This window comes from Abramis brama, assembly GCF_963993115.1.
Source record: "Abramis brama genome assembly, chromosome: 13".
Taxonomy (NCBI): Eukaryota; Metazoa; Chordata; class Actinopteri; order Cypriniformes; family Leuciscidae; genus Abramis; species Abramis brama.
The window spans coordinates 532,326-654,825 of record NC_139975.1 but is presented as its reverse complement, the minus strand read 5'-3'; the positions used below and the strand labels follow the sequence as shown (position 1 = coordinate 654,825).

Sequence of the window (122,500 nt, the reverse complement as noted above, 5' to 3'; positions counted from 1 at the left end):
CTGCTCTAATGTTAAGGGGGTCTTGGAAAGTCACAGGGTGAATGGCAAGACTCTGGGCCCCTGAGTCAACAAAGGCACATATTTGATGGTGTCGCTGCCCCTGGGTGATAGTGGCCTGGATCGTCAAGCCCAAGGTCGCAGAGCAGGGGATGATTCCTATTATCGCCCCGGCCTCCCTACTCCAGGACGAAACTTGTTTTTTCCCGACAGCTCAGGTCAGTCCATGCAAAAATGGCTAGGCTTCCCACAGTAGAGGCAGTATCTCTCTCTACTCCTTCGATTGCGTTCGGCCTGGGACATCCGGGCTCCCCTCAGCTGCATAGGCTCCTCTAGGTCCCCAGGGGGAAGAGACTATTGAACAGGACTGGCAGCCTCAAGTAAGCTGGTCTCCCGCTGTCGCTCCAGCTGGCGTTCTCTGAGGCGATGGTCGACCCGGATGGCCACATCAATGAGGGACTCAAGATCAGGAGTGGGGTCTCGGAATCCTAATTCGTCCTTAAGCTTTGGGGACAGAGCATGGGGAAAGGACGCTCCTAGGGCTCGTTGATCCCAGCCACTCTCGGTTGCGAGAGTACGAAACTCTATGGCGAACTCAGCCGCACTCCGGGTCCCTTGAGAGAGATTCAACAGGCAGTGATCCACCTCTCCCCTACTGGCTGGATGTTGAAACACTCTTGTCTCCTCAATGAAGTGTTGACTGTTTATGGTAAGTGGAGACATCTGGTCCCACAAAGCTGAGGCCCAGACGAGCGCGATAATGTAGGCAACCTTACTGTTCTCAGTGGGAAAACTGCTGGGTTGAAGTTGAAAGGCCAGAGTAGACTGGGTAATGACTCCTCTGCATCCCTCAGGGGTGCCGTCGAGCCGTCTCTGGGGCTGGTCATCTGGGCTCAGAAGGGAAAGCCAGTTTGGATCTGGATAGAGGGCTAGGAGACCGTTAGGGGTCCCGGGGTGAAGAGGTTTGGGACTGGAGGTTCACAGACAGAGCCTGATCATGTCGCTGAATAGTTGTGGCTTGCTGGGAGAGTGCAGTCAGGATGCGTTCAGCGTTAGTGAGTGGTGAAGACTCTTCTGCTTCTGCTTGCTTCCATGGTTCAGTCTTGCTGTAAGAAGTTGCCCTTGGTGGGGATTGATCCCGGGTCTCTGGTGCTCTTAAGTGTGAGTGGTTACTCACTGGGCTAACTCCCCAATACTTAAACCCAATAGCAGAAGATCAAAAGAGCCAGGAGACTTGAGTCTTCAAAAAATAAAAGTAATCTTTACTAGAGAAACAAAAGTTACAAAATACAAATAAACTAGGAGAGCCGAGTTTCCATAAAACAGTGAAAACAAAGACAGACACGAGGGGCAACCACCCTGGATGTGGGGAGGATGGTTTCTGGAGAGGACTCCCTCTCAGGTGCTTCAAACTGTGCATCTGGCCTGAGATTTTAGAACCTGGGCAATAAGAGAGGATGAAATTGAATCGGTTAAAAAAGAGGGCCCAACGGGTCTGTCGTGAGTTTAACGTCTTAGCGTCCCGGATGTAGGCGAGATTTCGATGGTCCGTCCAGATGAGGAAAGGGTGTTTGCCCCCTCCAACCAGTCCTCCACTTCTCCAGCGCCATCTGGAGTAGAAACATTCTTAAAGTGCCATAGGATGCATTGATACAATATTTTAAATTGTTCTCTGACATCTACATAGAAGGTATGTGGCTTAGTTAAGGGCAAAAATTCTCCAGATACGGTTTTACATGTCCATTTACAACCCTAAGATTTGTCCCTAGAATGAAATTTGTCTGTTATTACCTTATTTGGAAGGCTCATGAATAATAATGTTGAGCTCTGCTCTGATTGGCTGTTTCACAGATTTGTACGCAGGAGCTGTGATGTACTCAGAAATACAAACGTGTAAAATAATCATACTATTTAAGTGGTGGAGAAGGTCACGTTAACCTAGTTAGCTCCTGAGTTATGTGTTGTTGATGAAATATAGGCTAAATTATAATACCACCCGACAAAAGGGATTGACATAGATGTATCTACAGTTGTATTTTGTAGATTTATATGACAAGACAGGCCGGAAATAATATTAACTTCCGTGTAAATAGGTCATCATACTATTACTATTTAGTTATCTATGCTCGTTACTTGGAGATTGCTAGTTAGCTAAGGTTAACGTTACTGTGCTAGCATCTTTCGTTCGATCTCGACAGCAAAGGGTAAATTATCGTTAATGTTGTTAGCTCACTAAGAAACTTTCAGTTTAAACAGAAATGTCTTTAACAGTCAAGAAGTGGATAAAATCACTAACGTCACTTACTGTTTGCGGTAGAGGTTGTCATGGAAATTACATTTATATCCATAATCTGCCATTTTCGCTATTGTCCTTGCTTGCTTCTTCACAATATATATTGTGATATATGCTAAATTTGGGGGCGTAAATATTAATGATCCCGACTGCAACGTCACAGTCGGTGTTATGTTGAGATTCGCCCGTTTTTCAGCGGTCTTTTGCACACGCGAGATTTACATATGAAGGAGGAAACACTGGTGTTTGAGGCTCACGGTACGCCAGTCCCATGCACAGAACTCTTATTATTCAACTATCCCAAGATAAATACAGTTTTCCATTCTGACACCTTTAAATCAAGATACATTTACTGGAGAAGCAAAATGACTGAAAAAAAGTATTGTTATATTCTTAAGACAATAACAAATTGCCAATGCAATCAGAAAAATAAACAGAATTCAGATTTCTGTTAATTTTGATACATTTTTAATATCTTCATTCATTTTGCTCCTTCTCCAGTAAATGTATATTAAGAATGTTTAGATATTTGTGCTGGAAAACAAGACAGTATGTATACGCTTTCTGTACATCTACACTTGACCTTTGTTGGAGCATCAGTGAGTTTTATTGTATTAGTGGAAACACTTCAGTTCACGTTTGTTTCAGCTGATTCTGGGATGTTTATTTGAAAGGCATTCGAGTCAATATGACTGAATGTTGTTGCATTCGAGATAAAATATCAACACTTCTCTTAACGAAGTGCTCTTTAAATTATTATTAATCAGCTGGTGATTTCAGTGTCTGTCTGAATCACATTCACTATCAAAACCACCAGAAAATCACCATTTATCTTCCATTTGACAAACATATTTCATATTGTGAAATACAGCAAATGTTATTTTGATTGAAATTTTGTTTCTAAATGCACATACATTAGTAGATTCTTTTGTAGCTTTACTCTAAGTGTCCAAATGCTTTTAGTACATTTCAAAATCATTTTAATGTTTTATGTTCGTGAAAGAGTCTCTTCTGCTCACCAAGGCTGCATTTATTTGATTAAAAAACAGTAAACACATTTATTACAGTAAAAACAGTGAAATATTATTCTAATGTAAAACAGCTGTTTTCTATGTGAATATACAGTAAAGTGTAATTTATTCCTGTGATCAAAGCTGAATTTTCAGCATCATTACTCCAGTCTTCAGTGTCACATGATCCTTCAGAAATCACTCTAATATGATGATTTGATGATCAAGAAACATTTATGATTATTATTAGTGTTGAAAACAGTTCATATTTTTGTGGAAACCGTGATATATTTCATTTTTCAGGATTCTTTGATGAATAGAAAGTTCAAAAGAACAGCGTTTATTTATAATAGAATCTTTTGTAACATTATAAATGTCTTTACTGTCTCTTTTGATTGATTTAATGCATCATTGATGAATACGTTTTCATTACTTTAAAACAGTTCTTAATACTAAACAGAATTTCAAAAACATATCATTCCAGGAAGAAAATACACTGGCACAATCATGATTAAACTCGTGTGAAGTGTGTAAGTGTTGGTTTGAAGAGATTCTGCAGCAGTTTATTCCAGCACACACACACACACACACACACACCGATGATCCGTCATGAAACACTGCGGCTCTTATCCACGGCTCACACACACACACACACACACCACAGTTTCCTGTGAGCTGCGCTGACATCATGAAAAGCACGCCCAGTATTTTTAGCCTGATAAAGTGCCACAAATATTTTCATAAGGATCAGCGCAGCGGTGGCTTGAGCTCGAACTCATTCAGACACAAATAAAACCAAAGCCTCACTTCCCTCTGTCGTTCAGGGAATCAGTGAAACTCTGCAAGAGTGGAGTTATAGGAAGCCCATTTCTGACACACAACACATTAATTAGGGTCCCTAAGTAGGACAAAAATGTCATTGTGATACTAAGTCATAATTATGACAATAAGAAGTTGAAATTATGACATAAAAAGTCTAAATTATCCAATCAAAATGCCTGAAAAAGTCAATTATGATATAAAAAGTTGAAATTATGACGTACCAATTTAAAATTGACGTAAATTCTGGCTTAAAAAGTCAAATTAATGAAAAATTTAAATAGACTAAAATATCATAATTATGACAAAAAGTCTATCACATAATATGTCAAAAATATGACAGAAATCTAAATTATGCAATCAAAATGTCAAAATTATGACAAAATGAAATGAAAAATTTAAATTGACTTAAATGTTCATAATTATGACATAAAACGTAAATTATCACATATTAAGTGACAATTATGACATAAGAAGTCTAAATTATAACTGAAAAAGTCACTTTACAAAAAGTTGAAATTCTGACTTTGACAAATTATGACAAAAAAGTCCATTATTATTATATACTAAGTCATAATCATGAAATCAAAATCAAAATTGACTTAAAAGTCAAAAAGATGGCATTGTAAGTCAAAATTTCAATTATGACATAATTTTGATTTTTTTTATCTCATCATTTTGACTTTTTATGGTGTTGTTGTGTGTCAGAAACGGGCTTCCATAGGAAACAGACTCACAGAGACACACTGACCCCTGCTGGACACACTGACCCCTGCTGGACACACCGACTCTCTGCTGGACACACTGACCCCTGCTGGACACACCGACTCTCTGCTCACACTGTAATCAATGATTCAGCTACATTTATTGATTCATCTGTCATTGATGTGGTTGATTTATTGAGTTGGTAAGTATCAGCGTTGTGTTGCTGTGGAGTTTCACACTGTGTGTGTGTGTGTGTGTGTGTGTGTGTGTGTGTGTGTGTGTGTGTGTGTGTGTGTGTGTGTGTGTGTGTGTGCTCTTCTGTCGGGTTGTGCGACCGATCCTCAGGATTAATGGCCGCTCGGGTTGATGGTGTTTTGCTTTGGGACGCGTCGTTACGATGCTGTGAATCTGTCAGCGGCTTCAGACACGTGCTGTTAGCATGATTCTCACACACACACACACTCACACTCACACATACATTTACATTCACACACACTCATACACAAACGCTCACAAACACATTTACACTCACTCTCACACACATACACACACACAAACACATTTACTCACACACACTCTCTTACACACACACTTACAGTCACACACACCTACTCACACACAGAACTGATTATTAATTTAACTTAGGTATCAAACGGGACAGAAATTAATAGAACTGTAATTTTTAACTAGAAAGGCAAAGTTTATCAAGACAGACTTTGAATTTGTTTGAAAAGTAAAAAAGCTTGAAAGAAAGATAGACAGAGATGAGGTCATAAGTTTATATACACCTTGTAGAATATGCAAAATATTAATAATAATAATAAATGGGATCATAAAAATGTCATGATACTTTTTATGTAATACTGCCCTGAATAAGCTATTTCACACAACGAATGTTTTCAGTCCTCAAAACAAAATAATGCCTGAATTTTCACAAATGAACTAAAATGTTAAAAGTTATTCTGCTTTACTAGGTAATGAAGAAATATAAATACTGTACATGTTTTGTAATGATATCTCTCAAGGGAAGCATGTAGAGGGTGAAGAGCAACGGTCCCAGCACTGAGCCTTGAGGCACTCCATACTGAACTATAACATTTAAATAATCAATTGATACAATGCACTTATTGTGTACATGCATGTTTTTACATTGTACTTATTTACTTAATATATTTAAAAAAATACCTGCTTCTGCATGTAATCATAGCTGTAATTAATTTCTGTAATTACTTCTGAAAAAAATGCTAAGCCCACCCGTATCAGAGTATGTGAGTATTACAGAGTATCACACGCCATAAAGTGCGTATCATATGGCGTAAACTATTTTTGGCGTATAAATGGCACGAGAAATAAAATTAGTGCTAAAGATACACACTTTCATGAGATCGGGCTGGATCGGGTGAAAGCACATTTTAAACGGGTAACACTTATTCACACACACAGTCGCTCTCTCACTAATGCAGTGCACTCAAACAAATGTAATCTTACAGAGCTGTCTGTGTTTGATCTCGAATGAGCAGAAATCTGTAAGAAATGTAGTGACCCGTACATTAAATAACTGATGAAAACTTCGTTATTTTCTTCTTTCCAAACAAAATGTGCTCTGCAAAAAGCAGCAGTGTGTGTTTTCCACAGACAGCAGATCCGTCCAACTGTAAACTGCTCTCTTCCGCTGTGTGTGTTTGACTCTGTAACTTCCTGCAGCTCACTGTAATTACAGCTGTCAATCATCCGTGTGTCCGCAGATCAGAGCTCATTAGTGCTGAAAGTCATCATGCGGGAAAAACAGCACGAGAGATTTTCCCGGTAAGCGTCTGAAGTGTGTTTGGAGTGTGTGTGTGTGTGTGTGTGTGTTGTTTCAGCTGTGTGTGATGTGTGCTGACAGTCTCGTCACCGGCACTAACAACGTCTGGATTAATGTCACTCCTCGTTAGCTGTTAAATCGTTACGGAAACAGATGATTTGTTTCCGTGGAAATGCTGATTGTAGCTACAGTGTTTTGTCTGTTTTTGTGTGTGTGTGTGTGTGTGTGTGTATGTGTGTGTGGGGGGGGGGTTCTGTGATGGGTTTCCTGTCTGTCTGTCTCTCTCACAGACTGTAATTTAAGAGGATTGACACCTGTCCATCAAATAGATCATAAACACACACACACACGTTTTTTAGAATCGTGATGCGTGACTGATCTTCAGCTCCGCCCACAGTTCAGTCTTATTGGTTCCATTGATTTGAATATTCATCGTCATTGCTGATTGACAGTGAGTGTGTAACGTGCAGTTTGTTTAATGTAAAACAAATCGTTCTGATGACCTCAATCTGCATTAGTGACCGTTTGACCTTTGACCCTTGACCCTGTGATGGGTCAGTGTCTGATCTTGACTTCTGTTTACTTTAAAGAAGATTCGTATAATGCAGTGATCAGTGTAGAACAGTTCAGTTAATGATGAGTAGAAGTGTGTGATGTTGTAGATGTTCAGTCATTCATCTGCACAGATTCCAGAGACACAGAGGTTTATTTGTGAAGCTGCACGTCTGACGCTCTTCTGCCGAATCACTGGAGCTGCTCTTACGGTCAAAGCCTTAATACTCCACCCGTGAAGAGCAGAAGAAGAGAGGCCTGCCACCCACTGAATACCACACACACACACATTCACACACACACACAGATACGCACACACACACACACTCACACACACTCACAGACACACACACACGCGCACAGACACACAGAGATGCATGCTCACTCACACATATATTAAAAAGACATACGTATTCGGGTGTTGGGAGTATTCTGGCTTTGGGTGTATTCGGGCGTGGGGAGTATTCAGGCGTTGGGAGTATTCGGGCGTTGGGAGTATTCGGGCGTTGGGAGTATTCTGGTGTGGGTAGTATTCTGGCTTTGGGTGTATTCTGGTGTTGGGAGTATTCTGGCTTTGGGAGTATTCGGGCGTTGGGAGTATTCTGGCATGGGGAGTATTCGGACGTGGGGAGTATTCGGGCGTTGGGAGTATTCGGACGTGGGGAGTATTCGGCCGTTGGGAGTATTCTGGCGTGGGGAGTATTCGGGCGTTGGGAGTATTCGGGCGTTGGGAGTATTGGGAGTATTCGGGCGTTGGGAGTATTCGGGCGTTGGGAGTATTCGGACGTGGGGAGTATTCGGCCGTTGGGAGTATTCTGGCGTGGGGAGTATTCGGGCGTTGGGAGTATTCGGGCGTTGGGAGTATTGGGAGTATTCGGGCGTTGGGAGTATTCGGGCGTTGGGAGTATTCGGGCGTGGGGAGTATTCGGGCGTTGGGTGTATTCGGGTGTTGGGAGTATTCGGGCGTTGGGAGTATTCTGGCGTGGGGAGTATTCGGGCGTTGGGAGTATTCGGGCGTTGGGAGTATTGAGAGTATTCTGGTGTTGGGAGTATTCGGGCGTTGGCAGTATTCGGGTGTGGGGAGTATTCTGGCGTTGGGAGTATTCGGGCATTGGGAGTTTTCTGACGTTGGGAGTATTCTGGCGTTGGGAGTATTCGGGCGTGGGGAGTATTCGGGCGTGGGGAGTATTCTGGCGTTGGGAGTATTCTGGCGTGGGGAGTATTCTGGCGTTGGGAGTATTCTGGCGTGGGGAGTATTCGGGCGTTGGGAGTATTGGGAGTATTCTGGCGTTGGGAGTATTCGGGCGTTGGGAGTATTGGGAGTATTCTGGCTTTGGGTGTATTCGGGCGTGGGGAGTATTCAGGCGTTGGGAGTATTCGGGCGTTGGGAGTATTCGGGCGTTGGGAGTATTCTGGTGTGGGTAGTATTCTGGCTTTGGGTGTATTCTGGTGTTGGGAGTATTCTGGCTTTGGGAGTATTCGGGCGTTGGGAGTATTCTGGCATGGGGAGTATTCGGACGTGGGGAGTATTCGGGCGTTGGGAGTATTCGGACGTGGGGAGTATTCGGCCGTTGGGAGTATTCTGGCGTGGGGAGTATTCAGGCGTTGGGAGTATTCGGGCGTTGGGAGTATTGGGAGTATTCGGGCGTTGGGAGTATTCGGGCGTTGGGAGTATTCGGGCGTTGGGAGTATTCGGACGTGGGGAGTATTCGGCCGTTGGGAGTATTCTGGCGTGGGGAGTATTCGGGCGTTGGGAGTATTCGGGCGTTGGGAGTATTGGGAGTATTCGGGCGTTGGGAGTATTCGGGCGTTGGGAGTATTCGGGCGTGGGGAGTATTCGGGCGTTGGGTGTATTCGGGTGTTGGGAGTATTCGGGCGTTGGGAGTATTCTGGCGTGGGGAGTATTCGGGCGTTGGGAGTATTCGGGCGTTGGGAGTATTGAGAGTATTCTGGTGTTGGGAGTATTCGGGCGTTGGCAGTATTCGGGTGTGGGGAGTATTCTGGCGTTGGGAGTATTCGGGCATTGGGAGTTTTCTGACGTTGGGAGTATTCTGGCGTTGGGAGTATTCGGGCGTGGGGAGTATTCGGGCGTGGGGAGTATTCTGGCGTTGGGAGTATTCTGGCGTGGGGAGTATTCTGGCGTTGGGAGTATTCTGGCGTGGGGAGTATTCGGGCGTTGGGAGTATTGGGAGTATTCTGGCGTTGGGAGTATTCGGGCGTTGGGAGTATTGGGAGTATTCTGGCGTTGGGAGTATTCTGGCGTTGGGAGTATTGGGAGTATTCTGGCGTGGGGAGTATTCGGGCGTTGGGAGTATTGTGAGTATTCTGGTGTTGAGAGTATTCGGGCGTTGGCAGTATTCGGGTGTGGGGAGTATTCTGGCGTTGGGAGTATTCGGGCATTGGGAGTTTTCTGACGTTGGGAGTATTCTGGCGTTGGGAGTATTCGGGCGTGGGGAGTATTCGGGCGTGGGGAGTATTCTGGCGTTGGGAGTATTCTGGCGTGGGGAGTATTGGGAGTATTCTGGCGTTGGGAGTATTCGGGCGTTGGGAGTATTGGGAGTATTCGGGCGTTGGGAGTATTAGGAGTATTCTGGCGTTGGGAGTATTCTGGCTTTGGGAGTATTCGGGCGTTGGCAGTATTCGGCATATTCAGTATATACAAATCCCAATTAAAAGTTTCACAAAGTGTTTATGACAAGTGTTAGCAATAAAATTGTCAAATAACTAAAATATTCAACATGAATAATGATTTAGTTGGAAGATAGGTAAACTTTTAAAAGCAACCTATTTACTACTTCCCTTCTGTTGAAATCAAATAATTGTGATTTCTTGTTGCATCACTGCTTCAATAGGAAGATAATTATAATGATATAAATGAAGTTCCAAGTGCCTAACCAATGCGAACACTGATCATAATAATGGTGAGTTCAAAACATTTTAGGAAAAACAACTTATTAAGTCAGTTTATGTGATATTCTCTCATATTATTCAGCTGCAATGACAATTCAACATTCAAGATGACTTTGGGAAATGAGTGAATGCAACTAGAGAAAGAAAACTGCAGAAGTGGAGGAAATGAGTGAAAAGTCTATTAAGAATTACCCCGCCTCAACATGGCACTCAAACCAATCAATTAATCTTAACTTGGGTTTTCTGAGTAAACAAGGAATAGTATTAGTATGTGAATAGTCTGCTCCACATGAAGCCCATCAGGAAAAAAACATACTTTGGGAAATTTAAAAAAGTCATAATTATGAAAATTAGTAATATAGTAAAAAATGATGACATAAAAAGGTATAATTATGACGTAGAAAGACATAGATTGACTTTTAAATTTCATAATTTCACTTTTTAATCTCATAATTACGACGTGATGTCATAATTTTGGCTTTATCTCATTGTGTCATAAATAAGATTTTTCGCAAGCATGATTTTTTTCATGACTATGTGTCGTTGTTTTGCGAGGTCAGACAGCAGCTCTTCACTCACTGAATGATGAGTTCCATATGTGTATTCATCACATGGCCCACACACACACACACACACACAGTAATAAAGTCATATGGGCTCTCGGCACAATGGAGGGTCGTCATAAAGATCAATGTAGCGTATCAGTGCAGCTCTCTCACTAACGGTCCCTGAGCCTCGTTAACACACCACCAAAACAAACACTCTGTCACTCACACACACACACACAGATCCGTGTGTTACACACAGATCCGTGTGTGTGTGTGTGTGTGTGTGTGTGTGTGTGTGTGTGTGTGTGTGTTCCGGATCAGTTGCTCAGACACACATTACCTCACTCTCTCTCTTCCAGGAGCAGATATTACTGTAGTTGATCTGAGCTCAGTCGAACACGCTGATGGATTTAAACCCTGCTGATCGTGTGTGTGGTCGCTTTACACACAGAGAGACAAACCAGTTACTGCCTTCAACATCATTCTTGTTTGTAATGTCTTCGTATATGCATATATATACACACACACACACACACACATTAGGTGAAAAGTTTGTAATTAAGATGTTTTAATGGTTCTGAAAGATTCTCTTCTGCTCACCAAAAATACACAGAGACACACACATACAGTATACACACACACACACACACACACGCACATAATTAAGATGTTTTAATTCTGTTTTCTTACAGAATAAAAAAAATATATATGTTTTTTTAATTCTGTTCTGCTCACATAAGCTGCATTTATTTGATCAAAAATACAGTAAAACAGTGAAATATTATTGTAATGTAAATCAGCTGTTCTCTATGTGAATATATAGTAAAGTGTAATTTATTCCTGTGATCAAAGCTGAATGTTCAGCATCATTACTCCAGTCTTCAGTGTCAAATGATCCTTCAGAAATCACTCTAATATGAGGATCTGATGATCAAGAAACATTTATGATTATTATCAGTGTTGAAAACAGTTGTGCTGCTTCATATTTTATTTTATTTTTCAGGATTATTAGATGAATAGAAAGTTCAAAAGAACAGCATTTATTTGAAATAGAATCTTTTGTAATATTATAAATGTCTTTACTGCCTATTTTGATCAATTGAAATAGTCCTAGATGTTTAAAGATGTTGAACAGCAAGATTCTCCAGTTTATTATAGGCGTGCTTGAAGCTGTTAGTTTGAGCCCTGCTGGCCACTGTCAGAACGTCTCTGGTTACTTACGTAACCTATGTTCTCTGAATAGGGAACGAGACGCTGCGGATAGCGCAGTGGGATATTCTCTGAATGTGCCGATTGTCTGAAGCCCTATAGAATCACGCCAATTCATTGGCTGATGGCGCCCGCGCGATATGGCTCCGCCCCGGCGCTCTTACGTCGCATCATTACATATTCGCGCACGCCATCTGCTCCTCAGATTTCTCTGCCGAAAAGAAAAACTGTCAGCAGCGCGAGGAGCTTGGCAGCTAACACAGCGTCTCGTTCCCTATTCAGAGAACATAGGTTACGTAAGTAACCAGAGACGTTCTCTTTCATAGGTTCACTCAACGCTGCGGATAGCGCAGTTGGAACGGACTACCAAACTCGCCAAGCTAGAGCGCTTTCTAAGACTGGTACATAATGAGACAACGACCAAGATGAGTTCAAACAGAAAGAACCTGGGAAACCGGGGTCATGTCAAGATCCAAATTATAGAACCTTACAAAAGTGTGCGGAGAGGACCAGCCTGCCGCAACACAAATGTCCTCCAAAAGTGCTCCTCTAAAAAGAGCTTGAGAAGATGCCACACTTCTGGTGGAATGTGCTCTAATGCTAAGAGGTGAAGGCAAGCCACGCACCTCGTAAGCCAACGAGAAAGCTTCTGTGACCCAGTGAGAAATCCTCTGCTTTGATGCAGCAAGCCCACGGCGGCCAGCACCGAAGCAAACCAGAAGCTGGTTAGATTTTCTCCAACCGCCTGAGCGGTCTACATATATCTTAAGAGAACGAACTGGGCAGAGCAAGTTAAGCTTCCTATCGTCCTCAGAAGAAAATGGAGGAGGGTGGAAAGCGTTAAGGTTAACCACCTGCGAGCGGAAAGTTGTGGAAAGAACTTTGGGGACATACCCTGGTCTCGGCCTCAAGGAAACCTTGACCAAGCCAGGAGCAAAGTCCAAGCAAGACTCGCTAACAGAAAGAGCTTGTAAGTCTCCTACCCGCTTTAATGAGGACAAAGCCAACAAAAGAGAAACCTTGAGAGTCAGAATCCGCTCCGGAGCTGACTCCAAGGGCTCAAAGGGGGCCTTCGTCAAACCCTCTAGGACAACAGAAAGGTCCCATGAGGGAACTCTAGGGGAGCGAGCCGGTTTCAGGCGCTTAACCCCACGCATGAAGGCCGAAACTAACCTTAGTTTCCCCAGGGGAATCTCGTCCGATTCCCTATGTGCTGCAATAGCTGCGACATAAACTCTGAGAGTGGTAGCAGCTGCTCCAGAAGCAAACTTCTCCTGCAGGAATTCCAGTACTGAACCAACAGGGCAGTTAACTGGACTCTTATCATGTGCTAAGCACCATGCCTCAAAAACCTTCCATTTGGAAGAATATAGCCTCCTTGTAGAAGGGGCTCTAGCACTCGCCATGGTCTCCTGAACGTCAGTTGGGAGATCAGAACTTAATGCTAATGGCCTCTGATCGGCCAAACATACAGCTTCCACATGTCTGGGCGAGGATGCCATATCCTGCCCTGCAGTTGGGACAGCAGGTCCTCCCTGACCGGGATCTTCCAGGGGGAAGATTCCAGCAGAGGAATTAACTCCGAAAACCATGGCTGAGACGGCCAGAACGGAGCTACCAGGAGGAGGCTGACTCCGCTCTCTCTCACTCTGGACAAGACTGCCTGAATCAGTTTGATGGGCGGGAAGGCATAGGCTGCGTCCGAAATCGAATACTTCCCTACTATATAGTATGCGAAAAACAGTACGCGAGCAGAGTAGTATGTCCGAAATCATAGAATTTGAAAAACAGTAGGCGAGAAGTACCCGGATGACCTACTACATCCGGCGAGATTCTGAAGTGCGCATACGATGGACACTTTACTATCCCATGATGCCACGGGAGAGGAGTTGTCGTCGTTATATTTGAAAATGGCGGAAAACGGAGACGCGGCTGTTTTCAAGTGTAAGTACTTTACAACACACTTTTTGTTTATTTGTGGTTAAATTGTATTCGTTTAACATCATATAAGTAAACGATTGACTTGTTAAAAGTTTAAATAATGTAAATCGAGGGTACAAGTTAGTGAATTGGCTGCAAAATGACAATTTTATCATTATTATTATTAATGAACAGAACGAGCTAATGTCAGCTAAGTTAACGTTAGTTTACACTGTTTTATTTAAACAACGACGTTGTTTCTCAGTTAAATGAGAGGGTTACAAAAGTTTTGTTTTTTAATTTTACAACGATTTTATTTCTCCTTTACCAGTGTTGATGTAGTATGTGTTGGCTACGTAGCAAGCTACTGTTATCAAGTGTACCTCAACTTGTCCATGTAACATTAATATTAATATAATAATATAGATTGACCATGGTTCATCACTAATGTTAAATTCTGTGTTGATTTTGCAGGGGCTGATGAACACACCTGTGTTCTTGTAGAGTGGAGAGTAGCTAATGAAAGGGAGGAAAGAAAAGAAAGAGCGACGAGAGAGAGGAAAGATTCCTTCAGCTTTTAGAAATAATTGCTAAAAAAAAAAAAATAATAAAGAAAACAAATGTTACACACTCTCTTTCCATTTATTTGTTAGTAAGTTCATTTTGTAATGCTGTTTTAGCAAGTTTTATTACAAAACACTTAATTCCCAGGGATTTACAGTAGTTAGATTGTCAGTTGTAAAGTGTTTAATATGTGGCATGGAGTAATTAATATTTTTAAAGGGTGTTGTGTGTGCACTATTTTGTGGCAGATTCCAGATGTTTTTTTTTGTTTGTTTTTTTTTTGGAAAAGCAAATTGCAGGTATATCTGAAAAATATGAGTGCCACATTGAAGAGAAATACCCACACACCCCAGACACCTTTAAAATGTATTTGCTTTATTTTTGTATATTATTTAACTTTTAAATGGATACAGAATACAAAAGTTTAAAACAAAATCACAAAACTTTGGCACAAAGTAGTATAATAGAGCTTAAAGCACCACCAAAAGCAAAAGTTTTAAAACTTTTTTTTATTAAAGTGTCATCTTGAGGGAAGAAAATGAACGTCAGCAGCTTCAGTAAGGTAACCTCCACAGGTTTCTAAAAGATCTAAAGGGACTTTCTTACTAACAATCTCATTTGTTGGGTAGCCTATCACTTTAAAATAATTTAAAATCTGTTTCTTTAAAAGCATGTGTACAAGATGAGAACTTTACACCTTGGGTAATTTTTGGATTTCTACTTGTATTTTTCCTACCCAAATTTAAAGTAAATAATTTGTAAAAAATTAAGCTCAAATATGTGATATGTAGCTGAACACCAGCACCTTGATGTCCTTTTTTTCCACCCATGGTCGCAATCAGTGACTGGATGGACTACCGTGAAAGTCGGAGGTCGGGGTGGAGGTCAGCTCCATCTTTAAAATATAGATGAAGAATTGGCGCAGTAGGTTGTAGGGCTCACAATCTGTAAACGTGTTCATAGTTTATTTTAGAACACAATTTGAATCGACAAGACACTTGTTTTCGGTGTTGGATTATTTATAAATATTGTATGTATTATATGTATATGATCCATTTCTTATGTATGTATGTATGTGTGTGTGTGTGTATATATACACACACACATATATATATATATATATATATATATATATATATATATATATATATATATGAATACTTAAGATGTAAAAGCCTCTAAGTGCCATCTGGAATTTTCTTCTAGTTTGATTATTTTTATCAAGCTTATATGTTTATGTTCAGTTATTTCACTTTAATGACAATGAAAAGGACCTATTAATTGTCATTAAAGTGAAATTACTGAACCTAAATAATACAAGCTTGATAAAAATGCTCATTTTAGAAGAATTTTTTTCTTTTACGTCTGAAGTCTTCATACGTATGAATGAATGTGTGTGTGTATTGTATTGTATCTGACCTCAGTGTGTTACCCTACAGTTCACTGTGTGTGTGTGTATATATATATATATATATATATATATACATATATATATATACATATATATATATACATACATACATACACACACACACACAGACACACACACACACACAGACACACACACACACACACACACACACACTGATATTGCCATCCATGAATGAATCGACAGAGATAAACACACGCATACTATTGATTCATTCATGTTTATTCATTTATGGTAATATCACAAGCAAATAAATTACTTTTTCCTTACCAAAAATCAACCTCTGTCATTGTTCACAGGTGTGTGTGTGTGCGAGCAACTGACCGACGACTCTGAATTGTGAGAACGAACGACGTAAAAACGCAGACGAAAGCGGAGAGAAGAACTAAAAACATTGCAGTCAGTGGAACGGGCTCTTTAAATTTTCGCGCTGATGTGACCGCGCATGTTACGTGACAATACCAACATGGCGCATGTAGTACGTCCGGACTCCATTCATACTACCCGTATTCATACTATATAGAACGTACTTTTTTAACGGTCGCGAAGTACGTTCTAATTTAAATGTAGTACCTACTCACAAAGTACGCGATTTCGGACGCAGCCATAGAGTTTTTTATGCATAGAATGCATTGAATGCATTTAACCCCAATGAAGCCGGGGGACTCAGGGAGAACCAAAGCGGGCATTGGGACGACTCTTGAGATGCAAAGAGGTTCACTTCTGCTTCTACGAAAACCTCCCAGATCAGGGCCACTGTCTGGCGGTTCAACATCCATTCTCCCGATCTGAGTTTCTGCCTCGACAGAAAATCTGCTGCGAGGTTCAGAACCGCTGGGACATGAACTGCTCTCAGAGAAAGGAATCTGCTCTGAGACCACAGGAGAAGGTGACGCGCATGCCTGTCCAGGGTGCGCGACCGAGAACCCCCCTGCCGGTTCACATGAGACACCACTGCCATGTTGTCCATTCTGACAATTACATGGTGTCCCTCCAGAAGAGGGAGAAAATGATGCAGAGCCAGAAAAACGGCTCTTAACTCCAGGCAGTTTATGTGCCAAGAGAGTCTCGCCAGTCCAGACCCCACACGCTGGTCTGCCCTCGAAAACTGCTCCCCAGCCGGTGAGAGAGGCATCCGTCGTAATCATCTGGCGATGAAATACCGCACCCATGCTGACCCCTTTCCGAAGAAAAAGAAGGTCCCGCGAAACTGACAGGGCTCGAAAGCAACTGCGCGATACCTTCAGTAGGCGAAGGGTTGGCCCGGAGGGCCGAACCCCTAAGAGCTTCATCCACCACATGAAGGGTCTCATGTGGAGCAGGCCCAGCGGTAGCACGGAGGAGCCCGTGGCCATTAGGCCCAGCATCCTGCGGCAAGTGCCCACAGACACATGATGGCCTAGCGAAAAACGGGCCAAGCATGACGTCAGACTAGAAATCCGTGCAGGAGCCAAGCGGGCCTGCATGAGAACGGAATCCATGTTCACCCCCAAGAAAATGGTTCTTTGAGCCGGAGCAAGAACACTCTTCTCCGAGTTCAACCTCAAACCGAGAGACTGGATATGACTCAGGACGATGTCTCTGTGGTGGGTCACTAGCTCCCTGGACTGGGCTAAAATGAGCCAATCGCCCAGGTAATTTAGAATACGGATGCCCTGGAGCCGCAAAGGGGCCAGAGCTGCATCCATACACTTTGTGAATGTCCTCGGGGCCAGAGCGAGGCCGAAGGGAAGGACCCTGTACTGGAACGCTCTTTCTCCAAAGGCGAACCTGAGGAACTGCCTGTGTCGCCGTACAACCTGGATGTGAAAGTAAGCATCTTTTAGGTCTACTGTCACGAACCAATCCCCAGGCCGAATCTGAGATATGATAGCTTTCAGCATCAACATCTTGAATTTCCCTTTGTAAAGGGCGAAGTTCAGTCGGCGGAGGTCCAGTATGGGACGCAAACCGCCGCCCTTCTTCGGGACCAGGAAATAACGGCTGTAAAAGCCCGGTTCGGTTTCCCCTGAAGGAACCTCTTCTATTGCTCCTTTGAGAAGGAGGGATGAAATTTCCTGCTGAAGTACAGAAGCCTGAGTGGCGCTGTCTACTACGGTAGGAAAGACCCCGTTGGAACAAGGGGGATTGCGGCAAAACTGAAGAGTGTAGCCGAACCGAACTGTGCGAAGAACCCAAGACGATACCCCTGGTAAGCGCTCCCATTCTTGAAAGAAATGTGAAAGAGGAAGAGGGATGTTGAAAACGCTCACTGTCCGGTATTCTTCTCCAAGAGCAAGGGCGCGCTGTCCCAAACATGGCCGCGCTGTCCGCTCTACGCTTTTCCCCCTCAGGTTATTAAGCAATCATGATCTATTTGTTTATTTATTTAACATGTGTGCATTAAAAGTACCATTTCGGCAACCAGAAGGTTTCTGAGCCAAATGAAGATAAAGATGTGTACTGGTGACTGGCGTGTTTATTGAACCAATCAGATAAGAGTAAACCTAGAGTCAGCGAGAAGCTCATCTGATTGGCTACATGAAGAAGGTGGACCCGCCCTCCTCTTCGCTCTTGCAAAACTCAGTGAGTGAGAGAACCGTGCCAAAACTGGAAGTGCAGGTAAAAGAAAGACGTAACTGTACAAATCGGGCTATTTCAGGAACTTTGTTGCCCCATGCACACATTTAGACATTTGCAACAGTTTATTTTTTTACACAAAGTTTGATTTTATGCAGTGAATCTGTTTTGCAGTTCCTAACTCTGTTGTTTTCGGTCGCAAATTGCTGTTCACGGGCCTGCAATGCTTTTGCCCGTATTTGTGCGTAAAAACCGTGCCAAAAGTGTAAGCGCGGAAAAATGGAAGTCAGAGGAATACAGATCCTATTTATTTTGCGTTAGCATGAAGCTGCAGCTTCACAATACATTACACTTACGAATAACAGTTAAATGCTGCAAATATTTTTTTCTTACACTTGAAAGGCGATTTACACCTTTACAAATCTTCTCTTGCGCATGCAAATTTAATTTACGCTTGCAATCTTATGTACACTTTCACAAATCTTACCCTGTTGCATGCAATACTTTATGGCATCATTTTACCTTCATACATTCAGTCTCTCTAAATGTTTTGATCTAATGTTAATTTAGTTGAATTATTTAAAGTTAATTTAATTATAATGTTAATATTTAATATATATTAATATATAATGTGAAATTATTCTGAATGTTAGATGCATTGGTTTAGTCTCAGACTGAAATGATTCAGTAATGTGAATAACTCTCTGTGACCAGCAGAGGGAGACACTGACTGAAGGCTGCCGTGGTAATTATAGCAACAGCAGTTACACTGGTAACCATAGCAACAGCAGGTACACCGGTAACCATAGCAACAGCAGTTACACTGGTAACCATAGCAACATCAGTCACACTGGTAACCATAGCAACAGCAGTTACACTGTATCAGCAAGAGAGGAATGACACAAATATTCTGAAGCATCTTAAACAGGTTGAAGGACCCTTTATTATGATTTTACAAAAGTAACTTTATAAAACTGTTACAGTATGTGTGTGTGTGAAAAAGAGAGAGAGAGAGAGAGAGAGAGAGAGAGAGAGAGTGTGTGTGTGTGTGTGTGTGTGTATGTATCATCTAGCTACTGGAGTGCCTCAGGACTTCATCATGTTTTGATGAACATTAACAACTTCAAAACATGGTGTAAAATACATCAGATATGTGTATTTATCAAGTTATTAAAGGATGATAAAAATACATAAAATTACATATGAGCTAAATAAAAAATAGTTATTACAATGACAATGAATGAAGAACTCACTACTGGTATATAGACTGTTAATGCTTCAATGATACTATTAATAAACTGATGTGTTAACATGGAAGGGTGTGTGACACAAAGTAATGGATAAAAAACTTATGATCAAAAAATTTATATACAGGTGAAGCCATGTTTTACACAGAAAGCAAATCAAACACTATTACATTAACACTATTGTTATGAGTAATTTTGTATTTTATACTTTATGTACTGTAATTAAAGCAATGTAGGCTCATTTTACACCTCCCCCAGAGTTAAACAGTTGAGTTTTACCGTTTTCAAATCCATTCAGCCGATCTCCGGGTCTGGCGGTACCACTTTTAGCATAGCTTAGCATAGATCATTGAATCGGACAGGACCATTAGCATCTCTCTCAAAAAAATGACCAAAGAGTTTTGATATTTTTAAATGACTCTTTGGTCATTTTTTTGAGAGAGATGCTAATGGTCTTGTCCGATTCAATGATCTATGATCTATGGGGGAGTTGTAAAATGAGCCTATTTCCAAAAAAAAGTGGAGTATCCCTTTAAGAAGTCAGAGTTAAGGTTAAGGTTTTTCTTGAAGCCGTGTTTAGGCAGGCAGTAGCGGGACTTCAGTCGGAGTGTTCGGCTGATCGGTAATCTTCAAATCCCGGAAGAACAACACCGGTTCTGATCCGAAACCCAGCTGGAACTGCCACACATACAGACGCTCATTTGGCTTCAGCTCAAATGATAGTTGCTCTTCCATCACAGTCTCTTCATTCCAGTTTTCCTTCTCAGCATTCACACTTGCACCTCCATATTCTGCCGTAAAGGAGAACTGACACTGTGCAATTAACCCTGCGAGATTTCCAGATGAGATCGAGCCTGACGCTGCTATCTTCCAGTTGTGTGTGATCTGGGACATCTTCTCCTTATTGTATCCAACCTTTTTGGTAACTTTCTTTTGCCATGTCACTGATGTGAGACTGTCATTACTTACTGTTTTAATGTTCACCCACTTGCCGAATGCGGGGCCGTTGGTTATGGACAGCCCGCCTGGCAGGAAGTTCAGAACATCGGGGTGAACGGAATAGACAGCAGTGCACTCATCTGTGTTGAGGTCGGTACCTTTGTAGTATTCAACTCCCCACTCGGTTGGCTTGAGGAAGCAGAAGTGATCCATATCACCCCAGTAATAGAGACCATCTCTGCAATTGGGATGCAGGGGTAATTCTTTAGTAAAATCTGAGAGTAACCTCCTCATTAAAAAACTAAGTTTTTGTCTTGTTCTTCTGTAAGTGCCCTTTTCCTGGAAGATGATGTAAAACTTGCCCTTGGCTTCCAGGTAATGGTCTCCGCCCTGAAACTCGGGATGAAGGGTGAAGACTACAGAATCAGTGTCTTCTGTCAGGTCAGTGACTCTGCGGTATTCATCACCCTTAATGATGTAAAAGTAGCCATTTTCGTCAGCTAAGTAATGGTCTCCGTGTCGGCAGCAGGGGTGCAGAGCATGAATACTGAGGTCTGACCCTTTGTTGAAATCACTCGACCTCATATAGCAGCCGAGATCAGAGCGGATGATGTAGTAGTAAGACCTTGATCCACAGAAATCAACTCCTTTTATTTTGCACCTGGGAATAATACCTGCCATTTTGCCTTAACCTGCAACACAAGATAACAAAACAAAAATGTAAGATCTAATGGTTTGCTGTTAATCATGTATTTTTATAGATGGTTTTGAGCTATTTTTTCCCACACTCTTTAAATTAGTCAAGATCACATATGAAGATGAGAGATTTTTCTCTCACAGTTTTAACAGAGCCCTCCTGTATATACAGCTGTGAACAGAATTGATGGCACCCCAGTAAATATGATCAAAAATGGCTGTAAAAAATAAATCTCCATTGTTTATTCTTTTGATCTTTCATTAAAAAATGTGCAAAAATCTAACCTTTCATTGAAGTAAAAGAATTGAAAGTGGGGGAATCTCATTATGAAATAAATGTTTTTCTCCAAAACACGTCGGCCACAATTCTTGGCACCCCTAGATTTTTTTTATGAGTAAAATATCTCTGAAATATATTCCCATAAATATTTAGCTTTTTTTTTTTTAGCACACCAGGGTGACTAGAAACATGAAATTGTCCAGCTATGAATTCTTGTTCCACAGGAGTTTAAATATGAGGAAACACAAAGGCCAAATTCTCTTAATCATCACAATGAGTAAAACCAAAGAATATAGTTCTGATGTGCAGCAAAAGATTGTTGAGCATCACAAAATAGAAAGTGGCTGTAAGAAAACAGCTAAAGCACTGAAAATCCCCATTTTGAACATCAGGGCAATAATTAAGAAGTTCCAATCAACTAAAGATGTTACAAATCTGCTAAGAAGAGGACATGTGTCTATACTGTCTTAATGCACGTTGATGAGGAGAGTTAGGGTTAGGGTTAGGGTTAGGGTTAGGCCAAAGACTCTTCAAGGATCACAGATGGAGAATTGCAGAGATTAGTTGAGTCTTGGGGTCAGAAGCCTACCCTGGATTGTGACGGAATCTAGAACAAAAATCCAGAAAATCACATTGTATGATTTTTAAGTAATTCATTTGCATTTTATTGCATGACATAAGTATTTGATACATCAGAAAAACAGAACTTAATATTTGGTACAGAAACCTTTGTTTGCAGTTACAGAGATCATATGTTTCCTGTAGTTCTTGACCAGGTTTGCACACACTGCAGGGATTCTGGCCCACTCCTCCATACAGACCTTCTCCAGATCCTGCAGGCTTCGGGGCTGTCGCTGGGCAATACGAACTTTCAGCTCCCTCCAAAGATGTTCTATTGGGTTCAGGTCTGGAGACTGGCAAAGCCACTCGAGGACCTTGAGATGCTTCTTACGGAGCCACTCCTTAGTTGCCCTGGCTGTGTGTTTCGGGTCGCTGTCATGCTGGAAGACCCAGCCACGACCCATCTTCAATGCTCTTACTGAGGGAAGGAGGTTGTTGGCCAAGATCTTGCGATACACGGCCCCATCCATCCTCCCTCAGTACGGTGCAGTCGTCCTGTCCCCTTTGCAGAAGAGCATCCCCAAAGAATGATGTTTTCACCTCCATGCTTCACGGTTGGGATAGTGTTCTTGGGGTTGTACTCATCCTTCTTCTTCCTCCAAACACGGCGAGTGGAGTTTAGACCAAAAAGCTCTATTTCTGTCTCATCAGACCACATGGCCTTCTCCCATTCCTCCTCTGGCTCATCATTGGCAAACTTCAGACGGGCCTGGACATGCGCTGGCTTGAGCAGAGAGACATTGCGTGCGCTGCAGGATTTTAATCCATGACGGCGTAGTGTGTTACTAATGGTTTTCTTTGAGACTGTGGTCCCAGCTCTCTTCAGGTCATTGACCAGGTCCTGCCGTGTAGTTCTGGGCTGATCCCTCACCTTCCTCATGATCATTGATGCCCCACAAGGTGAGATCTTGCATGGTGCCCCAGATCGAGGGAGATTGACCGTCATCTTGAACTTCTTTCATTTTCTAATAATTGCGCCAACAGTTGTTGCCTTCTCACCAAGCTGATGCCTATTGTCCTGTAGCCCATCCCAGCCTTGTGCAGGTCTACAATTTTATCCCTGATGTCCTTACACAGCTCTCTGGTTTTGGCCATTGTGGAGAGGTTGGAGTCTGTTTGATTGAGTGTGTAGACAGGTGTCTTTTATACAGGTAACAAGTTCAAACAGGTGCAGTTAATACAGGTAATGAGTGGAGAACAGGAGGGCTTCTAAAAGAAAAACTAACAGGTCTGTGAGAGCCAGCATTCTTACTGGTTGGTAGGTGATCAAATACTTATGTCATGCAATAAAATGCAAATTAATTATTTAAAAATCATACAATGTGATTTTCTGGATTTTTGTTTTAGATTCTGTCTCTCACAGTTGACTTCTACATGCTTTGTAAGTAGGAAAACCTGCAAAATCGGCAGTGTATCAAATACTTGTTCTCCCCACTGTATACAGTGATAATGGGGTTATGGTCTAAGTCTTGGCAGGGTGGGGGGGTGGTAAGGTGCACTCAGACTAGCGGTTCAGAAGTCTGACTACTTGCAGGAAGAAAAAGCACTATACTGTATCGCAGAAGTCTGTTTTTAATAGTTATGGTTTCCCTTTCAAGGGAACGAGACGCTGCACCGAAATGCTGTGGGACTGCCTCTGCATGATTCGTCATGAAGCACGTATGGAATCAGTCCAATGGCGTGAAGGAACGTCATGTGATGTCATCGACCAGGAAACTATAAAGCACTATAAAGTGAATCTCTGTCCCTGGTGTCCCTGGTGTTTTTTGTCTGTCTATATAAATTGCTAGACAGGAGTTTTCACACACACACACACACACACACACAAAACCAATGGCGAGCGAACGGCACTTTAGGAGGCATGTTCATCCCTGCACTCTTTTCCTTACGGGTGGGGATACACACCTACTAGTCAAGTCACCTTCATTTATACGCTTTTAACAATATAGATGTTTCAAAGCAGCTTTACAAATAGGAGATTACAGTAACAGAGATTGTTTAGGCTTTACAGCAGCTCTAGAATAAAGTCCAGCTAAAGTTAGTTTTGATTGATTCACTTCCATTGCAAAGATCGGTAACACACACCGTTCTCACAGAAAACTCTTAATGTGCTCTGACTCATTCACACAACAACAGTGTTTGGAGCTCGAGAACGCAAACTTTGAAATAGGTTCCAAGGTGCAAGCGTTTAAAATTTTTGAAAACATTTTATCATCTCCACGCAATCCTCAAAAACACGAACATGCGAAAACGCTGACGGCGCACCACGTGTTCTGTCCATTCGCATTGGAATATATATGTATGCAGGCATGTAGTCCTTTAAGAAACCGTCATTGTTTCGAAGGGATATTATGGTGTGTTCACACCAAAAGCGAAGTGAAAATTAAAATCAAGTTACTCACTCTAGATTACTCGCGGGATGTTTCTTGTTTTTGCGTCACTCACGCCAATAAAAACATTGTGTGATTAGGAGTGTCACGCAAATCAACAAGATTTCTTTCTGACATTTTTTTCGTCATCAACCATGTTGGAGATGATTACTCTTGCTGCACTGTACCTGTTGTGGAACTCCGAAACGCTGAGGTGTCTGGGTTCACAGCAACATCCAGAGGCGCACACACACATCTCGGTGAATTTCACTCACTCACTCTCAGATACACACACACACACACACACACACACATCTCAGTGATTTTCACTCACACACTCACACACACCTCAGTGAATTTCACTGTCTACTCCAGGAACTGGACCGGGATGACAGCTGTTTCCAGCACTACGGGAGGATGACGAGTGCCCAGTGCAAGGACTTATCAAAAAGCTGTAAACTGATTGGCTTGTGCGACAACGAGTCATACAAATTGTATGCTCGAGTTGAAATTTTTCAACTTGTGTGGAAGACGTGATTAAGGCGAATATCGAGCGTTTGCAGCAACCACGTCGCCCCCGCGTCATTCATGCCCATTCGCGTCTTTGCATTGACTTTGTATGTAATCTACTCGCGCAAATAATTAAAACGACACCAGCACCAGGCTTCTGAGGATACAGAAGACGGGTACAATTTCCTCTTCATTATACAGTGCCCGTCTCCCCTCTGTGCCCTCAGAGGGCCGTTCTGCCAACCCCGCTGTTCTGTCAACCTCCAGGGTGTAGAGGGTCCCAGCAAGCGTTTATCCGAGGGGCACTCGCTCCCTTCACGGAGGGTTTTAGAACAGCCAAGCCTGTGCTTGCTGTTCGAAATACACCAGAGGCCAGTCTCAAGAGGTACCCTTAGTAGATTTTCTGGCAGAGTGGAAACATCTACCAACAAGAATACCCAAAATCTTGTTGGGTCCTGCACACGATCGAAAAAGGCTATACCATTCGGTTCAGGTCTCGCCCACCAGGGTTCAGAGTGGTCCTGTCCACAGTGGTGGGCCCCGAGCAGGCTCTGGTAATGCAGGGTTTCCCATACATTAATTTGTGGCGGCCCCCCACAATATCAACGCTGACCGCCACGGATTGATTTTCAGATTTTTTAACTATTTAATATGGGTAAAATTGTATTTTATTGTAGAGCTGCGCGCAGCTTGCTCCCTGCCTCACTCACTCACAAACTGACAACGGAGGCGCAAATAGGCCCTCCTCTTCGAGCACGATTTGAATCAAAACATGAGTATGCGTTGGAGGACGGATTGTTGCCGGTGTTTTTACCCCCAGCGAAGATTCCAGAATCAATCCGGAGTTGAATGGTGAGTATAATGAACACTGTTGCACAACATAACTCTGAGAAGTTAGTCTACGTTAAACGCTGTAGCGTTTCCATTACAGATTCTCACAAAACTTTTGAGATTTTTTTCTAAATATCTATAAAAAACTATTGCGAAATGACGGCGTTTCCATTAACCGATGTTATGCGACTAAAACGTCATTTTTTCCTCTCGCGTTAAGTCATTCCAAAAATTATGGCAACGGACGTTGGTAGGTTTATATATATCACAGCCACCGCACTAGACATTACTATTATTATTAATGTAAAGAGACGTAGGCCTAAGCGTGTTATCCAAGCATTAGGCAAGGAAAGATCCTTATAGTGTGAGCGGCACATATGAGGTGTTTTCTCACTCATTTCTGCTCCGAGCTCTTGATTGTGGCATTTCTTTGAGGTTTAGAATCCAGTATTCCTGTAATTTGTCTTTTATGAATTTAATACAGAACTCTGTCTCGTATTCTGTCCAAACACACCGCGTCACGTCAGGTGACTGTAAATGCACAAAAACTGTTTCCATTGCAGTTTTGCGAAATATTTCTTTTTCGAATTGCCTGAAAAACCACCTCAAGCGAGCGTAAAACCTTTTTGGCGATAAATGGGAGTTTTTGCGAAATTGACGTGTTTCCGTTGAGCGTATTTTCAATTCGCGTGATTTGAAGGGTAATGGAAACGCGGCTCGGAGACCTACCTTAGTTATTAGCAAGCATGTAAGGAGCCTAGCTAATAATTAGCTATGTTAACATGAGAATAACAGTTACAGCATGTAATACATAATGTTAACACACCGTAAATAGCTGCTAGTTAATATCGACTGCCCGTACAAGTAGATAATGTTAAAGTTAAGTATTTAATCATGATGCCGACTGTTTGCTCCCTCAATCCAGATGAATATTGAAAAATATTTTCAAAGATTTAAAAGGGCTCGTCCTGAGGACCAAAGACAGTCTGGACCAGAGGTAATAGCAAAGCAGAGAAACACATGTGGAAGCTTAACATTCCGACCATTGTGATAAGCTATCAATTAATTTATTTTGAATATTTCCAGGTTTCAATCAGCGCTGCTGTGGCAGCTGAAGCAGCAAGAGAGGGTCAGGAAGAGCTGTAGAGAGAGATGTAGGAGAGGAGGAGGACTGCAGCCAACATGCTGCTGTGGGAGATCCAGCTAGGGCTGAAGCAACAGGTGAGATTAACAGCAAACACAGAGAGGTGTAGAAGCAGGGCAGGTCAGAAAAGCAGATTTTTCAGGAAAAGCGGCCCAATTTCTATTTCTCTATGACTTTTAGACAGGACATCAGCAAGCAACAAGCACAGAGGCACTGGATTTGATCCAGAGTGGCTAAAGATGCCTCAATTTAAGACTTGGCTGTACCTCACACAGCATGATAAATTTAATATCTGCATAATTTGTGCAATCATTAAACAATAATCAAAATGAATATTTTTATTTATTTTTTTATTTCCTTTGATTGCTCTGTTTTTTAGGAATGTTTTGTCGACTATGCAGACACCACAAGCCTGCGCCTATGAAAGGCCACGCAAACAGGGCTTTTGTTGAGGTTGGAGCCGTTGTATACAGAAAAGATTACTTGGATCGTCACATCACTACCTCCGTACAGCATCACCACCAGGACAGCATCAGATGCCAGGCATCTCTTGCCTCTGGTAGGTTCCAATTTTAAAAACAAGTATATAATATAAGTTTTACTTTTCAAATAGTTTTATAATAATTTTGTCACAGGCATCTCAGTCATAGACTCATTTGAGCCCACGGTTGTTTTGGAGCATGAGGCAGTCATTGGTGGGTTCAAGTGCCTTTACTGGCTCGTAAGAAATGAACTAGCCCACCACACAAACTATCCAAAACTTTTGAGCCTGGCTGAGCTTCTAGGGTGCAACTACTTCAGGAAATTAAAGGTAAAGGTCACCTAGGCATTACTTAAGATTACATTTAATCTTTACATTATAGTCCTTTTTTCCCTTTTCCCAATGTCAAGAGAGCACAGATGTGTCGATCAGCAGGCAACTTGATTTGCATGTCCGGTATGGGAACATTTATTTTGTTTGATGTTAATCCCATAAATTCTGGGTGCTGTTAATGAACTTTGAATTCTACTTGCCAATGCTTTCTCTCAGCTTCATAGATAAAGAGGGACATGTGTTCAGCCTACCAACAGAGAAACTCTATGTACTCGGGACTGACAGGGCAGCCGTTATGACAGGTGATTATTTTATGCTCATGTGAGATAGTTTTATTTTTTTGTATCCCATGATTGTCACTAAATCCTTTTAATTTATATTCAGGGCGTGTGAATGGAGTTGCAAAGCAACTTACAGACAGTTTTCCAAAGTTTTCCAGTTTTGTGTCTGTAGCTCGTGCTGCCCACAGATTGGCCCTTGCCCGCAAGGACTCATCGAATGATGTAAGGTACATGGCCACTTTCAGGGACCACCTTCAAGTACTTCATTTATATTTTAGAAACAGTGCAAATCGTACTGCAACACTCAAAGCAGCATCCACCACCCTGGGTGTCAGTGATGTGAAAATAAAGGTAATAGTAATTTGATACCATTGTAGTTATCATCTGTCTATTAATAACCAATAATCAGTCTTTAATTGCAACATTTCCAGTAAGTGGAGGACACTCGCTGGCTCTCTCAGCACAAAGCCATCGAGACCCTACAGAGGAACCTGAGCGCGGTCCTTGGAGCATTGGCAGAGGAGGCAGAGGTGAGAAGATGTCCAGGGGCAAAGGGCTTTTACACATTCTCTGCTACATACAGATTTGTGGCAGCAGTTTACCTCCAGGCTGATGTTTTGCCCCACCTCGCATGCCTGTCCAAAATCTTTCAAAAAGCACATGTCAACTTTCTACATATCAAGGAGCAAGTATGTTTTTTTAAATCAGTTTGATTTGATATATTGAAATGAGGGTTGTTTGCAGGTCTACTAAACAGCAGCTACTCTTTTTTAAATGTAGGTTCCTGTTACAATTCAGACTCTCAGGAGCATCAAAGAGGCTGGACAGACTGACAGACCTTCACCAGGACCTTGATGATCCACAAGGACTTGGAGCCTTCAATATACAGCATGAGGAGGAGTGGAAAAGGAGAGGGCGAGATGTCCACGAAGTGTCGAGGGAGGAGCTGTGGGCCAGATTCCAGCGAGAGTTAAATGCCTATGTTTAAAACTAATGAATTTTCCTTTTCCTCTTCAAAGAAAATATTATTTGTACTCCTGAACAGACTTTATGGCCTGGCCCTTAATGACTGTAGTAAAGGTGGGTGTAGGCTCTTCCTAAAAAGATGTTGATGGTCTGTTCATTGTAGGTCATCCACCCTTACATTACTGGCCTGGAAACACACCTGGACAGGCGGTTCCATGACCTGGACATCCTTGGGGCCTTCAGTGTTTTGGGACTGCTTGGTAGAGCTACTCCAGAAGATGATATAATCAAGATCTCTCAGCTGCAGACTCTTGCCAGGAAATTTTGCCCTCAACATGAAAATGAGGTACTGCAGGAGTGGTTCTCGTTCAAGAATCATGTTCTCACTGGGGCATTCAAGGTGGGTGTTGAGAATTCCTATGGATCACATGACGTAGCGAGTAATGGGAGGAGCTAAGTCTCCTCAGGTGCACTTAATGATTGATAAATCACTATTGTTTGGTATTTTGGTGTGTGCCATATGCAATGGAAGCAGACTATCCTTTCTTTCTCTTCTAATGAGAACCTTTGTAGAGTTGATGTGTTCCTGACAATGTAAGTTTGTGCCCTTTTGATTGTTTCATAATGTTAATTCTTGAGATTCTGTTTGGGTCTAATTCTGAAATGTTCTATGTGATTGTTTAAGATTGTTTGTTGTTTATTTGTTTATAGAAAACATACAACTCTATACATGATTCCCATTCTACTATATGGCCTGATTCACGATCTGTTACAATAAATGAGTATGGACTGAACTAGTGGACCCCTGTGTTTTAATGGACACACCATCCTGGTAGCACATTTCCTGAACCAAACATTCCCAATAATTTACAGTGGGTGTATTCAAGTTATTACTAAAGTCAACTATGGTTCACAACACACTAATGCCATAATGGTAAACCAAATGTTGTTTCAAGAACAAGGACCAGGGGGAGATCATAAGCCTGCTGGCAAGTGAGTTTGATAAGTGGGAATATTTTTTCAGAAAGGCCCGTAAAATAAAATGTTCAAACAAAGGGTGCAAAATTTGCAACAAGAGGTCTGTGGAGCAGTGATAGAAAGTGTAGCAATGGCATAGCAATGTAGCAATAGCAATGTCCCCAAACACTGCACCGCCGCAAATAGAATCTAATTCTGTGGCAAACACTGTAATGGAACAAGAAGTAAAAGCTCCTCTGCAAGAGGAGGCTATAGAATAGGTTCCTCCGCCCAGCAGGGAGTCCGGGTATTACAGCTGGTACTTCATTGTCCCAAAGAAGGATGGGGGGTTGCGTCCAATTTTAGATTTGCGCCTGTTAAATCGCTCAGTAGGGAAGCTCACTCTCAAGCAGATCGTATCACACATCAGGTCCCAGGACTGGTTTGTCACGATAGATCTAAAAGACTCATACTTACATGTTTCCATCCTTCCACAACACAGGAAGTTCCTGAGGTTCGCTTTCAGGGGCGAAGTGTACCAATCTCGTGTTCTTCCGTTTGGACTAGGTTTGTCACCCCGCACTTTCATGAAGTGTGTGGATGCAGCTCTGGCTCCGCTGCCACTCCAGGGCATCCGCATACTATATCGATTGGTTGATTCTAGCTCAGTCGGAGCATTAGGCGGTTTGACTTTGAGATGACGTTCTCGTCCACCTGAGCAAGTTGGGGTTTAGGGTTAAATGCCAAGAAGAGTGTGCTTTCTCCATTACAGAATACCAGTTTTCTGGGTGTGGTTTGGGATTAGACAGCGATGCAGGCACGCCTGTCTTCTGCTAGTAGCCCCGTTCTGGCCGGGCCGAGTATGGGTCCCGGACCTAGGGTCTCTCCTCTGGAGATTGTGATCAGGAGGGACCTACTCTCTCAGGTCGAGTGGGTTGATCCTTCACCCCAGTGGTGTAGTCTAGTTTTTTGTAGTGAGTATACTGTAATATCCAAAATCCCCCCCCCCCCCCCACACACTCAAAAAAAAAAAAAAAAAATGGTGTTACTTTAAAACACATTTTACTGTGCAATTTCTTTCTAATTTAAACTATTATTATTATTATTATTATTATTAGGCCTGAAGTATACTTTACTGTGCAATAGTAATATATTTCTGGTATAATTTCTTCAAGTTATACCGAACTTTTATTTTGACAGGTTGTCGTAAAGACAGTTTCTGTGTGTATGAAACGAATGAATGACGATAGTTTTATCAAGTGAAATGGTGAAATTCTCGTCAAGTTACTCATCACAGCTCTGCGATGAAATGCACATGTGTAGCTTACATCATGTCTCAATACAGTGAAACGCTGAAAACACCACGAGCGTGAGTCACGCGTGCTTCTCTGTGTGTGTGTGTGTGTGTGTGTAACAGTTAGTGGAGCACACATTGAGCGCTCATTCCCAGAGACGCGTAGAACAACTGCAGTCTCTTTTAGCTTTAATATTCATAGACACTAGTCCATATCGAGATTTGATTCATTGTACAGCCCTGATTTATTCATTCAAAAATAGCCAAATTCCATGACGTTTCGTGACTGGATTCCGCGATTCGATCCGTCGCTTCGCAAACACAGACAGGTTGAATTTATGAATGAAAGTGTGAAAGTTCTGACACAAAACGAAGTTGATACGTATCCTCACGCTTTTTTAAGTGGGTATACGCAAATCCTTGGCCTTTTCTAGTGGGTATACGGCGTATACCTGCGTATCACGTAGACTACACCACTGCTTCACCCCCACCCAGAGTTGTGGAAACTGTGGGCTTGGCCTCTAAAGGGACTGTTGATTTGATTAAACATCCCGGAATGAATGTAGCAAAATTCAATGTGGAATTGAAAACACACAACCATACTGACAAAGCAAGCGATAATCTCGGACAGCTTGTGTAAGATTATTTCTATGAGTAAAGGAACATGCTGAGAAGCACTGGTCACGAGACGAGAGAGAGATAACATAATACAGTATAGTGTTATAAATATACATACTTTACAGGATTTACGATGCTGATGATGACCATTAAAACACGCCAGCACAATCTGTGAAAAGGGTCCATTACTACCCAGCAAACACAGAACATTGGCGCAACGTACCCAACCTTTTAACAATGTTTTAACAACATGGCCAAAAGGTTGCTATAACTTCGTTGTGTGGTGAAGGTTGTTACAGCGTTGTCACAATGTTGACATTAAACCACCGTTCAGGGCCATTGCTTAAGGTTGTGACTAGGTTGTCTGGACAACCACTGGACAACATATGTACTCGTCACTGCCCTGAAGCGCGAAAATCAGCCTTTTAAATTTCAACCTGATCGTTGGGCCATCTCATTCTTCATCGAGCAAGGATATGTGAGAATTGCGTTTAATTTACCTCAGCTAAATAAGATATGTATTTATCCAAACACAACCTACAACTTCCTTATCTGATCTGACATTTTTTGAACATCATCTGGTCAGGTATGACAAATATTTAACTTTATGCCAAAACTAAAGTATGAAGCCAAAATGACTTTAATGATGAGTAATTGATTTCTGCACTCATTGAACAGGCAGCGACGCGTAGCCTACTTGTTGCACGTTAATGTTTTTTACTTTTTCTTTTTTGGAAATGCACAGAGAAAAAAAATGTTTGTAACTGGTCGCACACCTGTTTATATTTTCCTTTGATTTGTCGTCTCAATCGTTTCTTTGCCAGATTTTCGCATGTTTGCTCATGCTAGTTGGTCCTCTCCCTGTATGTTTGTTTGTTTGTTTGTTTTCTTCTCACAAATGTATGACTTTTGGAAGTGCAATTTGATTACCATAAGCAGTTTTAATAAAGTTGAATTAGCTAACCTTCTATGTCATTTTTACTCTTCAAAGTGTACACTTGCAGGTGTTGATTATGTATAATGAATTTACTGTTAGGCCCATAAATAATAATAAGGATAAACAATATTTAAAAAGTATATAATTATATAACATATGACTAATTAAAACTGAATCACAAAACATAACATGTTACATGGGGGATATCAGCCCTGTCACGTCTTACAATTCTACGTTGTTACAATAGGCTTGTTTGAGATGAGTAAAATCTGCGCAGAACCGATCAAAATAGGTCTGACTGCAGAACCGCAGAACCATAGCCTACGTCATAGCAGTGTGAGGACGACAGCGCCAGCCTAACAGTCTGGTGTCGGAAGTGGATACCATACATATCCACCTTACATATACCATACCTAAACCTACCCATCTACACCCCCTGACCCCTAAACCCACCCCTAAACCTACCCATCTCCACCCCTTAGATGCTTTTACCCCGCCCACTTCCGGCATCAGACTGTTAGGCTGGCGCTGTCATCCTCACACTGCTATGACGTATGGTTCTGCGGTTCTGCAGTTGGTTAATATTGAACCGATCACCGGTGATCACCGCGAGATGCATGCCGGTTAGAAATGTGTCCGAGTGCGGACCGCCTTGCTCTGATGTCATGCTGACGTATGTCAAAAAACTCTCGCGAGCGCAAGGCGGACGTGTCGGATTCTGCAGTCGAGCGCTGTTGCTCTCCACCGACTGCGCTGATCAAAAGCATGATGGGAAACTACTTGCTGACGACACAGCTTATTGCTCGTTGGTTTAAACAACCGTGATGTAGGTTATTGTTCACTTTTAAAATGTTTGATTTTAAAACTATAATATCATGTTTTATGTGTATATGTTATGTGTGAATATTACTAAACTATCTGACAGTGCGATCTCTTTGGGTTATGCAATTTAATTTTTATAAAAAAATAAAATAAATAAAAACACATAGCCTTTGTCTGTATTAAAGAAAAAATATGGATAAACGTGTATTTGGAATGAAATTAAATAACAAGTAGGCTTCTTTGGGTGTCTTGTTCATTTTATTTATTTTCATATAAAAGCAACAGAACTTAAATTCCATCCAGTTTATTAGCAACACTGTGCACGAGCGTGAAGCCCGCGATATCCGTCTTTGATCTCGCAGGTGTCAGATCCACTAAGAGAAGAGAGATCTGTCCGGCTTGCTGCGCTTTTCTCACTCCTCCCCTCACTGCAGCCGCCTACTCTCGCAAACATTTCAGGCGAGGCAAGGGGCATCTCAAACAAGCCTAATGTTGCGAGCACGTTGACAGCGACGTTGCCATAGCAGAAATGCAACGTGCCACAGACGTTGCCACAATGTAAATGTGTTTGCTGGGTAGTTAGTTACTACATTAATAATGTCTGCATACATATTTAGCCTGTCCTGTCGACTCCATGCTTATAAAGTTACACAAGTACATATCTATTTAAAAAAGTATGGTAACAAAATGGCTTGTAATATTTCTGAGTACACTACATTAGAAGGCTTGTTTTTTTAATGAAGTATTCTTAAATCATGTACAATGACGGTGACCATGTGTATCCAGCAGTGGATCTGACGGGCAGCTTCTCTGAGTCACAGCACTTTCCCTGGACGTGTAATGCAGCTCTCACGGCTATGAAATAGTAAAGGGATAGTTCACACAAAAATGAAAATTAGCCCATGATTTACTCACCCTCACAGGCGCACAGCCACATATGTGAACAGCTGAGAAAGAAACGGATATTTGTCAGTTTTTTTCGGTCCGTGCAGTCGGTCTTAAAGTGACAGCACACACTTAATATTATACTGTTTTCTGTGTCATTGATATAAATAAAACAAAATACAGCTTTAACAAAGATTAAGCTATATTTAATTTATACAGTGACAAATATTGCTATTTTACATTTAAGTTTAATTATTCATTTCTGTACCTGAATATAGCCTACTGTTAGACTTTGTAAACTTTGTTATTTAGTTTTCATCTCTGCTTGTAATTTGCGTATTTGTTCTTATTTTATTACTGACTGTTCACTTGTTTTAAACAATGTGTGAACTTTATCAGTTAGGCTAATAGTTTTTAATGTAGTAGCTATCAAAAAACTTCAACTGAGCTTTAAGTAATAAATGAAAAGCAAAGTTATTATAAACTTATCTCAATTAAACACTTATCTTAAACTACAGTATGAGATGGTTAAAAACAAAACTGTTCAATCACAAAGTACCAGCGGCCAGATGAAACAAACGTCTATAAAAGCAACACTATTCAAGCAGCTTTACAGAGATAACAGGAAAATAATGCAACAAAGGTTGTTTCCAGAGGAAAATAGCATCACAGTCCAGCTTAAGTAAGTGCAGTGATGGTTCAGTTCTGTTATATATATATATATATCTGCTCTGGAGTAAACCGTGATGTCATCGTCCAGCTCAGTTCATTTCTCATATAATGCTGTCAGTGCAGGAGATCAATAATATTGTTGAATATCTATCTATAAATTACAGAAACGTCTGTCTGTCTATCTGTCTGTCTGTCTGTCTGTCTGTCTGTGTGTGTCTGTTACTCGCATATCTCTCGAACCGTTAGTCTGATGGATTTCAAACTCGACAGTTTTTCGAGTCCTACCCGTTCCACAGATGATTAAATTGCTTAATTTTTATTTCAGTGCTTCTAACTCAGTGGCTGTAAGTGGGTTAGGAATAGGATTTCAAGTGATTTTGAAAAAATGGCCAAAAAAGAGAATTACATACCCCACCTTTAATTTGAGTAAAAATGTGTTTTGTGGCAAGATGAAAACCACTATTTTCTGTTTCAAACTTTCACATAGCATCTTTAGGTTATAATATCATAAAAATTCAAATCCAGATTTGGATTTTCAAAGATCTATTATAAAAACGGATAATTTTTCCCCAAAAATGCAATTAATCCATTGAATCAATATAAAAGTTATTTTTTATCATATTGAAACTGTTGAAATCAGTCGTCGCTAAGAAATATCTCCTGAACTTTTTTGACGGCGATCAGCTCACAAAAGCTGATTTTGCACGGGCACTTTGCACTGCTCCCTGAATCAATGCGCTTATTCATTTGTGGATGTAAACTGAATCTGTAAGTCAGCTATGCTGTTTACTTCTGAATATTATATTTCATTCTGGTGCACTTAAAGTTATCGCTAGTGTGTAAATGCTATTCACCAACTAAACATATCCTATTCAATGCGATCACAGTCTCTTTCACAGGCATCATTTGTAGTAGCCTATTCACAAACTGTTTTTTCAGGAGTGGATGAACTTACATGTTGTAGATCCCACAAGATCCTCTTCTCTGCACTCTGTGGCCAGCAGAGGGAGACACTGACTCACACTGACACCGGTAACCATAGCAACAGCAGTTACACTGGTAACCATAGCAACAGCAGTTACACTGGTAACCATATCAACAGCGTTACACTGGTAACCATAGCAACAGCAACTACACTGGTAAACATCAAGTCAAGTCAAGTTCAATTTATTGTCAATTCTTACTCTATGTACAGAACTTAAAGAGGATTGAAATTTTGTTTCCCTCAGACCCATGGTGTTAAAATCCCCAACACAACACTAGACAATTATTAAAAATTATACATAAAATCACAATACAAACATTCGGCACATGATCATTTCAATAAGTTATAAGTATAAAGGCAGCAATTTTTTAAAGTGTCTAGTGCATTGTGTTCGTATCTATGTGTGTGCGCATGTTTGTATGTATGCGTGTGTATATACATGTGTGCATATCCATTTGCTATTATGACAAAGAGTCAAAGTTCAGTGCAGAGAGGGAAGTACTAAAAAGGCAGGAGGAAGAGAGTTCAATTTCCTGACGGCCTGGTGGATAAAACTTTTTGTCAGTCTAGTGGTTCGGGCCTGCAGGCTCCGAAACCTCCTCCCAGATGGCAAAAGTCTAAAAAAGCCGTGTGAGGGGTGGGTGGGATCACCCACTATGCTGAGTGCTTTTTTGGTTAATTGGGAGTTATAAATGTCATTGAGGGGAAGCAATGTAGCACCTACGATTTTTCCGGCTGCATTCACTATACGCTGCAGCATTTTCTGGTTGTGAGTAGTGGAATTACCAAACCACACAGTGATGCAGCATGTCAGGACGCTCTCAATGGTACCACGATAAAAAGAGCACATGATGGGTGCCGGGGCTCTAGTTTTCTTCAGTTTGCGCAGGAAATAAAGTTGCTGTTGGGCCTTTCCAGCCAGTGATGCGGTGTTAGTAGACCAGGAGAGGTCCACCCAGGAAATTGATGGTCAAAGAAGGGTGCTGGGTATGAGCTCTCCGAAATTCCACAACAATCTCCTTTGTTTTCTCTACGTTTAAACAGAGATTGTTTTCTCTGCACCACCTGGCCAATTGGCACACTTCATTTCTGTAGTTTGTCTCATCATTGTTGTTGATGAGACCCACCACAGTTGTGTCATCCGCAAACTTGATAAAACGATTTGTGCTGTACATTGGTGAACAGTCATGGGTTAGCAGAGTAAAAAGCAGGGGGCTGAGAACACATCCCTGGGGAGCCCCTGTGTTCAATATGATGGTGCTAGATGTGTTTTTACCAACCCGAACTGCCTGTGGTCTTCCAGTAAGAAAGTCCAACAACCAGTTGCACAGAGTTGTTTAGGCCAAGCTGGTCCAGTTTCTGTATTAACTGCTGTGGAATGATGGTATTAAAAGCCGAGCTAAAATCTATAAAAAGCATTCTCACATAAGAGTTCTTTGTTTCCAAGTGAGAGAGGGCTGAATGAAAAGCAGTAGAAACTGCATCATCGACGGATCGGTTGGCCCGATATGCGAACTGGAAAGGATCCAGGGAAGGGGGAATAATGTGTTTGATATGTTGCACGACTATCCGTTTGTAAGACTGAAAATACTGGTTGAGGCCTGGTCTATGAGACAAAATGGCCCTGCTGGCTAATTCACATTCGACCTCCCCCATACAGCCTTTCTTCCCCTCAGAAACAACAAAGAACTCACACAAGAACATGGTTTAATGTGAATGTTTATCACTGACTTGCGTTTTTGGTGTCATTTGAAATGTCTCAAAGTGAGTGGTACAGATATCTCATATCCAGATAGATAAAATAAAAGGTAATAAGGTTTATAGAAGTTTAGAGAAAACTGGTTAAGCCATTTGAGGGTGGTTTTCCCCATCCCCCATGTCACCTGGGCAAACAGTATAAAGGAAGGTGTGCTTGCTCTATCGGGTCTCTTCTTTGCTGGACAGGAATGGGATAGGTGGTCTCTCTCTCTCTCTCTCTCTCTCTCTCCCTCTCTTTCTCTCTCTCTCTCTCTCTCTCTCTCTCTCTATCAGGTACAAGCTGGGTAAGATTATTTGGTGTAACCAATGTATAACCATGTTCTAGATATTTGAATTGATTTGTGGAATTAATCTCTGATATCTGAAACATTAAATTGTTACATGTGATTATTCTAACTGATCTTGACATTGTTCATTTATAATGGTTAAAAGAAATAGTCAAACATTCACTCACTTTTAGTGAGGCACAGATATTATTAAAACCTTTCATTTATGGAGTCAGATGAATTAACGAGAGAATACATAACTAAATGTATTGTAAATTTAACCAACCAATACTTTGCATGAGCCAGGACAGAGCACGTGATAACCTTCCCTGTGTATTGGCGGACCGGCAGATTGGGCCAATATAACGGGCCTTACACGTTCAAAGCACTTCATGACAATAGGAGTCAGTGCGACTGGGCGATAGTCGTTAAAAACAGATGGGGTTGATTTCTTTGGAATTGGTATTATTGTAGTAGTTTTAAAGCATGTAGGTACAACAGCCTGGCTCAGAGAAATATTAAAGATGTCCGTAAAGACATCTTTGAGCTCTCCTGCACAATCCTTTTTGCACCCGACCAGGTATATTGTCTGGACCAACTGCTTTTCGGGTGTTGATCTTGGAGAAGGATCTCATCACGCTCCTTCTCCAAGATCAACTGTGTGAAACATATCAACAGCGTTACACTGGTAACCATAGCAACAGCAGCTACACTGGTAAACATATCAACAGCGTTACACTGGTAACCATAGCAACAGCAACTACACTGGTAACCATAGCAACAGCAGTTACACTGTATCAGCAAGAGAGAAATGACACAAATATTCTGAAGCGTCTGAAACAGGTTGAAGGACCCTCTATTATGATTTTACAAAAGTAACTTTATAAAACTTTTACACTGTGTGTGTGTGTGTGTGTGTGTGTGTGTGTGTGTGTGTGAGAGAGAGACAGTGTGTGTGTGTCTGTGTGTGTGTGTGTGTGTGTGTGTGTGTGATAGAAAGAGAGAGAGTGAGAGTGAGAGAAAGAGAGCGTGTGTGTGTGTGTGTGTGTGAGTGAGTGTGTGTGTGTGTGTGTGTGTGTGTGTGTGTGTGTGTGTCTGAGAGAGAGATAGAGAGAGAGAGAGTGAGAGAAAGAGAGCAATGTGTGTGTGTGAGACAGTTGTTCGCTGCTCGTTTAGTCCATGTCTACTAAAGCAGGAGCTCAGGTGCCTCAGGTTAGTCAGGTGAAAGCTCTGCGTCTGTGAACAACATCTGTGTGATTGTACACTTCTTCATTGGTTTGGAAAGTTATTTGCCCTACTTTTGTGTTTGTATAGAACCTCTAGAGTAATGGTGTGTTGTTTTTGTTATTTTTGAATGTTCTGATTTAGCTTGATAAATATCACGAGTCAGTCAGTATATATATATTGCCAGCTGTAAATCCTTGCTCTTTTTCTGACTAGTTTAATACAGGCATTGTTTAATTCAGACTAGTTGGCAATTGTGGAGATTTCTTACATAGATTTTTTTAACAATATTGTTAAAACTGCACATTGATGTTGGAGGCTATCTCTTCTAACTTGTGAAATCTTATATATTTTACTGTAATTTGAGCTTTAATATCCCACAACTATTATACAATATTCCTCAACTATGTACAGCCTAACTACACTGCTCAAAAAAATAAAGGGAACACTTTTTAATCAGAGAATAGCATCAAGTCAGTTAAACTCCTGGGATATTGATCTGGTCAGTTAAGTAACAGAGGGGGTTGGCAATCAGTTTCGGCTGCTTTAGTGTTAATGAAATTAACAGCAGGTGCACTAGATGGGCAACAGTGAGACAACCCCCAAAACAGGAATGGTTTTACAGGTGGAGGCCACTGACATTTTTTCCCTACTCATCTTTTCGGACTGTTTTTCACCAGTTTTGCATTTGGCTAGGGTCAGTGTCACTACTGGTAGCATGAGGCGATACCTGGACCCTACAGAGGTTGCGCAGGCAGTCCAGCTCCTTCAGGATGGCTCATCAATACGTGCCATTGCCAGAAGGTTTGCTGTGTCTCCCAGCACAGTCTCAAGAGCATGGAGGAGATTCCAGGAAGACAGACAGCTACTCTAGGAGAGCTGGACAGGGCCGTAGAAGGGCCTTAACCCATCAGCAGGACCGGTATCTGCTCATTTGTGCGAGGAGGAACATGATGAGCACTGCCAGAACCCTACAAAATGACCTCCAGCAGGCCACTGGTGTGAATGTCTCTGACCAAACAATCAGAAACAGACTTCATGAGGATGGCCTGAGGGCCCGACGGCCTCTAGTGGGCCCTGTGCTCACTGCCCAGCACCAGGGAGCTCGATTGGCATTTCCCATTGAACACCAGAATTGGCAGGTCCGCCACTGGTGCCCTGTGGTTTTCACAAATGAGAGCAGGTTCACCCTGAGCACGTGACAGGGCCATACAAACTACTGAGAACCATTTTGAGTTGCTGCAATGAAATTTCAGCAAAATTGACAAGCCTGCTGCATCATTTTTTCACTTAGATTTCCGGGGTGTCTTTGAATTCAATCCTCTGTAGGTTGATTATTTTCATTTCCATCAAACTATGTGGCATCCTTTCGTTCATAACACATTACCCAGTCCATATTAGTATAGATATCCAGCATGATTTTTTTCCCCATTGAGATCTGATGTGTTTTCAAAGTGTTCCTTTAATTTTTTTGAGCAGTGTATATATCCTTATTATGGCAGACCAGAGACCGACACATCACTGCTATTGTCCATTTAATTAGGACATAATATTCCATTTCCATGATGTTTTTTAAAACATGAATTTTATTTTGTGATGTTTGTATTCCCGGGATGTGTTGCTCCTTTGGGTATAAATCCACTAAAACAAGAAAGCTTATTTCATTTCAGCCAAATCTGTAAAACCTTTATTCTCTCATAACTTAAACTAAACATTACATTATAATTCTGTTGAACTTTAGGTATAATGCCTATTTATGTATATATGATGTTTATTATGCACATTTCTAGGGCTTATACATTATAAATATTTTCTGTGCTCTACTTCATGCCTTCAGATTCATACTTTTATCAACTTTTTTTGTTTAGAAATCTGTAATGATTTTTATAAAGTAAATATAAGAAACATTTTCTGGGCTGAACAACTTTACTTGATTAATCATACATTATTTTTTAATGTTAAAAATTAAAACTTTTTAAAAATGTTAAGCTTTTATTGGTAAAATAAGTTATTTAACGTGTATGAGTGTATTAAATATGATACTGTTGTACATCATCTTTATACATCAGGCTTTATTGGCTTACAGTATAGTTAATTGTGAATCAGTGATAACTGAGAGATGGACGAACAAATGTTCCACAAAAGCCTGTTGTGTCTCATCATGGTAAATATGTGAAATATATCAGCGTTTATCTGAAAGTGAGTAGATGTCCAACTACAGGCGGTCATGTTGATTTTAAAGTGAACAAAAGAAAATAAAAGTAAAGGAAAGCATCTAGGTGTCCAGTTCCACGTTTAACAGAGAGAGTTTCACCACTTTACCTCGTTCACCCTGTTATAGCCTGGACATGATGTTTCTCCACACAGGAGCTGACTCTGAGGATCACTGGTTGAGAAGTGGCTTTACTGGAGCGGAGACTGGGATCACACACAGAACGGCTGGAGCTGATGATCTTTCCTCACATCTGCACTGGATTTCTTCATCTGCACTGGAATAACGTGAGGAACATTTCCTGCGCTCATGAACATCAGTAGCATTAGAAGCGTCCTTGCATTACATTGCTTGTATTTCCACATGCTAATGTTTGGGCAGAACGAGTGTTTAGTGTGTGAGTCGCTGCTGTGGAAGAAGATCAGCTTCAGGACCCTGGTGAAAAAAAAGTATACTTTATTATATTTGAAATATATTCCCTTTTTCAATAGTACATTGCAAATATATTTAAAAAAAATATACTATCTTTAAATATATTAAAAGTATATTAGCATCATGCTTTTTATCTATTTTTATAATACAACTTTTAACACACTTTAAAATAATAGTACTTTAGTATATTTTCTAAAAATATATTTAAAAGCAAGCATACTTTTAACATATTTCTAACAAGTGCACTATAAGTTCATTGGTAATAAATATATGCTTAATTACACTTTTAAGAAATATGCTAAAAACAAGCATACTTTTAATATATTTCTAACTAGTGCACTATAAGTACATTGATAATAAATGTATGCTTATACACTTTAAAAAAAATGCTAAAAACAAGCATACTTTTAATATATTTCTAACTAGTGCACTATAAGTACATTGGTAATAAATATATGCTTAATTACACTTTTAAGAAATATGCTTAAAACAAGCATACTTTCAATATATTTCTAACAAGTGCACTATAAGTACATTGATAATAAATGTATGCTTATACACTTTAAAAAAAAATGCTAAAAACAAGCATACTTTTAATATATTTCTAACAAGTGCACTATAAGTACATTGGTAATAAATATATGATTAATTACACTTTTAAGAAATATGCTAAAAACAAGCACACTTTTAACATATTTCTAAAAAGTACACTACAAGTCCTTTTAAGTTTTTGTGTATTTAAAGAAAACATACTTATGTTGATCTACTTAAAATAGATTTGAGTATGCAGTGTACAAATGGCTACTTTTGTAATTGTGATTTAAGTATTTTTAATTTAAGTTTATACAATGTTAAAGATAGGCACAATGTACAATAAACACAAATCCATTACAAATTTTACATCAACAATCACACCATTGGAACACACAAGAAAATGTGTTTTCTACTGTACAGAAAGTGGCAGCTACTGGATTGTGATGTCACAAGTGGCCGTTTAACATGCAGCCAAGTAAACACTGGCTATATTGCATGGCCAAAAATGGAAGTTCACTCACTAGGGTAGGTAATCCTGTTCAGAAACACTTTTTTTTATACTGGGTGAAATGGTCCTTCCATCCTGAGAGTAGTCAATACATTATGTGTTCAGAAAAAGGAATGAAAAAAATCAGACCTCTGTAGCAGCTGCAGGACAGTAAAAACTCTGACCAATCACTGCCATTCGGTGCGAATGTAAAGAACCAATCAGATGCCTTCATGTCTCGTGCCCGCGCCCCACTGCGTGCGCTGCCCTGCGTGCACTCATCACATGTCACCGTTCCGGAAACATTCAGCTCACTACACCGAGTAAGCAGGAGTTTGCGGCACAATGGAAGAGAAAATGCAGCAAAATCTACCAATGCCAGCTTTGCTGGTAACTGCTCGCCCTGATAAAAAGCCTAAAAAAAAGAAAATCGGAGGCAGAAAAGGCTGCAACGAAACAGGCACTGGATAAAGCCAGAGAACAAACTTGCGTCAACATTGCAGCATTTGAATGGTGGAGACAACTGAGGGAGCAAAAGTGATGAAAAGCGATGCCGAGGTTGCGTTCTTTCTGCTGAACAGGTAATTATTTGTTTTGCTTCGGGGGGATTTGTTATTTCCATGATATATGTTACGTTAGGCCACGTAGCTACTTTTGTAGCTAGTGCTAACTAGCAATGCTAACATTAGCTTCTCTGTCGGTTGCGTTACAGGTCTGCTTATCTGACTTTTAGGACAAGCCATTTTGAACATATTGCACAGCCATAGTCGCAAGTGTCTGCATTATAATTGTGATAAAATGACGTTAATATTGCTTATAAACGGGACAACTGTGGTGATGTGGCATATGTGTTTTGTTAGCTACGAGAAGTAATGTTTGTTACTGTGTGAAATGGAAACAAAGTTGTGTTGTCATTCATTGTGTGTCTTTGAGATGCAGTAATTATTGTCAGATGTGTAATTGTGATATTCTTCCTAAAGGTAAATCACTGCCAAAGGAGTAGATCACCACAGCAGACGACGCCTCATGCAAAGCTTGACCTGTCAGCCATCCCTGGACACTCCTTTTCTTATATATATTTATTTCTTATTTATTATATGTAAATACAGATTGTTTATGACAATCAAAAGCAGCGAAAGTACAGATACTTGTGTAAAAAAGTATTTCTCTTAGGTCTCTCTTGTTCGTTTTAAAAAAAATAAAACAAAAAGTGTTATACACATTCATTGTCATTATTCATTTAGCATGTAAGGAGGTAAGAAAAGTAATAGCTTGTTTATGCTGAAATGGTAAAGGAAAGGCATTTATCGTTTCAAAATATTTATTCCAACATGACAAAAATACTCTGCTTTCCTGTGACCTGCAGCTGACTCCGACTGTGGATGCGCGTTCATGTTTGTGGGGGCGTAGCTTTGGACTGAGTACTGACGGGAGGGGGTGGAGCTTAGAAGAGGTGCCGCTTTCAAATCTTGCTAGCTCTCCAACATTACCTACTATAGCTTTAAAGTATATTGTACAAAGTATAGCTAAGTAATATTTGTTTATTAATGTGCATTTGTTATTGAAGACAAAGTGTGCTATTTGTAGTATTTGGATTAAGCCAAAGGTATTACGGAGAATATCATTTTTACTCAAAAATAATAGACTTGTATATTGCTCGTAATGATTTTGTAATGTACTTGTAACACAGATAAAGTACACTTTATTATCACTTATCAAGTATGTAAATAGTCCCTACACAGGCACATACTTAAAGTATACTAAGTATACTTGAAGTTGTTCCAATTTAGCACACAAAAGTACACTAAATAGACTTAAAGTTATGCTTTACTACAATTTAAATGCAACTAAAATATACTTAGTACAAAATTAGTTGTTTCAAAATAGCACACTTAAAGTTAACTAATCCTTAACACACTTGAAGTATACTTATAATTAGTGTGGCTGCAAGTATACTTAGTATATATTTTTAATAAATTTACGGTATATTTCTTGTATGTTTCGAAGACACTTGTAATTAATTTGTAATGTACTTGTAACACAAATAAAGTACACTTTAATACACTAATCAGGTATGTAACTAGTCCCTACACAGGCATATACTTAAAATATACTAAATATACTTAAAGTTGTTCCAATTTAGTACACAAAAGTACACTAAATACATTTAAAGTTATGCTTTACTACAACTTCATTACTACTAAAATATACTTAGTACAAAATTAGTTGTTTCAAAATAGCACACTTTAAGTTAACTAATCATTAACACACTTGAAGTATACTAATAATTAGTCTGGCTTCAAGTATACTTAACATATTTTTTTTTCACCAGGGGAGACGCGATCGAAACACTGTAAATCCTTCATTTTAAAGTATGCTGTGATATATGCAGATGCCCAGTGTGTCATATTCATGTCGTTCTCACTGTGTGCTGTGTGTAACATTAGCGTTACCTTGTCTTTATTTGAAGAAATATGATTACCAGTGCACACAATATTACTAGATTACTGAGTGCCCTGTCACAGTGTTTACTTCCTTTTTATTCACATATTCATGTATATTTAAACATCATCATCATCAGGCGGGCTTTTTAGGCGCGACGATATTTCTCCACAGTCCTCTTTCTTTTGACATGCTGGTCAGCTCTTCGTGCAGTCGCTCCTTATCTAGGTCTAGATGTTCATAGTACCGATAAACGTAGTCCCTGTATGATATTCTTGGTTTACCCCGCCGGTTCGATGCAACTTCCGACTTGTAAAGAACATATATCTGCGCTGGTTCATTGTTTCCCATGCGAAGGTAGTGTCCGATGAACTGGTGCTGCCTTCTCCTGATGGTATCAGTAATTGGCTGTTGACCTGTTGTGCTGTATAGTTGTTCATTCTGCTTGGTTGATTCCCAACATGATTCGGTAGCACTTTCTAACAAAGATGTTTAGCTTTTCTTCAAGGGATTGAGTGAGCGCCCATGATTCGCATCCGTAAAGAAGCACTGATCTGCACGATGCATTGAGTAGGCGCATCTTGAACTTTCCATGTGGCTTGGGTGATCTCAAGATGGTCTTGAGTTTCGTAAATGCGACCCAAGCGAAAGCTATACGGTTGTTGACATATTTTTTGGTCAACACTATGTATGATCCCAAGTACTTGAACTCGTTCGCGATTGCAATCGGCTTTCCATCAGTTGACAGATTGGTCTTTATTTGGGATTTATCATTTAATTGGACTTGAACGTTTTTTTTTCAATGCTTATCTCAAGGCCGACGGTAGAGGCATTTTGCTGCATTACTGGTAGCTGCTGTTGTGCTCGGGTTGGTTCGTTCTCGAGAAGCGCTATGTCGTCTGCGTATGCGAGGTCGTTGAGTTTTCGTTCGGTTGTTATCTCTTTTCTCTTTTTGGCACAAGATCGTTGTGGCCGTGCATTTTCCGATCGTGCTGGGGTACCCTTGTGTGTTAGGTAACCGAAATCGCCTGCTGATTGCTTTGAAACATAGTCGATGACAATTATGAATAGGTACGGTGCGAGGACGTCTCCCTGTAGAACTCCTGTAGTGATTGCAAAGGACTTCGAACACTCTCCTCCAACGTATACTTGGCTTGTCGACTTGTCATACATGATTCTGATTGCGTTTACAGTTTCCGATGGAATTCCGTAATGACGTAGGATGGCAAACGTCATCTCTCGGTCAATTGAGTCAAACGCTTTCTTGAAGTCAATAAATGTAGTATACATTGGGATGTCTTGTGCGCGCGCTCCATCCATGATCCTACGGAGGATGTGGATCTGTTGAGCACATCCCGACCTGTTCTGAAACCTGCTTGGTTGCTTCTGAGCAGTTTGTCGACCGGGTCTCTTATGCGATTGAGAATCACTCTATTGTAGACTTTGGCTGCTATGGACATTAGGCTGATTCCTCGATAGTTGGTCATGAGCTGTGGGTTACCTTTCTTCGGTATTGGCTTTATCAAGCTTGATGTCCATTGTGTTGGTGCTGTGAGATGTTGTTGATTTTGGAACTCTTGTTATTCAGGAGTGTTGAGAAGTAGCTGGCCCATTCTTTTAAAAGATCTTCGCTTGAACTTGGGATGTCGCTATTGAGCATTCTGATTTTGCCATCAGGCATCTTTGGGCTTTTCGCTAATGTCATGGATAAGTTTCCAAAACTTATGATCTTCGTGTTTGTTGACTGCTCGCTCTAGGGCATCGAGTTTAGAATTGATATGTGCCTCGTTGTCCATATCGAATGCTTTCGCAACCTCTTATTGCTTTTCATGCCATTCTTCTTTGTCTTTTAAATTTTGTGTGCGCTTGTATCTTGCTTTGAGATCTCCTTCTTGGTTGATTAGCTTGATGGTGTTGGGGCTAATCCAGCTTGGTTGTTTGGATTTCGGCCTTTTCTCCAGAATTTTCTCACAGGCTCCAATAAGAGCAGAGTCTAATGCGTTGGTTCGCTGTTTTATGGATTCCGGTGGGTCTAAGCATGCTATTTCATTGAAGAGTACTTCAAATCGATTCCGAACCTCCACATTGAATGCATTTTTCAATTCTGGGTCTTTCAGTTTTTCAACGTTGAAAGCACATCTCTTGTCCGGTTTAATTTTCGATTTTCGTAAGGAGAGCTCGAACTTGGCGCACACAATTTTATGGTCAGAACCGACGTTGCAGGTATTATATGCACGACAGTTTTTGACAGAAGTCCACCATTTTGTGCTGAATAAAATGTGGTCTAGCTGGTAAAATTCGCTTTTTGGACTTTTGTAAGTACGTAGTCTGGTCGGTCTGTTTGGAAACCATGAGTTGGCGGGGCGTAGACTCGCCATTTCACACATGCTAATCATCCTAAATCCATTATCAATTGATTCTGAATGATAGCAGTGGTTGCCGACAACTCTTGGATTTGAGATATGACTGTCTCTCCCGATTCTTGCATTAAAGTCTCCTGCAAGGACGGTTATGGTGTGTGGGGGAATAGTCTTGATGAGTTCAGTGAGATCGTTGTAAAATGCATCATTCCTGTCGTTGTTGGCATCGTCTGTTGGGATGTATACTGAGACTAAGCATGCTTTTGGGTTACCTTTAAGATGTATCGCTAACAAACGTTCTGATTTAACTGTGATTGAGCCAATTAGTTGAGCTATCGAGTTGTTGTACAAAATCGCGACTCCATGACATTTATCAGATGAGTTCGAATGTGCCAGGGTCCAGCTATGATTTTGCTTGTAGTGAATGTAGCCCACCGTGTCAGATGTTTTGAGACGATGCTCTTGGATGGCAACAATATTGATGTTTCGCTAGCCTGGTTAAAACCAGACCCTTCTCAGTTGAAACTGAGTGTAGGGTCTGGTGAAGCTATGTAGACAAATCATTTCCAAAGGGGCGTCACCAACCGACGTAGCTCAAATTCCTCTGGGCGCAATTGGATAGTCTAAAACCAATCAGATCGATGAAGGAGATGACGTATGCTTCGAGTGTTGTTCTTTGCTCCGGTTTTAACGAAAACGGTCAGTTTAAATCGCTCAAAACAGACGTGATAACTGATTCGTTTATATACTCTCTATGATTCGAACGAGTGATGTTCCACGGCGGCATCCATCTTTGTAATGAAATCTCCTTCAGCGTCGCTGCGCTGTCGTCATCATGTAAATCCCTCCCCAAACGTTTCTGATTGGTGCCGCGATTTCGGCGGCACAGAAATCCGTCAGATGTTAATATTCATAAGGAAATATTTAAAATAAGAATTAATGTATTTCACTAATAATCCTTCCTGTCAATTTTTGTTTATTTACTTTATACTTATTTGTCTAAGAAAAGGCTATAATTTGTTTTTTAATATCATTTGTATTAATTTGGGAAAGAAGTTTTGTGTTGTATGACGTCGTGACGTCATTACCGTTCACCTCGCGCTGCGTCCTCAGTCTGCTTTGAGTGAGTTGAGGAGAGGTAAGCAGTTAGAGGTGCTCTTCCAATTTAAGTTTATAAAAGTTCTCAGAAGGTTGATTAAGTTCATAATATGTGGTAATATTATTGTTAAGACTGTTATAAATGTCTTAGGAAGTGTTTTATGATTGGATGGATAGGATTCGATAGTTTTATTACTGAGTACAGCGATTTTGAGAATGTGTGTGTGCGTCAATAGAATGTGGTGATTTTAATTGATTCATTTTCTGGTCTTTAATCTGTAGGTGATAAAATCACAGATAAAACACTTTTCATTGCTGCATTTTCTCTTTAATCCATCCAGATATGGTTTATTTCTGTTTTAATTTTCCAATGTCTTCATTTTGTATCAATTTGTTTCTTTACTAATTTATGATTGACTTAAAATTAGCTGCAAGAGAATATAATGTATGTTTGGATAAATTGTGACAATTCATTTTGCACTTATTTGCAACATGTTTCATTCATAGTATGTTTGATATGTTATTATCATTGTGATGTGTACTGAGTCTGCTTTGAGTGAGTTGAGGAGAGGTGATAAAATCACAGAGAAAACACTTTTCATTGCTGCATTTTCTCTTTAATCCATCCAGTACCATCCACATCCTCCATGATAATAAATTCTCTATGAGCAGCAGTTCCAGTGTCCGGTGTCTTCTCTCAATAAAACAACACAACGCAGATCATAACAGTGGGCAGAATTAGGCTGGTTACACTGGATACAGATGAAGCCCATGTTTTACACAGAAAGCAAATCAAACACTATTAGAAATCGACTGCACATCTATAAGGACAAGTAATATACTATATAATGTATATATAACTACTATACTATATTATGTATATACTGTATATAACTACTATACTATATAACGTGTATATATATATTTAACTACTATACTATATAACGTATATATAACTACTATACTATATAACGTAGCCTTTTTTGATAAATGACATGCGGCAGATCTGTCTGCAGTTATTAAAGCAGCATTTTGTCAGTTTTTTTATTGTTATGAGTAACCTGTATGTGCTGTAATTAAAGCAATGCTTGCAGCAGATATATGAATAATTGCTTAAGATGTTAGAGTTAAGGTTTTTCTTGTAGCCGGTGTTTAGGCAGACGGCAGCGGGACTTCAGGCGGAGGGTTCAGCTTATCGGTAATCTTCAAATCCTTGCAGAACAACACCGGTTCTGATCCGAGACCCAGCTGGTACTGCCACAGAAACAGACGCTCGTGCGGCTTCAGCTCAAATGATAGTTGCTCTTCCACCTCAGTCTCTTCATTCCAGTTTTCCTTCTCAGTGTTCACACGTGCACCTCCATATTCTGCCGTAAAGGAGAACTGACACTCTGAAATTAACCCTGCGAGTGCTCCAGCTGAGATCTTTCCTGATGTTTCTATCTTCCAGTTGTGTGTGATCTCGGACATCTTCTCTTTACTGTATCCAACCTTTTTAGTAACTTTCTTTTGCAATGTCACTGGTGTGGGACTGTCATTATCTACAGTTTTAATGTTCACCCACTTGCTGAATGCGGGGCCGCTGGTTATGGACAGCCCGCCTGGAAGGAAGTTCAGAACATCGGGGTGAACGGATGAGAGAGCAGTGCCCTCATCTGTGTTGAAGTTGGTCCCTTTGTAGTATTCAACTCCCCATTCGGTTGGCTTGAGGAAGTATACGTGATCCCTATCACTCCAGAAATAGAGAGCATCTCTGCAATTGGGATGCAGGGGAAATTCTTTAGAGAAGGAGTCATTACTAAGGTCTCTTGTTCTTCTGCCCTTTTCCTGGAAGATGATGTAAAACACGTCAATGTTGTTTATATGGTTGACCATATCTACAACTGTGTATTTCATAAAGCCTGACAGGTAATGGTCTCCGCCCCGACAGTTGGGATGAAGGGTGAAGACTGAGGAATCAGTGTCTTCTGTCAGGTTAGTGACTCTGCGGCATTCATCACCCTTAATGATGTAAAAGTGGCATTTTCTGTCAGCAAAGTAATGGTCTCCATGTTGGCAGGCGGGGTGCAGAGCATGAATACTGAGGTCTGATCCTGCTCTGAAATCCTTTGCCCTCATATAGCAGCCGAGATCAGAGCGGATTATATAGCAGTAGTTGCTTGATCCACAGAAATCAACACCTTTTAATTTGCTCTTGGGAATAATACCTGCCATTTGCCTTAACCTGCAACACAAGATAACAAAAATAATACAAAATTTAAGATCTAATGGTTTGCTGTTAATCATGTATTTTTATAGATGGTTTTGAGCTATTTTTCCCACACTCTTTAAATTAGTCAAGATCACATGTGAAGATGAGAGATTTTGAACTTTGGGTAAAAAACACGGATCAACATCGGCAGGGCATTTGAATCATAGAGAGAAACCTTATATACAAACCTAGAATGTACATTTCCTGAAGAAAATGTGAAGTGGTGCTTGCAGTGGCAAAATTCGGCACGGTTGATAGGGTTCCATACTTATCATGGTACGAGCATGGAGCATTAGTTCAACGTCAAGCTGATAAAAGTAGCCTATTATTGTAACGTTGCAGTGGGAGTTTAACTGAGTTTCCAGCATGTTGTGGGATGCTTTGTGTGTTGCAGTCTGGCCGGTACACACAGTGCTCGCTCATAAATTCGAGCACGCGTAAGAGCATGCACTTGTAAACTTATTGGTTGCAATCTGAAACATCACCGCTAGAGGCGCTGAAAACTACATACAGCTCCTTTAAAGGACAACTCCGGTGAAAAATGAACCTAGGGGTAATTAACACATGGTTACCGAGTCGATCGTTCTCTGGCATGCGTTTTCATGATAATCGAATGTAAAGAGTTTTATCTCTAAAAACAGATTAACGTTAGCTTATAACACTAGTATATAAGAGTAAGTAAAAGTAAATCGCTAGTTAATACCACTAACAAGGCTCAAAATAGCCTCACACTAACACGGTAGCATAATGAGGGTCCCTACATGCAAACCGAAGCATTGAGAACTTTGTAAGTGTACAGACAGTTTAACCTGTTAAGCTTCACCAGTGCGTCGGCGCACTGAAGCGTTTTTTTTTTTATTTAGTTAAAAATTACTATCAGATTTAATGTTATACATTGACAAACTATACATCATTAAAAAGATATAAGACTCAAGTTTCAGTATTTGACCACTATTGTATTCTGAAAAACTTATAGTGACAGTTATGTCTTAATTTGTGTCAGGAGTTATGAAATGAAAAAATGAGTCGATACCTTTAATCAGGCCCGGTTCTACGGGGGTGCTTGAGGGTGCTAAGCACCCTCAAATAAAAGTGAAAGCACCCTCAGATGAAAAATTATTAATAGCACACATAAACGAGATTTTGCCGAAAATAAAACACAGACGGATTTCACACTCTTGCCTATAATAGGATAGCCTACACAAAATAAATAAATTAATAATATATATATATATATTAAATAAATTATTTCGTTATGCTTTCATGTTTAATGCATTGTAGTTGTCCTTTCGTGATCGCGATACGCAAAAGGTGAAGCTGTCTCTTTAATTGCCCACTTTGCTTGCGTGCGTGCTTCCCGCTCAGAAATTGGTGTAATAACGTTACTGCAGCAGTGCTTTATCAATATGTTTATGCATAACGCTAACAATGAATGACTGATTGGGTGTTGATGTGTTGTCATGGTTGTCATATTGTACAGACCCGGCATTCAGCGCTAGTGCATTATGGGTAATTGTTTGTTGGGAGTTGATTTATGCGTTATTACAGCAATATGGTTGGGGTTTGTGTTAGTAAAGTTACGTGTGTTTATGTTAAAGTTAGGTTGGATGTTCTTGGTACATTTTCTGCCTTGTTATGTAAAAATGTGTCTCTCACCGTCATGGAGAGAGACGTGTGTAAGGCAGTGACTTTTGGCCATTCTAGGAGTGTTCAAGTTGAAGCTGGTTACAACAAGGGTATCACCACAGTGTAAGTAGGCTATGTGTGGCATGTTTTAATGTTTTGCAAAGTGAAGATTGTTGCTTGATTACATGCTAATCTATTATTTACTGCCAGATCGTATATTGTTTAACATAACAGCAATTACAGTAGTATTATTGTATACAACATCCCCAATTTTGAGATACTATGTTTCAGACTGATGACTGAGCTATTTCCTACGATTATGTAAGCAGCACCCTCACTATATTCAGAAGCACCCTCAGTGATCTGGTTCTAGAACCGGGCCTGCCTTTAATATGAATTATGCGCGTCAGCCGCTTTCATTCATAAAAAAACTCCCGTGCCGTCGTCATGACAGCGATACACAAAACAACGTCCCTCAGGGCTTTAGCTCAAAAATGTGCAGATTTGGAGAAATATTGATATATTTTCATAAGTTTTCATCAGATTTCTATAGACAGGAATAATATTTATTGAATTTATGCCCAAATGCGTAGTGTTGCTTTCGTCAACGAAAATTATGACGAAATATTGTCGTCAACGAACCGTTATCACCTGACGAAAACGAGACGAGACGAGACGTAAATGCTGGTCATGTGACGATGACTAAAATACATGTATAATGCAATATCGTTGACGAATAAAAACGAGACTAAATGTGATTTACACAATAAAAACTATGCTAAAATGTCTCTTCATTTTCGTTGACCAAAACGAGACGAGACGAAATGTTATAACGTCACGACGAATGAGAACGTTGTGCGTGAACCCAGCTTTGTCAGCTTTAAATTCTGGTTTGCGATCTGGTCACCCGACCCGATTATCAGCGAATTTAACAATATTACTCCATTAGTTATTCCATTAAAATGTCTCATTGGTATATTTGACACATTCATAATCATTACTTTTGCCGGTTCTTTGTGACAGCTGTTATGTGCGTTATTAGCAGTGTCTCTGGTTACATGAACGCGTCACCGCATCAGCACCAGAACATGGAGATTTTATTTTAGAGAATAATCGCACAACCTATTCAATATTCTAGAATTAAATAAACTAATCGAATATCCAAAAATCGTGACTCATCCCTGCATGGAATCTCTTGTTTCTTTTCCCAAATCTTCACTCACGTCTCACCCATTTTCTAAAGGGATTATAAACGTGTCTTCATTGGTTTGCTTTTAATTAGGCCTATTATATTCGTATTCTTTACTGTGGTAAAGTAGAAAAACACTGTAGGACAGATAGCCTACATTTGTACTTGCATGTCAAATTATTTTTAACACAGTTTGTGCTTGTTATATTAGACATAGGGCGCGTCAAGTTTAGTTGTAAAGCGCGTTTCACACGCGCGGGTGATTTTTAGTTTCACTTTCTCTGGCAGCGCAATCTCAAACACAGCCTAAATATCTCGCCCTTGTGGAGAATAAAATTCGCTCTTCAGACCAATTTACATCAAGTAGAAAACACGAAGATATCATAAAGAGATCGATGGTCTCTTTCCTGCTCGTGTCCCACATCCCTCTCAGAGCGCAGAGTGGTAGGCTATCACGCGTCTTTGTGTGGAAATATAAAACGAGTTTTTATTTTTTTTAATAACCCCCCAACCACCGCCGTTAGTTGGTCCATTACCGCGGTGGTAAAAAAAACTGCCACCGTCACAGCCCTATACTAAATATAATAAGATAACCTTGTTTGAAATTCTATATTGACTGGGTTAAATAGAATTACATTACTAAAAAGAAACTAAAATACAATTTTCATTGACTAAAACTAGACTATAATGTCATCAGTTTTCGTTGACTAAAACTAGACTAAAATGTCATCAGTTTTCGTCGACTAAAACTAGACTAAAATGTCATCAGTTTTCGTCGACTAAAACTTGACTAGACTAAAAAGAGTATGAACGTGACTAAAACTAATAAAAACTAAAACGAAAGCTTGACACAAAGACTAGACTAAAACTAAAATTAAAACAGGCCGCCAAAAACAACACTACAAATGCGTCGATGTAATCATTATGAGCGCTGGACGCTGTGATGTATTGTGTTTTCAATCCATACCAACAGCCTGAGGGCGCTACATTCACAATAATAGTCCATTTATGTAACATGAAGAAGAATCATGATCATGTGACAATCCAGGAAGTCTCGAACACACACACAGCTATCAGAGATCGTTGTTACATGCAGAAAAAAAGACTTTTTGAAGACAATAAACATGATTGAAATGATATTTGGTTTACCTGTGTTCTTCAAATAATGTCAGGTATTTCCATAATAATAGATTATATTTATAATGTATTGCTAATCGATATAGACTTTATCATTGTGCAGAATAATAAAAAATATATATTTTATGTCTGATTTTTTTAATCTGAAGCGAAATTATATCACAGAAGATTATTTAAAACACTCTACTTGCGTTATAAATTAAGTTTGAAGCACAAAAATGGTTTTAATCTCATAAATTGTCGTGTATTGATGGTGTGCTAAGCTAACATGCTAGCTAGCTCTAGGTGCACCTGCCACATATTGCAGTTATCCTTTTATAATTTTTTTCTAAATATGCTTACTAAAATGTTTCATTATTCAAGCAGGGCATTTGATCCAGTTTTTAAATGTTAAGTAAGAACTTTGATAAAATAAATTAGGGATTGAAACCCTATGAATAGCCAGTCGTTAGTAACTATAATAATGCAGACAAAAGAAATGCATATTTACAGCCATAACCAGGCTGGAGAGGTGTTAATGTGTGCAGGGGAGACTGAGACTGAATGGGGCTCGTTTGCACCACAAAACAATAGAGACAATATACTGGATAGATGGTTAGAAGATGGCAATAAACATCAGAAGCATCTTTAACGTCAAATCAAAATAAAGTCAACTGACATGGTCTTGAAAAACATGTAACTAAATACAGAGTTTTGGACTTATTATCTTCAGATTTTAAACATAAAATGTTTAGACATGTGGCTTTAGCTGTAGTGCATTTCTAGATTGCTCCAGTGCCAACTTCAATTTTATTTTCATGAGGATGTTTCATAAAAATTAATTTCTAATAACTTTACAAAACTTTGAAGCTATTTATAACAATTTTTTTTCATTATGACAATAATTAATTCTACATTTACAATAAACTGCCAGGTGTCAGCTTTCAAATGAGATCATACTTGTGCTTTTAGTGCAAAGGGTTCATGAACTGTATCTGTTTAAGTTTGGGTATGTCATTTCTGGGGATTTTTCAAAAGTGGCGTTGCAGCTTAACAGGTTAAGCAATAAAACACAAAAAAGGTTTGTAGCAAATCATCAAAAGGTTATAATACTTTCAGCTCTATCCTGTGAAAGGATTTACAAAGACTAATTACCTTGTAAGCAGTTCAAGCAATATATATTGTTAACTTGTCCTCGTTCGAGTTTATCAAGTTAAGAAATACAGCAGAGCAATATCAATCAAAGAATTTTAGTAAAAAAAAAAAAAACTAAATTGAAGATGGTTTATATTCTCTCCAGGGCTGCAACGACATCAAAATCAAAAACGCAACAACACTCATACAAAAAGCGCTCGTATATATAGGAACCCTTGTTACATGCTGCCTCTTTGGCTAGGCTGTATGATCAAATCAAAACACATGGTAATAATTATTTTATCAAAAAGAATGTCTTACCCCTCATGCGTATCTTCACAGAAGGACTTCCTGGCCCCCGACAGAAGAAAACGGTACTCAAAGAATCTGATGTCCAGTCAGATGTTTAACAAACTTTATTAAAATAATCAAATGAAAAGAATACTTGTTACAGATTATAAATGAGTACTAACTAACAGATGTAAAAAATAAGATAAAGCAAACTGGCTACTGCATCTGACAGTATTCACGAACACATACCCCAAGATGGATGGGCAGCGGGACTTCAGTCGGAGGGTCCGGCTTATCGGTAATCTTCAAATCCCGGCAGAACAACACCGGTTCTGATCCGAGACCCAGCTGGAACTGCCACAGATACAAACGCTCATGTGGCTTCAGCTGAAATGATAGTTCCTCTTCCACCATAGTCTCTTCATTCCAGATTTCCTTCCCAGTCTTCACACTTGCACCTCCGTATTCTGCCGATAAGGAGAACTGACATTGGGCAATTAACGCTGTGAGTGTTCCAGATGAGATCGAGCCTGACGCTGCTATCTTCCAGTTGTGTGTGATCTCGGACATCTTCTCCTTATTGTATCCAACCTTTTTAGTAATTTTCTTTTGCCATGTCACTGGTGTGGGACTGTCATTACTAACAGTTTTAATGTTCACCCACTTGCCGAATGCGGGCAGCCCGACAGCCCGTCTGGCAGGAAGTTCAGAACTTCGGGGTGAACGGATGAGAGAGCATCGCACTCAGCTGTGTTGAGGTCGGTACCTTTGTAGTATTCAACCCAATCTGAGACTGGCTTGAGGAAGTAGAAGTGATCCTTATCACCCCAGTAATAGAGAGCATCTGTGCAATAGGAACGCAGAGGAAATTCATCAGTACTACAGTTTGGGAAAAGACCAAAATTGAACAGGTGTCTTGTTCTTCTGTACATGTCCTTTTCCTGGAAGATGATGTAAAACCAGTCAAAGGCCGCCAGGTAATGGTCTCCGCCCCGACAGTTTGGATGAAGGGTGAAGACTGAGGAATCAGTGTCTTCTGTCAGGTCAGTGACTCTGCGGATTTGATCACCCTTAATGATGTAAAACCAACGCGAGTCAGCAAGGTAATGGTCTCCGTGTTGGCAGGCGGGGTGCAGAGCATGAATACTGAGGTCTGACCCTGCTCTGAAATCACTCGACCTCATATAGCAGCCGAGATCAGAGCGGATGATGTAATGGTAGTTGCTTGATCCACAGAAATCAACTCCTTTAATTTTGTGTTTGGGAATAATACCTGCCATTTTGCCTTAACCTGCAACACAGGATAATAAAAAAAATTAAATAAATTAAGATCTAATGGTTTGCTGTTAATCATGTATTTTTATAGATGGTTTTGAGCTATTTTTTCCCACACTCTTTAAATTAGTCAAGATCACATGTGAAGATGAGAGATTTTTCTCACAGTTCTAACAGAGCCCTCCTGTATATACAGCTGTGGTCAGAAGTAATGGCACCCTGGTAAACATGATCAAAAATGGGGGTTTGGGTCACATTATGAAATAAATGTTTTTCTCCAAAACACAATTATTGGCACCCCTAGATTTTGTTTACGAGTAAAATATCTCTGAAGTATATTCCCATTTATATTTACCTGTATTTAGCACACCAGGGTGACTAGGAACATGAAAGTGTCCAGCTATGACTTCGTGTTCCACAGGAGTTTAAATATGAGGAAACACAAAGGCCAAATTCTCTTAATCATCACAATGAGTAAAACCAAAGAATATACTTCTGATGTGCAGCAAAAGATTGTTGAGCTTCACAAAATAGAAAGTGGCTGTAAGAAAACAGCTAAAGCACTGAAAATCCCCATTTTTACCATCAGGACAATAATTAAGAAGTTCCAATCAACTAAAGATGTTACGAATCTGCCAGGAAGAGGACGTGTGTCTATACTGTCTTAATGGACGGTGAGGAGAATGGTTTGAGTGGCCAAAGACTCTCCAATAATCACAGATGGAGAATTGCAGAGGTTAGTTGAGTCTTGGGGGTCAGAAAGCCTATTATACTAAGTATTTAATAAAAGTGTATGAATAATTGTGGCCGAAGTGTTTTGGAGAAAAATATTTATTTCATAATGTGATTCCCCCCCCCCCCCACTTTCAATTCTTTTACTTCAATGAAAGGTAAGGATTTTGCAATTTTTTTGAATGAAAGATCAAAGGGATAAACGATGCAGATTTATTTTTTACAGCCATATTTGATCATATTTACCAGGGGTGCCATTAATTCTGATCACCACTGTAAAGTACTAAGTCAAAGTCAATTTTATTGTAATTTTGTATTGTATTGTATTGTGTAGCACACGGCTCAGTTACTAGATCCTATAAAATCAAAACTATGGACCAGAAACAGAAGATTTGGATCGACTCTGTGACGAGTCTCTACTCTTCCCTGCTACGGTCGGTTGGTGGGTGTGGCTGGGAGACTCATCAAGGGAACGATGTCCACCTGTTCATCCCTCTATAAAAGCTTATGCTGGCTAGTGTTGAGGGAGAGGTCTTTCTCCGCGTTATTTTGAGTTGGCTTGGTTTTGTTTTTGGGTTAAACTGGTTTTGTTATTTGATTTAGTATTTTGTTTTTTGTGATTGATACCCTTACATTCATGCACCTAACAGACATTACAGATGATCATGTTTTCTTGCTTATATTTTTCTATTTATGTTAATAAATCTTTATTTCTGCAAACCAATCACTATCTCCTCCATTTCATTTGCCACGTCCTCGAGCCGGTCGTGACAACTCACTGAAACAAAAATTTTCAAAGATAATAATAAGAAAGAATAAAATAAATGAACCACTCAGACCACTGGAATGCAGCTAATTAATGAAAAGGTAAGTGTATTTTTTGTTGTTATTTTGCATGAGTTGTATCTATTTTTTTTAAAAGAAATTAAAAAGAATGAAAAAAAAAAAAGAAAAACAAATAGATGACAGTAACACACAGTATTTCAAATAAATGATAAACGCACAAAAACAAAATCGAGACACCTCAGTGTCTCAATTTCAAGTTCAATTTCTTGTTTTCAAATTCCAAAAAAAGTTACTGAGTAGGAATGTTCATCAAAAAATGAATGCAGTTCAGTGCATGAAGAGAAAGGGAAAGGGAAAAAACATAATTTTGTCTTCAATGAAATCCGGGAAAACTTGAAAAACACAATGGCCCTCATTTATCAAAAGTGCGTACACCAAATTTCCAGCGTACACCTGGCGTACACCCAAAACCACGGTGACTTTGAGATTTATCAATATGGACGTTGGCGTACGGCACGCTCAAATCCGACGCCAGCTCAGGAGGTGGTGTACATGTACACACGTTTTGAGTGCGGGAATGCGCAAAAAAACAATTCCTAACACCACAAAACGCACTGACAAACTAAAAGATATGATATATTATGACCTACTGTAAAAAAAACAACAACATAGTAATTATAAACTTCAGTGTTTATTTTTGTGCAACATGGACTTCAATGTTTAATTTGTGTGACTTTACCGAAGCATTTGAATTGTAGGCATACATATTCCTTAAGTTGCGAGCCTGTGCGCTTTACCTGACGTTTCAAGCCTCGTTTATACTTTCGCCTGGCTCCGCAGCGCGAGTCTCCGCAGACTGCGCGCGCACCTCCCCAAACGGACGAGGCGTTTATACTCGACGCGCTCGCCGTTGTACTATTCTTTGAATCGATGGTTAGGCCAGGGTTAGGCCCGGCAGGGGTGCACGGACTGGGTTTAGTAATGAAAGGCTTTCAATGACCAAAAAAACAATTCAGACTGACAAAATAATAAAAATGACATTCTTCTTCTTTTAAATAATAATAATAATAATAGTAATAATAATACAAATAATATTAATAACGACATTCATCTTCTAAATAACAATAAGCGTCGTTAATAATAAAAATCTAGAAATCAATTTTGTTTCTTTCCACTTCCCTGGTTTCGCTTTCTCTTTCTCAAAGAAGTTTCTCTTCTTTGCCGTCTTCCGTGTGTCCATGGCGTAAAATGAGGGCGTGGGGGGAGCGGAGACTTGAATATATAGGGGCGTGTTATTCTAATGACGATCGTTTTCAGCCGCGGCATTTATCAAGGGCAGGTATTGCGTACACCTGGATTTCAAAGGTACGCACAGCTTCATAAATCAGGCGATGAGAGGAGTGTAAGCATAATCTTACGCCAATATATACGCCCGTTTCTACGCAAGAATGATAAATGAGGGCCAATGTGTGCAGTTCTGTCCTACCCAATCAGAAAACCCTTTTACTCTGTTTCCTGGTACGAAACGATGGGATGGCTCGTCAGTCCAAACCTGGGATAAGAGTCCACAGCCAGGACAGGATTCAGGATCACAGCAGCAATTTTTCAAGAAAAAAAACCCGGCCTTGCAAAAACAAAGCCAAAACAGTCATCAGTAACTCATTCAAATAAACATTTTCAAATGACCAAAATGTCTGTTTCAATTATTTGGATATAGGCAACACATACATGCTAGTCACCATGTGCTTGATTAACACACTAGAGTTTATGTACAGAGCTAGCAAAGCTAGCAGCGCATGGCACACACTTCACAACAGAACAAATATAATCTCAACAATTACTACGTCCTTCAAACATTTAAACATAACTATATGCACTCACAGATTGTATTAGAAAACACGTAAAGCATTTTCAAACATCTTTTATATCACTGATCACTTTTTCAAATGTATTTTTCACATTAAGAGTCCAAAAACAGTATCCACATCACCTAAATACATTTCTTATAAAGAAATTGGTACTCACCAAGGAGAAATATAAATCAGAGAACAAAAAAAAGATAGTTTCTCAAAGAAATTGATTTTGTTCAGATCCTATCCCGTCAGTGTCTTTTCTTCTCGTCGCGTTCAGATTCACAACGCACTCTTCTCTTCCAGGAAACTATAAAGCACCCTTGAACCAAACATTATAATGGCGAACGGACAGCACTTTAGGAGGCGTGTTCATCCCTGAACTCGTTTCCTTACAAGTCAAGTCACCTTCATTTATACAGCGCTTTTAACAATATAGACTGTTTCACTGTTTCAGTCGCCAACCCTTAGTAGATTTTCTGGCAGAGTGGAAACGTCTACCAACAAGAATACCAAAATCTTGTTGAGTCCTGCACACGATCGAAAAAGCCTATACCATTCGGTTCAGGTCTCGCCCGCCAGGGTTCAGAGGGGTCCTGTCCACAGTGCTGGCCCCGAGCAGGCTCTGGTAATGGAACAAGAAGTAAAAGCTCCTCTGCAAGAGGAGGCTATAGACCCTTTTACAGTTGGTAAACATGGTGACGTATTTGTGTGGGCGGGGCTTCACTGGAGGCAGAAAGATCTCTCTGGCCGCTTCACTAACGCTAGTTTGCAAGTTTTGTTAGCTGGGTTTTTTAACAATGACTGGAGAAAATCCGATTTTGTCTTAATGTTCAAGGTCACTCACTGTCCAGGACCGCGATTGTTATTTGCAAAAGTTAATTTTAACGGACGGAACCAGATGACCGTACACGCTCAGTCAATGGACGATATGACACTGCGGTCAAGCCAGCCGCGGTTTGAAAATAATCGGTCAAGCCAGCCGCCAAAAAAAAAAAAAAAGCGTGTGCGCCTATTACTGTGAATACGGTAATTTCAGTAACAGCAGAGAGAACGCGCTTTCAGAGCGCTTAAGTTGCCCAGATCTCTCTCTCTCTCTCTCTCTCTCTCTCTCTCTCTCTCTCTCTCTCTCTCTCTCTCTATCTATCTATCTATCTTTTTCTTTCTTTTTTTCTCTTTCTCTCTCTTTTTTCTTCTTTTTCTATCTATCTATCTATCTATCTATCTATCTATCTATCTATCTATCTTTTTTCTTTCTTTTCTCTCTCTCTCTTTCTTTCTTTTTCTTCTCTATCTATCTATCTATCTATCTATCTATCTATCTATCTATCTATCTATCTATCTATCTTTTTTCTTTCTTTTTTTCTCTTTCTCTTTTCTTTTTGTCTTCTTTTTTCTATCTTTTTCTTCTCTCTCTCTCTTTCTCTCTATCTATCTATCTTTTTTATTTCTTTTCTCTCTCTCTCTCTCTCTCTCTCTTTCTTTCTTTCTTTTTTCTATCTTTTTCTTCTCTATCTATCTATCTATCTATCTATCTATCTATCTATCTATCTTTTTTCTTTCTTTTTTTCTCTTTCTCTTTTCTTTTTGTCTTCTTTTTCTATCTATCTATCTATCTATCTATCTATCTATCTATCTATCTATCTTTTTTCTTTCTTTTCTCTCTCTCTCTCTTTCTTTCTTTCTTTCTTTCTCTTTTTCTATCTTTTTCTTCTTTATCTATCTATCTATCTATCTATCTATCTATCTTTTTTCTTTCTTTTCTCTCTCTCTCTCTCTCTCTCTCTCTCTCTCTTTCTTTCTTTCTTTCTTTCTTTCTTTTTTCTATATTTTATCTATCTATCTATCTATCTATCTATCTATCTATCTATCTATCTATCTATCTATCTTTTTTCTTTCTTTTCTCTCTCTCTCTTTCTTTCTTTTTCTTCTCTATCTATCTATCTATCTATCTATCTATCTATCTATCTTTTTTCTTTCTTTTTTTCTCTTTCTCTTTTCTTTTTGTCTTCTTTTTTCTATCTTTTTCTTCTCTCTCTCTCTTTCTCTCTATCTATCTATCTTTTTTATTTCTTTTCTCTCTCTCTCTCTCTCTCTCTCTTTCTTTCTTTCTTTTTTCTATCTTTTTCTTCTCTATCTATCTATCTATCTATCTATCTATCTATCTATCTTTTTTCTTTCTTTTTTTCTCTTTCTCTTTTCTTTTTGTCTTCTTTTTCTATCTATCTATCTATCTATCTATCTATCTATCTATCTATCTTTTTTCTTTCTTTTCTCTCTCTCTCTCTTTCTTTCTTTCTTTCTTTCTCTTTTTCTATCTTTTTCTTCTTTATCTATCTATCTATCTATCTATCTATCTATCTATCTATCTATCTTTTTTCTTTCTTTTCTCTCTCTCTCTCTCTCTCTCTCTCTCTCTTTCTTTCTTTCTTTCTTTCTTTCTTTTTTCTATATTTTATCTATCTATCTATCTATCTATCTATCTATCTATCTATCTATCTATCTATCTTTTTTCTTTCTTTTTTCTCTTTCTCTTTTCTTTTTGTCTTCTTTTTTCTATCTTTTTCTTCTCTCTCTTTCTTTTTTCTTCTTTTTCTATCTATCTATCTATCTATCTATCTATCTATCTATCTATCTATCTTTTTTCTTTCTTTTTTTCTTTTTTCTATCTTTTTCTTCTCTCTCTTTCTTTTTTCTTCTTTTTCTATCTATCTATCTATCTATCTATCTATCTATCTATCTTTTTTCTTTCTTTTCTCTCTCTCTTTCTTTCTCTCTCTCTTTCTTTCTCTCTCTCTCTTTCTTTCTTTTTTCTATCTTTTTCTTCTTTATCTATCTATCTATCTATCTATCTATCTATCTATCTATCTATCTATCTATCTATCTATTTATCTGTGAGAGACGATATAATAAGATGCCATATTTCGAGAGTTTTTGTACTTTACTCTGTTATCCTTTTAATTTACACTCATGTTGTCTTTGCAAGCTGTGTATTTCTTTGACTAATATATATATTTTTTTCTTTATAGGTCACATCTAGAGAATTTTTATGTAGAGGTTTACAACATAATTATTTGCAAAAAAAAGCAGTAAAATAAAGTATACATTCTTTCTAAATACATTTTTTGTTTTTGTTTTTATATTTTTTTTTTACTACATTAAAAGTTTCTGAAATTCAATGTCCCATTTTACTGTAGCATTTTGGAGATACGTCAATTTATTCGACTTTGGAGGCCTATAAAGACCTCATTTCTAATAAGTAGAAAAAACTAATGGTCAGTTCTTATAGGGGACGTCCCATACAGTATGCACACCTCATATCAAAACATTTTACTGCAGCATTTTGGAGTTATTTCACATTTTACTACTTCAGAGGCCTATAAAGACCTTATTTCAAATAAGTAGAAAAAACTAATGGTCAGTTCTTATAGGGGACGTCCCATACAGTATGCACACCTCATATCAAAGCATTTTACTGCAGCATTTTGGAGTTATTTCACATTTTACTACTTCAGAGGCCTATAAAGACCTCATTTCTAATAAGTAGAAAAAACTAATGGTCAGTTCTTATAGGGGACGTCCCATACAGTATGCACGCCTCATATCAAAACATTTTACTGCAGCATTTTGGAGTTTTGTAACATTTTACTACTTCAGAGGCCTATAAAGACCTTATTTCAAATAAGTAGAAAAAACTAATGGTCAGTTCTTATAGGGGACGTCCCATACAGTATGCACACCTCATATCAAAGCATTTTACTGCAGCATTTTGGAGTTATTTCACATTTTACTACTTCAGAGGCCTATAAAGACCTCATTTCTAATAAGTAGAAAAAACTAATGGTCAGTTCTTATAGGGGACGTCCCATACAGTATGCACACCTCATATCAAAACATTTTACTGCAGCATTTTGGAGTTATTTCACATTTTACTACTTCAGAGGCCTATAAAGACCTTATTTCAAATAAGTAGAAAAAACTAATGGTCAGTTCTTATAGGGGACGTCCCATACAGTATGCACGCCTCATATCAAAGCATTTTACTGCAGCATTTTGGAGTTATTTCACATTTTACTACTTCAGAGGCCTATAAAGACCTCATTTCTAATAAGTAGAAAAAACTAATGGTCAGTTCTTATAGGGGACGTCCCATACAGTATGCACACCTCATATCAAAACATTTTACTGCAGCATTTTGGAGTTATTTCACATTTTACTACTTCAGAGGCCTATAAAGACCTCATTTCTAATAAGTAGAAAAAACTAATGGTCAGTTCTTATAGGGGACGTCCCATACAGTATGCACACCTCATATCAAAGCATTTTACTGCAGCATTTTGGAGTTTTGTAACATTTTACTACTTCAGAGGCCTATAAAGACCTCATTTCTAATAAGTAGAAAAAACTAATGGTCAGTTCTTATAGGGGACGTCCCATACAGTATGCACACCTCATATCAAAGCATTTTACTGCAGCATTTTGGAGTTTTGTAACATTTTACTACTTCAGAGGCCTATAAAGACCTCATTTCTAATAAGTAGAAAAAACTAATGGCCATTTCTTATAGGGGACGTCCCATACAGTATGCACGCCTCATATCAAAGCATTTTACTGCAGCATTTTGGAGTTTTGTAACATTTTACTACTTCAGAGGCCTATAAAGACCTCATTTCTAATAAGTAGAAAAAACGAATGGCCAGTTCTTATAGGGGACATCCCATACAGTATGCACGCCTCATACCAAAGCATTTTACTGCAGCATTTTGGAGTTATTTCACATTTTACTACTTCAGAGGCCTATAAAGACCTCATTTCTAATAAGTAGAAAAAACTAATGGTCAGTTCTTATAGGGGACATCCCATACAGTATGCACGCCTCATACCAAAGCATTTTACTGCAGCATTTTGGAGTTATTTCACATTTTACTACTTCAGAGGCCTATAAAGACCTTATTTCAAATAAGTAGAAAAAACTAATGGTCAGTTCTTATAGGGGACGTCCCATACAGTATGCACGCCTCATATCAAAGCATTTTACTGCAGCATTTTGGAGTTATTTCACATTTTACTACTTCAGAGGCCTATAAAGACCTCATTTCTAATAAGTAGAAAAAACTAATGGTCAGTTCTTATAGGGGACATCCCATACAGTATGCACGCCTCATATCAAAGCATTTTACTGCAGCATTTTGGAGTTTTGTAACATTTTACTACTTCAGAGGCCTATAAAGACCTCATTTCTAATAAGTAGAAAAAACGAATGGCCATTTCTTATAGGGGACGTCCCATACAGTATGCACACCTCATATCAAACTATTTTACTGCAGCATTTTGGAGATATGTCACATTTTACTACTTTAGAGGCCTAGAAAGACCTCATTTCTAACTTGGTCATTTACTTTAGATTTACTCTTGGCTGAGTATAGCTACCATTGCTGTGTTTTGCGTGCTGAATGTTGAAGTCTGTGTGTGACTCAAGCATGATCAACTGCAAGATATTGTCACAAATATAGAGGGATTATATCAACCCAATTAAAAGTTTCACAAAGTGCTTATGACAAGTGTTAGCAATAAAATTGTAAAATATTATTATTCAACATGAATAATGATTTAGTTGGAAGATAGGTGAACTTTTAAAAGCAACCTATTAACTACTTCCCTTCTGTTTAAACCAAATAACTGTGATTTCTTGTTGCATCACTGCTTCAATAGGAAGATAATTATAATGATATAAATGAAGTTCCAAGTGCCTAACCAAAGCGAACACTGATCATCATAATGGTGAGTTCAAACAAAAACATTTGAGGAAAATCAACATCAGCTTATGTGATGTTCTCTCAAATTTATCAGCTGCATTGACAATTCAACATTCAAGATGACTTTGGGAAATGAGTGAATGCAACTAGAGAAAGAAAACTGCAGAAGTGGAGGAAATGAGTGAAAAGTCTATTAAGAATTGCCCCGCCTCAAAAAATCTTTTTTTGTTGATAACATGGCACTCAAACCAATCAATTAATCTTAACTTGGGTTTTCTGAGTAAACAAGGAATAGTATTAGTATGTGAATAGTCCGCTACACATGAAGCCCATCAGGAAAAATCATACTTTGGGAAATTTTAACAATAAAAAAGTCTTAATTATGAAAATTAGTAATATAGTAAAAAAAAAAATGACATAAAAAGGTATAATTATGACGTAGAAAGCCATAAATTGACTTTTAAATTTCATAATTTCACTTTTTAAACTCATAATTACGATGTGATAATTTTGGCTTTATCTCATTGTGTCATAAATAAGATTTTTCGCAAGCATGATTTTTTTTTCATGACTATGTGTTGGTGTTTTGCGAGGTCAGACAGCAGCTCTTCGCTCACTGAATGATGAGTTCCATATGTGTATTCATCACATGGCCCACACACACACACACACACACAGTAATAAAGTCATATGGGCTCTCGGCACAATGGAGGGTCGTCATAAAGATCAATGTAGCGTATCAGTGCAGCTCTCTCACTAACGGTCCCTGAGCCTCGTTAACACACCACCAAAACAAACACTCTGTCACTCACACACACACACACACACACACACAGATCCATGTGTGTGTGTGTGTGTGTGTTCCGGATCAGTTGCTCGGACACACATTACCTCACTCACTCTCTTCCAGGAGCAGATATTACTGTAGTTGATCTGAGCTCAGTCGAACACGCTGATGGATTTAAACCCTGCTGATCGTGTGTGTGGTCGCTTTACACAGAGAGACAAACCAGTTACTGCCTTCAACATCATCTTTGTTTGTAATGTCTTCATATATGCATATATATACACACACTCTCACACACACACACACACACACATAATTAAGATGTTTTAATGTTTCTGAAAGAGTCTCTTCTGCTCACCAAAGCTGCATTTATTTGATCATAAATACAGTAAAACAGTGAAATATTATTATAATGTAAATCATCTGTTTTCTATGTGAATATACAGTAAAGTGTAATTTATTCCTGTGATCAAAGCTGGATTTCCAGCATCATTACTCCAGTCTTCAGTGTCACATGATCCTTCAGAAATCACTCTAATATGATGATTTGATGCTCAAGAAACATTTATGATTATTATCAGTGTTGAAAACTGTTGTGCTGCTTCATATTTTATTTTATTTTTCATGATCCTTTGATGAATAGAAAGTTCAAAAGAACAGCATACTGTCTCTTTTGATCAGTTTAAAAGGTCCTGGATGTTTAAAGATGTTGAACTAACTTGATCAGCAAGATTCTCCTGTTTATTATAGGAGTGTTTGAAGCTGTTAGTGTGACCCCTGCTGGCCACTGTCAGAACTACACCATCCTGTGAACATTACTGATGGAATAACATTTATTTCCTGATGTTTTAGTTGATGTTTTCTGAAGGCTCTTAAAGTGTATAAAGTTTAAGTCTGTTCATCCTTAAAGTCATTCAGTCTCTCTAAATGTTTCAATATAATGTTAATTTAGTTGAATTTTATAAAGTTAATTTAATTTTAATGTTAATATTTATTGTATATTATTAATATATAATGTTAATATATTTTGAATGTTAGATGCGGTGGTTTAGTCTCAGACTGAAATGATTCAGTAATGTGAATAACTCTCTGTGACCAGCAGAGGGAGACACTGACTGAAGGCTGCCATGGTAACCATAGCAACAGCAGGTACACTGGTAACCATAGCAACAGCAGGTACACTGGTAACTATAGCAACAGCAGTTACACTGTATCAGCAAGAGAGGAATGACACAAAGATTCTGAAGCATCTTAAACAGGTTGAAGGACCCTCTATTATGATTTTACAAAAGTAACTTTATAAAACTTACAATGTATGTGTGTGTGAAAGAGAGAGAGAGTGTGTGTGTGTGAGACAGAGAGAGAGAGTGTGTGTGTGTGTGTGCGTGCGTGTATCATCTAGCTACTGGAGTGCCTCAGGGCTTCATCATGTTTTGATGAACATTAACAACTTCAATACAAAGTTTAAAATACATCAGATAGGTGTATTTATCAAGTTGTTAAAGGATGATAAAAATACATAAAATTACATATGAGCTAAATAAAAAATAATTTGTTAATTACAGTGACAATGAATGAAGAACTCACTACTGGTATATAGACTGTTAATGCTTCAACAATACTATTAATAAACTATGAATTAACTGATGTGTTTCCATGGAAGGGTGTGACAAAGTGATGATCAAAAAGATGAATACACAATGATTAATATAATGCTTTAATGCAGATTATTAACAGTAGATTATAAAATATGCTGATACAGGTCAAGCCCATGTTTTACACAGACAGCAAATCAAACAAGAATTAGATTGCACATCTATAAGGACTATACTATATAATGTAGCCTTTTTTTTGATAAATGACATGCGGCAGATCTGTCAGCAGTTATTGTTAAAGCAGCATTTTGTCAGTTTTTTTTGTTATGAGTAAATTTGTATTTTATACTTTATGTGCTGTAATTAAAGCAATAATATATAAGATATAACAGAAAACAGATAAATAAATAATTGGTTAAGAAGTCAGAGGCATTTTCTTGTAGCCGGTGTTTAGGCTCAGGCGACAGCGGGACTTCAGGCGGAGTGTTCGGCTGATCGGTAATCCTTAAATCCCGGCAGAACAACACCGGATCTGATCCGAGACCCAGCTGGAACTGCCACACATACAAACGCTCGTTTGGCTTCAGCTCAAATGTTAGTTGCTCTTCCTCTTCAGTCTCTTCATTCCAGTTTTCCTTCTCAGCGTTCACACTTGCATCTCCGTATTCTGCCGATAAGGAGAACTGACACTGTGCAATTAACCCTGCGAGATTTCCAGCTGAGATCGAGCCTGAAGCTTCTATCCTCCAGTTGTGTGTGATCTGGGACATCTTCTCTTTACTGTATCCAACCTTTTTAGTAATTTTCCTTTGCCATGTCACTGGTGTGGGACTGTCATTACTAACGGTTTTAATCTTCACCCACTTGCCGAATGCGGGGCCGCTGGTTATGGACAGCCCGCCTGGCAGGAAGTTCAGGACATCGCGGTGAACGGATGAGACAGTGCCCTTAGCTTTCTTGAGGCTGGTCCCTTTGAAGTATTCAACTCCCCACTCGGTTGGCTTGAGGAAGTAGAAGTGTTCTAGATCACCCCAGTAATAGAGACCATCTTTGCAATAGGAATGCAGGGGAAATTCGAAGTCATTCCTCAGGTCTGTTGTTTCTATGTAAGTGCCTTCTGAATAAGATGACTTAAGAACTCTCAACCTATAAGAAATAGTTTGGAAAAGGTCCAGATATGTTGTTCTTCTGTAAGTGCCCTTTTCCTGGAAGATGATGTAATACCAGCCAAAAGCTGACAGGTAATGGTCTCCGCCCTGCCAGTCGGGATGAAGGGTGAAGACTTCAGAATCAGTGTCTTCTGTCAGGTCAGTGACTCTGCGGCATTCATCACCCTTAATGATGTAAAACTGGCCTTTTTCGTCAGCAAAGTAATGGTCTCCGTGTTGGCAGGCGGGGTGCAGAGCATGAATACTGAGATCTGACCCTTCGTTGAAATCACTAGACCTCATATAGCAGCCGAGATCAGAGCGGATGATGTAGTAGTGAGAGCTTGATCCACAGAAATCAACACCTTTTATTTTCCGCCTGGGAATAATACCTGCCATTTTGCCTTAACCTGCAACACAGGATAACACAAATAATACAAATTTAAGATCTAATGGTTTGCTGTTAATCATGTATTTTTATAGATGGTTTTGAGCTATTTTTCCCACACTCTTTAAATTAGTAAAGATCACATGTGAAGATGAGAGATTTTTCTCTCACAGTTTTAACAGAGCCCTCCTGTATATACAGCTGTGGCCAGAAGTAATGGCACCCTGGTAAACATGATCAAAAATGGCTGTAAAAAATAAATCTGCATTGTTTATCCTTTTCTTTCATTATTTTTTTTTGCAAAAATCTAACATTTCACTGAAGTAAAATAATTGAAAGTGTGTGTGTGTGGGGGGGGGGGGGGGGGTCACATAATGAAATAAATATTATAGAGAGTAAAATATCTCTGAAGTATATTCCCATTAATATTTACCTTTATTTAGCACACCAGGGTGACTAGGAACATGAAATTGCCTAGCTATGACTTCTTGTTTCACAGGAGTTTAAATATGACGAATACACAAAGGCCAAATTCCCTTAATCATCACAATGAGTAAAACCAGAGCCATAGAGAGAAAGAGTTGCCACACTCCCATAGACCTCCGTTGTAAAAAATGGCGGCGCTTTTAACCGCCTACTTCCGGGATTTGAAGATCGGATTAGTTCCAAACACTGTCATTTGGGCGTTGGACCCCATTCACTTGCATTGCTGCGCGTCGAGTTGTTCCAGAGTTAAGTTGCTGAAATATCGACCTCTTTTGAATTGTCAACTGTCTATATTGTATCAGAGGCCCTTTGCGATGCTTATACTGGTCTTCATTTGTACATGCACAGCGTAATTATTTATATTTTATGTTGGTTGTTTCAACCAATTTTCAAGCACTGCCTGCTAGCTAGTTAGCTAGCGCGACTTCGTCAGCTGTCACTGTGACAGTAAGAGTTCGGTAATGAATTAACTAACAAAACACTTGTAACTTCTGTTACAGCTATTGAGACATCAATTAAGCATGGCAATATAGACAGTTCAAAGAAAAGAAAAATCTTCACTCTGCACTTACCTATAGACCCAAACATAAAAGCGTAAATTCGTTTTTAATCTGTTATAGTTTTGATAATGTGTATGGCTTAATCTTAAAATAATATTCTTAGTCTTAACATGATCATGTTTCACGTTCTGGTCCTGGGGGTGGCCACTTTCATCAGAAGAAGTGAGCTAGCTTCTAAGCGATTTCTGAACGGACCGCCACGGCAGAGCTCTTTGCGTGATCATGAAGGTACAAGGTCTAATGGCTGAATCGGAATTTATAAGCAAAATCACGGGAATCAATAGCCTAATACAGCCCAGTTGTGCTAAAATAAATATCATGAGACGTCTATCACCAGATGAATGATATGGAAAAGTTAAGTTAGAGCCGCTAAAGCCAGTGCTACCCATGCGAACATGAACAAGCTTTTCCCTCCAAAAATATAGCCTAAAACTTATCTCCAAATGCAAAACTGACATTAACAAAATGCAATAATGCAATAACAGCTGAAAAAGTACTTGGGTGTGTGTTTTATTTTATATTTACCGTTCAATAATGCAATCGCTGCTGTCCGTCCCATAGAAGAACATGACAGCCAGCGTATGTGTTGGAACTATTGGGGCTTACATGAACCACGTGACAGCCATAGCGGCGACATCAAAGAGTGTCGCAACTCTTTCTCTCTATGGCTCTGAGTAAAACCAAAGAATATAGTTCTGATGTGCAGCAAAATATTGTTGAGCATCACAAAATAGAAAGTGGCTGTAAGAAAATAGCTAAAGAATTGAAAGAATTGGGGGTGGTAAGGTGCACTCTGACTAGCGGTTCAGAAGTCTGACTACTAGCGGGAAGAAAAAGCACTATACTGTATCGCAGAAGTCTGTTTTTAATAGTTGCGGTTCCCTGCACCGAAACACTGTGGGAACGCCTCTGCGTGATTCGTCTTGAAGCACGTATGGAATCAGTCCAATCATGTGACAGAACGTCATGTGACGTCATCGACCAGGAAACTATAAAGCACCCCTGAACCAGTCAGCGTCAGCTTCTGTATGCGAATCTCTGTCCCTGCTGTTTTTTGTCTGTCTATAGAAATTGCTAGGCAGGAGTTTTCACACACACACACACACACACACACAAAAAAGCGCGGGTAGGGTCGGGCCCGATCTAAGCTCTACTGCATCCGCATACACTGAAAAAAAATTATTCGTTGAATTTAATAATTTTTTCCAGTGTACTAAATTGATTGGTTGATTCTAGCTCAATTGGCCAATAAAATAATTCATGTTTTTAGTGGTTCATTTTGATTGTTTTAATTTTAAGGCAAGACACCACAAGTAGGGTAAAAAAAAAAATTACTTCTAGATATCACCATACTTTACAGTTGATTAATCACAGTACATTAAGTCAATTGTTTTGTGAAATGAAGTTTTGTGAAATGTCATGTTTAAATATGCATTGTCTAATTAAATATGAATAAATTTGCATACATTACATATAAATCTGAACATTGGATAAAGCCAGGTTCAAAATTTTTGTTTGATTTTGTTGACATGTTACAGTTACGTATGTATCCCTGAAGAGGGAACGAGACGCTGCGTCACCCTGCCATACTCCCGACACGCCTGTGATCGACTTGCTTCAGCCTATCAGAAGCTGACGCTGTTTGGTTCAGGGGTGCTTTATCATTTCCTGGTCAATGACGTCACATGACGTTCCGGCACGCCATTTGACTGATAACATACGTGCTTCACGACGAATCACGGAGAGGCGTTCCCACAGCGCTTTGACGCAGCGTCTTGTTCCCTCTACGGGGATACATATGTAACAGAGACGTTTTCTTTAGCACTTTTATGGCAGTGTGTGGATAGCAATATTCAATTTGAAATGTAATAAGCAAAACAGCAATGCATTTCTGTATTTAAAGGGTCATGAAACCCCCCTCTTTCAGCTAAAGTCTAGCTAACAATCTTTTTGAAAAATGCAACTTAAATGGGCGTGGATGGCTGTGATAAGAAGGAGGGGGGGGGGGGTGACTGTCATCGCCAGTGGCCCATGCATATCGACTGTCACTAAACATCAGTGGTAAAACGTGAGGAAATGCTAGATGCTTTATAGCTGGCAAAGTTAGTCTAATGAAATACACTGACACCTTATTTTTGTCCTTTCAAAAGTAACTGAATGCCCTGCTACATATATTAGCCTACAGTAATTATAATTGTATTTAAAACATATAAATGTACATGTATATGTATAATTATGTCATTATAAAATATATATTTGTTTATATACACACTATAAATGCATATATTTGAAAATAATAAATTTTCCGCTTAAAATAAAAATAAACGTTCAGTACATAGCCTAGATCTACGCACCCCCTGAACCCACATAATGAAGATGGACAGTGACACAGAAATTTGCACAAATTAAGCATGCGTTCCATACAATTGAGATATTATCGAAATATCTACATTTTAATAACAAGTGATTATTTAACAAAAGGCAAGTAAAACGGTCAGGGTTACATTTTAGACCAGGGGTGGGCAAGCTACGGCCCGCGGGCCACATGCGGCCCGTTAGGCTGTTTAATCCGGCCCGCCGAGTATTTAAAAAAATTAATTTAATTTTGCCTTTTTTCTTGCAATACTTTGCGTTATATATATATATATTGCGTTGCATATATTTGACAATCGGAATATCAGATATTGCATGCCATAGCTAACAAATGTAAAAAAGGAAAAATGACATAAAAGCAGATCATCCTTTATTCAGCGCTGTTGCGGCTGCGGTGCGTCACGTAACAAGCAATGACGCGTCACCATGGAAACCAAACAGACAGCGACTTAAGCGCATAGACTTGTTGCACGTTAATGTTTTTTCCTTTTTTGGAAACTCAATGAGAAAAAAAAATGTTTGGTAACTGCTTGCACACCTTAGCTTTTCCTTTGATTTGTCTGCTGTGCATTTCTTTGCTCCTCTGGATTTGTGGATGTATCCTGACTGATTCCGTTTACCGACCTTTATCGTCTGCCATGTACAGAACCCGTATTTTTTTTCCATTAAATGTTCTGATCTGCCTTTGCCTTTTATGTTTTATTTTATTATTCTTAAAATAAATTTGTTTATTAGTTTATTTCCACAAATGTATGACTTTTGGAAGTGCAAATTGCCATGCAGTTTTAATAAAGTTGAATTAACGTAACCTGTAATTTTTACTCTTCTAAGTGTACACTTGCAGGTGTTTTGTTTCTAATTTACTGTTAGGCCCATTAAATAATAATAAGGATAAACAATATTTAAAAAGTATAGGCTATAATTATCTAACATCTTTAAAAATTAACATCAAGACATAACATGCTAAATGGGGGATATCTAGCATAAAAAAATGTATTGTCAGAATGTCGTCTCTCAGTTGTTGAATTTCGCACAGACGTTGCCACAACGTTGTCTGTTTGCTCAGCCCGATCTCATGAAAGTGCGAATACCACGAATTGTATTTGTAGTAGTGCATAATATGTTTTCGCGTGCATATGATACGCACTTTATGGCGTGTAATAGGCACGCCACACCCCTAATCCTAACCAAGGGGTTTACAGTGTGTAGCATATGCACGCAAAAAAAAACAAAAAAAAACATTTTTGGCATATAAATGGCACGAGAAATAAAATTTGTGGCATAGATACGCACTTTCATGAGATCGTGCTTCATAATCTGCTACTGGGCCGGCCCTCTGTCAAATTTTTAAAACCCAGTGTGGCCCTTGAGCCAAAAAGTTTGCCCACCCCTGTTTTAGACACACACACACACACACACACACCTCTGAAGTGATAGAAAAGTCCTCGGGACCGCATCACTCGCAAGACAAAACCTGCATTGGTGTACAAGGCCGAAGTCCACCATTCTCCAGTTGAGTGGGTCCGTGGTTGATGGCCAGGGTTAGGGTTAGTCTAGCGTTAGGGTTAGGGTTAGGCTAGCCCTGGCAGCATCGCGGGGAAAGATGCACTGGATATTTTGCACCACGAAAACAAACGCGCGTCCCATCATTGCCTCTCTCATCTACTACGCGATATCACAGTTGGACATGTCTGTCATTGGAAAGTTCTACGTGGTGTCATGAATAATTAAGAGCAAGTGTCTTCTCATTGGATAAGAAAACTCAGTCATGAATAATTATGAGACACCGATGAGTCAAAGTACTATAGTGCTCTGCCACACGATGAAGATTTTAAAGGGTACATAACATACACAGTTTCACCTAATCTCATGTTAATCTTGAGTACCTATAGAGTAGTAGTGCATCCTTCATATCTCCAAAAAGTCTTTAGTTTTATCATATTTATAAAAGAAAAATACAGCTTTCCGATTCTCTCCGGAAAAAGCCGAGCTCCTGGAGGCGTGCCGTGGGCGGAGCTATAGAGTCAACATATATTCACTTATGTGCTGCTTTCCAGCAAAAGACAGAAATCTGATCCAGTTGTACTTACATGAATGGGGTATTTTATCACTGGGACCGCTCCACGTCTTAATAGCAAACAATTTGCAAATCCAGCGTCGACCTGGGCCTTCCCAGACAGCAACATAGTGTCGGCCCAGATCCGGCCCACATCTGGACCGTGTGAAATCCACATGAACCAGATTTGGGCCGGATCTGGGCTGATACTATGTTGCTGTCTGGGTTGTTAATAAAACGTTCGTCACTGAAATGACCAGAACACACAACCGCACTTGCTACACTCCGTTGCTGCCCCGGAAAAACAAACTGCATCCACTGTTCCTGTGTCACGGGGTGACAAATAAGCCCGGGACTATCCCTGTTAGAGAAATGTCCCCGCTGAGATTTGGGAAGCGAAACACCGTCCCAAGGCCTGGGTGAGTGCCTGTCGCTATGGTAACCTAGTGGCGGATTGACAGCAGGTGTGGGTAATTTGCGCTGAGCGTTTGAATGGGGCCACACTAGCTCATGAGAGTATAAAAAGTCAGAGGAAGAGAAAGTGAGGGTGGTTCTTCCCCGCGGGGGTTGTGAGAGAGAGGGGGCAGCACGTGAGCGGCCGCGGCCGTGGCGGGAGGCCGCGGGAGAGAGAGGCACGAGCAGATGGGGACACGACGAGAATGAGAGGTGAGACGCGCAGCACGTGAGCGGCCGTGGCCGCGGTCGCGGCGGGAGGCCGCGGGAGAGAGAGGACGAGAGAGACAGATGAGAGAGCCAGAGAAAACTTCGGCTGGATTGCGGGCGGAAGCCTTGGTACACTGAGTCTGTTGAATTGCAGTTTTATTGTGGAAATGAGCACGAGTGAAACCTTACAGTGTGTGGTGGAAATGTGAGTGTGGGAATTATTTCTGCTGTTCACTCGCAATCACAGCTGTCCATTCCTCCCTCTGTCTGAGTCCAGTGAAGAGCCTGCTAATGCTTGAAGAACCTGCTAATGCTTGAAGACCCTGCTAACGCTTGAAGAACCTGCTAATGCTGTGAGTTACATGTATCCGTTCTCTGCCTGAGTCCAGTGAAGAACCTGCTAACGCTTGAAGACCCTGCTAACGCTGTGAGCTACATGTATTCATTCCTCTCTCTGTCTGAGTCCAGTGAAGAGCCTGCTAATGCTGTGAGTTACACGTGTCTATTCCTCTCTCTGTCTGAGTCCAGTGAAGAGCCTGCTAATGCTGTGAGTTACACGTGTCCATTCCTCTCTCTGTCTGAGTCCAGTGAAGAGCCTGCTAATGCTGTGAGTTACACGTGTCCATTCCTCCCTCTGTCTGAGTCCAGTGAAGAGCCTGCTAATGCTTGAAGAGCCTGCTAATGCTGTGAGTTACACGTGTCTATTCCTCCCTCTGTCTGAGTCCAGTGAAGAACCTGCTAATGCTTGAAGACCCTGCTAACGCTTGAAGAACCTGCTAATGCTGTGAGTTACATGTATCCGTTCTCTGCCTGAGTCCAGTGAAGAACCTGCTAACGCTTGAAGACCCTGCTAACGCTGTGAGCTACATGTATTCATTCCTCTCTCTGCCTGAGTCCAGTGAAGACCCTGCTAACGCTTGAAGAATCTGCTAACGCTGTGAGTTACATGTATCTTCCACTCTCTGCCGGAGGCTAGTGAAGAACCGGCTAATGCCGGAAGGGCCTGCTAATGCTGGAAGAGCCTGCTGATGCTGGAAGAGCCCGTTAATGCTGGAAGAGCCTGAGGCTAGTGAAGAGCCGGCTAATGCCGGAAGGGCCTGCTAATGCTGGAAGAGCCTGCTGATGCTGGAAGAGCCCGTTAATGCTGGAAGAGCCTGAGGCTAGTGAAGAGCCGGCTAATGCCGGAAGGGCCTGCTAATGCTGGAAGAGCCTGCTGATGCTGGAAGAGCCTGTTAATGCTGGAAGAGCCTGAGGCTAGTGAAGAGCCGGCTAACGCTGGAAGGGCCTGCTGATACTGGAAGAGCCTGCTGATGCTGGAAGAGCCTGAGGCTAGTGAAGAGCCGGCTAACGCTGGAAGGGCCTGCTGATACTGGAAGGGCCTGCTGATACTGGAAGAGCCTGTTAATGCTGGAAGAGCCTGAGGCTAGTGAAGAGCCGGCTGATGCTGGAAGAGCCTGCTGATGCTGGAAGAACCTGCTCCCGAAGAAAAGAGGATGTGGAAGGGACTTTATATTGTTTTTATTATTTAATAAAGAATATTTATTTTTAATTCTGTGTCTGCCTCCTTTGTGTCCACGGTCAGCTCCTCAGGGGCGGCACGCGGGCGGAGGGGTGGGCGGCCCGCTGGCGCTTCACCCCGACCTGTGACACCTGTAACGCTGGGTTCTTTGGGAAGCTGAACACGGTAAGCTTTCCCTCACATCCAAAAACACACTTTGAAGAGACATTCTTGAACAAATCCTATGCAGCGCTGCCGATGATTTCCTGTTGAAGCTCGTTGATGTGTGCGGTCTCGCTCTCCTCTGGTCGACGTGTGCGCGGGCGCGCTTTTCCGAGAGAAATGCTCATATAAGGAGTTCCACTCTCGTCTACGTCATTAGATCCACGATCGAAAAAAAACAGCCGAAACTTGTACCAACCCGGAAGTAAGATTTTCGGCACAGAAATTCTCTGTTATTCGTCCAAAATATTTTTTTAAAACTTTGGCCATGTTTAGCATGAGAATCCATCTCTTTAACACTGTAAACAACTCTGAATACATGAAACACCATTGTACCCCCCCTTTAAACCCGGAAGATGAAAATAGCGGAAAAAAACTAAAATGTAACCATTTTCCCCCTACGATTAAAACAGATGCTAACATTGTCTTCAATGGTGTTCAACACACATACCTCTGTTAAAATCTCAGAAAACTTGGTTCAGGGTTTCATGACCCTTTAAATTGACATTTTCCATACCATATGGAATGTTTGGAGTAAAATGATAATTCAAATTCAATAATTTACATTTGCTATTCCCTACACTTCTTTTAACATATAATTTAAACATATTTTAACGTTTTATAAGTTGCAAAATTCAAATGAAAATGTAGGCTATTACAGAAATTATTCGATATACTTAACATGTTCAAGCAAAAATTGTAGCAAAATGATAATATAAATGTTATTTTTCCTTATTTCCATTTACACTCACAGTTAAGACACTTGCGATTGCGTTTTCATTAAATGTCCCAGAATGAATGTTGCAAAATTCAATGTGGAATTAAAAACACACAACTATACTGACAAAGCAAGCAATAATCTCGGACAGCTTGTGTAAGATTATTTCAATGAGCAAAGAGGATATTTAATTTTGGGGATATTTAATTTTATTCTATCAATCAATAAATTCCACTAGAAACAAACTTTGTTGTATTATTTTATTTTAATACTGTGAAGCTGCTTTGATACAATCTGTATTGTGAAAAGCGCTATACAAATATACTTGATTTGATTTGATTTGAAAGAAACATGCTGTAAAGCACCGCTCACGAGACGAGAGAGAGATAATATAATACAGAGTATAGTGTTACACTGTAAAAAAAAATTTGTTCACTCAACTTACATTTTTTAGTTATTTTTTTGCTTTGACTCAGTTAAGTTTTATTGACTTAATCTACTAAGTATGTTCAACTTAAAAAGTTTAGTTGACATAGTTAAAATAGTTGAGCCAACAACTTATTTCAAGTTACCTGGACTTGTAAAGATTAATTGAAATACAATAACTTACATTTTCAAGTTACCTGGATTTGTAAAGATTAGTTGAAATACGATAACTTACATTTTCAAGTTACCTGGACTTGTAAAGATTAGTTGAAATACGATAACTTACATTTTCAAGTTACCTGGACTTGTAAAGATTAGTTGAAATACAATAACTTACATGTTCAAGTTACCTGGACTTCTAAATATTAGTTGAAATACGATAACTTACATTTTCAAGTTATCTGTACTAAAGTGTATGTTCATTGAACTTAATTTAGCATATTTTCTCAACTTGCAATATAGCACACTCAACCAAATAAATAACAGATTTTTCCATACAAATGGTTTTATTGTTCCTTACAAATCAATAAATGTTAAGAACAAACTGTTAACATATTCAAAGGAATACAATTATATCACAATTGCATGAAGTTTAAAGATAAAAATGTATTTGAAAAATGCATAGAAAGTGTATTCATGTGGGATTTTTTTCATGTTTGTACAAGTTTTCAGCATTGATGACCTGACATGCATTCTCATTGCTTAATTTTTTTAAATTTTACTTGGCTAAAACATATATTAAGATTTCATGTGTTTTAAAGTTATTTCACAAGGGGGTATATTTATGTGAAAAATCTTAAAGTCTCAGTTCACACAAAAAAAGTTGCTCACCTGTTAATACCTGTTAATACTTTCCATTGTTGGTAGACAAATGAAGATCTTTTTAATAAAATCGGTGAGCTTTCTGTCCCTCCTTTGACAGCCTAAGCAACTAGCACTTTCAAGGTCCAGAAAAGACATCCTTAAAGTAATCCAAGTGACTCCAGTGGTTTAACCTAGGTTTTATGAAGCATTGTCAGTGTTTCATTCCATTTTATTTATTAAATAGTTTTCTCCATCAAATGTTTACAAGAACATAGCAGCACATGATTCTTGTGTCGACGCGAAAGCTGACACTGCTGCATGTAAACAAATATATAAACCACTGACGTCACTTGGATTACTTTAAGGATGTCTTTTCTGGACCTTGAAAGTATTAGTTGAATAGGATGTCAAAGGAGGGACAGAAAGATCAAAGATTTCATTTAAAAAAATATCTTAATTTATGTTTCAAAGATAAACAAAGGTCTTTTAGGTTTGGAGCAACATGAGATCTAACATCTAACAAAATAATTTTAATTTAGGTTAAACTAACACTTTAAGATTTTTCACATTAATAATACCTCTTTAACTGTGAAATAACTTTAAACCACATGAAATCTTAATATATGTTTTAGCCAAGTAAAATTAAACAAAGTTAAACAATGAAAATGATGTCAGGCCCTTGATGCAGAGAACTTGTAAAAACATGGGTAAACAAAAAAATACAGATGAAAACACAGGCTCTTTGTAGAAATACATACCTTACCTCAACAACATCTTTAATTCAACAATGTATTTTTAAGAGAGTGCACTCTTGCACTGCAGGTATCAGCTCCAATGTTCATGAATCACCTCGAAAGTGTATCTGAGGTGTTTTCTGGGGTAGTTTATGTTGAGAGCATAAAGCAATGTCATTTGTATGTCACCAAATCCTCGCAGAACAACTGCTTCCTCGATTACAAGGGCCACATCACTAGAGTTGCATGGAATTGGGTCTATCACATCTTCCACCACTGCGATGATTCCTAGAGTCATGCCCCGATCATATCTTCTTTGGAATCTGTGTGCTGTATTAAAAAATGACAAACTTCAAAATGTGCTTTCACACATACAACACTGAAGCTCAACCGCTTAAACACAACATGAGTACACCAAGTCTTATTTAGTGTTCCGAAGAAGATTAAAGGTCTTACAGGCTTGGAACAATATGAGGGCGAGTAATTGATGAGAGAACTTTAATTTTTGAATGAACTATCCAGTAAAAAACCTTTAAACTGAGAGACTTAGGTCAAATACTATACACTGTGAATAAACAGAGGCATTTTGCATCTGTACACTAAATGAAGCATTATAAAATGTTACAATCAAGCTACAATATTTTAAGGCCTAAAGAAATTGATTTCACAGGGGACTTTTTTCTTCCAAAATGTAATTTTGATTATCAAAGATAAAACTTAAAGGTGGTATCAGCGATTTCAGGCCCAAACATAAATGATCACATTCATCTAATATTTCCTAACGATCCGCTAGCTGCCCGCCCCATAAGCATGCTGTCAAAAAACCGCGTCTCTCTAGGTAGCCTAGGCTCTGAGATCTGCACACAAAAACAGTTGGTATCAACATCACTCAAAACCCAAATAAATAGTGTTCCAACCAATCATCGGCAGGGGCGGGTGTTGTGAGGTTTTCGCGTGCAGCCGTCATAGGCAGCCGTGCACGAGCGCAAAACCTCACAACACCCGCCCCTGCCGATGATTGGTGCAGATCTCAGAGCCTAGGCTACCTAGAGAGACGCGTTTTTTTGACAGCATGCTTATGGGGCGGGCAGCTAGCGGATCGTTAGGAAATATTAGATGAATGTGATCATTTATGTTTGGGCCTGAAATCGCTGATACCACCTTTAATATGTCATTATAAAATGATTGACTAGAAGGTGACTAATTTTAATTTATTTTAAATACGCATTAACAAATGACATATTACTTTTTTCTTCAATATTTTGCAGCACTAATAAAAAATATGCACGACAACAGAAATGGCAAGAAAGGAAGTGCCCATAATGTTTATGAAAAAAGTACAGTAGAAATATATGTACTTACATTTTTATCTAGGCTGTCCATTATGGTCCTCATTTCAGCAATGTCAGCAAAGCGCTTGAACGGTAGACACAACAGTTTTGGTAGATGCCAGTCAAGACCCTCATAAAAGGACTTGCTCAGGTCCAGTGAAATTAGCATGTTGAATTCTGCACTGATCTAAACTAATATTAAATGACACAAACATAACAGCAGCATGTTAAACAACACTGCAAAATAATATATCTACATATTCATCTAAACACCATTTTCAGCAGTGTAGGACTTTACCTGTCTCTCACAAAAAAAGAACCGGCCACCTCTTTTTCCATATCAGATACTGGAGGATCCTTTTTTAACTCTCCTGTCTGCCTGTAATGCCACAGGTCTCTGAGAAAGCATAAAGATCACAGTTCAACGTAAAAGCTGCAGCACAGAGCCGGACAGATTGTGTATGGTCCCTGGACAAATGTATTTTTTAGAGCAAACTCAGTTCTAAATGAACACACACAGTCTTTATAGATGCAGGGAAGCAGACAGTTACTTACATGATGGCAGTGCTTCAGCTTGTAGTGCCTTCTGACAATGCGTTCATTGGTTGTCTTGAATAAACAGAACTTGCTGCTCCACTTTATTGGTCAAGGGCAAAAGAAAAGAACAATTTTACATTTATAACATTTAATAAACCGAGTACACATACACAATCAAGATCAAGACTAGATCAATAATAGTTTATCACCAAATTTGTGGATATATATTTATTGACATTACTATTAAGACCTTATTAGGACAGTATTAGCTGCTAAGCATTTCACTAGTTCTGGGGAAAACACTGCGATGGTTAAGCGGTTGCTATAGTTACATAATCTCCCACAATAAACTAAACATAACTGACCACAGTCTTTTAAGTTCGACATTTAATAAGTAAAACTAGACAGTTGTACAACAACTTTTCAGTTATGGAGCGTCCATCTCGAACACCGGAGGATTCTGATAATCCTGCCGCACCACTCACAGTTTTACATTAAATTAACGTTACATTATTTGTCAGCTCGTTGTTGTCGTACTCACGCGTCGACGCTGCTTTGCCTGAATGGTGATTAGACTTGCTGATTTTGGCGCAAATAACTTGAACATGAGAGTGAACAAACATGGTAGAAATGCGTTATTTTTCACGACATGCATTTCCCGCTCTCTAGGCTATTTTAGCATTCATCCATATATCAGTCTCTCTCACATAATATATATATATATATATATATATATATATATATATATATATATATATATATATTAGCCTATGTAACGTTAAACTGGTAAAACTGGATTAGCAACGGTCCAATGTGATCTAGAAACGTTGATATTGAACAATACATGGATGATTACTTCATATGTCATTTTACAAGTTATTACATCATATTAACGAATATTTACTTACCATATTTGATGATAGTGGAAGAATTAAATCATCTGCCGATAAACTCTCCAGCAATGGCCGATGAAGGAGTCAAGGCGAGAGACCTGTTTGTTTCGCGCTTCACGTGATCTCATCTCGCGATAAAAAATGAGAACTAACCTTACTGGTTCAGCATATGTTTTTAAGTTGAGGCGGCAAATACTCTAGTTATGTCAACTTGCAGACTAGTTGAGACAGTGAAAACTTAACATGTTAAGTTGAATTAACAAATTCAGAAACCACAAGTTGTATCAACTTACAAAATTACATTGAAACAACTAAAATGCATCATAATTCATGATAATTCATAATAATTTCTATAGAAATATACATTCATTAGAGGAATTATGATGCTGATGACCGTTAAAACGTGCCATCACAATCTGTGAAAAGGGTCCATTACTACATTAATAATGTCTGCCCATATTTAGCCTGTCCTGTCGACTCCATGCTTATAAAGATACACAACAAGTACATATCTTTTTAAAAAAGTATGGTAACGAAATGGCATGATATATTTTTGAGTACATTAGAAGGCTTGTTTTTTTTATTTCATCACTGTAAACCCTAACGCTCAAAATAATTAACTGGTTTGAGTAGGACAAACTTAAATTAAACTAATTAGTTTAGTCGAATTAACTGTTATGAGTATTTAGCACTTTCTTTTTCTTTCAAGTTCACAGAACTGATATATTTTAAGTAAACTGAACTGTTTCATTGTTTTGAGTTTTATGAAATTATTTATTTTAATTTAGACGAACTTAAGTTTCACTGAAACGGCTGGGATGTCTATTTCCCAGCATGCTTTGCCAATGGCACTCGAAAGGGAGAGTAAATGCTAAAATTAAGTAAGTGTAATATAATGGGGTTTTTTTGTGCAAGATAAATGTTAAGTGTGAGATTTAGTAGTGATTAATGTTTTGTTATGCTAATTTAAAAGAATTTCTGTTAATGTTGGCTTTAGGATAGTTGCCATCATGGTGACAAGTGGTGGATGAGCTTGATTTGAGAGCAAATAATCTCTTTATATTGTTGCGCTCATACAGCAAGTGCTTCTGTATAACATACTATTGCTAATATGTTAGCAAATTAGTATGTTAGCAGATTAGTTTTTTAAAGCTAACTAAATTTCTACTTATAAAAGTGTTCACATTGAGATTACATGAAAGTTAAGTTTTTGTATGAATTAATGTACTCATACATTTTAATTGTTCTTAACTTGAAATGTTTAAGTACAAAATAAAAATCTGCTAGTTCTGCTTACTTAAACTTTGAATTTGAGAACTTAAAAAATTTGAGGCATAAATGTTTTGAGTTCTGCCAACTTATTCGGGTTTACAGTGTACTTCATAGATTTAAGTTATATTAACTGAATGGAATTAGTACTATTAACTTTATTTACCCAAGTTATCTTAACAATAAGTTATTGAGTTACTTGGACACAAATCAAATATTTTTTTATGCTTAAATTGTTTGAGTTAATAAACTTAAATGATTTAAGGCAATCGGTTTCCTCAAACGGTTTGAGTTGAACTAACTCATCAGGTTTTACAGTGTACCCAACACAAATACAGGTCTTCAAATGATCTCTAAATGCTCTTTATTAGAAACATACGCACCTAGACGTGTGTGTCCAGCAGTGGCTCTGACGGACAGCTTCTCTGAGTCTGACACAGCACTTTCTCTGTGGTGTGTGTCGCAGTGCTCTGGCAATGCAAGATTAAAGGGAGTGTCCACACAAAAACATTGTCGCATCCTGGCAACGCTCCCTTCAAGATCGTCACTGGATCTTCTCCATCGGTTCAGAAGAAAAATTATGACAATTCTTTTGATAAAAACAAAAATAAGAATTGCTTGAATCATTTGAAGTCAAGTCACCTTTATTTATATAGCGCTTTTTACAACACAGAGTGATAACAGGAGAATAATGCAACAAAGTCTGTTTCCAGAAGAAAATAGAGTCACAGTCCAGCTTAAGTCAGTTCAGTGATGCTTCATTTTTGTTGTAGAAAAGTTATTAATTTAGTTCATTTATATATAGCCGATCTGGAGAAAAGCGTGATGTCATCGTCCAGCTCAGTTCAGTTCTCATATAATGTTGTCAGTGCAGGAGATCAATAATATTGTTGAATATTAAATTAAATGTCCCGAACTGAGCAAGCCAGAGGCGACAGTGGAACCAGAACTCCATCAGTGACAGAAAGAATGGAGTAAACCCTCGTGAGTAACCAGACTCTCAGTCTCAGTTCTCCTCTGGCCAACAGTGTGTGATTATGATTATGATTCAGGAGCATTACAGGTCAGAGGTCAGATTGGATCAGAACATTCAGAATATTATCCAGTTCACACCGGTGTGAAGACGAGACTCGAGTGTTGAGGATGAAGTGACTTCATTATCAAGGCAGAATAAACTACTTGCTGAAACGACCAGGATTATGCTAATCCTCTGACGCGATTAAACCGCTGTGATTAGAGCGTCCAGTGCATTTCACACATGTAAATACACATACGCAAAAAAAAAATACATTTATAGTTTGTAAAATACACACTGATGTCTATGGAAGCGGTAATAACAATCCATTCGATTATACATTTACAACGCGTTTTATTCATATCACTCACACGTGTAAGTAACTATAAAGTTTACTCTATTCTTCTCCCACTTCACCGGCCTCTTACTTTCACGTGTTTCAGGAGAAGTGGATGAACTTACATGTTGTAGATCCCACAAGATCCTCTTCTCTGAACTCTGTGGCCAGCAGAGGGAGACACTGACTCACACTGACACCGGTAACCATAGCAACATCAGTTACTCTGTGGCCAGCAGAGGGAGACACTGACTCACACTGACACCGGTAACCATAGCAACATCAGTTACTCTGTGGCCAGCAGAGGGAGACACTGACTCACACTGACACTGGTAACCATAGCAACATCAGTTACTCTGTGGCCAGCAGAGGGAGACACTGACTCACACTGACACCGGTAACCATAGCAACATCAGTTACTCTGTGGCCAGCAGAGGGAGACACTGACTCACACTGACACTGGTAACCATAGCAACATCAGTTACTCTGTGGCCAGCAGAGGGAGACACTGACTCACACTGACACCGGTAACCATAGCAACATCAGTTACTCTGTGGCCAGCAGAGGGAGACACTGACTCACACTGACACCGGTAACCATAGCAACATCAGTTACTCTGTGGCCAGCAGAGGGAGACACTGACTCACACTGACACCGGTAACCATAGCAACATCAGTTACTCTGTGGCCAGCAGAGGGAGACACTGACTCACACTGACACCGGTAACCATAGCAACATCAGTTACTCTGTGGCCAGCAGAGGGAGACACTGACTCACACTGACACCGGTAACCATAGCAACATCAGTTACTCTGTGGCCAGCAGAGGGAGACACTGCTGCGTCCGACATCGCGTACTATGTGAGTAGGGTTAGGGTTAGGGTTAGGGTACTACATTTACATTAGAACGTTCTTTGCGACCGTTAAAAAAAGTAAGTTCTATATAGTATTGTATTGAGTTTAATACGGGCATTGTTTAATCCAGACTTAATTGGCTATTGTGGAGATTTCTTATATAGATTTTTAACAATATTGGTAAACTGCACGTTGATGTTAGAGGCTATCCCTTCTAACTTGTGAAATCGTACACATTTTACTGTAATTTGAGCTTTAATATCCCACAACTATTATACAATATTCCTCAACTAGCCTAACTATTTATCCATATTATGGCAGACCAGAGACCGACACATCACTGCTATTTTCCATTTAATTAGGACATAATATTCCATTTCCATGATTTTTTTTAAAACATTTATTTTATTTTATTGTAATGTTAGTATTCCTGGGATATGTTGCTCCTTTGAGGGTATAAATCCACTGAAACGAATGCTCGTTTCATTTTAGCCAAATCTGTAAAACCTTTATTCTCTCATAACTTAAACTAGACATTACTTGTAAAATTCTGTTGAACTTTAGGTATAATGTCTATTTATGAATATATTAGCCGACTGTATCGTGTTTAATATGCACATTTCTAGGGCCTATACTAATAAATGTTTCTGTGCTCTACTTCATGCATTCAGATTTTTCAGTCTTTTTTACTCAGAAATCTGTAATGATTTTTATAAAGTAAATGTAAGAAAAATTTTCTGGGCTGAACAACTTTACTTGATTAATCATACATTATTTTTTAATGTTAAAAATTAAAACCTTTTAAAAATGTTAAGCTTTTATTGGTAAAATAAGTTATTTAACATGTATGATTGTATGAAATATGATACTGTTGTTGTTGTACATCATCTTTATACATCAGGCTTTATGGCTTATAATTAATTGTGAATCAATGATAATTGAGAGATGGACAAACAAATGTTCCACAAAAGCCTGATGTGTCGTATCATGGTAAATATGTGAAATATATCAACTTTTATCTAAAAGTGAGTAGATGTCCAACTACAGGAGTTCATGTTGATTTTAAAGTTAACAAAAGCATTAAAGAAAATAAAAATGAAAAGCATCTAGGTGTCCAGTTCCACGTTTAACAGAGAGAGTTTCACCATAAGCTGGACATGATGTTTCTCCACACAGGAGCTGACTCTGAGGATCACTGGTTGGGAAAAGGCTTTACTGGAGCGGAGACTGGGATCACACACAGAACGGCTGGAACTGGATGATCTTTCCTCACATCTGCACTGGACTTCTTCATCTTCACTGGAATAACGTGAGGAACATTTCCTGCGCTCATGAACATCAGTAGCATTAGAAGGCGTCCTTGCTTTACATTGCTTGTATTTCCACATGCTAATATTTGAGCAGAACGAGCGTTTAGTGTGTGAGTTGCTGCTGTAAGAGTAGAGAAGATCAGCTTCAGGAGACGCGATCGAAACACTGTAAATCCTTCATTTTAAAGTATGCTGATATATGCAGATGCCCACTGTCATATTCATGTCGTTCTCACTGTGTGCTGTGTGTAATATTAGCGTTACCTTGTCTTTATCTGAAAAAATATGATTACCAGTGCACACAATATTACCAGATTACTGAGTGCCCCGTCACAGTGTTTACTTCCTTTTATTCACATATTCATGTATATTTAAACAATTACTTTATTTGTGAAAAATACTGTAATAGGATTGGAGATTCAAGACGTTGCCATCTAAAGTATAAGCATGATTATGTTGTAGCAAATTCTAAGTCCTCAAATCGAGTCTCGAAGAAATCTCTCAAGAGTCGAAGTTCCAGGTCTCAGAAGTAACTTTATTGACAAGCAACAAAGTGAGATGCAGCTGGCCATCTGATCTGCACTGGCCAGAACCTCAGGTCTTATAGCTTTTCTTATCACTAGGTAGCCAATCAGCTATCAAGATCTCGCTACCGTTAGCATCATCTTTCCCGGAGACATTATTCTATTGGTGGAAAAATCTTTGGTCATACCCATTTTTAAAGAATATCTTTGGTCACATGATTCTCTGCACCTGCAGCGTTGTAATGCCATCCATCATTTTTAATTAACGTTTTTAGTACCATCTTATCAGCTACCTATACACATCTTCTCTCTGAGCTTGTTAGGTACTCTTTCATCCTCACAGACCACTTGACCTAATTTAACCTGATGTATCCTGATTTAACCTGGGTTTTGACTGAGACACAGCAATACAGACTTTTACATGAGACAAAGGAAAATCTCCAACATTTATTAGGGGTTCAAGCTTGAAATGCTGAAACCCTGTTGTAATTGTAAGGATTCGTAAAACGCATCGTGCAGGACAAACCGTAAGGCCTAGAGACTTGAAACCTGGCCAGATGGTAGGCCTCAATTTGGGGACAACCTATCAGAGTATGACCCCGATTGGCCCATAGGTGGCGCTACAGCAACCAAAAGTACAAAATCGCTCATCACTCTTAGACCGTTTGTGCCTTAAACTCTTAGACTCAAGTGTCTTATACCACTGTGATCCCTGGCTCTTGGCTATCTCCAATTTCGATTTAGGCAGGAAAAATGTTCTGCTATGTCGCATTTTGTCCAAAACCTACTTTTGCGAACTAGTCCCTGGTTTTTCGCCCGAACGGAGCCAGACAGTTGAACTTTTGCATTAGGATGGCTGTAACAGGGTCATTTAGAAAAGGGACGTGTCAAAATACACTAAAAAGCCTATAAATCCTACAGGAAAACTCAGAACTTCACAAAAATTGGTGGGCATATGTGAGATAACATTCTGAACAAGCATTTAAAGTTTTATGGAGATCGGACCATAGGTGGCGCTATAACTGTTAAAATGCTTTAAAGGGGTCATATAATGGTACATGCACTTTTACAAGTTGATTGTACTGAAATGTGTGTTGGCAGTGCCTGTACACAACCATCATAAAATGATAAAAATCCATCCAGTGGTTTTTTTTTAATCTTCTTATATGTTTCCTCCTGTCTCAAATCAAGCTGTTCGATATTGTGACGTCACAATATCGACGCCCCTCCCACGATGGCTGATTGACAGCAGCGTTTCAAACACAGACCCGCCCTCGCACCCTCGTGAGCGAGCTGTCAATCATAGCACGCGCCGACCGGTGCGTTCATTGTTGATAGCTGGAGTGCAGAGCAGAATGGCGTCTAGCGATTGTGGTGTTCTGTTCTTGGGTGTAATAACGAACACAGCAGTCATATTGATGATGTTTCTAAATCCGTACAGCTGAAGACGCAGTGGCTGAGTTTGTTTTCGAAGGGAATATTCCCCACGATCAACGTCAATGCTGTCATGTTTGCGCGAATCATTTCACCAGACTCCAGACTGCTTTAACGTTACAAACGAGGGTCAGTATAAAGCTGGTTTTGCTAAGAAGCTGCTCCAGAATAAAGGATCAGTACCAACTATTCGTGTTCCTGCTGAACCTCCAGAAGAACAAGTGAGTGTAACGTTTTATTGACCTTTATATTCATCTTTATATTAATCTTTGCAAATAGCTTGCACGCTTCACGATGAATGTGGCTATTTTTACACTCAGGTACATTATGGCATGTTTTCTATGTACGACGTTCTCAATATAATTCATAATCCCACGTTTATAATGAACAACGCGTTATGGTTTTTGTATTATTATTTTAAACGGTGTACGCACAGAACAGAGGGGCGGGGCTCCACAGAACAGAGGGGCGGGTGAGCAAAGCTCATTATCATTTAAAGACACATGCACTGAAACGGCGTGCTGAAAACAGCTGTTTTTGACCAGGTAAAATGAGTGTTTTCTTACAATACTAATGAGAATTTTTAATTAAAGTATATTACAAACTTTTAATTTAGACCCTAAAGAATCATGTTAGCTTGTACAAAAATGACATTATATGACCCCTTTAAAACCATATATTTCCTATGGTACATTGCCTGTATTGGCTGTAAATGGTCTTTTCCATCTATGATGTCAGTGGTTACATGCTTGCTTAATAAAACTTAATAACTTTTGATGCTTTTGTGCTTAAAGGCCTTAACTGCTTGAACCCCGATAAATGCTGCTTGCAGCTTTAATTTAAAAAATGTTTTCTAATTTATTTATAATTTATAAAATATTGATTAAAATAAAGTATATATATATTATAATAATATCGGCTTTATATCGGCCATCGGCTACCCTGTTTTCTAAGATATCGGCATCGGCCATAAAAATATTCTATAGGATCAACTTGCATTTTTTAATAACCGTTTAATAGCCAGCTTAAAAGTTGTTGGTATGTCTCCTAATGACATCTCTTCATGAGTGAACTCTTCCAGAGGTCATGGATCTTAATCTCAGTAGTTCATCTCTCGATAGCTTGGTCGATTAGGCTCTAACATGTTGTTTTAGGTGATTTAACAACAGGGGAAGAATTGTCTGAGTTTCAGTTAATGGAGTTTTTCCTCACGGACACTACAGGGCACTGTCTGATGCGATACTGCAGTAGATGCGCTTGAGAATGGAGAAAAACAGAATAAAAGTGTACATGTGGAAAAGGAATAAATAGGCTACATGAAATATATTTCACTTAAATTAACAGATTAACAAAATGAAGAAAAAACTGTTACAAAAAGGAACTAAAATTCATTGTTGATCAGACATTACAAACAAGTTCATGTAAAGGAAACAGACGGCAGAAAGCGCCCCGTTATTCTTTATTTTACAAAAGCACAATGTTTCGTTTTTATTGTGTGTGTGTGTGTGTGTGTGTGTGTGTATACAAGAGAAACTCTGATAGAAATCTTGAAATGTCTACTTTATATGAAGTCAGTAACACTGAAAGCGTCCTCATGTCTCTGGCAGATATACACTGAGCTCCTGGAGAACATGGAGACGGCAGAGAGTGACCCTGTGCTTTCCTCAGTGTAAAGGGTCAGTGTATACTCAACAGTCAGATTATAGATGACCAGAAATGAGCATATTAAGAAAATCAAAGGAATGTCAGAACATTAGTGTGTAAGGAGAAAACAGTCAGACTGCAGATGCAGACGCTCGACCCCTGAGGGTTACAGCAGGATATCACCAACTCCCTGTACGGAGAATTATACAATGTTATTTTAAACAAATGGTTTGATTTAAAGTTTAGAGCGATGAATTCAGAATGTTAAACATACAGACTTTGTCTTTTCTTGATCTATTTCAGAACTTCCTCCACCCGTTGGGGGGGGGGGGGGGGGGGGGGGCAATGACTTCCTGCAGACTGAGTCCTGGGGCCGACGGTTGGGACGGTGTCGTGATGTTCCCGGACGCTCCCTGTGGACTCACTACTGTATTCCATGCTAGGTCCGGTGGGCGACGCGTTTGAGACTGACGATGTTTGAGACTGACTCCTTGGGTGACGGTGGGGGTGTCATGACGGTTCCGGTCGCCACGGCTCCCTGTGGACTCAGTCCTCCGTCCCATGCTAGGTCCGGTGGGCGATGGGTCCAGGTTGTGGTGAATAGGGAAGTGGCCTTCCCCCGGCCAGTACACAGCCTCTCCTTCACCCAGACTCCTGCCAGGCCTCCTCGTGGCTACACATGCTAAGACCGAGCCTCAGGGAGCAACCCTTAACAGCACAGCAGGTGCAGGTACGTTTAATTTAAAGGTATAGTGGAGGATTTTCTTTTTCCGAGTGGATCATCAAGACTATTGGTCCTCCTAGTTGTCATTCTGGTGATGTGTTTACGTAAGGCCGTCGTACGTGCTCGTCGTAGTTTTCGCTTTCTGCGCATGCGCACTTCAGGTGTATGTGTGTGGTGAGCAGAGCTACGGTTTCAGCCATTCATTGAAGCTCGCCGTTCTCACCGGGTTTTTTTCAAAATGTCTGAGGGTCGTGAGAGAAAAAGTGTCTACGAATTGTATGACAGGAGAAAGGCCTCTGAAGAAAGAAACAAGACCAGAGTGTTTTTGGGAGAATATTTCACACGCTGGCGTGCGCTAAAAGCACAGGTTGGGCTTCCCACTGATGCCTCAGTCGCGAAGTTTCTACTCGACAGGTAAAGTTTGGCATGCTATTTGGAGAAATCCATTTAAAATCACTGCTAGTAAAGGTTAATGACAGCTATGATTAGCGATGGCGAGTCTGACATAGTGGAAAAAGTGCAAATCTTCTTTTGGAAAGTAGGCTTGTATGAGCCATGCCGACAGCAGCTTGTAAACAGAGCGTGCAGGAGGAGAACTGGGCTCGGGCACATGTGTAACCGGCGTTCCCTCTCGGGAGCAGGTAGAGTGTTAAACATGTGCATTTTTTTTCAGAAAGTGGAGAGGGCGGCTCTTTTCTAAAATTCGGGAAGATCCTCCACTATACCTTTAAGCATTTGAAATGCAGATGAAAATAATGTCCATTTATGAAAATAATAAATAATGTCCATTTAAATAAAAATAATGGACATTTTCATACGCTTTTCAAATGGATTCTCTTCTCATCTTTATAATAACTAAAGCTGTGTGTTCACCCTCTGGGGTCTGAGGTGTTTCGGGGCCCTTGAGGCTTACAGCACACTACTGGCCAACGTGTAATCTTGCTGTATTCAGCACACTCTCTGATACAATATGTGAGCAAAATGGATGTACATGTTTGCATTTTATAGAAAAGAAAGATTAGGTGTGGGTAGTGAGTTTTGGGGGGGGGATTGTCACTGCGATAAGGCCGTATAACACACACTGAATAGTTATCCATGAGACTTTAGTTATCATTCTTGTAGGCTTTTTACTACAGAATGATGTGAAAATCACTCTTTCATAAACAACAATATTTGTGATTTAAATTGTGTATGTCAGTTTCTGTGTCAGCGCTGCTGTATGCGTGGGTGTGTTGATGATCATGAATATTAATGTGATTCACACCAGGGGAGACAGAAGACACGCCCCCACTGGCTAATGAGGACACATGAGCAGAGAATGAGGAGATTCAGAGGCTTTACTCTGCTTTACTGTAACTGTACTCTCTGTGGAGGAGCTAATGTGCCTTCAGTGCAGCTCTCTCACTGACGTCCCTGAGCCTCGTTAACACACCACCAAAACAAACACTCTGTCACTCACACACACACACACAGAGATCCATGTGTGTGTGTGTGTGTTCCGGATCAGTTGCTCGGACACACATTACCTCACTCACTCTCTTCCAGGAGCAGATATTACTGTAGTTGATCTGAGCTCAGTCGAACACGCTGATGGATTTAAACCCTGCTGATCGTGTGTGTGGTCGCTTTACACAGAGAGACAAACCAGTTACTGCCTTCAACATCATCTTTGTTTGTAATGTCTTCATATATGCCTATATATACACACACTCTCACACACACACACACACACACATTAGGTGAAAAGTTTGTAAGTAAGATGTTTTAATGGTTCTGAAAGAGTCTCTTTGGCTCACTAAAAATACACAGAGACACACTCACACACACACACACACACACACTCTCACACACACTCTCACACACACGCACACACACACACACACACACTCACACACTCTCACACACACACACACACACACACACACACACTCTCACACACACACACACACACTCTCACACACACACACACACACACACTCTCACACACACACACACACACACACACACACTCTCACACACACACACACACACACACACTCTCACACACACACACACACACACACACATTAGGTGAAAAGTTTGTAATTGACACACTCATACAGACACACATATACACACACAAAGAGACACACACTCACAAAGACACACACATAATTAAGATGTTTTAATGTTTCTGAAAGAGTCTCTTCTGCTCACCAAAGCTGCATTTATTTGATCAAAAATACAGTAAAACAGTGAAATATTACTCCAGTGTAAATCATCTGTTTTCTATGTGAATATACAGTAAAGTGTGATTTATTCCTGTGATCAAAGCTGAATTTTCAGCATCATTACTCCCGTCTTCAGTGTCACATGATCCTTCAGAAATTACTCTAATATGATGAAAATAGTTCATATTTTTTTAGACCATTTTTATTTCAGGATTCTTTGAAGAATAGAAAGCTCAACAGAGCAGAATTTATTTGAAATAGAATCTTTTGTAATTATAAATGTCTTTACTGTCTCTTTTGATCAGTTTAAAAGGTCCTGGATGTTTAAAGATGTTGAACTAACTTGATCAGCAAGATTCTCCAGTTTATTATAGGCGTGTTTGAAGCTGTTAGTGTGACCCCTGCTGGCCACTGTCAGAACTACACCATCCTGTGAACATTACTGATGGAATAACATTTATTTCCTGATGTTTTAGTTGATGTTTTCTGAAGGCTCTTAAAGTGTATAAAGTTTAAGTCTGTCCATCCTTAAAGTCATTCAGTCTCTCTAAATGTTTCGATCTAATGTTAATTTAGTTAAATTATTTAAAGTTAATTTAATTTAATAAATATAATAATGTTAATATATCCTGAATGTTAGATGCGGTGGTTTAGTCTCAGACTGAAGTGATTCAGTAATGTGAATAACTCTCTGTGACCAGCAGAGGGAGACACTGACTGAAGGCTGCCATGGTAACCATAGCAACAGCAGTTACACTGGTAACCATAGCAACAGCAGTTACACTGTATCAGCAGGAGAGGAATGACACAAAGATTCTGAAGCATCTTAAACAGGTTTAAGGGCCCTATATTATGATTTTACAAAAGTAACTTTATAAAACTGTTACAGTGTGTGCATGTGAGAGAGAGAGATTGTAAGTGTGTGTGTGTGTGTGTGTGTGAGAGAGAGAGAGAGAGATTGTACGTGTGTGTGTGTGTCTGTGTGAGAGAGAGAGAGAGAGAGAAAGAGAGAAAGATACGTGTGTGTGTGTGTGTGTGTGTGAGAGAGAGAGAGAGATTGTACATGTGTGTGTGTGTGTGTCAAAGTGTGCGTGTATCATCTAGCTACTGGAGTGCCTCAGGGCTTCATCATGTTTTGATGAACATTAACAACTTTAATATATGGTTTAAAATACATCAGATAGGTGTTTTTATCAAGTTGTTAACAAAGGATAATAAAAAATACATTAAATTACATAGAAGCTAAAAAAATAATCATAATTTGTAAATTACAGTGACAATTAATGAATGGTTTCCTGTAGCTCTAACAGTAGAGTGTCGACGCTTGCAACGCCAAGGTCATGGGGTCGATTCCCAGGGAAAGTAAGAACTGATAAGAATGTAAATGTGTAGCTTGAAATGCAATGTAAGTCGCTTTGGATTAAAGCATCTGCCAAATGCATAAATTTGAATGTAAAATGAATGAAGAACTCACTATTGGTGTATAGCCTGTTAATGCGTTAACGATACTATTAATAATCAACTATGAATTAACTGATGTGTTACCATGGAAGGGTGTGTGACACAAAGTAATGGATAAAAAACTTATGATGATCGAAAAGATTAATAGAAAATGATTAATAGAATTATTTAATGCAGATTATTAACAGTAGATTATTAATTATGCTGGATACAGGTGAAGCCATGTTTTACACAGAAAGCAAATAAAAAACAAGCTTTTTATGACTTATGCATCAAACACTATTAGAATTCAACTGCACATCTATAAGGACAACTAATATACTATATAACGTAGCCTTGTTTGATATACAGCATGCAACAGATATGTCAGAAGTTATTTTTAAAGCATTTTTTTATTGTTATAATTAGTAACTTTTTATTTTATACTTTGTATGTGCTGTAATTGAAGCAATGCTTGCAGTATTTATATAAATAATTGCTTAAGAAGTCAGAGTTAAGCCATTTTCTTGAAGCGCTTCCGGGACTTCAGCGGAGGGTCCGGCTCATCTGTAATCTTCAAATCCTTGGTATTTCCTTGAAGCTTTTCAGGCGGAGGGTCCGGCTGATCGGTAATCTTTAAATCCCGGCAGAACAACACCGGTTCTGATCCGAGACCCAGCTGGAACTGCCACACATACAGACGCTCGTGCGGCTTCAGATCAAATGTTATTTGCTCTTCCACTTCAGTCTCTTCATTCCAGTTTTCCTTCTCAGTCTTCACACGTGCATCTCCGTATTCTGATGAGAAGGAGAACTGACGCTGGGCAATTAACCCTGCAAGATTTCCAGCTGAGATCTTTCCTGATGTTTCTATCTTCCAGTTGTGTGTGATCTGGGACATGTTCTCCTTATTGTATCCAACCTTTTTAGTAACTTTCTTTAGCAATGTCACTGGTGTGGGACTGTCATTACTAACGGTTTTAATGTTCACCCACTTGCCGAATGCTGGGCTGTTGGTTATGGACAGCCCGCCTGGCAGGAAGTTCAGAACATCAGGGTGAACGGAATAGACACCAAGACATCTGTCATTCTCGAAGTCCTTCCCTTTGTAGTACTGAACTGCCCACTTCGCGGCTGGCTTGAGGAAGTAGTAGTGTTTCGGCTCGCCCCAGTAATAAAGACCATCTCTGCAATTGGGATGCAGGGGAAATTCTATAGAGTCGGAGTCTTTACTCAGGTCAGATGTTCTTCTGTAAGTGCCCTTCTCCTGGAAGATGATGTAAAAGCAGCTGAAGGCTGACAGGTAATGGTCTCCGCCCCGACAGTTAGGATGAAGGGTGAAGACTGAGGAATCAGTGTCTTCTGTCAGGTCAGTGACTCTGTGGCATTCATCACCCTTAATGATGTAAAACTGGCCATTTTTGTGAGCACAGTAATGATCTCCGTGTCGGCAGGCGGGGTGCAGAGCATGAATACTGAGGTCTGACCCTGCTCTGAAATCACTTGACCTCATAAAGCAGCCGAGATCAGAGCGGATGATGTAGCAGTAGTTGCTCGATCCACAGAAATCAACACCTTTTATTTTGTGCTTGGGAATAATACCTGCCATTTTGCCTTAACCTGCAACACAGGATAAAAAATTTTTTTTTTAAATTAGATGGTTTTGAGCTATTTTTTCCCACAGTCTTTAAATTAGTTAAGATCATGTGAAGATCAGAGATTTTTCTCTCACAGTTTTAACAGAGCCCTCCTGTATATACAGCACTACGTCAAAGTCAATTTTATTGTAATTTTTGGCATTTGTTAAAAACGAAATACAGTTTCTTCAGGGAACAACCGTAACACACATTCACAAGAACTAAGAAAAGACAACAGTAAATGTGGACAATTAAATAATACAAACAAATGATATATATATATTGTATATCACCAGTACAGATTTCCTACTGCACAGCGTGGCATAGCATAACTTAGCATAGTGTAGCGTAGCGGTCAAACAACTGTGTGCACCTTCCCTCCAGCAACACCTGTCACCTGAAGGAAGGTTCCTACCTATATTCAGTAACCAGTTACCCAGAGAGAGACCCCTACTGGACACACACTTACATAACAAGGTTTAAATAAAGACAAAATGGCTCTTACAACCCTAGTTCCCTGAAGAGGGAACGAGACGCCATACTCCCGACATGCCCGTGATCGTGATCCATACGTACTTCACGACGACGAATCACGCAGAGGCGTTCCCACATTTTCTTCAGCACTTTTATGGAAGCATGTGGGTAGCAATATTAAATTTAAAATGTAATATGCAAAATAGCAATGCATTTCTGTATTTAAATGTACATTTTCCATACCATATGCAATGCTTGGAGTAAAATGATAATTCACATTCAATAATTTACATTTGCTATTCCCTACACTTCTTTTAACATATAATTTAAACATATATTTTAATGTTTTATAAGTTGAAAAATTTAAATGAAAATGTAGGCTATTACAGAAATTATTAGATAAGCTTAACATGTTCAAGCAAAAATTGTAGCAAAATGACAATATAAATGTTATTTTTCCTTATTTCCATTTACACTCACAGTTAAGACACTTGCGATTGCGTTTTCATTAAATGTCCCGGAATGAATGTGGCAGAATTCAATGTGGAATTGAAAATGCAATCTGAAAAACACACAACCATACTGACAAAGCAAGCGATAACCTCGGACAGCTTGTGTAAGACTATTTCTATGAGTAAAGGAGCATGCTGAGAAGCACTGGCTACTAGAAACATGTTTTTGACAGACATAGAGAGAGATTGATAACGGCAGTCAGAAGAGAGAGAGAGAGAGAGAGAGAGAGAGAGAGAGAGAGAGAGAGAGAGAGAGCAGTCATTTTTACCGTCACTGTATTAGAAACACACCAGTGCAAACTAGTTTTTTGTAAACATGATGCAAAGGAAATATAATACAGAGTATAGTGTTATAAATATGTCATACATTACAGGATTTATGATGCTGATGGTATGAAATGGTAACAAAATGGCATGTAATTTTTCTGAGTACATTGGATGGCTTTTTTCTTTTTTTTTAATGAAATATTCATAAATCATGTAGAATGACCTATGCCCAACACAAATACAGGTCTTCAAATGATCTCTAAATGCATTTATTAGACACACTCACCGAGACGTGTGTGTCCGGCAGCTTCAGTGTCGCAGTGCTCACGGCTGGGCAGGATTAAAGGGATAGTTCACACAAAAATGAAAATTAGTCCATGATTGATTTACTCTCCCTCAAGTCATCATAGGTGTATATGAAATCAGAGTAATATTAAAAAATGTCCTGGCTCTTCCAAGTTCCATAAAAGTGCATCTAAAAGTGCATCTAGTGAACTAATATCACACACTGCATAAGCACATGCCGCACCCTGGCAACATCCCCTTCAGTAATGATCGACACTGGATCTTCTCCATCAGCACAACGGACGACTCGTATTATAATGATGTGCTGAGTGTTGTGTTCATTGTTGTGCATGAAATAAACTGCATCTTTCTTGAACATTTCTCTGCCTCTTTATCTCTCATGCTGGCTAACGACCACTACTGCCCCCCCTCTGTTACACTGTGCAATTACAACTAATCATCACATCCCCCTTTCTTTAAGGCAAATATTTCAACAATAAACCAAACAAACTACCGGTGTCAGCTGTCTTACCCAATTTCTTACTTTAATATTGTATTACTGTTAATCACTATTATTTTTTATTTATTTATTTTACTTTTTATTGTCCCTTTAGTCACAGGTTCAGTCTCTCAGGCTTTCTACTTCTTCTGGTAGCTCTTCTCAGCACAGGTTCTCCTGGAGCGTGACAGGTGGAGAAGTGGATCAGACTCGTTCTGGGACAGTCTCTTGTGTCTTAAAGGGGTGGTTGAGTATGATTTGACTTTTCTAACTTTAGTTAGTGTGTAATGTTGCTGTTTGAGTGTAAACAACATCTGCAAAGTTACAACGCTCAAAGTTCAAATCAAAGGAAGATATTTGCTTTTAAAGAAAAGGACTACAACAAACGGCTGGTTGGGACTACACGACGTTCCTCCAGGGTTAGTGACATCACTAACCCTAGAATTTACATAAACCCCGCCCCCGGGAACACGCAGTCCATGTTGAGAAGAGGAAGAGTTGTTGTATAAGAGTACATTTGTGAGTCAGCTCAAACTGTAGCATCCATCTTTTCACATGCAATAGAAAGTCACTCTGTGTGCATCTCACAACAGATCCTATACGAGCGATTTATAGATTACCATGACGGAATATGCCAATTGAAGGTAGTTAACTCCACATCAGCAACATAAATTCATCAACTAACCATTCAGAGATGTCCTGTTGCATTCTACATGTTGTCACTTCTTCTTGAGTCTCTCCATCTTTGTCTGACTTCGTTTTAACATTAAAGGCAGAACAGTTTCTGTCATTTTAGTGTGTGTGTGTGAGGTAATAGCAGCTGCTAACACACACAAGCTCTTGAAACCCCGCCCTCTGCAGCAGCTCATTTGCATTTAAAGGGCCAGGCACAAAACGGTGCGTTTTTGCAACCCTCAAAAAGTGACAACTTTAACATGCTATATAAAAATATCTGTGGGGTATTTAGAGCTAAAACTTCACACACACACTCTGGGGACATCAGAGACTTATTTTACATCTTGTGAAAAGGGCATTTTACCACCCCTTTAAGAAGACTGCGACGATTACGTCTGAAGATTTGTCCTTCCTCCGTCCTCACGGTGAAAGATTCTGGAGCTTCTTCCTGAAGAACAGTAGCTTTTGTCTTCCAACCGTCTGGGTTTTCGATCCTGACTGTCATTGGTTGCCTGTTGCCTTTGGCTTGCTCAGTTGGGGATATTTTGGGGATATTTAATTTTATTCTATCAATCAATAAATTCCACTAGAAACAAACCTTGTTGTATTATTTTATTTTAATTTAATACTGTGAAGCTGCTTTGATACAATCTGTATTGTGAAAAGCGCTATACAAATATACTTAATTTGATTTGATTGGTCAACAGAAGTGCTGTCCTGTCATAGAATGACTTCTGCTTCATCTTTTGTTGTTGTAGTTTTTGACCATGACCTTCATGGATGCTGTGTAGACCCTGTCTCCTCTTTAGTGGAATGACAATTCTGCTTTGCTTCAGCAACAGTCCATCAATGACACCGAGTTCTCCTCTGATGTGAACTGTGTACAGGAACCTTCAGGCCATCCATTATTCATGTTATTAACCAAAACTCCATCAGTGACAGAATGGAGTAAACCCTCGTGAGAAACCAGACTCACTCAGTTCTCCTCTGGCTAACGAGCCAACAGTGTGTGATTATGATTATGATTATGATTCAGGCACTACAGGTCAGAGGTCAGATTGGATCAGAACATTCACAATATTATCCAGTTCACGCCGGTGTGGAGACGAGACGAGTTTGTTGAGGATGAAGTGACTTCATGATCTAGGCAGAATAAACTACTTGCTAAAACGACCACACGGTTCTGATGTTAACCCTTTGATTACACCGCTGTGATTAGAACGATCCGTGCATTTCAGACATGTAAACACACATAGGCTAAGTACAAGCAAAAAAAAAAAATTTTTATAGTTTGTAAAATACACACTCATGTCTATGGAAGCGGTAATAACAATCCTTTCGATTATACACAACGTGTTTTATTCATATCACTCACACATTGTGTAAGTAACTATAAAGTTTACTCTATTCTTCTCCCACTTCACCGGCCTCTTACTTTCATGTGTTTCGGGAGAAGTGGATGAACATGTTGTAGATCCCACAAGATCCTCTTCTCTGAACTCTGTGGCCAGCAGAGGGAGACACTGACTCACACTGACACCGGTAACCATAGCAACAGCAGTTACACTGGTAACCATAGCAACGGCAGTTACACTGTAGATCAGCAGGAGAGGAATAAGGCAAAGATTCTGAAGCATCTTAAACAGGGTGAAGGACCCTATATTATGACTTTACAAAAGTAACTTTATAAAACTGTTACAGTGTTTGTGTTTGTGTGTGTGTGTGTGTGTGTGTGTGAGAGATGTGTTTGTTTGTGTGTGAGAGAGTGTGTGTGTGTGAGACAGAGAGAGAGTGTGTGTGTGTGTGTGTGTGTGTGTGTGTGTGTGTGTGTGTGAGAGAGAGAGAGAGTGTGAGTGTGTGTGTGTGTGTGTGTGTGTGTGTGTGAGACAGAGAGAGAGAGAGAGAGAGAGTGAGTGTGTGTGTGTGTGTGTGTGTGTGTGTGTGTGTGTGTGTGTGTGTGTGTGTGTGTGTGAGAGAGATTTGATTTTTAGAAAAAACTTTATTTAACAAGACAGTTTCATCGAATCATCTAGACTATACAAACAACTTCAAATTAATAACATATCAAACATGAGTTCTCCTTCAATTACAGCACAGATGATATTATTATAACTCTGGGTTTGGGACAGCACGCCAAATACGCATTAAACCTTACCTACTCTAAGTGTATGTAAGTGTGAACTCGTGAAACTCATTAAAAAAATAAATGAGAGAAGGACTCAAATTAAGACAAGCTTCAGTGTGTAGGAGCAAAAAACACTATATCGTTTCAAACCCATCCTCTGCCTGAAGTTCTGATCTCAACTTTGCAACAATTTTCTTTAATCTGTACATTTCTTGACCAGTAAAACGTTCTTCACCCTCGCCTCGCATTAACATCCCCACAGAGTCAACGAACATTTTACGGTCTGGGAAGAAATCTGTAACCTGGACATTTTTCATGTTTTTTGTTCTTTGTAAAAAAGACCTAACTTTTCCATAAGAGAAAGCACTACGCCTACTCCTTTTGACCAAAGTATCACTATCAGAATCCTCAGCAGGACTACTTTCAACATCCTTACGTGCATCAACTTTTACTTCTGGCAGTTGTTTTGATTTTGTATCCCCTTTTTTCATTTTATTCCTTTTCCTCTTAACAGAGGGCGTCTTAAACATTGCACCATCACTCACATACTCCTGCTTAACCCCATCCTCCATCACCAGATCAACTGTTTTGTCAATAACATCTGATGTTTCCCCTCAGCCACTCCTGACCCTCCCATCCCTGCATCACTTTCAGCCTCTGCTGTATCCAGTGGTGGAATGTAACGAAGTACAAATACTTTGTTACTTTACTTAAGTAATTTTTTCACGTATCTATACCTTACTTAAGTAGAATCAGTAGTGCATACTTTTTACTTTTACTTCGTTACATTTTGCAGCAATTATTATACTTTCTACTCCACTACATTTCTACTCGTTCTGTTACATTTTCGTTACATTTTCTGATCAGTTTTTCCCTGCCAAAACATCATCCCGACCGTCCGTTCGTCGCACGTTTGTCACCAGTGAAGTTTGGTTGCCATAGATATATCAACCCGGTCACACTAAATGCGTCTCTATAGCACGCAGTGTGTTTATCGTGAAATTTATACGCGAAAATTAGTTTTTACGTGCATAGGATACGCATGGGTAGGTTTAGTAGTGGTGTGGGCCATAGATATCATATAATGAAGGCTGGATGTCTTAAGGCGGAGTCACTTCCGACCAGGGGGGTAATTGAGCGCTCGATTTCCGTACCACCCCCGGGCGCCGCCATTGGCTAGCGGACCCCCACCTGCTGTTAGCATCCCATTGACTCCCATTCATTTTGGCTTCACTTTAACAGCGAATAACTTTACATCTGAGGCGTTTAAAGACTCCATTTGTCCATTATTTATTTCTAAAGAAACACTGTATAAAAGGCTCCATTACCTTGTATCTTACGTTATGGCCCCGTAGAAGCAATTTTTGTAAAAACAGGCTAACGATTGCGTCATAACCACGCGACTCTCTGTCGCACAGTAGAGAGATTACCATATGGACAGGAGGAGACGCTCACGGGCAATCGGGGGACGTGGAGGCAAAATGACTAAATAATTAATCAGAATACTTAGCAAAAGTGTCTCCTAGCTCATGGACAGCTCCTACTCACACTCTCCGTCTCTGCAAGTTTCGGAAGGGAATGATTCAGATTTCTCTTGCCACAGCTACTAGAAGACAGACGGGTTACTCACGTCACATCTACGTCATCAAGCTCAGTGTGAGTCTGCGCAGTCGCTCGACCCCCAGGAAGTGAAAGCTTCTAAATGACTTCACTTGTCTCCGTTGAATCCAATGGGGTCGCTGTGTCCAGTTTATATACTGTCTATGCTTCCGACATCACCGGCGGCCATCTTAACACAGGGAAGCTGTGAATTAAGGTGAGTGATCAGCACGCACACAAATCCTCTTATCTCGCTGAAATCTTGACGGATTTACAAACGGTTTGGTTTCTTACAAACGTTATTAACGTGGCTATAATTCCGAATGCTTGAACATGTATGTTATAATTATTCATATGTATGCAGTGTCATAGCTACATCTCTGACGTTTATAACAAACCAAACCGTTTGAAAATCGGTAGAAAATTAAGCAAGTTATGGTTATTTAAAAGTACATGCACCATGTTACGAGTGAGCGAGCTCCCTGTGGTAAGATGGCCGCCGTGTGCGGACGTCGACCTCCATTGGCCAGCAGCGCGCACGAGACATCTAGCCTTTATTATATGATATCTATGGTGCGTGTGTATTATACGTTTGGTTAAGATTAGTATGGCAAGCCAAGAGGTTCAGAATTACACTATAAATTAATTGCGTTTACAGCCAACATATAGCCTAGTATGGATATATAGTAAGCTTGATGTGTGTATTGCCTAATTGCAAGCTTGTTCAGAAATGGTGACAAAAACTTAAAAAATAACGGCTTTTCCATCATTATTGAACATCATTATAGGAGTATTAGGTTGAATGAGTTAGAATGAACTGTTTTATTAATCATTAAAATACAGACATTAAGAGAATAAATTGTTATGCATGTACTTTTACTTTTAATACTTAAAGTACATTTAAAATCAGGTACTTTTTATTTTTTACTTAAGGGTTGTCATTGTGGTACTTCTACTTTTACTAAAGTAGGGGGAGACCGGGGATGGTTGTAACACGGGTCAGTTGTAACAATTCCAATCTGTCCAATCAGGAACTAGTTACAAATCACCTGATTCACTTCGCACATCCTCAGTTTAGTTCTTATTCCACATGTGATAAAGTAGAGCCCTGTGGCAGACACAGCACATGTTAGAGTGGAAAAACAATTTTGAGATAAGAAAGTTACTTTTTTTTACTTTTTTTGTTTTTGTTATGGGAATTTCTGCTTTGTAGTTAAACTCCTCAAACTTTTATTATGTTTATTGTGTGTTTGTGTAGATATTTTCCATGCAAGTTGTTAGTGCTAATGTTTTGCCTGTTAGCTGTAAGGTGAGCTAGTTCATGGCTACATGACTCTGGGTTAGTTGTAACAACAAGACTCTGGGTTAGTTGTAACAACAATGAAACATAAAATTGTATTATGGCCAATACTATAGTCTGACAGTAACAACCATGCTTACACAAATAGAATGTTCAAGTGTTCAAGTTCATTTTATTATGGTCAATTACTATGACAGAGAAACAACAGAGTCACACACACGCGCGCACACACACACACACGCACACACACACACAATATGTTCAAGTGTTCAATTTGATTATGGCCAAATTGCCAATATTAACACTGGCAGTAACAAACATGCTTACAAACAAACAATGTTTGTGTTCAAGTTCAATTTATAATGGTCAATTACTATGATTGAGAGTGACAAACACACTGAGACTAAGAGTGACACACACACATCAGTTATATTGAAAAGTCAATGTTGAATAAAAACCTTTCAAAATATTTTTTTTTGTCAAAATCCTTATTTCATTATGTTACATATCACCCCGGTGGATATCATAATGTTACATCTCACCCCAGGGTATGTTACAACTAACCCAGACTATGGGGTGAATTGTAACATTTCACTCCTCGTGTTTGAAACTAAACCATGCATTTTCTGTTTGTGTTGCAAAGATAATAGCTATGTAATTTAATAGCAGACACTTGTAACTAGTTTGGATCACATTTTGAACACACTGACTTCAAAGTACTACAAGCTATAGACAGAAAGGTCAAAATTGTTACAACCATCCCCGGTCTCCCCTAAATATGTCTCTGGTTATTTGTACTTTTTGAGATTCAGTACTTCCTCCACCACTGGCTGTATCCCTCACAGCTTCAGCTCGTGCTCGTGCTCGACAGCATCATTCTCCACAGCCGCTGCGCTCGTGTCCTCAGTCTGTCCCGGACACAAACTTCTAATATGCCCTTCCCCTCCACATTTAAAACATTCATCGTCTCAGAGCTTGCAAACACAACATAATCGAAGCCATCGAATCTAAATTTAAATGCCACATTTATTTCCTCAACTTCACCTTTTAGTACCATGTAAACTTGCCATCTGAATGAGACTACATGTTTGAGTAAAGGGGATTTACAGCCCAACGGAACTTTTCTCATTTGTGACACAATTTTTCCATGCCTGGACAATTCTGTGATCAGCAACTCATCTTTTATAAACGGGGGGACATTGGACAAAATTATATTGTTTGCCGGTTGAACTAAAGGCATTACTGGCGTAAAAGTCTCCTGTATGACAATTCCGTTTTGCACCACGCTGTTCACTTTCTCAATTGAATTAAATTCTCAATGTTATCTAAAAAAATCGCTACCGCAATATTCATACGAGACGCTGACATTATGCTGTCGTGACCGACAACATTCCCATCCGCCAAACTACACTCTTCTCCTGAACACTCAGTGCAGGTGCACATCTTGACGCCATGCCTGCGCGAAGCCGATCATCACTGAGGCGTTCAGAGGACGCCATCGCAACCAGCGCTCGCGGAAGACTCCTCAGTTTACCTCTAAACCTGCTACCCTCTAACTTAGTTACACACAATAATATATATATATTTAAAAATTGTTATTTGGACCACAATCAACAACAAAAAAAAAAAAAAAAAAAATAGGGAGAAAAAGAGAGAAAACTCACTCTCATCCGTAGAACTCTCACTCACACGCATCCACTCACTCACGCATGCGCGCGCACAGAGAGAGAGAGAGAGAGAGCGCAACACTTTCTCACCAGCTGTCCCAACTATGAGGACATTAGAGGGACTTTTTATGAAAAATTTGAAATACTTTGCCCTAACTTACTAAAATTAAACAACAAAACACAATTTCAACATCTATTAGGTGAAAAAAAGAGATTGTATCATACTAGCGGCAAGAGACATCGATGCCTGTCACAAAAAGAGAGAGTTGACGACTAATAATTATGCGCTTACACACACACACACGTCACACACGCTCGTACACAAAACAAACACACAAACACTTACACACTGAATTCTAAATTGTTCACAGAATTTTGAAATGTTCATAAACTGTACTATTTTTATTTTTTTATTATTTTTTTTTATTGAATTATTAGTATTAGTATTTTCTGTACTAAATGTTCAAAATCATTTTCTATGCCGTTTTGATGCTTTGGCAATACAAATGTATTTTTGTCATGCCAATAAAGCTTATTGAATTGAATTGAGAGAGAGCGTGAGAGAGAGAGAGAGAGAGAGTGTGTGTGTGTGTGTGTGTGTGTGTTGTGGCTCTAACAGGAAGTGTGCTTGTCAACCCTGTTGACACTTAAACTGCTGCTCATGTTTCATGTGTGTTTCACTGACACACACACACACACACACACACACTCTCTCTCTCTCTCTCACATACACGCACATACACACTCACTCACACACTCTAACACATACTTTTTTTGGATCTTTGCATGCTCAGGTTATGAGGTATTTGGCGTCAGTCGATGTTGTTCTTGATGTTTTGGCCTCTAACAGGCTTTAGCTGTATGTTCCCTGTGATGTAAATCATGAGTCATCACACACACACACACACACACACACACACACACACACACAGACTGACATCAGCTCACAGACTCGCCCTGAACCCTCTCAGATCTCCAGTGCTGTGGTTACAGTGTGTTTTTACTGGACACACACGTGTTAGCGGTCAGTACACACACACACACACACACACTAATACACTCACTCACTCACTTACACAATTTCAGCTGTTAAGCACATTTAAAGAAAGGACGCTTCTTACATTTTACAATAAGGTCTCATTTGTTAAAATTTTGCGAATGCATTACAAAACATATTGTTGCAATTAGATTAAACTAGACATGTTGACTAAACTTAACATTCTAATGCAGCACACACACTTGCTTATTTGAGATGTAACAACCATTTCTTAGTTAACAGTTAAGATTAATTTTTATCTTTCTTTTAACTTATTTACAAGTTAGTTGATAAAAAATACAAAGGTTCATGTTGGTGCATTAATGTTAACCTTGATTTCCATCTTTATTTTCCTAGATTTCAGGATTATTGTTGATGTTTCAGAAACTCTCAGCCACACTGCAGTCATTTCACACATTCTTCACATCACGTGTTCTTCCCGTGTGTGTCCTGTTTCAACACGTTCAGTTATTCCACCGATGTCTGTTATTCTTGCTCTCTGTTACACACATTTCACGAGATCACGCATGTTTCACGAGATCACGCATGTTTCCCGAGATCACGCATATTTCACGAGATCACGCATGTTTCACGAGATCACGCATGTTTCACGAGATCACGCATGTTTCACGAGATCACGCATGTTTCACGAGATCACGCATGTTTCACGAGATCACGCATGTTTCCCGAGATCACGCATATTTCACGAGATCACGCATGTTTCACGAGATCACGCATGTTTCCCGAGATCACGCATGTTTCCCGAGATCACGCATGTTTCCCGAGATCACGCATGTTTCACGAGATCACGCATGTTTCACGAGATCACGCATGTTTCACGAGATCACGCATTTCACGAGATCACGCATGTTTCATGAGATTGCGCATGTTTCACGAGATCACGCATGTTTCATGAGATCATGCATTTCACAAGATCACGCATGTTTCACAAGATCACGCATGTTTCACGAGATCACGCATGTTTCACAAGATCACGCATGTTTCACAAGATCATGCATGTTTCACGAGATCACGCATGTTTCACGAGATCACGCATGTTTCACGAGATCATGCATTTCACAAGATCACGCATGTTTCACAAGATCACGCATGTTTCACGAGATCTCGCATGTTTCCCAAGATCACGCATGTTTCACAAGATCACCCATGTTTCCCAAGATCACGAATGTTTCACGAGATCACGCATGTTTCACGAGATCACGCATTTCACGAGATCACGCATGTTTCACGAGATCACGCATGTTTCACAAGATCACGCATGTTTCACAAGATCACGCATGTTTCCCAAGATCACGCATGTTTCACGAGATCACGCATGTTTCACGAGATCACGCATTTCACGAGATCACGCATGTTTCACGAGATCACGCATGTTTCACAAGATCACCCATGTTTCCCAAGATCACGAATGTTTCACGAGATCACGCATGTTTCACGAGATCACGCATGTTTCACGAGATCACGCATTTCACGAGATCACGCATGTTTCACGAGATCACGCATGTTTCACAAGATCACGCATGTTTCACAAGATCACGCATGTTTCACGAGATCACGCATGTTTCCCGAGATCACGCATGTTTGTGAGAGAGGGAGTGTGTGTGTGTGTGTGTGTGTGTGAGAGAGAGAGACTGTGTGTGTGTGTGTGTGTGTGTGAGAGAGAGAGAGAGAGAGAGAAAGAGTGTGTCTCAGTGAGTGGCTGAGAGTGAATGTATTTCATTTGTTTTGGTTTCTGCCGCCCATCCGCTGGCACAATCTGACCTTGTCAGTCACATCTTTATTAATATGTGTATCCGTCGTTTCTCAGCGGGTTCATGGCTTGTTTTTCTTGGTTTTCCGAGCTTCAGGAAGTGTGTTCTGCTTTCAGGGTCTTCCTGCGACTGTGTTCGTACAATCCGCCGCCCAGAATGTTCCATGTTCTGTTTGATTTCTGGCTCAGCATGAGATGGAATAAAAGCCATTGGTCACAGAGATAAAGCGCCCGTTTCCGCAGCTGCAAGAACTTATAATTAATGATAAACTTGCAACAGCTTCACTTCACGGTCTCGGTGTGTGTGTGTGTTCAGCTGAGTGGACGGTAACGGTGTGTTTGTAGATCATGAGACTGAAAACACATGACAGTTTCTGAGGCAGAAACTCACCTGAGATCTGATGATTTGTGCTCCTGTAAACCACTTTGAGCTAAAATATCCTCAGATGTTCACAGTTCTCTTAAGTCAATTAATATTTATTTTTTTTACAGTTTTTTTCTTTCAATTATTTATTCAATTTCAATTTATTTAAAACATCATTGCATTTTTTCACATTAAATTTATTATTAGCTAACTTATCATCAACTCACACTTTGTTAAACCATAAATCAACCTGTAAATCAACATTTGTTTAACCTGTTAAGCTGCAACCCCACTTTTGAAAAATCCCCAGAAATGACATACCCAAACTGAAACAGATACAGTTCATGAACCCTTTGTACTAAAAGCACAAGTATGATCTCGTTTGAAAGCTGACACCTGGCAGTTTATTGTAAATGTAGAATTAATTATTGTCATAATGACAAAAATTGTTATAAATAGCTTCAAAGTTTTGTAAAGTTATTAGAAATTAATTTTTATGAAACATCCTCATGAAAATAAAATTGAAGTTGGCACTGTAGCAATCTAGAAATGCACTACAGCTAAAGCCACATGTCTAAACATTTTATGTTTAAAATCTGAAGATAATAAGTCCAAAACTCTGTATTTAGTTAAATGTTTTTCAAGACCATGTCAATGACTTTATTTTGATTTGACGCTAAAATGCTTCTGATGTTTATTGTCATCTTCTAACCATCTATCCAGTATATTGTCTCTATTGTTTTGTGGTGCAAACGATCCCCATTCAGTCTCAGTCTCCCCCTGCACACATTCACACCTCTCCAGCCTGGTTATGGCTCTAAATATGCATTTCTTTTGTCTGCATTATAGTTACTAACGACTGGCTATTCACAGGCTATTCATAGGGTTTCAATCCCTAATTTCTTTTCTCAAAGTTCACCTCACGTTTTAAACTGTATCAAATGCATTTCTTGAATAAAGAAACATTTCAGTAAGCATTCAAAACATCATAAAAGTATAACTTCTAGGTGGCAGGTGCACCTAGGGCTAGCTAGCATGTTAGCTTAGCACACCATCAATACACGACAATTTATGAGATTAAAACCATGTTTGTGCTCCAAACTTACTTTTTAACGCACGTCGAGTATTTTAAATAATCTTCTGTGATCTAATTTGGCTATCAGACAGAAAATATATTATTTTATGTATTCTGCACGAATGATAAAGTCTATATAGATTTGCATTACATTATAAATATAATCTATTATTATGAAAATACCTGGCATGGTTTGAAGAACACAGGAAACTCAAATATCATTGCAATCATGTTTATTGTCTTCAAAACCTCTTTATCTGCATGTTACAGCGCGATCTCTGTAGCTTTGTGTGTATCAGTGACGTCCTGGAATGTCACATGATCATGGCTCTTCTTCATGTTCTATATATGGACTATTATTGTGCATAATAGAGCTCGGGATCGTTGCGTCACGCCGCAATGCATTGTGGGAATCACGGTACGGAAGTAGATGTACTGTATAGTAGCGTATAGTAGGCAGTAGGTAACGTTGATCATTTGGTCATTAATTTAGGTTATTTTTTGAAAATGGTTCAGTATTGCTGTATTGTGAACTGCTGTAATCGGTCTCATGATCGACAGGGCAAACGCCTCATAAATCAAATTAGTTTTCCCTATATGGCTTGGGCTGCCGCTGGTCGTCAACCGGATGAAAACAGTGGATTATTGCACGTATGATAAATTACTCCTGAAGTGTAACAAACCCGCATAGACAAGCTTCGTAGCTCACAGAATCTGACAAGTGTGTGTGTGTGTGTGTGTCCTCACTGATGCTTGGTTCACGGTTGAACGATTGTTTTCTCCGCGTTTACTTTGTAGATCTGCAGATCTTGCACTCATCCATTTGTGAACTGCAAGTGAGCCTCCAGTGACAGGTTTCTACTTTTCTAAAAGTGTCTACTTTTAAACAAACAATTCAAAACGAAAGAAAACAGACAGCTCTCTGCTTATGTAAGTTAATCCGTATGCAATTTGCATTTCTCTCTGGCGCGTTCACTTACAGCGAAGATCGCCAATCAGCATCGTCAACCTCATCTTTGCAGCCGACTGTGACAAAAAAAAAACATTTGTTTATTAAACAATTAAAATGTGTGTGTGAATGTTGTTGCCGAGGGCTCAGGAAATTGTAAATCCGGCTCTGGATCGGAGGTGTAAGCGCTCACTCCACAGACCAGGTAGGAAAATATCAGGGAAACTGAGGCTTGGTATAGCCTACTCCAGACTTTATTCATAGGGATCAATTCGCCTATAATCTAATTTGTTTTTTAAGTAGCGTTGTTTGGCTTCATTATTAAGTTTGTCAGTATACGGTATAGCCAACTTTTTTTGTCACGGCCCATAACTTTTTCTCTTTCTTTCTCGGTGCCGGTGGAGACCGGTCGGCTACGCTATTACTTTATTCCGAACGCTTCTGCGTTGCCTCTAAAATGGCCGCCGTTACCCACAATGCATCATTCCATAACGTCTACGCCCGAGCTCTATAGCGCCCTCAGGCTATTGGTATGAATTGAAAACACAGTATCAGAGTACCAAACGTTCATAAAGATTACATCAACGCATTTGGGTATAAATTCAATAAATATTATTCCTGTCTATAGAAATATGATGTAAATCTATGAGAATCTATCAATATTTCTCCAAATCTGCACATTTTCTGAGCTAAAGCCCTGAGGGACGTTGTTTTGTGTATCGCTGTCATGACGACAGCACAGAGTTTTTTATGAATGAAAGCGGCTGACACGCATAATTCATATTAAAGGTATCGACTCATTTTTTTCATTTCATAACTCCTGACACAAATTAAGACATAACTGTCACTATGAGTTTCTCAGAATACAATAGTGGTCAAATACTGAAACTTGAGTATTATATCTTTTTAATTATGTATAGTTTGTCAAGGTATAACATTAAATCTGATAGTAATTTTGAATTAAATAAATAAAAAACGCTTCAGTGCGCGGGCGCACTGGCAACGGTTAACAGGTTAATTTTAATTTATTTTTAAATATTTATTTTTAATAATTGTTTTATTTTAAAATGTATTTATGTTTGTGAAACAGTGTTGTAAATAACCATTTGTTTAATTTTATTTCAAATAAATATTTATTTTTAGTTATTGTTTTATTTTCACTTTAATTTGTTTAAAATTTAAAATAAAATATAAAATCTTTTTAATAATTGTTTTATTATTTCAAATTATTTATTTTAATTGTACATGTTTTGTTTACATGATGGCTGGAGCCATAGTGTGTCCAGCCCACATGCATAAAATGGCTGTGGCCATAATGGTCAGTGCTGCATTTTCAGACTCTGACTCAAGGACTGGAAAGGGCTCTGGAAGTTCTCTCACGGGATCAGACTCAGGAATTTCTGTCACGGGATCAGACTCTGGAATATCTGTCACGGGAACAGACTCACGAAGTTCTCACACGGAACAGACTCACGAAGTTCTCACACGGAACAGACTCAGGAATTTCTCACACGGGAACAGACTCAGGAATTTCTCTCACGGGAACAGACTAGGGAATTTCTCTCACTGAAACAGACTCGGGAATTTCTCTCACGGGAACAGACTCGGGAATTTCTCTCACGGGAACAGACTCTGGAATTTCTCTCACTGAAACAGACTCTGGAATTTCTCTCACGGGATCAGACTCTGGAATTTCTGTCACGGGATCAGACTCGGGAATTTCTGTCACGGGATCAGACTCGGGAATTTCTGTCACGGGATCAGACTCACGAAGTTCTCACACGGGAACAGACTCGGGAATTTCTCTCACTGAAACAGACTCGGGAATTTTTCTTTCAATTTAAGACAAGAGTCAGAATTATAATAAATTGAAGAAAATCTTTACTGAAGATAGTTTGCAGTTTCATCAGGCAGAAGTCAGCTTCAAGACTCACAAGCAGTTCATAGGCCGCCCTTCTACATTTACACCAAGGTCTAAGCTACGTCATTACTTCAGGTTGAATGATTCTGATTGGCTAAGAAATAGATAAACAGTAAATCTGCACACATGGACTGATAGGCAGAAGCAGATCTCTGAGTTAGAGACCAGTGGCCCTTCGAGGTCACATGACTGTGTCCGGGCGCCAACATGTCGAAGAAAACAACTCAGTCGATCTCCAGTAATGCCAGTATACTTGCAGCCAGACTAATTCACTATACTTCAAGTGTGTTAATGATTAGTTAACTTGAAGCGTGCTCTTTTGGAACAACTAATTTTGTACTAAGTATATTTTAGCTGTAATTAAATTGTAGTAAAGAATAATTTTAAGTGTATTTAGTGTACTTTTGTTTGTCAAATTAGTACTTAGTATAATTTAATTATATGCCTGTAGGGACTAATTACATGCTTGATTAGTGATAGTAAAGTGTACTTTATTTGTGTTACAAATACATTACAAATTCATTACAAGTGTCTTCCAAACATACAGGCAATATACCATAAGTGTTTTATATTTGGGTATAAAGTATATGCTCAGTAATACCTTTGGCTTATTGCAAATACTACAAATTGCACGCTTTGTCTTCAATAACAAATGCACGTTAATAAACAAATATTACTTTGTACAATATACAATTGTATACTAAATTAATTTTAAAAGTATACTTTCAGTGCATTGTTACAGTGATAATTTTCAGCACACAGTTAAAAATATACCTAAAATATATTTTAAGTAAAGTGCAAAAAAATGAACAGAATTTTCACTTCAAGTATATTTTTACAAAATAAAGTTTTCTAAACTATTCTCAAGTACATTATTTTAAAGTGTGTTAAAAGTTGAGTTGTGAAAATAGGTAAAAGCATGATGCTAATATACTTTTAATATATTTAAAGATAGAAAAAAAATGTTAGTATATTTGCAATGTACTATTGAAAAGGAAATATATTTCAAATACAATAAAGTATACTTTTTTCACTAGGGCTGTAACCAAGAATACTAACACACACACACACACACACACATACACTCTCACACACGCACGCACACACACACACACACAGCTTCTTCAAGGTTGGATTCGGCCAGGCTCGAGCTATAATCAGGAGACTCTCCCCAAAACATCCAGATAACATGTTCTTTCGAGGACACTGTAATATAACGTAGCAAATTTCATATAAAATGGCAAACTATTGGTTACAGTATTTATTCATCTTTGTTAATGTTAGTTAATAAAAATACAGCTGTTCATTGTTTGTTCATGTTAGTTCACAGTGCAATAACTAATGTTTTTTTTTTTTCAACATTGTATTTATTGATTTTTGAAACATTTACATTAAAACAAACACAGGAAAATGTATAAATAAAATACATAATTACAATAAAAATAATAATAATAATAATAAAATAATAGAAAATAAATAAATAAAAAATAAACAACAACAACATCTATTACTATACAAGTGTCAAGACAATGGTACATTAATCATAACATGGTGAATGTTAAATCTGGTTACACAGAAAATAAACTATTTGGTTCAGCTTCCTTCAAAAATTATATAAAGTTCTATACTTAACAATATATGTGAGTTTCTCCAGAGCCAAACAACCAGACAATTTCTGTAACCATTGTTTAAAATTATAGGGATTTCTGTGTTTTTCCAATGACGAGCAACTACAAGTTTTGCTTGTATTAAACAGAAGGTCAACATTTTCTTACTAGAGTTAGTTAAAGTGCAAGTTACAGGGAAAATATTAAATATACAAAGTTTAGGACATTTGGGGACATTCTGTTTCACCACCAGTGACAAAAAGTCCAAAACCTTTTCCCAAAAAAGTTGAACTTGAGGGCACTTCCATAAGCAATGGTATAAAGTTCCTATATCTAGGTTGCATTTTATACATTGATTGGGAATGTTGGGATTAAATTTATGAAGCAATTCTGGAGTTATGTATACTCTCATTATCCACTTGTACTGCAGAAGTTTAACCCTGGTATTAATTGTCTGGGTTTGGGCCTTTAAGCAGATACTCTGCCATTCATCTTCAGTTATATTCTCACTTATATCTTGACACCAAGCCAAACGCTTTTTCTCCGTATTTTCTTTACAGTTAGTGCAGAGCAGTTTATAAAACAAGGAAACTTGCCTAGCACCATTAAGGTGATTTAAAGTATGTTTTTCTAAAGGGGACAGCTCTGGTAATAGAAGAGAATGATGCTGTGTTTTATTGATAAAATTCCTAATTTGAAGATATTTAAAAAAATGGGTTTTAGGCAAATCAAACTTTTGTCTTAATTCCTGAAAACTGAGCATAGTTTCATTGCTAAATAAATCTGCCACCTTGTTCAAGCCTTTTGATGCCCAGATTTTAAAACCACCATCATGTGTCACAATAACTAATGTTAACAAATACAACCTTTGATTTTAATAATGTATAGTAAATGTTGAAATTAATATGAACTAAGATTAATAAATGCTGTAGAAGTGTTGTTCATTCTTAGTTCATGTTCACTAATGAACCGTACTGTGAAGTGTTACTGATATACGTTCTAACACATGTTGAAGACCTTTCATAAACAAAACTAATCCATATTTCATCTCTGGAAGCCGGGCTGATGATCTACTGTTACTGTACCTCTGAGATATCACACACACACACATTAGAGGATAATGATCAACACTTCAGTGATCACTCTGGCCACTTCTAGAACACAGCTAAATCTCACAAGCCGTTCGGTATTTAGAAGGAAATATATTGATTAACACCTTGATCAGATTCTAAACGATATGCTCAGTGTTCTGCAACACTTTGACCTCCATCAACATCTAACGCTTGTGTAAATGTGTGATCTTATGATGTCTCGAGAGTTCAACGATGCAAGAGTTGAAGAACTGAGAGTTTACTGACCATCTCTGATCTCTGATGAAGATTATTCAGAAATACAGTAGATTTACAGCAGAACAAAGTCCAGTGAAGAGAACACACACAAACACACACACACACAAACACACACACACACACACACACACACACACTCACACTCACACACACATACACACACAAACACTCACACACACACACACATACACACACAAACACACATAAACACTCACACACACACACACACACACACACACACATTTTAACTATTTATTTGAGTCCACTTAAAATAAATGATTTACAGGGACATAAACACTATATAGATGCAGTCACACACATGCACAGACTCATGGCCAGTGTCACAGCGGATCGTCACCAGTATAAGCGTCTCTCAGTGGTTCTGGGTCCCAGTAACACCGTCTCCGCCAGACATGAGTCTATAGTAGCAGACAGACTGACTCTGCTAGCCGTTAGCCCTCTTACAACCAGCCTGTGTGTATGTGTGTGTGTGTGTGAGTGTAAGTGTGTGTGTTTGAAAGAGTGTGTGTGGTTCAGGTGTGTGTGAGGATCTGTTACTCACTGGAGGAAGTGGGTGCAGTGAGGTGACGATGCGTTACAGTGTGTGACATCATCAATGTTATTCATTAATGTTTGTTAATGGAGCGGATCTGAGTGTGTGTGTGTGTGAGTGACACATCTGATAATAATCACTGATGAACATGCATGTGTGAACCAGCGTCTGTGATGAGTGAAACACACACACTCAAAATAAGCTGTTGAACGAACTTGATTAAATTCAGGAAAACGTTTCCACGAAAATGAATTACTGTAATCTTGTTGCTTGAACTTAAATTCATTTAGTCATTCCTGCTAGATAAAGCTTTGTCAGGTTAACTACAATTAATCTTTGCCCGGCCCAAAATCACCAACATTATAATTTTAGCTAATTTGACTCTATAGTGTATAGCTATAGTGTGTGTGTGTGTGTGTCTTACAATCTATAGTGAAACTGTTATTAAACCCTTACAATCTCTATATAAACAGACATTAAACATTTTAGATAAAAACCTAACCATTTTCACTCTTGTAGGATCATAGAGAAACATAATTTTTTAAACTTTGACAGTTTAGACTGTATTGAAGTTTGTGTGTGGTTCATAAACCCTGAGCGGTCTGGCTCCTCTGAGACTGTATTCCTCGATCACTCACGAGTCTCTGGTTCCCTTTCGTCGTTCCGCATTTGGACGATCATCTCTCGCAGTGACAGCATTAATCAGTGGAGTGCCCAACCGGCGCACATGAAAGCGTGTAAAGCTCATGGTGTTTTTAAACTGAAGTTAAAATCTTTTTTAAAATTGAACCAATTATGTAACCTTTGAGATTGTTGTAGTTAAAGTCTTCTGCATAATGGTAACCACAAAATTCAAAAACATTACAGAAAGTCCTCCAAATTTCTAACATAACTGAATATTAAACACTAACATTAACTAACAACATCTTTCCATTTTCAGAAAAACACATAAAATAACACTTTAATCCCTAAATTTACCCTCCTAATGCAGTCCCTTGCAAAGCATGCTGGGAACTACAGATCCACTGCTGTCAACAAAAATGATTCATGTAGTTTTCACACAAATTAATTAAGTAAACTTCAGTTTTAAATATATTAGGTTGATTGAACACAATTAAATTAAGTTATGACAAAATATTAAACAATCGTGTTACTTTTGCTTATTTTAATTCATTGAATTTAACAAGAGGCAAAATTTCATTTTTTGACTCCAGCGCTGTCATCATGAGGAAGATCGATATAATAATCATAATAATTATAATATCATTCCCATCAATTTAGAAGAATGATCAAATGGAATGTTCCCTTAACATTCATATAACCAAGAAAAAAAAGGTTTTAAAAACTGTTCAGAGAACATTCAGAAATGGTTTAATATCTTAATGAGAACGTTAAAGTTTTTTTTATATTGTTCTTTAGCTGAACAGCTGTAATCTGCTGAATAAGGCGTGAAGGTATTATAATCCTCTAAACATTAACATCATGAGTGTCAGTAAAGCTGCTTGAAACAATGTGTAAATGTGAAAGGCGTTATAAAAATTAAGTCCATATGCATGTGTTTTCATGCAGCGCTGGTGAGCGGGGCACGCTGACGTCACCGGAAGAGGGCGGGGCTTCGGCTGTGACGTCAGCGCGGGGCGCGGCGCTTTATGTGAGAGCAGTCTAGTGCAGGACCTTCACGGCGCGCGTGCACGTGAGCTAGTGTGAAACTTTCACTGTTGTGTGTTTGTGTGTGTGCGTGTGTGTGTGACAGTGTGTGAGAGATTCTCGGAATGGGTGATTCCTCTTCATAAAGAGCTTCTCCTCATGGATTTGATCGGCAGGTAAGACTCTTCACGCTCAGTTATTGATTATGATCATTAAGAACAGGATGTTTTGAGTCCCGATGTTATCTTTTAATGATTCATTTCCTTGTTACTTTGTAAAAGTAATCTTTTAAAGAGAAGAAATGGGGTAAAAAATGCAGTTCAGCTTAATAATGTCTCAGAAAATGACAGTCCAAGAGTTTCATCTGTCAGAATCTGTCTCAAACACAGCATATCTGGGTCATTCCGTGTCAACTCATCCTTTAATATCCTTTATGAAGAAAGACGCATAAATAGTGATGAAAGCCAAAATATGAAATGCCATGGATGAATATTTACTGAGTAACCCACTATTTTAACCCTGAGATTTAAAGATAAATTACATGGAGAGAATGATTCGTCGATCTGCGATTAAATGCATTAAAAGTGTCGGTTCACAAATGGGAAAAAGCACTTTTCATGTTTGTTTCCTCCCCAGAGTTTGCATGCCTGTAACTTAAAAAGTAATAAAGATATCTCAATATGTTTTAGTATTCTGGTTCTTAAGAAACTTTTCTTTTGGCATCTTCATTTTTAAGGCCCTTTATGGTTCAGTAAAGTAAGTAAATGAGTAAAATATTAATCTCTGGAATTAAGGCCATTTCAGTGCATCTTTGGCACTGAAATATTGTTTAAATTGGTTTGTTCAATGCAGTTGTTTTGATGGAGGGAGAGAAGTGAAGTTTCTAGTTTTTCATTATTTATTCTTCAAACATTCCTCTTTAAGTATGATAAGTATCAGCTGTTCTGTCCGCTGTAAATGGTTAGAGTTCAAGGATCCGCACTGAGATCCTGATTCTCTGGAACTGAACCATTTTGAGGCTTTAAAATGGAGACGCCACAATAAAGGTTAAGCAGCAGAACCTAAATAACATCTCTTATCTAGAGTCACAGGCATGCAGACTTTAGGGAACAAGTGCTTGTTCCCATTTTTTAATGGTCACCGTTAGCATAAAGCGACAAAGATCAACAGAACTCAAAGACCCACAAATATATCTGTAAAAAGAAAATATTTTTGCTTTAATATTTCTAGTCATTTACACGACACCTGTAATTTTGCTCCAAATCTCCTCTAAAAAAAATAGTGGATTACTCAATAAATATATACATTCATGCCATTTAATATTTTGGATTTCATTAATATTAATGTTTGTCTTTCTTAAAAAAAACTTTTTTTTTTAATTGTTTAATTAATTTTAATAATTAATTTTTTTTATTTTTTAAAAACATTTTAGCCAGGGAAGTTTCCCAAATCTGTTTGATTTGACCCGGAACGACCCGTATACTGAATACAAGAACCTGAGGGAAAATATATCATCATGCTTTGGTACTTTGGTAAATCTTAATTATGGCATAAAAGTCACAATTACTGTGTACTAAGTCATAATTATTAGATTAAAAACTAAAATGTTGATATTATTACTTTCTATTCCATGACTTTTTGATCATTATGAAATTAAGTCAGAATTTTGACTTTTAATAAATGGTTTACAAAAGGTTGACTTTGTGGCAAAATGAGTTTCCATAATAATACGAGGTGTTAATAAAGTATTCTTTCACTGAATGCATGTGTTAATCTGAATAACAGGCTCTGTATATGAAAGGGATGCACCGATATGAACACTCTGGCCTATACCGATAATTCTTTAGATTTGAAAGCCGATAACCGATATATTGGCCGATAAATCTAAATCCAAGTTTTGATATAATGTTTGAGAGCCTGATTACAAAAACAAAAGTCTCACTATTAAAAGCCACGTCCCAAACACACGCTTATAATGTTCTCATGATTTTATGCAGCCGATATGACTTGTTGACGCTGCAGGAAATAATGCATTATTAATCTAAGTTTCTTATCAGGCCGATAACGCTAACATTAAAAACGAACATGTATCGGCCGATACTGATACGGTGGCCGATATATTGTGCATCTCTAGCATATGATGTGCCAGATTTCCTAAAATTCAGAATTGATGATGAGTTTGACTAAGACACGAGAGCTTGTA

General features: G+C 39.2%; 4 protein-coding genes across 10 annotated transcripts in view; 1 reads left to right on the top strand and 3 right to left on the bottom strand.

The window, feature by feature from the left end:
• Window positions 1-49,231: 49,231 nt before the first annotated feature.
• LOC311094560 (uncharacterized protein) lies at window positions 49,232-62,211 on the bottom strand. Of its 2 annotated transcripts, none has more exons than XM_084132593.1 (5): window positions 61,426-62,211; window positions 60,887-61,024; window positions 56,857-57,898; window positions 56,638-56,730; window positions 49,232-51,224 (listed from the first exon to the last, which is right to left on the bottom strand). In XM_084132593.1, exon 5 carries the CDS (start codon window positions 51,212-51,214, stop codon window positions 50,153-50,155), a length of 1,062 nt encoding a protein of 353 aa, XP_083988719.1. In that variant the 5' UTR covers window positions 51,215-51,224; window positions 56,638-56,730; window positions 56,857-57,898; window positions 60,887-61,024; window positions 61,426-62,211; the 3' UTR covers window positions 49,232-50,152. The 2 variants fall into 2 exon arrangements, with proteins under 2 accessions (XP_083988719.1, XP_083988720.1); XM_084132594.1 differs by having other exon boundaries at window positions 60,953-61,024; window positions 61,426-62,109.
• A 7,284-nt stretch (window positions 62,212-69,495) lies between these two features.
• Window positions 69,496-85,956, bottom strand: LOC311095556 (uncharacterized protein). The gene is made up of 2 exons (XM_084134087.1): window positions 85,878-85,956; window positions 69,496-70,946 (listed from the first exon to the last, which is right to left on the bottom strand). Exon 2 carries the CDS (start codon window positions 70,933-70,935, stop codon window positions 69,739-69,741), a length of 1,197 nt encoding a protein of 398 aa, XP_083990213.1. The 5' UTR covers window positions 70,936-70,946; window positions 85,878-85,956; the 3' UTR covers window positions 69,496-69,738.
• Window positions 85,957-97,147: 11,191 nt separating this feature from the next.
• On the bottom strand, window positions 97,148-108,067 carry LOC311094310 (uncharacterized protein). 6 transcript variants are annotated; one of them, XM_084132193.1, is made up of 3 exons: window positions 108,023-108,067; window positions 105,090-105,248; window positions 97,148-98,605 (listed from the first exon to the last, which is right to left on the bottom strand). In XM_084132193.1, exon 3 carries the CDS (start codon window positions 98,592-98,594, stop codon window positions 97,500-97,502), a length of 1,095 nt encoding a protein of 364 aa, XP_083988319.1. In that variant the 5' UTR covers window positions 98,595-98,605; window positions 105,090-105,248; window positions 108,023-108,067; the 3' UTR covers window positions 97,148-97,499. The 6 variants fall into 6 exon arrangements, with proteins under 6 accessions (XP_083988319.1, XP_083988318.1, XP_083988322.1 ...); XM_084132192.1 differs by lacking the exons at window positions 105,090-105,248; window positions 108,023-108,067 and adding exons at window positions 100,162-100,205; window positions 101,345-101,431; XM_084132196.1 differs by lacking the exon at window positions 105,090-105,248 and having other exon boundaries at window positions 108,023-108,058.
• Window positions 108,068-120,279: 12,212 nt separating this feature from the next.
• hs3st1 (heparan sulfate (glucosamine) 3-O-sulfotransferase 1) overlaps window positions 120,280-122,500 on the top strand; it is a 4,539-nt gene continuing 2,318 nt past the window's right edge. Inside the window, exon 1 of the mRNA XM_084133450.1 lies at window positions 120,280-120,473. The gene's annotated coding sequence lies outside the window, so the exon portion shown is untranslated. The remainder of the gene's footprint in view (window positions 120,474-122,500) is intronic.

Coding starts and splice junctions, on each gene's coding strand:
- LOC311094560 (XM_084132593.1), bottom strand. CDS start 51,214: ATGGCAGGTATTATTCCCAAGAGCAAATTAAAAGGTGTTGATTTCTGT.
- LOC311095556 (XM_084134087.1), bottom strand. CDS start 70,935: ATGGCAGGTATTATTCCCAGGCGGAAAATAAAAGGTGTTGATTTCTGT.
- LOC311094310 (XM_084132193.1), bottom strand. CDS start 98,594: ATGGCAGGTATTATTCCCAAGCACAAAATAAAAGGTGTTGATTTCTGT.